The following is a 125,440-nucleotide window of genomic DNA, read 5'->3' as shown; positions in this document are numbered from 1 at the left end:
CAGTGTGACGTGCTGGGCTATACCGGGGACCGGTCACATAGAGCAGCAGAGGCTTTCTGGTGTCGGGACACTGCGGGCCCTAATGTCCGGGGCCGTGTACCGCTGTGGGGCCGCCCCAGGACACCGTCCCAGCAGTCGCCTCTTCACACCAAGTTAGAATTTATGTTTTTGGGTGAAGTGACCTTTAGGCTATGTGCACACGTCCGGATTTTTAGCGGTTTTTTTTTTGCGGAATTTCGCTATAAAAACGCTATAATTCCGCATTAAAACCGCTAAAATTATGCATCCTATCATTTAGAATGCATTCCGCATTTTTTGTGCAGATATAAGCGTTTTTTTCTGCAAAAAAAACGCTTACCGCAAAAAATCCGGAGATGCTCTACCTTTTTGCGGATTTTTTGCGGATTTCCCGTCAAAAAGGTCATTCCGGAAAAATCTGCAAAAAATCCACGCAAAATCCGCGGAAAAAAAAACGCGGATTTCTGGCAGAATTCTCAGGATTTTGTCAGGAAAAAATCCTGACGTGTGCACATACCCTATAGCGGCGATTCTGACAGCGCCATTTAGAATTCCAGTGAGTGGGATCAATATATAACTTGTTACCACATCAGATGCGATCTATGCCCTATGTGGTAATGCCAAATCTGAGTTTTTTTTCTTTTTTTTTTAATTTTCTTTATCTTCTGGGAAGAGAGAAGGTGATCTGCACAATGTTACCATTGTGATCACAGGTGCCCTAGGCAGGGCCGGTTTTAGGCAAAGTGGGGCCCTAGGCAAAAGTTTAGAATGGGGCCCCAAATGCTAACACATTGCACATCACACAGAAGCATTTCTTTACATGCGCTGATCTCAGGCCGCTAAATGAGTGTGATCGACAATACTGAAGCCGTTCGCTTATTTCCCGGCCTCTTTACACCAACTGAGAAAGAATGAAGGGAACAGAATAATCACTATTAGGCCTCTTTCACACGTCAAATGAATGGGTCTATGCACATGTCTCCGTGTTTTCACAGACCGTGTGTCCATGTGCAAAACACGGAGACATGTCCGCTTTTCTCCGGCAGCACGTACCGCAATACGTCCCGCACACGGAGAACAGTGTGCACTCTCCTCCGTGTGCACGTACCGCCCGCAGCAGAGACAGCGCTACAGTAAGCGCTGTCACCCTTGCATGTGGTGCTGAAGTCGGCATTCATCTCTTCTCCCCGCAGAAGAGAAAAGTAAATAGTAAAAATACTAAAAAGATCTGATGTTAAAAATAATTTAAAAAAAATAAAAAATCATATACTCACCTTCCAGATCCAGCCCAGGCCTTTCCGACTCCTTGCGACGCTCCATGCATTGCGGTCTCGCGAGACCGCAATGCACTCTTGGTACCGGAGCGTTGAGAGGAGCATCAGTAAACGCTGGCTGGGGGCCGACAGAGGGTGAGTATATAACTATTTTTTATTTTAATTCTTTTCCCTACTCTCGCTCTTTTTCTCTCTTATAATCTGACTTTTTCTTCTTTACACGTCAATGTTATTTTTAATGTAACTGTAAGTACGAATTTTGGTTATGCCTACTGTTTAATGCTATATGCATTGTGATATGTTTATTGGATTCACTCTTCACACGACTGAAATTGTGATGGTAATGACGGTTCTATTTGTGTTTTAAAAATGTAATAAACGTTTTAAAATTAAAAAAATAAAACAATACAAAAATACACATTTGTTATTGCTTGGTTCATAAAAATCCAATCTTTCAAAATACAAAAATAAATTAATCCAATTGGTAAACGGCAAATTGATAAAAAAAATCGAAACACCAGAATTACGTTTTTTGGCCTCCACAAAATTGCAATAAAAGGCAATTAAACATTCAAAACATTGAATCTAGTCCAAAGTGTTATAATTAAAAAGGTCTGCTTGGGGCGCAAAAAATTAGCCCTCGCATAGCCCTATATCCCAAAAATTGAGTTAGCTACAGGTCTTGGAAAATGGCGAACTGTACGTTTTGTATCTGTGCAATCTTACTGACCTAGACAATCATATTGCCAGGTAAATTTTACCGTATAGTGAACATGGTAAAGAAAAAAAAAATATTATTGAATTGCACCTTTTTTGCAATTTTAACAAGGTTCGATTTTTTCCCCCGCTTTCCAGTGCATCACATGATACAATGAATGATGTAATTCAAAAGTACAACTTGTTCCGCAAAAAAGCATTTCCTCATAAGGTTAGGTGGACAAAAATATAAAAAGTTATGGCTTTTTGAAGAAGGGGAGAGGAAAATTGAAAATTGCCCTGTCATAAAAGGGTTAAAGGTTCAGAACACCTAAATGTCCCAACTCTGTTGTCAGGTGTCCCGGGAGCTCCTTCTCTGTCCCTACCTCTAGAGGCACCCTAGATGGTCCTGTTCCCCAAATTACTTCTGATGGTGAAGATGCCTGGGCCACATACTGTGACTTGGCTCCTGAATTCGCCCTCAGTCTGTACCCTTCCCCCACCAAGGGAAGAAGGGAGTAGTAGTGTACCATAATACACCAACCAGACTAACAAGGTAATGCGAACAGGGGTAATGAAAAATACCAAACATACAAATATACTCACCTATTCAACAGAGGAATGCACCAGGGAGTGGAGAATGGGGTTAAACCAAAGTAGGAGAAGAAAGGGAATCACACACTTAAAACCTAGCAACAGTCACAGATAAATCCACCAACCGCCTAATCAAATAACCACCAACAACCTCCTCCAGCCATGCAGCAAAAGCTATCTCTGACAATGAGTGGTAGCCAGGACTCAGATTATATAGAAGATGGGAGTGGCGCACAGCTGAGAGCCTTAGCTAAAGGAGCTCTCAACAGGGTAGATTAACCCCTACACTGCCCCCCAAAATTTACACCTTTTAATACAAAGGAGAAGTGCTTCTAATCAGTGCAGGAGGAGAAATCAGACGCTATGGTCTTCTGGCTCCTCTCTGTCACAGTAAACCCGTGACAGTACTCCCCTTCTACGAGGGCCCCCTGGAACATCAGATCCGGGTTTAACAGGGAATGACAAATGGATCCCCAAACGCATGCAAAATGCCCTCCAGAATTTGGAAATAAACTGCACCCCCAGTCAGAATTTGCTGCAAGGTCTTGGCATTAGGTAAAGCGGGTAGCGCAACAAAATGTGACATTTTACTGAATCTGTCCACCACCAGTATTACATGCCGACACCAGTAGATCAGTGATAATATTGACTGACAAATGAGTCCAAGGTCTACTGGCAATTGCCAATGATTGGATAGATCCAGAAGAACGAGTGTCATGGATCCCTTACTCCATGGTGTCACTGATTTGTCACGTGACCGCTCTCAGCACGTGACTTGAGGTTGTGCCTGGAAGGGTTAATCTATCTCCCCACTCACAGTCCAGCATTCAACATCTGTCCTATTCTGTAATGGGAGCACAAATCCCACACCGACCCAGGCCTCAAACCCGCTCATACACAATGCCATCACTCATAGAACACACGGGCGATGAGTCCCGGAAATATTAATACTAATAATGTCTACCACTCATAAGGCTCACACACCTTAGGCTATGGATTCATTAGACTATTCAAGGTTCAACTTGTTAAAGTTTTATACTTTAATACAAAAAGGTTCAGTGCTTACAGCAAGAAAGAGGTATAAAATTATAATAAAAAGACATACAACTTCTGCAAAACAGTACAAAACAGGAGAAAAACTTACAGAAATCATCTAACTTGGTAGTCTGCTTTCTGCTCCCTGAGGGTAGGATGAATGTAGATTAGATCACACCAGCTCGGCTGTCTTCATTGTGTGAACACGATTCTAGGTATACAGGTCTAATTTATAGCTTTGGTCTGGAGGTCAGATTTCTAGACCAGCCCCTCAGGTTAATATAATAATTGCTTGTTTTTTTATTGGACCACTGCCACGCTACCAATGAATATATTATTTTCTCTTGAGATCCTTTGTGTAAATGTTCTCACAGAGATATTATCAGGCCATAATTAACATCTCTCCTCCAAGAGCTCGGAGGTGTCAAATGTTCCCTTTCTTGGTCCTAAGCTAGACCCCCTGGTGAAATTTGGAGACAGAAGTCTGCTTGTCTCAGGAAAATACATATTAACGCCTGGGTGAGAACCTGCAGCATTCAGGACAGATGTTACATTAGTCACACAATACCTATACATAGGTAACTGCACACACATATATATATATATATATATATATGGAGTTACTACGTCGTTGGGCAATATACTACGTCGCTGGGCAATATACTATGTGGGCTGTGCTATATACTACGTGGACATGCATATTCAAGAATACCCGATGCGTTAGAATCGGGCCACCATCTAGTATATATATATATATATATATATATATATATATATATATATATAAACACATATTTCACCACGAGTATGAGAAGTTTTAGAACACGCACAGACAGTGCAGGCGGCTACATACTCCCGGACATCCTGATGTACCCCTGACCACCAAAAACGCTGAGTAAGAAGATCAGTGGTAGCTCTATTACCGGGATGTCCGGTCAAGACCGAATCATGATGTTCACTAAGAACTCTCAGATGGAGATTCACAGGCATAAACAGTTTACCTAACAGACAGGCAGCAGGTGCGTCCCCCTGAGCATCAACAACCTCTTTTTCAAGATCAGAGCATATAGACGCAATAACCATGTTTTTACATGTACCCATTCAGATGGAGACGTTTATTCTCAGTGAGGTAGGTCAAGCGTAGGACCTCGTATAAGAGAGATGCCTTAACGTGGCTACGAGGTACACATAAAATTGGCCATTTTTGTGCGCTAAAAGCTCTCATTTTTCATATTTCTAGTGCAGTAATGCAGTTCAAATTTCGTTTTTTCAAGTTTGCATGTTTTGGCGCTGCAGTGTGCTGCCCTATTTATTTAACTATATACGAGTTGGCGACTCTGGGTTCAGCACCTGTTCACACTCAGTCTATGTTTGGATGTGCAGGTCAGGTTTTTGAAATGTATTCTCTAGCCTTCTGATCGTGCACTCCCCGCCTCCTAGCTTCAGGTGTTTTAATTTTAATTATAGTAGGTCCAATACCCCTCCACATAGAGAGAGAATTTGAGTCCAAGAAGAGGTTTTTACATGTACCCATTCAGATGGAGACGTTTATTCTCAGTGAGGTAGGTCAAGCGTAGGACCTCGTATAAGAGAGATGCCTTAACGTGGCTACGAGGTACACATAAAATTGGCCATTTTTGTGCGCTAAAAGCTCTCATTTTTCATATTTCTAGTGCAGTAATGCAGTTCAAATTTCGTTTTTTCAAGTTTGCATGTTTTGGCGCTGCAGTGTGCTGCCCTATTTATTTAATTATTTTACCATAACCAGATGAACTGCTCCCTCCAGAAAATGAAGCCACTCTTAAAAGGCCCACTTGATTGCAAAGAGTTCCCTATTACCAATGTCATAATTTATTTCCGCAGATGAAAGTTTTTTTTAGAAAAGTATGTACATAGACGCCATTTACCAGGAGATACACCCTGCAAGAATACAGCCCACACCCCCACTCCAGACACGTAAACTTCTATGATAAAAGGCTGAGTGACATCAGACTGTATAAGAATTGGCGCAAATACAAAACACTCTTTCAATTTATCAAATGCCTCCCTGGCTGGAGTAGAGCACTTGGAAAAGTCTGTCCCTTTCCTGGTCATATTAGAAAAAACCTTTTGACAGTGAGGGTGATCAATGAGTGAAACAGGTTGCTATGAGAGGTGGAGCGTTCTCCTTCTATAGAAGTCTTCAAACAGAGGCTGGACAGAGATATGTCTGAGATGGTTTAGTGAATCCTGCATTGAGCAGGGGGTTGGACACGATGACCCTGGAGGTCCCTTACAAAGCTAATATTCTATGATTCTTCAGGCTGATATAGGACTAGGACAAGCTGCAGTTTGCAATGCATGACAGGGACACCTTTATTAAATTCTTGGAGGACTCCTTTAAGTATAACCCCTTTACAACATGTGAGATGTATTGCACATACATCTGTTTTGTTTTTGACCATCCACCATCTTGTTGTGGTTTTCTGGCTGCTGGTCTTTTTCCCCTGGTGCTGTGTTGTTTTAGGTCAGGTGATTGTATCACCCAGCACCTGCCTCCCATTCCTTGCTGGACAACAGTGTTAATCCGCTAGAGTTCTGGCTAGGTGCTTTGATAGCTTTCTGTGTTTGATATTGTGCAGTTCTGGGATCTCTGGTTCTGCTATCCTTAGTTTTTGTTTTCAATTGGTTTCTGTAGCCACCTCTGTGCTTTCTGTTAGGAGGTGACCTGTTTTAATTTAATAGTCCTTAGATCTTTCAGGAACCTCCTTCCCCCTATCTATAGGTCTTCGCCTAGAAGAACGACTAGACGACGGCCGTTTCGCGCACTTGCGCTTCTACGGATCCATGTGTGTCTCTGTGATGTCACTTCCTACATATAGGGTGTGACTATTACAGGTGATGAATATACAATTAATATATCACATTAAAAACAATGTTTCTGATACTAATAAGCGGACTGCACATTAATACAACTTATAAGAAAATTGCCATATCTAATTTATCATTTAAGCCCAGAGGGCCCTGGGCATTAGCACGCATAATCCATTTGGCCTCACGCTGTAATAGTAGTTTGTTGTGATCTCCACCCTGCGGTGGAAACTTAACTATTTCCAAGCCTGCCAAACGTAGCTGGCTAGGATCACTGCAGTGTTTTTCCTGCATATGTTTAATAAACCGTACGCGTCCTTTGCCTGTTAATACCGAGTTATAATGTTAATGTTATATGGTCTGTGAACATTTCTGTGATCTGTACAACCGCTAAAAAGCTTTTAAAAATTTTGCAGACTTCCATTTCTCAGACATACAGTGTTACGTGTTCTGTGAATATTTCTATAGTCTCTAAAAGTGATCAAAAGCATTGAATAATTTTGATTTGAATTTGATTGTCATCCATACACTTTTGCATTTTTTCTGTTACATTATGGTGGAGTAAACTTGCAAAAACCGCTTTGATTGCTGCAGTTGACCAATTTTTTTCTTTCATTAAAAATAAGCTTGGTGTCAAGAGACCTAGCATTTACAAAATGTGTAAGGCGTGCTTTAAGGGATGGGGAAGTGGAAGTGCAGATGCTGAAGACGTGGGGCAGGTGTGACTATGCCTGTTGCTGGCGCAGAAGAAACATGCCCAACCACGACACATACTGTAGGTTCTTGTTCCATTTTTCAGCGAGGCACAGTACACCACTTCTGAAGCCAGAGCAGTGTAAAAAGGTGATTGGTGATGACCCAACCTGGGAAACTGGCATGCAGAGCAAGGGCAGCAGCTCTGAAGGGGAGAGATCAGCAGCACCAAAACAGACAGGAATTGGCATTGGGGTGACCAGAGGGAGAAGGCGAGCAACTGTTCTGTAGAGCACCAACACTCCTGAATTTCTCCCTCATAGAGTTGTGTTCCCCAGTCTGGGACTTTACTAAAAAGAGAGTTCTAAAACAAACAAAGTGGCCATTGCAACCAGTGCCATGCAAAGATCAGCAGGGGGCTGACTACTAAGAATCTAACCACCACCAGCATGTTCAGGCACATGTCAACTAAGCACCCAACTTGGTCGAACGCCTGGGTCCACGATTGATGCCATCGGGTGACACCACTGCCTCTTCCCCTGTCCAAAACACTGGCACAGATGCCCCCTGCCCTGCACCTACCCTTGCACATTTTGACTTACCATCATCAGGCACTTCCAAGACATTCTCAGCCCAGCGTTCGGTGTTCCTACCCCAGGCCTTGGAACGAAAAAGAGACAGGGAAGTGTTGGCTGTGTGGAGCTTGGCACATATGGCCGATTTTATGTACCGCTGCCTTTTCCATGACCCCCACGTTACTTTAATTTTGGCCAAAAAGGGTGTACTGGTTGTTCACCCTGCTAGACCCATGCTACAAGGAGAACTTTGCACCTCTTCTTCCTGAGGGAGAGAGTCTTCAAAAATGGTGATATACCAAAAGGCCATTGTTGAAAGAATTCCCATCTGACAATGCTAGCGGCAGGGGTCAAGTCTCCTTGCCCAACCAGCCCAGCGTATGATGACTGGGTATTTTTGACAAGGATGGAAAAGTTTTTAAAGATGGTCAAGCAATACCTGGACGGCCAAACCAGTGTACTCCATAATTCCTCTGCGACTTTCAACTATTGGGTCTCAATGCTGGATACCTGGCATGAGCTGTCCCTCTATTCCTTGGAGATGTTGTGTTGACCTGCCGCTAGCATCTTGTCTGAGTGGGATTTTTAGTGATGATGCGGGGATCGTAACAGACAAGCGCTTTCGCCTGTCAACAGAGAATGCAGACATTATCACTCATGAAAATGAATAAAGCTGGAATTAGCCCACACTTTTCCACACCACCAGATATCAGCAGCACATAAAGTGTTTGTAATATTCAATATTTTAATGAGGTCTGACAGTTGTTGCCTTTCAGGTGTCTATGGATGACCCTCTTCATAATTTATTTCTGGCTTTGGACTTTCTGCAAAGCCCTTATGACACTTTAAGTACATCAACAACACTTTCAAAATATTTTCATTCAAATTTTTTTTTATGGATTCAATGACTCATCTCATCCATACATTTTAACATGGTTATTGTTGTGTTACGGTGGTATGTAAAATTTACAAAAATATTACTTGCTTTCTGTCACATTTTGGTGGTATATAACAGTAGAAAAAAAGTGTCCTGGGGTACATTTTTAGTGATATAAGACAAAAAAAAAGTTTTACAAAATTGTTAAAAATGTAATCAATATTATATTTATCACCCATAGACTATTACGTTGTCTAGAGTAGATTTCTTTGGTATATAATCTTCAAAAAACATCTTAAAAATGGACTGGTATTATATTTCTCATCCATATGGTATTACATCTTGTTGGGTAAATTCCGTTGCTATATAAACGTAAAAAAAGTGTTCTAAATTGTATTAGTATTAGGTTGCTCATACAAAGACTATTCCGTGGTTTGGAGTACATTTTGTTTGCATATAAACCTCTCAAAACTGGTTTACAAAATTTATCGGTATTATATTGCTCATCCATAGACTTTTACATATTCTTGGGTAGAGTTCAGTGTTCTACAAGCCTCCAAAATCTTGTTCAAAATTTATCGATATTATGATGCTCACCCATAGGCTAAGTGGTCTGGAGTACATTTTGTTGCTTTAAGCCTCAAAATACTTGTTCCAAATTTATCGGTATCATATTGTTCACCCATAGGATATTATATCTTCTTGGGTACATTTTGTTGCTATAAAAGCTTCCAAAAAATTGTTAAAAAATGTAGGCTGTGCTCACTTTGTCGTTTGGGGATTCATTTTTCCCTATTTATAGATTGAATAATAAAGAACATTTTTAGAGGTATTAGTTTTTTTCATATGAGCCGTAATTATAACTAATTCCAGCTGTATCTGTTATATTATAATTTCCATGGAATAAGGAAGGCATCTAACCCGTCAAGACCTTCTCTGGGGTTTAGAGAACAAAACTTTTTTACCTTCCTGGTTCAACCTGGTGGTAACGAGGTCTATATCTGAATGTCCCCACATTTGCACTAATCGGCTGAAGAAGGCTTGATTTAACTCCCATTCTCCCCGATAGAGCTGATTGCGACTTAAAGTCAGCTTTGATGTTTTCTCTCCCTCTTATATGAAGAGCTGTTAAGGACAGGAGAGGAGTTTCTGCTAGATGGAATAAGTGATATTGCACCTCCATTAAGGGTCTGGATTGGGTCCCCCTTAGTGATTGATACCTGGTAATGTGTTTTTTCATGACCCATGATGGCACCCTTATTATTCCCTCCCTATTACTCACGTTTGGATTCGGTGCATAGTTATAGTTAGGCACTCACTTGGGTGTTGGTAGCCTAGAAATATTAAGAACATATTTTGAATGTACATTAATCTGCGGAGTTCCTCTCATGCTCTGGAAAACAACTGATGCGGAGAGAGGAGCAGCACTTTTTATCTTAAAGGTTTCCTGTCCTTGAAGGGCAGATCCCCTCTCTCGTGGTGCAGTCATGGGTCATGAAAAAACACATTACCAGGTACGTAATACCTGTGTATTTCCCTAATATGGGGCAAATAGCATCCGATTCATGTGGTTTTTCCTTTCCTTTGGACTAACAAGTTAGGATAATTGGAAGGGGCAGTGTTTTTTTTTTTCAAACTATTCCATATAAAAGAAAGCAATACTGCACCAAAGAAGGACTGGTGTAAAAAATTAATTACAGGCCATTTAATGAGACTGTATCAAATACATTTTAATCAGGTATTTAAAATAAGTTATGTACAGAATATACAGACAAGGAGGGCGAGAAGCTATATGGGGCACATCTATGGCGACGTTGTAGAGTTGGCACCGGTCATTGTAATGCTGTTCTTTTCGGTCAGGGTTCTGGTCACTGTGCTCGCAGGCGCCTGCAGAACTTTTCTAGACAGCCTCATTCTACCATCAGTTGGATCACGGCCAAAGTATTTAACCTACGAGAAAACAAACTGAAGATTATCTGTAGAACAAAACATTCTTATTTCAAGGTTCTTCATTTAGGATTTCTTTCCGGAAATGTACAAATATACAGCTCTGGCAAAAATTAAGAGACCACTGCAAAATGTTCTGTTTGTCTGATTTTTCTCTTTATAGGTATATTTTCGAGTAAAATGTAAATTGTTCTTTTATTCTATAGACTACTGACAACATGTCTCCGAAGTTCCAAGCAATAAATTTTGCATTTATTTTCTTAAAATGAGAAATGGTCAAAATAACAAAAAAATCCAATGCTTGCAGACCTCAAATAATGCAAATAAAACAAGTTCATAATCATTTAGAAACAACAATACTAATGTTTTAACTCAGGAAGAGTTCAGAAATCAATATTTTGTGGAATAACCATGATTTTTAATCACAGCTTCCATGCGTCTTGGCATGCTTTCCACCAGTCTTTCACACTGCTTCTGGTGCAAAAATGTAAGCAGTTCTTCATTGTTTGAGGATTGTGACTATCCATCATCTTCTTGATTACATTCCAGAGGTTTTCAATGGAGTTCAGGTCTGGAGATTGGGCTGCCCATGACAGGATTTTGATGCGGTGGTCTCTTAATTTTTGCCGGAGCTGTATATATTTACTTTTTGCCACCTAGTTTGATATATTAAAGATGGGAGCACAGCTTCATGACTGTTGGATAGTGCTTGTTAAATGTAAGCACTTTTGCCATTTACAGCTTATTCAAGTTTTCGGTAGTTTTTGAGAAATTATCACTTTCTTTATAGCGTGTTGACTAGGAGACCGACCAACTCTACTGTCCAGCTTGGAAACACGGTACTACAGAGGACTGGTATTAGGCAGTTACTGCTTGCTACAGTGTTTCTGCCTGCTTCAAAGCAGGGCTTACAAGCTCAAAAGAAACCAGTAGTCAGGAACATCGGTTTTCAAGGCAACGAGCTGTAAACAAAATTATTAATATCTTAAGAACAGCTGTAAATTTTAATAAGAGGAAAATTGCAAAACTATTTGAATGCACAGGCTCTATCCCACAACATCCCTATGTGAAGATGGAAATAACCCTTTCGGCTATGGTGGTAGTATGGCTTTCTCATGTGTAGGAAGATGTGCTCCCAGTGAATGTTCTAATCTAATACTGGAGGTATAGAGGTAAGAAGAGGCTGCTCACACTGCTGTCCATCCTAACTGATCTAATACTGGAGATACCAGAGGTGCTGAGGAAAGAAGAGGCTGCACACACTGCTGTCCACCATGTCTTTCTTAGCTAATATTAAAGATAAAACTATAAATACAATAGTATATGTACTAGCGGCGCTTGTGAGATGGATGGAGGTAGCTGCGGGTACTGCTCCTCACCACACCGAGGAGAAGGGGAGAAACTATGAAACAAAAAACTGTGTATTACAGTATTTGTACCTGCGCTTAGCCTAATAGGATACTATAGTACACAGACACGATAGGTAATTACCTTGTGGGTGGAAAAACAGTAGTAAGTCCGTCTAGGGCATGTATAACGAGACTGAGATAGCTGGTGTGCAGGGACTAGAGTGGGAGAACAATAACAATGTCACAATAAATATGTAGATAAAATCACAAATAAAATTACAAATAATAAACCACTAAAAATAAAGTGGAGCGCAAACAAGGAAGTGTAAGCTATACAGGACTATTGAGTCCCTGAATAGCAATTCGCTCATATAGAGCTATATGAAAATAAAAATAAAGGGGGACGGGGAACTAGTGAACTGACACCCCGGACAGTGCACAACCTAACATAGATAATGCGTGTATATATGAAACTACAAGCGGTGCCTCAGATATATAGCCAGTGGAGATCCAGTACCTGCCATATGGTAAGCCACAGGGAGGAAGTTAGGTAGAATGGCACTTAAGAAGTCCGCAACTTGTTGGTAGTAGTAGCAACTTAGCTCAATAAAGCGTTATAGCGTTATAGTTGAGAAGCGTTGTACTTAGCTCAATTGGGCGTTGTAGTTGAGATGTCCTCAGGCGGCTAATGCAGGCGCCGTCCCGGCCGGTGACGGACGCTCGCGTGGCCTGTGTAGAGTCCTGTACGATGCTGTGCAGGACCTGCGGTGACGTTCGGGTCACGTGCTTAGAGATCACGTGGTGCCCTGGATGATGCTACGGTGCGCTGTGGGAGCCAAACCAACGCGTTTCGGAAAAAACTTCGATTTCCTTCATCAGGGTAGGCTCCCCCTGCGCGTGCTGGCTATTTATAGCCATGGTCTCCTCTCCCATAGGTTCAGTTGAATGCAAAAGATACGACGCACATCCATTATCTAAACATTTTCTTATTCACCATGAAGGATCTGTACGGGGCATTAAGGTCATGGGAATCAAAGTGGTTCAACAGGACTGGCGTAATGGGGACTTTATCAAACAAAAGTCCTGGGAGGAGACTAGGCACATCTTTGAACTTGATACATTAAAACCAAGGGGCCTGAATAATGAGGTGGAACTTTTTGCATTCAACTGAACCTGTGGGAGAGGAGACCATCGCTATAAATAGCCAGCACCGCAGGTCCTGCACAGCATCGTACAGGACTCTACACAGGCCGCGTGAGCGTCCGTCACTGGCCGGGACGGCGCCTGCATTAGCCGCCTGAGGACATCTCAACTACAACGCCCAATTGAGCTAAGTACAACGCTTCTCAACTATAACGCTATAACGCTTTATTGAGCTAAGTGCAACGCTTCCATTTGCTACTACTACCAACAAGTTGCGGACTTCTTAAGTGCCATTCTACCTAACTTCCTCCCTGTGGCTTACCATATGGCAGGTACTGGATCTCCACTGGCTATATATCTGAGGCACCGCTTGTAGTTTCATATATACACGCATTATCTATGTTAGGTTGTGCACTGTCCGGGGTGTCAGTTCACTAGTTCCCCGTCCCCCTTTATTTTTATTTTCATATAGCTCTATATGAGCGAATTGCTATTCAGGGACTCAATAGTCCTGTATAGCTTACACTTCTTTGTTTGCGCTCCACTTTATTTTTAGTGGTTTATTATTTGTAATTTTTTTTGTGATTTTATCTACATATTTATTGTGACATTGTTATTGTTCTCCCACTCTAGTCCCTGCACACCAGCTATCTCAGTCTCGTTATACATGCCCTAGACGGACTTACTACTGTTTTTCCACCCACAAGGTAATTACCTATCGTGTCTCTGTACTATAGTATCCTATTAGGCTAAGCGCAGGTACAAATACTGTAATACACAGTTTTTTGTTTCATAATATTAAAGATAACCAGGATGCTGAGGCTAATAAAAGGCTGTGACCTGGAGACTACATGCTGTCACGCCTAATGACCTAGAAACTGAAGTGCTGGAATTGGGGGAAAATGGACATTACGACAAACATTGCAAAAACCCTAAAAAGGACACTAGGCAGACTGACTTTCCATATCCTTTGCCTTCAGACTAAAACTGGCAACCCAGTGTCAAATGTACCCTGTTCTTATCCCCGCAGGACCTGGTCCTACTTTGATGATGACCATAACAATGCCGAGGGCAGAAGAGGCAGAAAATTTTATTGACAGTGTGGCAGCCGGGACTGTGGTGAATAGAGACGTAACGCCAGACATGACTACTAGTGATGAGTGAGTATACTCGTTGCTCGGGTTTTCCTGAGCATGCTCGGGTGGTCTCCGAGTATTTGTGACTGTAGTTTTCCTTGCCGCAGCTGGATGATTTGCGGCTATTAGGCAGCTTGATTACATGTGGGGATTCCCTAGAAACCAGGCAACCCCCACACACTCAGGCTGGTTAGCAGCCGTAAATCATGCAGCTGTGTCAACAAAAACTAAATCTCCGAGCAGTCACAAATACTCGGAGATCACCCGGGCGTGCTCAGGAAAACCCGAGCAAAGAGTACACTCGTTCATCACTAATGATTACTAAGGAGATCGTGGGATGTGTAGGGGTAAAGGGACTGGTGACTGAAGCTCCTCTGACTAAACAGATAAAACAAAAATTACTAGATGGCCAAAATGTGCTTGTAAAGCTTAATGTTAGTGAGAATACTCCTATGAATTTGCTGGGAGCAGATGTGGTGACTGCTATCCAGGTCACCATAAAATCCTCTCCTGAGGGTATTACAGTCACAAGTCCCCTCTCAGGTAAGCACTTGTGTGAGCTTGCAGCAATGGTGTATATGACAAAAGCTGTGAAAGTAACGCCTGACACCAGGATGTCTGAGGACAGGGAAACGGGTCAAGTGCCAAACATCGTTTGGGCAAAGGGAAAAACTGATGAGGGTCGGCTCCCAATCCCTCCGGTCATTAAATTATAGGAGGGAACCACTTCTCCTTGTTAAAAACAATACTCCTTAAGCCTAGCCAAATCAATGGCCCTGACCAGGGATATTGAAGAATATGTCAAGGCAGGGGCTCTGGTGCAAAAATCTTCACCTTTTAACACCCCTTCGTATCTCATTAAGAAAAAAGGACCCAAAGTATCCCCCCTAGACACTTACAGAATGGTTCATGATTTGAGAGCCGTTAATGATGTTACTGAGAGTGTGACCCCAATTGTTCCTAACCCACACACCTTATTGTCACAGATCCCAGCCACCTCTAATTGTTTCAGTCATTGATATGGCATATGCATTTTTCTCTGTGCCTCTCCATCCTGACTGTATCTTATTGCCTTCATACATGAAGGGAGACAGTATTTTTGGACGGTCCTCCCGCAAGGAGGAATGAACTCCCCTACCATTTAATCAACAGCAATGGCAGGAATCCTGGAGCAGTGGCAGCCGCCTCATCCGCAGATTGTACTATTGCAGTACATGGATGACCTGTTGCTCTGGGAGAGGGGAGTTGGAGGGACCTCTTATGATGACAGGTACTGCACAAGCTCGGCCAGCTGATCGGTCACTGGAGGTCGGATAAAACGTGCAGACGGCATAACACCAGGGGGCGCCAGGGAGCACACTTCAGAAGATGAAAGTGTTATTTTTTGAAAGGAAGATAATTTCTAATGACTGTAAATTACAAAACCATTTATTTCCACCTTTTCTGCTTAGTTAGATGTATTCTTTATGGTGGCACAACCCCTTTAAGTATATTAAGACATGCACTGTTTACTTCACATAAACTGACATGGAAGGGCTTAAGACTGATAATAAATTGTAAAATACCAGGCTATTTAGTGATAGTGTTGTTATAACAGGTCTTAAATGCATAAGAAAGCTTTAATATAAATACCTGGATCTCTTGACCGATTTCAAAACCCAATGCACTTGGATGCTGTATCTGAAAAAATGTAGAAAAAAACGGTCGTCATTAAAATCGTAAGGACAGGAAGTGCACATGTATAATAAAACATTATTTTATTCATTAAATGTGATATTCATTTATTTTTAAAATTCTTGAAGGGAGTCTGTCTCCCCCAAAACAGAATCTTTACTACCTATACAGCACTGTAGGGATCATAACCCCTATAAAGATATTTTTCTGTATACTAGACCTCACCACTTATTTATTTTTTAAAGTTGGATTTCCTTTGCAAATAACGGCTCCTTGGTGCACCCTTGCATGGGGTTCCACTCGCTGCACCATTCTGTCCCCTCCAATCAAGCTTGATTGACAGCACTTGTTTGTCAAGAGCAAGTGCTACCTGAATGGGATCCCCAGCCCTGTATGTGCACACTGACACTGCAGCATCCCAGTGAGCATGTGCAGAAACTGTTAGAGAGGGGGCACTCATCCTTCTCTCCTGTTTGCAATAGCCGCCTGCTATTGATAAGATACCGTGTGCAGCGAGTGGGCACAGTAGATAGGAGAAACAAAACAAAAAAAAAAGAGCATACCCACACTGACTGTGCGTGCGCCGGTTTGGCTCCTGCAGTGTCAGTGGGGACGTCCAGTGCTGGTGATTCAATTCAGGCAGCATTAACACTCTGGAAAATTAAGCCCTGTCACTTAAAGTAAGGGGCGAGGTGCTCAGCATGCTGATTGAGAGGGCGGAATAATGATCTGGGACCTTGGCCATGCACTGTGCATCCAGAAAGCCCTCATTTGTAGTTTTTCAGAAAGACTAAAGTGAAACCTATATTTCAGATATGAGTTTTATAGGGGCCAAGTCTGCTACATGACAGTATAAGTAGTTTAAAAAGAAACTTTTGTCAAAAAATTACCTGATCAAATAAGATTTTTGTGTTAAATATATTTTTCTAAAATTTTGGTAATTATATTTTTGCACATTACAATTTGTATTAAAAATAAAAATTAGATATCTTACAGTTTTCACACTTGATTTATTTTGTTTCAGGAAACAATACATGTACCATAATGGTCAGACCTCAACCCTATCTTTTCTATAAGTGTCTAATGAATATGTAGAAAGGTCATTGTGAATGGAGGCAGCTGGGATCTCACCTATTGGGATTGGTGGATACTGTGTCGTGCTCGGGTGTTATCCAAGTACATTGGGCACGCTGGAATAATATGTTCAAATCCCTGCGGCTGCATGTTTTAAAGCTGTTAAACAGCAACTCGTTAGACAGCCGCTAAACATAAAGGGGCTCAAACATATTATTCGAGTACGCCCACGATACTCGGATAACACCGGAGCTCATCATCGCATACTATACTAGTTTAAGCATTGCAATATATTTTCAGCATTACTTCGGCTGCAAGAAGATTTCAGTGTCGTTACTTAAGGAGTTCATGCATTGATCTTAGGCTGCTGCAATTTACAACGTATCAGATGCTTGAGAATAACGTCCACTTTACCTACACATTACCTGCAAGTTATTATGTAAAAGTAATTTCATTGTTTTTTTAAACATTTCAAACACTTACTTTTCGATGATCAAGTTGTGAATTATGAAGCAACACTGGAGTCATATTTGGGTACAGCTTTACCATCACACCAATATCCCTGAAAATCAAAGATGATAGAATAATATTAAACTTGGCGCGTGATGAACAGAACAAACCAGAAGATGCGTCTTCTGATCGGTCGATGAAAACAAGTCTTCCAATCATTGGCTCTTAAGCTCCAAATATTCCATAACATTCTGATCAGGGGGATTCCAAACTCAGGGACCCCAAATATTCCTGAGAATGAAGGGACACAACAGCACTGGCTTAGCACCAAGACCTCCTAAGTTTTTTCTGTGCATGAAAATGCAACTTGCCTTCATTCATGTTTTCCCTGACTGTCAATTGATGGCCTAAGTTTAGTCTAGACCATTAATATATTATTAGTAGGGGCTGGAGCCCCTGTACTGCTGTACTGCTGTATCCAGAGGTGAAAACCTTAGTCTGTCTCGTAGTTCATCCTATCCAGGTGAATAGCTTGAAGTTGCCCTTGTGCTGCACATACAACCAAAAGAACACAGCACCACCTTACCTGATTTCTGTAATAGTGGCTGTATATATGGCACCAAACTCCAGCTGAAAATCTTGCTGTAGAAACAGAAAACTCTTTAGCATTGAGAAGGAATAAATCAGATCATGATCCTTGGTTGGAAAACAGAAAGGAAAGCTTACATCATCTTTGCAGATGTCAATGATGAACTCCCTGGCTTCCTGCATGGCACTGGGAGTAGGCGCGAAAACAGAAAACATCTCCTCATCTAACTGACTGACGGTTACTCCTGTAGAACAAGACACCAAGTAGGACAGTAAATCCCAGAGAAAATGAGAACGTTCCACAATCACCACCCAATCGATCATTTATCTTTCTATACTGCTAGTGTATGACTATACTCATACATTCATATATTTCTCTCTTGTATTTACTGGATATATAGAGGAACCAAGACAAAATAAGGAATACGGATGTACACTGCTCAAAAAAATAAAGGGAACACTTAAACAACAGAATAGAACTCCAAATAAATCAAACTTCTGTGAAATCAAACTGTCCACTTAGGAAGCAACACTGTTTGACAATCAATTTCACATGCTGTTGTGCAAATGGAATAAACAACAGATGGAAATTAATGGAAATTATCCAGACACCCTCAATAAAGGAGTGGTTCTGCAGGTGGGGACCACAGACCACATCTCAGTACCAATGCTTTCTGGCTGATGTTTTGGTCACTTTTCAATGTTGGTTGTGCTTTCACACTCGTGGCAGCATGAGACAGACATAAGTGGCTCAGGTAGTGCAGCTCATCCAAGATGGCACATCAATGCGAGCTGAGGCAAGAAGGTTTGCTGTGTCTGTCAGCGTAGTGTCCAGAAGCTGGAGATGCTACCAGGAGACAGGCCAGTACACCAGGAGACGTGGAGGGGGCCGAAGGAGGGCAACAACCCAGCAGCAGGACTGCTACCTCAGCCTTTGTTCAAGGAGGAGCACTGCCAGAGCCCTGCAAAATGACCTCCAGCAGGCCACAAATGGTTAGAAACCGACTGTGTGATGATGGTGTGAGTGCCCAAAGTCCACAGATGGGGGTTGTGCTCACAGCCCAACACCGTGCAGTATGCTTGGCATTTGCCACAGAACACCAGGATTGGCAAATTCGCCACTGGCGCCCTGTGCTCTTCACAGATGAAAGCAGGTTCACACTGAGCACGTGACAGACGTGACAGTCTGGAGACGCCGTGAGCGATCTGCTGCCTGCAACATCCTTCAGCATGACAGGTTTGGCAGTGGGCCAGTAATGGTGTGGGGTGGCATTTCTTTGGAGGGCCGCACAGCCCTGCATGTGCTCGCCAGAGGTAGCCTGAGTGTCATTAGGTACCGAGGTGAGATCCTCAGACCTTGTGAGACCATATGCTGGTGCGGTTGGCCCTGAGTTCCTCCTAATGCAGGGCAATGCTAGGCCTCATGTGGCTGAAGTGTGTCAGCAGTTCCTGCAAGATGAAGGCATTGAAGGTATGGACTGTTCCCCAGACCCAATTTAACACATCTGGGACATCATGTTTCGCACCATCCACCAATGTCGGGTTGCACCACAGACTGTCCAGGAGTTGGCGGATGCTTTAGTCCAGGTCTGCGAGGAGATCCCTCAGGACACCATCCCGCTGCCTCATCAGGAGCATGCCCAGGCATTGTAGGGAGATCATACAGGCACGTGGAGGCCACACACACTACTGAGCATCATTTACTTGTCTTGAGGCATTTGCACTTAAGTTGGATCAGCCTGTAACTTAATTTTCCACTGATTTTGAGCATCATTCCAACTCCAGACCCCTGTGGGATATTAGTTGTGATTTACATTGATTATTTTTAGGTTTTATTGTTCTCAACACATTCCACTATGTAATGAATAAAGATGTACAACACTGGAATATTTCATTCAGTGATATCTAGGATGTGGGATTTCAGTGGTCCCTTTATTTTTCTGAGCAGTGTATTTCAAACTTGAATTATGGATATACTTCATTTATAAAAGCTAAGGAGCCAGATTTCACACCTGATCGCAGATTCCTCTGCTTCGGACTCATTGGAGAGAGCTTTCTCCTCTTTCCAGTGTTGCGAGGAGCTGAATGTCTGCTTCCGTTTATTAAAGGGGTTTTCCCGTCTCAGGTAATTATGACATAACCACAGGATTTGCCATAAATTATAAGTAAAGGGGCCTTTCCTTTCCCGCCTGCGCACTGCAGTACTTTGCTCTGCCCTCAACAGGGCAGACAAGGTACGCCTGCGCCGGAGCCATAGCGTGAAGACAAGAAGAGGACGTCATTGTAAGAAGATGGGAGGCCCCGGACCGGACCACGACGCCCATCGGACCATAACCGCAGCGGGACCGCACCTAATCTCTTTTTCTCATCTTTAAGGATACATCGGGGGCTCATCTACAGCATTACAGAATGCTGTAGATAAGCCCCTGATGCCGGTGGGCTTAGCTCATCTTCGATTTTCGGGGTGACAGGTTCCCTTTAATTGTAGCATTCCTATAACTCGTGACAGGTTGTGTCTGAAAAGGAGCAGCATTGATAAGTTCAAAAAGCTGCCCATCTTCACATTTTCCAAATCATACTTCCCATGTACAAAGGGATGAAACTAGAGGCACTGACCTGTTTCAGCCTGAAGTTTTTTTAAATTATATCCTCCAGGTCCAACAAATCTGGTTCTCTTGGACAGCGGTACTTGGACAGTTTCTGGAGAATGAATCAGAAATGGTTAAAATATCTACGATGTCTATAGTGTGATATTCTAATGAACTGGCAGACAAAATAATTTTTGTTTCTACTTCACTGTGATCACAGAAACAAATTCACAGTTTTTTGATGGGTGTTTTGTGATGCCTACAAAGTCAAAGATTCAGATTGGCAAAGCGCTTCCACTTGGCAAGGAGTGTTTAAGGGTGCAAGGCCGGTCCCAAAACAGATTTAGAAATAGAACACCAATCTGATGCTATTGCTATTACCCAATCAATTTTTTTTTTTAAATTCGTTTATTAAACATCAAAAGAACAAAGAACAATAAGACATACGGTACATGTTGCTTGCAACCAAGCCAGTACAAATGTTTAGCACAAGTCATATCAGCACATATCTTGGTACATAAACCCAGTCTCAGAAAACTTAAAGTAATACAGTATATCCACGGACCTGTAATAAAACTCTAAAACTGTCTTGCTGCCAAAACCAATTCCACTATAATTGTGTTTAAATGTTGAAACGAGGCGCAATCCAGCGTAGAATTCTACCATTTATTATAATGAGGCAAGGCTATCTGTTCGGTGATGACATGGTGAGGTATGATGAGTTCCTTATATCCCAGATCTTATCAAATTTTCCCATGCAACCCCTATTCTGGTATAATGTGCGTTCATAAGGTATAACTGAATTCACCAGATCAATCCAGGCCCTAAGGGATGGGTGATTGTTTCCCATTGAGCACAAAGCTATTTCCTTGCCAGAAAAAGCGTTTCTCTTAAAAAAAAAAAAATGTGAACATGGTGCCCCTACGTCTCTTCTTCCAGCACCCCAACATATTAATGGGTTCAAAGTAACGGGGATATGTACAAGGGAGGTTAGTAACGATGTCACCTCACTCCAAAACGATTGAATGACTGGACATCCTCAGACTCTGCTTCCCCTATATGGCATCTCAGACATTCTGAAGAGTTAGTCCAACCAGTTTTAAATAGTCGTGACGGGGTTAAATATGATTGATTTATTATTTATAGCTGGATCATCTTATTGTTGGCTGAAGGGGACTCCCTAGATGGGGATTCAAGAATTGTCATCGCATGAAGATGGGAGGCGCTAGACCGCGACGCCCATCGGACCGGAACGCCCCTGGGTGAGTATAATCTAACTTGCTTGTTTTTCTTATCTTTCAGGTTACAAACGGGGGATACGCTGGACCCACACCGCGACGCCCATCGGTCCGGACCCTTTCCCCCAGGTGAGAGTAATCTAACTTGTTTTTCTCATCTTTCAGGTCTTTCGGGGGCTTATCTACAGCATTACAGAATGATAATCCCCTGATGCCGGTGGCCGAAGCTTATATACGAAAGTAGGTGACAGATTCCCTTTAAGCCCGCAAACGGCCATCGTTTTAGCCAGTAAGTGTAGTCAGAGTTTCCAAAAAATCCGCCAGTTTAAAACATTTCACTTTACACTAATAACACATGTATTACCGATTACAGGACTGTTTTCCTTCCGGTTTTCTCTCGGCTTACAGATTCTTTTATTCATGATCTGCAGGATTTCTTTTTTTGCAACTGGAGATGAAAAAAAAAAAAAAAAAAGATGTTCACGAAAGAAGGCTGAAGAAATCTTGGAGGTCATTGTGCGAGGAACAAAAGATGGAGGAAAGGAGATCTTCTGAGGACCAGAGACTACACTTGAGAAGGTATCGGGAGAGTAGTTCAGAGACTTATGGGGGAGACAGCCTTGTGGACGGTCTTGTAGGTCATTGTCGTATTTTAACCTACATCTTCTGGGTAATTGGTAGCCGGGCGAAGCGGAGGAGTAACACAAAAAAAGGTGAATTAAATGTGCATGAAAATTAAAGATAGATTGAAGAAGAGTGAGAGATTTGGATGGGGGGCCACACAGGAGGATGTTGCAGTAGTCAAGGCAGGAGATGGTGAGGGCATGTGAAGGCACACACCAACATTATTGTGGACTCAGGGTTTAGGAAAGAAAATTTGGGAAATATTTTTGAGCTGGAGATGGCAAGAGGTAATTAAATAAAAATATACCACACACAGACACAAATTATATATAAATATATTATACGCACATATACATCTACATTAAGGGTATGTTCACACGTTCAGGATTTCCATCCTTTTTTTTTCAGGACTGTTTTTTAAAAAAACTGCAGCTCTTGGCAGAAAACGCAGGTCCTTTTTTTGGTCCTTTTTTGATGCGTTTTTTGATCCTTTTTTTTATGCAGTTTTCTAACCCTAACCCTACCCCTATTCTAACCTTAGTGAAAAAAAAAAAAAAAAAAAATTCTTAATTTTTTTATTGTCCCTACCAATGGGGGTGACAAAGTGGGGGGGGTGCCATTTACTATTTTTTTATTTTGATCACTGAGATATAACCTATCTCAGTGATCAAAATGCACTTTGGAGCGAATCTGCCGGCCGGCAGATTCGGCGGGCGCACTGCGCATGCGCCCGCCATTTTGCAAGATGGCGGCGCCCAGGGAGAAGACGGCCGGACGGACACCGGGACGCCGGGTAAGTATAAGGGGGGGAGATTAGGGCACGGGGGGGCATCGGAGCACTGGGGGGGGGCATCGGAGCACGGGGGGCGGGCATCGGAGCACGGGGGGGCAGCCACACTCCGCCCACGCACTTCCGCCCGCTCCCCCGCACTTCCTGCTGCAGCGGTTCTGCACATCAAATCGCAGTAAAACCCGCAGATATATTTTTGATCTGCGGGTTTTACTGCGGTTTTGACCTCACAATGGAGGTCTATGGGTGCAGAACCGCTGCGGTTCAGGAAAAAGAAGTGACATGCTCCTTTTTTGCCGCAGCTATTCTGCGCGGCTTTTTAAACGAAATTCCGGATCATGTGCACAGCAGTGACTGTTTTCCATAGGGTTACATTGTTATGTACCCTGCATGGAAAACAGCTGCGGAACCGCAGCGGCAAAACCGCTGCGGTTCCGCAGTAAAAAACGCACTGTGTGAACATGGCCTAAAGGGTTATTCCCACCTTCAAAAATGGATATTGTCGGATAGTATCGTACTTGTAAGCAGAAACAATTTTGCAGTTTATTGCTTATTAAAAAATTTTGACCAATCTTCAGATAACACTTTTCTTTACAGAATGTTGCCCTGGAAGCCGACCTCTGCTGCTAGATGTCAAACCGTGTGTAATGTTTACTAGGTTTTATTGAGCTGGTTAGCCCTTTCCCTAATCCAGAGCCAGGTTAAATTCAGCATATACAAGGTAGACAGCAGCAGTGGTCGGTCTCCTAGGCAGTGAGTTGTAAACAAAAGTATTAATATCTCAAGAATGGCTGTCATTTTTTTTCTTTACAAGTGAATTTTTATTGAATTTTCAAAATAAAGTTAGGGAATAAGAACATAAAACGTAGGACAGTAGCATACAAAACGTAACAGTATACCTTGGCAATCTACCATCAAAAATGAATGGACTCGACACTGAAGAATCCACATCTTAAAATCCTATTTGGACAAGGACAATGAAGGGACATTGAGTCAGAAGGGTGGGGAACAGAGAATGCTTCCAACTCAGCACAGATTACAATAACTTTTTCACAAACCACGACTAATCTCTTTGTACCCAATATGTATCCCAGATGTGTCTCGGTGCTGTATTATCTAATAGGGCTGGAAGGTGTTAGAAGCGTCGTACATCTTGTATATGCCTGTGAAAGTCACTATTTGATGGGGCTTGTATCAACCTCCGTTTACATGCTATTAGACCTCTCGCGACAGTGGTCATATGTAATAAAAACTGTTGAGGTTTAAGACTTATCTGAAATAGTGGGATATTGAGAATGTCAACTGTGCGATCTAAGGTTATCAGAAGACCCATGACCTTAAAAATTAGCGTCTTCACAATTTCCTAAAAACCTTTAATACCCATTCATGCATGACCAAAATAAATTAGGTAGATCACTCTGGTTATTTCCACACCTCCAACAACAATTGGGAATATTAGGAGTCAGTTTACGTAGTAGGGAAAGGGTATACCACAACAACATAAGCAGGTTGCATGCATTCTCTTTATAGGTGAAGCATGTGGAGGTCCTAGCTGCTCTTCTCCATAGCCCTTGCTAAGTACTAGGCCAAAGGGATTCCCCTATAAACTTTTCCATTTCCTCATGCGAGAGTTTTTTAGGTGATAATCCGGACAGGAGTTAAGTATATATCTGCTAGAAGTCCCTTAGTTGAAACATCTGCTCTGCATAATTTTTCAAAGCGAGTAGGGCGAGAAACCTTTAAGGAGGAGAAGAGAGAATACATAAAATGTCCAATATTGGTAGCGAGAATTTAGGGGTATGATTGTAGCATATTAAAAGGTAATAAAGCATTAGAGTGTATATCAACCACATCTGCAATGCAAAAAAGAGGTTTGTTGAACCACGGTCTAGTCAAACTATCTGACAAGCAAGCAAGTGGTGCAGGAATGAATTAAAAGGAGGTAATGGGGGAGAGCGCGGACATTAATGGGAATTTTTTTTAACATGTTTCTCAAACAGTTTTAGTGAAAGTTACACTGCGCAACAAATTTCAGGGAAGTTCTTGTCCACTGAGAAAATTTTATTGTATCTTATAGATTTTGATATGCTGAATACGAATATGTGCTCCAAAAGTCTGTATCACGTAAGGTTTTTAACCCCTTCATGACCGGAGCTTTTTTCAATTTTTCCGCTCCCCTTCTTTCAGAGCCATAACTTTTTTATTTTTCCATCAGTTTGGCCGTGTTAGGGCTGATTTTTTTGCGGGACGAGCTATACTTTTGAACGACACCATTGGTTTTTGCATGTCGTGTACGCGAAAACGGAAAAAAAATTCCAAGTGTGGTGAAACTGCAAAAAAAGTGCAATCCCACACTTGTTTTTTTGTTTGGCTTTTTTGCTAGGTTCACTAAATGCTAAAACTGACCTGCCATCATGATTCTCCAGGTCATTACGGGTTCATGGACACCAAACATGTTTAGGTTCTCTTATCTAAGTGGTGAAAAATTCCAAAAAAAAAAAAAAAAATGCGCAATTTTCTGAGACCCGTAGCAACTCCATTCTTCATGATCTTGGGTTGGGTGAAGGCTTATTTTTTGAGTGCCAAGCTGACGTTTTTAATGATACCACTTTTGTGCAGACACGTTCTTTAGATTGCCCGTTATTGCATTTTAGCGCAATGCCGTGGCGACCAAAAAAACGTAATTATGGAAGTTTTTGTCCCTCGGACAATTTTGAGTGTTCCTGAGATTTTGGCATGCTGATTTCAGAAATGACTTCAGATTTTTCCTATCACATAAGGTTTTTGAGAAATGATACGAAACATTATAATATTCTGTTATAATTATAAAAACTCATGAATTTTCTCTGAAACCGTATGTTCTGAATTTTCCACTGAAATAACAGATCGCTGATCTACACATATGCAAGCACGTATTATGCGAATTGCGCAGGCGCAGTGAATCATTCGGCTGACCGTGTACGGTGTACCCTGTGGTCGGCACTCATTGCAAGCCTGTAATTCTGCTGCATAGAAGTGATCTGACCATCACCTCTATGTAGCAGAGGCTATTAAAGCATGCCAACAGTAAAAAAAAAATATATATATATGTTTTTTTTTTTAATTGTTGTATTTTGATTGGGGCGAAAGAGCGGTGATTAGAACTTTTATGTTTAAAAAAAAAAAAAAAATTATATTATTTTTTTCCCGTTTTGTAAACAGTGATGTCTTTTAGCTGTGAGCAGGTAGAAACAATGTCTCTAAGGATTCTTTTAGATGGGGCTGTACCAAGTCTGGATTCAAATGCTCTTCGAACAGCTACACATTTTAATAAGCAGTAAAATTGCAAAAGTGATTGTTTTTTTTCCCCCAAGCACTGTCCGACAATATTCATCTATAAAGATGGTGCTAGCCCTGTAAAAATAAACATCACACACACTATATAGATATTTGGGGCCATGAGAAATGTTAGCTGCATTACTGAACGTGTGGTTATATATTTTCTCTGTGTACGGCATATGAAAAAGCAAACACACATACCGCTCGCCTGTTGAATCGCTTCCATGACAACTTTTAGCGGTAATCCCGGGATCTTGATGTCTGCCTAGAAAAAAATAAAAGCAGAAGTATCCTCAATAAACAGCATCAAAGTAAAAGCTGGAAAAAGACAAAATATTGAAGTGACAAACATAAAAATTAAGAAAACTTACTTGCAAAGCAGTTATACCTTTGCTAGTGCCTGCCATCTTAAAATCCATGTCCCCAAAGTAATCTTCAATCCCCTGAAAAGATGCAAATACAAGGGCTTTAAATCCATGACAGACGAAACATGAAGACCTCAAGGGTGGGTTTAAAATGCTTTCAAGACATGACCGTCGTCATTTAGGAAGTTATGACTTTTTATGCCAGAAAAAGTTCATGAAAGGGGTCGTCACAAGCATTTATCACCTTCCTTTACCTGCTGCTATCACCAACACTGAGAGAAGGGAGAGCAGAGAACCGTCAGGAGCAGGAGCTCTGAGGATCCATAGTGGTCTACTATGCTAGATAAATGACCGACAGATAATCTGCAGCAGCAAAATGGAGGAGTATTTTTAAGGAAGACCATTGCTTAAAGATGTGCTTCACATATACAGTACATAGGTTTGTGTACTTCCATGCACGTCAAACCTATTTTCTTTTCAAATGTAACTATTCTTTCTTCTCTATACTCTATCAATCCCTGATGCATCAGCACATCACATGGCCAGAGAAAGCAAGTGATGACCGTGTGACTATCCTCTTTCTATTAGGGCCCCTTTCCACTTGTGAGAAAAACGGACGAGTGCAATCCGATAAAAAATCGGATTGCACTCGGACCAATGTTTTTCAATAGGTGACATTCCATTTGCGATTTTTTTCCCAGCTGAAATCGGACTGAGAAAAATCTGTGTCGGCTGAGAAAAAAATCGCAGCATGCTGCGTATTGCTGAGATTCTCGGACGAGACTCGCCAATGCAAGTCAATGGGTGCGAGAAAAAAAAACGCATGGAATACGGACCATCCGTATTCCATCCGTTTTTTACGGATACCTTACCATTCTGTGGCACAGAACACTGTAAATAGTCCTGTAAATGACTGTATAAAAATAGTTGCAGAGAAAAAAAACGGATTGCATACGGATGTAAAAACGGATGATGCGATTAAAAAAATCGCATTACACTCGCATGACAATCGCACACGTTACATCCGTTTTTTCGGTCCGTAAATCGGACTGTTTTTTTCTCACACAAGTGGAAAGGGGCCCTTATGCTACATGAGCTAAAAGATCAGTATACAGTCAGGGAGGCTGAACTTTGTGACTTTAGATGTGTAATCATCATCACTAACTGCGATATAAGTTCCCTAACCAATCCTCTGTGGAAATCATGTGTGGTAGACTATGCAATGGCATCATACAAGTACTTCTGATAACTGAAATGGTGACCCCATGAAGAGAACAAAAAGCCATGCAACTCCCAGAGGGTTATCATGCATTTACATTACCCAACTGTAACAAGGAATACTATTATCAGATAAAACGGAACAAAACCAGGGTCTGGTAGGCATTTGAGTATAAATTAAGTGTTTTTTAATTGTATTCTGAGACGTTTAGCTTGAGAACATCATGTTAGTGATACACATTGCATGACCTGTTAGGCTACAATAACACGTTCAGTATTTGGTCAGTATTTTACATCAGTAATTGTAAGCCAAAACCAGGAGTGGGTGATAAATACAGAAGTGGTGCATATGTTTCTATTAAACATTTCCTCTGATTGTTCCACTCCTGGTTTTGGCTTACAAATACCGATGTGAAATACTGACCAAGTGTTGAACTTGTCCTAAGACATTGGAGGCAGTTTAGTAGGGATAAATGACGTAACAGGTTCCCTTTAACTACTATTTAGAAAGCAAATGAATAAAAATAATTTTGTGTGAAGATATACATAGGCTTAACCATGACAACAAATAACACAAATCTGCTTGATATCTGATTAAGCAAGAATCTATGTACAAGGTACACTTGTAAAATCATTGGTACATGACAAAATATGGAAAAGCATCTCTAAAACAGTGAGTAGTTACATAGAGAATCCCACCCAGGACAACATCTGCAAAGAGTTTGTATGTTCTCTCCGTGTTTGCGTGGGTTTCCTCCGGGCACTCCGGTTTCCTCCCACATTCCAAAGACATACTGATAGGGATTCTAGATTGTGAGCCCCATCAGGGACAGTGATGATAATGTGTGCAAAACTGTAAAGCGCTGCGGAATATGTTAGCGCTATATAAAAATAAAGATTATTATTATTATTATTATAGAGAAATGTACAAATTATCTGAAAAATTTATCTACAGCTACACATACTGTGCAGGGAAAATGTCAGCACTGAGTCAGAGGTTGTGGGAGGAAAAAAGAGGAAATGTCAATTACACAGAGATGAAGAGGTGTAAGTGACACGGGACATACAGTATAACCAGTCCGCAAAACATGAGAGGATGAGAGCTGGTTGGGAAAGATCTACCAGATCCACAGTCTGAAGTCCCAATAAAATACCGATGCCCGATGGACTAAATGTAAGTGGAGGCAACACCTGAAGCTTGAGGACTCCTCAGTCTCATCAAAACATTTGGAGATTGTAACCAAACATTTCTAAATTACATTAATGTCACCTTTATTACTTATGTTTATTTCCCTTTTCATCAGTGGCTTATTTGATGCAATTTATCCCAGTTCTAAGGAAAGGCTGATGGTAAGAGGTTTTGTGCATTGCATCAAGGATTTAGTGTCGTCTGACACTATTGTACATTCTAAAAAAAATAAATTGTATGCACAACACACATTCATATCACAAAAGTCAATACAGTTACTATTATAAATCTACGCTAAAGTATAGCAAGGATTCACAACATCTAGAAACAAAGCCCCCTGCCCCCAAAAATTTAAGAAGGATTTTTGGTACTCACCGTAAAATCTCTTTCTTGGAGCCTTCATTGGGGGACACAGGTAACCCTGGGTGTATGCTGCTGTCGCCAAGAGGCTGACACTATGCAAAAAAAAAAAAAGGAAAATAGCTCCTCTTCCGCAGTATACACCCACCGACAGGCACAAAGTACCTCAGTTGGTGTTAAAGCAGTAGAAGCAACCAAAAAAACTCAACATATGTAGCAATCGAAAAACGAAGGCATATAGACCAAATAATGGTACCAACAGTTAGGGAGGGTGCTGTGTCCCCCAATGAAGGCTCCAAGAAAGATTTTACGGTGAGTAACAAAAATCCCTCTTTCTTTATCACTTCATTGGGGGACACAGGTAACCATGGGACGTCCCAAAGCAGTCCCTAGGGTGGGAAACAGGAAGATTCAAGGAACTAATGGACTCAGGTCGGCCGGTGGAAAACCGCCGCCTGCAGCACCTTCCTTTCCAGGCCTGCATCAGACGAGGCATGGGTATGAACCCTGTAAAAAACTCGGAGTGCAAAGATGACCAGGTTGCGGCCTTACAATCTGGAAAACCAAATCCTGGTTACGAACAGCCCAGGAGGCCCCCACCACAGAGCGGAGTGAGCCTTCACCCCCAGGAAGAGGCCGTTTGTCCTGAACGCAGAATGCCTCCACGGCAATAGTGAACTTAGAAGCTAGGAGCCCATTAAGATAACCCTCAGAGAAGACGAACAGGGCATCAGATTGACAAAAGGGAGCAGTCCTTGAAAGGTAGACTCGGATAGCTGTGATGGGTTCCAACTTGTAGAGGGACTTCTCCAGGAGATGGACCGGAGAGAGACAGAAGGAAGGACAATGTCTTCATTAATGAGAAATGAAAAGACCACCGTGGGTAGAAAGGAAGGAACAGGCCTGAGAACTACATTGCCCTGAAAAAGAATCAGGAGCTGGGAACGGCAGGACAATGACGCTAACTCAGAAACTCTCCTGATGGAAGTAATTTAACTAAGACAACTGTAACATAGTAACATAGTAACATAGTTAGTAAGGCCGAAAAAAGACATTTGTCCATCCAGTTCAGCCTATATTCCATCATAATAAATCCCCAGATCTACGTCCTTCTACAGAACCTAATAATTGTATGACACAATATTGTTCTGCTCCAGGAAGACATCCAGGCCTCTCTTGAACCCCTCGACTGAGTTCGCCATCACCACCTCCTCAGGCAAGCAATTCCAGATTCTCACTGCCCTAACAGTAAAGAATCCTCTTCTATGTTGGTGGAAAAACCTTCTCTCCTCCAGACGCAAAGAATGCCCCCTTGTGCCCGTCACCTTCCTTGGTATAAACAGATCCTCAGCGAGATATTTGTATTGTCCCCTTATATACTTATACATGGTTATTAGATCGCCCCTCAGTCGTCTTTTTTCTAGACTAAATAATCCTAATTTCGCTAATCTATCTGGGTATTGTAGTTCTCCCATCCCCTTTATTAATTTTGTTGCCCTCCTTTGTACTCTCTCTAGTTCCATTATATCCTTCCTGAGCACCGGTGCCCAAAACTGGACACAGTACTCCATGTGCGGTCTAACTAGGGATTTGTACAGAGGCAGTATAATGCTCTCATCATGTGTATCCAGACCTCTTTTAATGCACCCCATGATCCTGTTTGCCTTGGCAGCTGCTGCCTGGCACTGGCTGCTCCAGGTAAGTTTATCATTAACTAGGATCCCCAAGTCCTTCTCCCTGTCAGATTTACCCAGTGGTTTCCCATATAGTAACAATCTAAGACAGGAGAAAAAACGTGATGTTTTGAATGGGCTCAACAGGAGTGCACTGCAGCGTGCCAAAAACCAGGTTAAAATTCCATGGATCAGAAGACGATAAGGAGGTACCAGGTTGGCGACTCCTTAAAGAAAGGTCTTTTACCTGGGAACGAGAAGCCAGATTTCGTTTGAAATGAATTGACCGAAACGATAGAGCCAAATTAAGACCTGCTTGTAGAAAACCAAAAATGGAAAGAAGAGAAAAAAGGACATAGGGACCAAACCCTTGTCCACACTCCACCGGAAGAAGGCCTTTCAGTATTTGTATTAGATATGCAAGGATGCTTGTTTTCTGGCCCTAACCATGGTCTGAATGACCAGATGGGAAAAACACAGCCTCCCTCAGGACTATGGTCTCAACGGCCATGCTGTTAAACTCAAACTATATACTCTGGTGGAAGAGAGAACCTTAAGAGAGAGGATCTGGACAGCCTGAAAGCTTCCAAGGGGCGTCCATGAACATGTTCACCAGGCCCTTCTTGGCCAGTCCGGAGCTATCAGGATTACAGGGATCTCTTCTTCCTTTATCCTTTTCACGACGCTCGGACAAGGAGAGAAACGGAAAAAACAAGGCAGTTGGAATTGTGACCACGATATTACTGGAGCATCTCAACAGGTGGCTAGTGGATCCTGAGACCTGGCTACGAACCAAGGAATCTCGTGGTTTATCCGAGACACCATGAGGACGATGTCCAGAGAGCCCCATTTCAGCATATCTGAATGAAGACTGTGGGGCTGAGCAACCTCCCGCCCGAAGCGAGACCCTGATGGCTCAGAAAATCGGCGGCCCGACTTTCTACCCTCGTAATGTGCACGGCTGATATGGCGGAAACGAGACGTTCTGCCCATCGCAGAATCCTTGTTACCTCTATCATTTGTTTGCTGTGAGTTCCGCCTTGACAGTTTATGTAGACCTTGGCCATGGCATTGTCCGACTGTATGCAGACCGGCTGGCTGGAAAGAGAGAATGCCAGTGGCGAAGAGCAAAGAAAAAATTGCCCCGGAGATTGAAAGGGAGAGGCCTCTTTGGCGTTCCAGTGGCCCTGCGCTGTGTGACGAAGAAAAAAACGGCTCCCCAAACAAGGAGACTGCCGTCGGTGGTGATGACCTGCCACCAGAGAGGAAGGAAGGACTTCCTTCATAGGACTGATGCCGACAGCGTCACCAGGTGAGGGACTGCCTCACCCTGAGGTAGAAGCACGGGATCATCCGGGGAGACGATCAGAGGGCCAGATGCAGAGGATGGGCATGGAACTGGGCAAAAGAAACGGCTTCCATGGCGATAATCCCTTTCCCCTAGAACTCTCATGCAGGACCGTAGGAGGAGAGAAGCTGGACGCTTTAGAGTACGGATACCCTGGCAGAGGGATGAAAAGCCTCTCCTTTGGAAAGAAGACACGGGCTTGGGTCGTGTCGAACCTTATACCTAGAAACACCGGGTGCTGAGCAATGTAGCAGAGATGGACCAGAGTATCCAGAGTAAACTGAAGACTCTGGTTGCAGACTCGGCGGGACAGCTCCTTGATCAGAAGATCATCCAAGTAAGGAAATATGAAAAAAAAAAACCTGGAGAGAAGGATGTCCATGACCGTTGTCATGACGTGACTAGTCTGGGAGCAGAGGCCAGGTCGAAAGGAAGGGCCGTGAACTGATAAAGACCCTCTTGGATCGCACACCATAGGAACCTCTGGTGCTAAACAGAAATGTGAAGAATTCTCCCGAGTCCATGGAAGTGATAACCGAACGTAGGGACTCAGTCCTGAAATGACACAACCGAACGTGACAGGTAAACCGCTCGAGGTCCAAAAACGGAGGTAGCTGTCAGTCTTCTTTCGTGACTATGAAAAGAATAGAGTAGAACGCCGAAAAGCATACATTTCTGGGGACGGGTACGATCACTCCTGTGTGTAGTAGGAAAAAGACGGCCTGAAGAACTCCTGGGGCCTGCGACGTATGTCTTGGCAGGCGAAGCAGAAGAAAAATTCTTCCTGGGGGGGGGGGGCAGGAGGAAGAAAAGTCGATTTTGTAGCTGGAAGTCGCTATCTCTCTCGAGATTTAAACAACCTTGTCCTATTAAAAGGACATTTAGACTTGGACCGGGAAAGCGAGGTGCTGTTCCCGCCGGTGGCATCCGAAATTTTTTGATCCAGCTGGATCCAAAAGGTCTAGAGCCTTGGAAGGAAAGGCCAGTGTGGCAAGAGAATGCTGCGTATAGCGACGATGTTGCTGGTAGCTGAGGAGGATCAAGCAGCCGCATCAAAAGGGAGTGGTCCCGAGATATTTGCCAGGATGGGCAATTTGATCTGCCAGATCTGACATCCCATCCGGAGAAGCTTCCGCTAGAATACCCTGAGTAAGCATTCTTGCCCCGGCAGGCATGGATTTTGACACCCAGGTGTAGGCAAATATTGCACTGATCAGTAGAGACAAGGCTTTCTTGGAAGACAGTCGAGAAGTCAGCGGATCCACATTAGGGATTCTGCCCATTTATCAAGAAGGTCTGGGCCAAAGGGGTAGAGGATGTGTAGCTTCTTCCTACCTGGGAAGCGCTTTTCAGAGTGTTCGCAGTGTATAGACATAATCATGCAATTTCCCTGAGATTAGGGAAAACTCCGGTAAGGACATTTTACCCCTTAGAAAGCAACAGAGTGCTCCTGAGCAGGTGCCTCATTCCTCCCTTAGGTTCAGAATTTTGGTAATTTCCCAAGATGAGGCTATTGAGCATATCTTTCATTTTTCAGGTCAGGTCCGTATCGGACTCAGACTCAGAATGGGAATCCATATCCGACCCCAAAAGCCACCTCTGAGGAGGGGGCATGGGATGAGGAATGCATCCAGGAGAAAGTAGAGGGACCCGCAGCTTCCTCTGCTTTGTACCCGATTTGTCTCTGTGAAGGTCGCGGTCAGGTGCGTGCGAATCACCGTGAGAGGTGTTCGGAGCACTGGTGGTGGAAAACAAATGTGGAGGTTGCTCCAGGACCTGGACCAGGGACTGTGAGACTTCAGTCAGATCTGAGACCGACTGTGATATGGCAACAGCCCACTCCGGAGGGAGGGGAGTGCTCTCATCCCAGGCGTTAGAGTGTTTCTCTGAATGCCATTCTTCTTTTACAGATGGAACAGGCGTCAAGATGACCTGAAAAGGAAAAGACGGATCTGGGATCAGATCCAGGTCTGCCTCCTACAGACACTAAGCTTAAATTGAGGTACTCTGTGCCTGTCGGTGGGTGTATACTGCGGAGGAGCTATTTTCCTTTTTTTGCATAGTGTCAGCCTCCTAGTGACAGCAGCATACACCCAGTCTTACCTGTGTCCCCCAATGAAGCGATAAAGAAATAGTTTTTAAAGGGAATCTGTCACCAGGTTTTTGCGATGTAATGCGACACCACGATTCCAGCGATGTGTCACTTGAAGATCTGCTTGCTGGCATTTGGATACAATCAGTTATCTCTGCTGCAGATCTAGCAGTGCTTAGAATGCTGAGCCCTGTAAAACCCTGTCCAAACACCTGATTGGCCGCTGTTTACACTGTACATTGACAGAAAGCTGCTAATCAATGTTGGGGGCGGGATTACAAAGAGCAGTTAAAGAAGTTGTCCACTACTAATTTCTTCTCATACCCCATGCTTGGCCCCCATAAAATAAAAAAGCCTATACTCTCCTCCTGTGCCGGTGCAGTTCCCGCGGTGTGGGCACTCGATCTCCCCGGGGCCCTTGTGCTGCTGTTGTGACACGTGACTCTGGCGCCCAATCAGCACTGGCATCTCTGTCCCCGCCTCCTGTCGAATTGAACATGAAAAGGAAGTCAGAGCAGCTGCGGCTCGGACTTCCCCCTTCATGTTCTATTTATCCGAAGGCGGAGACAGTGACGCTGATTAGGCTCTGGGGTCACAAGAGCGGCACGAGAGCTCAGAGACCACGAGCGCTGACACCACTGGAATGGTGCCAGCATGGGAGGCGAATATAGGCTATTTTTATTTTATCGGGGAAAAACATTTAGATTAAGAAGGAGGCAAGAGACACCTAGCCCAGTGTTGATAATCTCCTACTGACTAAACACTCATTTTATTAAAACCACAACCTACAGCCTATTAAAGGACACCTTTCTGGAATCAGTCTCTGCCCCTACATCATGCTGCTCTCAGATTACATAACATATGCTGACAGATTATTAGTAATACAAAATGATTGTTTATTTGTTAAGGTGTTTTTTGGACCTAAAGGGAATCTGTCCTCTGGTTTTTGCTGCCCCATCTGGGAGTGGCATGATGTAGGGGTACAGAAACATCTTTTCCAGTCAAACTATCAACACACTGAGTAAAAAAAGCAACTAAAAAGAATAGCAAAAAAAAAACCAAAACACTGCCAATTCTTCACCTTTCCTGCAAATACTACAGGATGGAGTTCTGCATGCTGCAGGGGCTTCTCCTGCCTGTCACTGATGGTCGCTAGTAATATTTAGCTTACTATGGCTAACATTTCCAATCATTTGCTGCTACAGAGCCTGGGTAACTCCTTAAATTAGCTGGCGGTGCTGCAGCTTCTCATACAGATCCAACAGTACGCTGCTCCTGCTTGGATCGGAAATCTGTTCACCTCTTCCCATCTACCAGATGGCACCAGAAAGTGGGTGAGGTCAGAGACAACAGATCACAGTCCGTAGAGAAGAGAACTTCCACGTTAACAGTATGGGCAGATCGCACGCACAGCAGTAAAGGAAGAACAGTTCGCCATTACATCCGTATCTGAACGCGCCCCTGCTATTTCTGCCCCTAGTCGGAGCCACACTAACACTGCGGATGCTGCTGAGCTACATCAGCATGCTCCAGCGCAGCATCAGTATTGCTGGGAGTTGTAGTTCTGCACAGTCAGGGAGATTGTGTTTTATTCCTGAGTTCTAATTACCTTTCTGCTGAGACCCTGGGACCACGCCCTATTTAACCCCCAGCAGTCTGATACAAGCTGCCAGCTGTCAGTGTATTCTGACCATGACTGTAGTTTAGAGATACTTTGCAGTTTCACTTGCTTCTCACACTAGTTGCTGATTTTGGGCCAATTTAAAGGAAACCAGTCATGTGCAAAAACACCATTTACCTGCAGATATAGGGTTAAAATGATGCCTTAGTATCTTACTAAAAGCATGGCTGCCGGGAGAAAATGGTCCATCACTCCCCAGCACATGGACTGACAGTCCGCTCTACACAAATACGGTTTCAGTACAGCAGCATTTTAAAAGCAGTTTACCTATGAATTAATCCTATATCTGTGGGGGAGGAGCCTTTTTTGCGCATGACAGGTTCCCTTTAACCCTCCGCTTACCATAAGTTTCGGACCCGAACTCGGTCCTCCTGGCTTTGATTTTTATTATATCCTGACCCTGTAACTCGGGTCCTTTTTAAGCCCAGATTCTTGTATAGGAGTTCTGTGGAGTGGCTGGCATCCACGTACAGTTGACCTTACAATTATAAAAGACAAGTTACGCACAAAGGGGAAGAACGACAGAGAAATATATTAATGGAGCGGAGCTAAAATGTGAGAGCTAGTGAAGAAAGCAGCATCCTGGGCAAAGAAGGCCACACATCCAGCATGTATTACTGAGAGAGACACTCTTGCATGAGACAAATATGTAAGTAGTAGCAGGTTGCAAGCGGAGATTAAAAATTAATAAAGGAATAGAGATGGCAGCTGAATCTTTAGTTTAGATGAAAGGGAACGTGACAGCTGATACATGCCGACTGAAGAAGTTAGTGACAAGACACGAAACATGCTAAGCTACCTCGTTCGTACATTGCTGTACATTATGGGTTTTTTTAATTGCTTTTCCAGGTGGAATAAACTGTAAAAAGATGTTGTGTGCACATAACCTTAAACTGCATTGTTTTGGTCAAAGTTTTAGTAACAATGCAGCAAAAAGTATGCAGTTATGCTATGTGACCACACATCAGCATTAGGAATTGCGTTTTTCTTGCGTTACGTTATAGGGACAGAGAAACATAATTCGTGCAGAAAAGAGATCAGTTACATGACAGACAAACCGCCCCCTGCAAAGCCCACTTACCATAATGGGGTCCGTTTAGTTTCATGGGTCATACTGTAATGAATGGGACCACTGCACAATGCTAGCAGCTCATCGGACAGTGGCCTCAGATGTCAGACCAAACTACAATTTTTGTAAATTTTTACATGTTCTTGTCACACAACTAATCTATATTTTTGGAATTACGGGTGTTCTGAGTCTAAGAACAGCACTTGCAGAAAACTTGCTGAAGTGTTTAGCTGGTCCTCGAAGCATGAGCAATGTGCATAGACAATTTATTGTTGTTGAGAGTGCACAAAAATCCAGAGATTTCTTGATAGTCAGTAAAAATAGGGACATTTTTTGTCGAGCTCATAAAAAAAAACTTTTTTTTTTTTTTTAAACACTGAATGAGCATGTGTACATTATTGTAATTTCCATGGTTTTATGATTTTACAGGTCACACTAAGGCTGGCTTCATGGTCTGAAAATTGACCACAATTTCTGATCTGCCTGCGGATCTCCTCACCTGAACGCAACAGTTTCTGATATATATAATTTTTGCATGGTTTTATTTTCAGTAAACATGTCTTTTTCTTTATGTGTTTATCCCCTTTTTAATATGTTATTTGCACTGACAATTTCCAGCTTTCCCTGTAAACCATTAGCGTTGGTTATAACGGTCATCATGGCCTTTGACCGATCATGTGTTCTTCACTTGGCCCCATGATTTGAACCCATCTGTATAAATATGGCGATACCCTGCTAACGTGCATAAAGGTTTTCGTCCGGAGGAAGATGTAAGGCACTTCGAAATGCGCTGACACTAATAAAAATCAGCTTTTACTGCGCAACCTGAGGGCATTGGATTTATCATCTTCGCCGGGAGCGTGGATCTTTCCACTAAAGCCCCTTTCTATGTATATTCTGGGTTTTAGTCATATGTCACTTAGAATCTTTTTGTCTTAAAAAAAAAGATCAGTGGTCTGTGATTCTTGGATAAATTAACCTAGAAAAAAAAAATCTAGTTTGGAAAACGCCTACATGAAGCAGAGCTATCAGAGTGCAGAGGTGAGAACTCTGGTGACTGCTCCAGTGAACCGGCCCAACATGATCCTATTACCATTCATTTTTATGTACTTTTCACAAATGCTTAGGGGCCGAGAATATTCTTCAGTTTGTTTTCGGCTACTGTAGTGAAAGAAACAGTACTCACTAGTATATCGGTCAGTATGCGATAATCTTCTATTTCGCTGGGTTTTTCTTCGCCGTATTTTGTAACTAAGCCAACTGCAACCCCGGCAACAGGAGCAGAAATAGGAACTCCTAAAAAATAGAGCATAATTCACATAACAGCACTCACATTACAAACCACCACATTGTAGGCAGTGGCCTGGTTCATTTACTGCAGTGCACATAAAATATATGTAATTATAATCAAGACAATAAAGGGGTCCTATCGAAAGAAGAGAAGTCATCAAACCACTGAGTGACTGCTCATTGCAACAGCTAAGCCAGCCCCCTTCTTGGTCTTAGTCAATGAGTAGACAGAAGGGTTAAGGTTTAAAAATGGCTTTCTATTCATTTTTGTTATTCGATAAGGCCTGCCAAGGTGAAAAAAAAAACCAGTTGTTAGTTGCAGTGCTGATATAACCACTACAGCACTCTCCGGCCAAATTATACGGTATCACCGTTTAACACAGTGATTGACTGCAGCGGTGACATGTGGTGTAGTCATCATATCACTGATGCAGATTGGCAACAAAAACCTCAATGAGCCTCATTAGTATAAAAAAACAAAAAAAAAACAAAAAAAAACACTAGTAGTTCTTGGAAAACCCCTGAAGATATTGAAATGAGTAGTCTACACGGCTCTGCTGGAGAAATTATCTTAAGTTTTAATACCTGCATCCATTAAAGCCAAGGAACCGCCACAAGCAGAAGCCATGGATGAGGAGCCTGGGAAATAAAAAACAAAACAAAACAATTACGTTTATAGATTCTGCAAATAGTTGCCGCTGTTGGTAAAGCTGTAGTACCATGCTTTCATTTTTAGGATCTTAGGACATTCATCAGCTCGTACAAATCCACATTCAAGCTGCCAAAACAATCCCACTCAGACGTATGGAACAGATCTCTTAGGCGCAAAAAAATTGCAGTGTGTGAACTTCTCCTTAATTACTTCTCTCCTGCACCTACCACTGATGGGCTCAAAAATGAGCAGGACGGCGAGGTGAGAGTCAGCAGGTGTACGAGTCATGGATAGATCTTCCCAATGGAGAAAGGTCCACACTGCAACATCCATCAAACTTTTTACTATCAAACATCCCGTTCTCAAATCTTCAGCCATTTGTCCATCCATCCCTGGTTACACATTTGTCCTTAGTTATATAATTTGTTCAATGATCTAATAACACAGCCATATCTGGGAGAATTAGAACATCTTTGCTCAAGCTACAACGTGATAAGAGTCTGGCCCTGCATCTTTACCTACCTCATGATCTATAACTGAGGCCCACCAGAAGAGGACGTAAACCAAAATCTATCTTAATGTATACACTGCCTCTGCTCATCATACATCCAATCTGCTGATCGGTTTCTCAGATATTTAGTGGTGAAATGTCTATGGGGATATAAGGCCGATCACACAATATTGTGAAGTTCAGTAGCTACAGGCATTATTACACCTACACTATTGGACAAAAGTGTTGGGAAACCACCACATTACCCATACAGGAGCTTTATCACCACCTATTCTAAGCACATGGGCATATCAAGATTCCCTCTTTGCAGCTCTAACAGCTTCCCCTTTTCGGGAAAGTATATTTGCAATATTTTGGGGTGTATCTATGGGAATTTTTGCCCATTCTTCCAGAAGAGGCTTTGTGAGGTCAGACACTGATGTTGGATGAGAGACCTGAGCTCACAATCTACATTCTCATTCATCCCACAGGTGTTTGATGGGGTTGAGGTCAGGGCTCCATGTGTATCAATCAAGTACATTCACCAAGCTCACGCAACCATTCCTTTATAGACGATCTCCAAACAGTTCCCACAAAGTTAAATTGTGCAAAATATCTTGATATGGTGAAGTCAGTAGCATAGCTGGACAAGGGGGCAAAGAGTGTTGTCGCGATAGTTGGAAAACTGAAGGATGCCTGAGAGATGCTGGCGGCCATCTTGGAGTGCAGTGAGTAAGAGGCAGATATGACAGGAGCACAGGAGAGTTAAGAAGTACGGGTATGTGCAGTATGCTAGGAGCTGGTCAGATTACTGAGGAAAGGTGCAACTGTCCAGGTGATTCCTGTCAGAGAAGAAGAATCACGTTGGGGGGACGACTACGGCTGGATACAGAGTTGATTTCCACCCAAAGCATCGGCTGTGACGTGAATGGCCTTCTGCTAGCGTGTCAGGCAAAAACTGCGGTCCAGGTAACAAGCCCAGGATCCACTCCACGGTCTCCCAGATAAACGGCCGTTCGGACGATTAGACGGCCACTTCTGTGTCAGTGAACGGCCGGTAAGTCCTAAGCTCAGGCCCCACCACAGGGATCCCGGTGGGAGTGTGCACACAGATTTTAGAGAGAGTTTGGGGCCAAACCTAAATTCTCAGTTAGAGACATGGTTGGCTAAGAGGGCTGTGTGAACCTTAGCTTGATCCTCCCCACAGTGGGTGAGCTTGTGTATAGCATAACATAATTGTAATTGTAGAGAATTGTAAAGTTTGTGAATGTCTGCACTGCATGGCTGCAGGGGCCGCCTCTTTCACTCCTCTAATTACACCCTGCTCTGGGTAACTCCCGATTACCGCATTAGGCAGAACCACTGGTCAGGCAAATTATATTGTACCCGATACACCATACAGGGACCATCGGTTGTGCAGCACAGAGGTCCTAGCTGATCTGGGCTAGGTGTGTGTGATCGTTAACTGTGTTTCTTGCATTTCCGGAGTAACACAGTTTTCATTGTGCGTAAAAACTAGTTCTTTAATAAATTGCCTGGTTGTGTTCTCTGGTCTTGGCCTGCTGTATTCTGGGAGAAACCACCCGGGTAAATTGTCTACAACTGCACTGGCCGAGACACCGGCGCACGCACAAGATGTCAGAGATCCAGCACAGTGATGTCATGATGACATCAGCGCACTGGTTCGCTGCGCTTTGCCAGTGGACTCGTCAGTATCCTGGATTAGGCGATTATATGATTTTTTTAAAACCGGTTTTTACGTACCGGTAATAGGATTTTACAGAGTCCACGACAGCACCCACAACGAGAGAGGGGATCCGCCCACCTTCCGGACAGGAACCTACAGGTTAAAAAGGGGCGGTCCCCCTCGCCCTCCAGTTTGTGTTCCAGAGTACAAGGGTTACCGCCAATGAATCAGTACATGACAATATCATATTAAACAATACTAAATACCACCACCTCTATAGAGTGAACTCTACGGCACACCTTCCAACAGAGTGCAGGAAGAAGAACTAAATACGGGGGGGAATGTATGGGTGCTGTCGTGGACTCTGTAAAATCCTATTACCGGTACGTAAAAACCGGTTTTCCTATCGCCACGACAGCACCCACAACGAGAGACTTTCAAAGACTATTTAACTGGGAGGGACCACAGCACTAAGTACTGAGCGGCCAAACTGTAAGCTGGAATTAGCAGATAGATCAAGGCGATAGTGCTTATAAAAGGTGGAAGGTGATGACCAAGTTGCCGCCTTACATATCATTTCAATGGGGACATCTGCCTTCTCCGCCCAGGATGATGCCATGGCCCGAGTGGAGTGCGCCCTGATGCCTTCTGGTGGTGTTACTCCCTTGGCAGAATAGGCAAGACCTATCGCTTCTCTAACCCATCTAGCGATAGAGTTCTTCGTGACACCAGAACCCTTTTTCCGATTCTGGAAAGAAACAAACAGAGCCCTACTCTGTCTCCAGCTTTGTGTCCTATCCAGGTATTCTAATATCGCCCTCTTTACATCTAGAGTATGATATTTTTTCTCCTCTTCTGAACCTGGATCTTCATAGAAGGATGGTAAATAAATCTCCTGACTTCTATGAAATTTAGATGCTACTTTTGGTAAATATGCAGGATCAGGCTTTAAGACAATCTTATCCTGGAGAATTATTAGATAGGGAGGATCTACTGATAACGCATGTATATCACTGACCCTCCTGGCAGATGTTAATGCTAAGAGTAGAGCTGTTTTTAAGGTTAAATTTTTTATTGAAATAGAGTCTAATGGCTCGAACGGAGGTTCAGTCAACGCCTCAAGTACCAAATTTAAATCCCAAGGGGGTATTCTTACAATATGGATTGGGTTAGAACGCTGACATGCCTTAATAAATCTAGCAACCCATCTATTACCAGCTATATCACTGTTATATAGAGCTCCCAAGGCTGAAACATGAACTCTTAGAGTGTTGACCGCTAAGCCCAATTCCCAGCCTTTCTGAAGGAATTCTAAAATAGCTGAAATCGGAGCCTTATCTCCTAATGGTTGCTGATGAAACAAAAGGAATTTTTTCCAAATTTTCGAGTAGATCTTTGTAGTGACCTCCTTCCTACTTTTCAATAAAGTAGCTGTTAAAGCGTTAGAGAACCCCCTCTCCCTCAGAAGCTCCCTCTCAAATTCCAGGCCGTTAAGTGAAGAGTCTCCAAATTTGGATGATGAAATGGACCCTGAGAGAGGAGTTCCGGAACCACTGGCAACACCCACGGATCGGTCACAGACATTGTCATGAGGAGAGAGAACCAAGGCCTCCTGGGCCAGAAGGGGGCGATTAAGATCACTCTGGCTCTTTCCTCCCGGATCTTCCTGAGAACTATCGGAATCAGACACATTGGGGGAAAGGCATATGCCAGCTGGAAGTCCCAATGGACACGAAGGGAATCCACTATAAATGGTTGGTCTGTTATATGTAAGGATGCGAACTTCCTGACCTTCCTGTTCCTCCTCGTAGCAAACAGATCTATTGTCGGCAACCCCCACAGATTGACTATTTGATCGAATATCTGTTGGTTTAGGGACCACTCTCCCTGACGAAGGGAATGGCGACTGAGGTAGTCCGCCTCTATATTGAGTTCCCCTCTTATATGTACTGCCGACAGGGATTGTAAGTGTTTCTCGGCCAGGGACAATATCTGTGCTGTAGTGGTCATCAGGGATCGAGACCTTGTCCCCCCCTGATGATTGATGTAGGCTACCACAGTCATATTGTCTGTTTGTATCTGTACATGCGTATTCCTCAGGGATGGTAGTAAGGAAAGAAGAGCCTGATAGACTGCAGTAAGCTCTCTTAGATTCGAGGAATTCTGGGACTCCTGACTCGACCATCGCCCTTGGGTTAGAATGTCTCTCATATGGGCTCCCCAACCGAACAGGCTGGCATCTGTTGTAACTATATTGTTCGGAGTGATGGTCCAGAGAACTCCTTTTGACAAATGTGCTGGATTGAGCCACCATCTCAGATCGTGAAGAGTGGCGGGTGATAATTTGAACTTTCTGCTCAGAGCACCGTGAAGATCTTTTTCTGCTCGAAGAACTTCGTACTGAAGTATTCGGGTATGAGCCTGAGCCCATCTTACCGCCGATATACACGCAGTCAAAGATCCTAGTAGAGACATTGCGTCTCTTAAACTTAAGTTTGGAGCTTTTCCTACGGCCGTGATCCTTTGAACGATCTTCCGCTTCTTCTCTTCTGGTAGGAAGGATGACTGATCTTCTGAGTCTAGAAGAACTCCTAGGAACATTTGACGTCTTGTGGGTTCCAGTTTTGACTTTTCCCAGTTGATTATCCATCCGAGATCCTGTAGGGATGATATTATGGCATTTACCCTAGACGTACACTGGTCAATTGAATTTCCTACTATCAAAAAATCGTCTAGATAGGGCACCACAAGGGTTTCGCTTTCCCTAATATGGGCCATTACTTCAGAAACAACCTTAGTAAAAACTCTAGGTGCCATGGACGGGCCAAAGGGCATTGCCAAAAATTGAAAATGTTTAATCTGATGGTTTACCCATACTGCCATCCTGAGGAATTGCTGGTGATTTCTGTGAACTGGAAGATGGTAGTACGCATCTTTTAGATCCAAGACCGACATGTAGCACCTAGGAAACAAAAGCTTAGTTGTTGACGTAATGGATTCCATCTTAAAAGCGTGGTACTGAAGATATCTATTCAATTTACGTAAATTTATGATAGTCCTAAAGGACCCATCAGGTTTAGAGATTAAGAATAGCGGAGAATAAAAGCCTGTCTTCTCCTGATGTTTTGGTACTTCTTCAATAACTCGCTTTGTAAGCAATTGTTGAATCTCTAATTCTAAGGCCTGTTGTTGGGCCGGAGTGTCCAGTGATGTTATCACAAAATGATCTGGGGGAGTTCTCAAAAAACAGGATTTTTGGTTGCTTACCGTAAAATCTGTTTCTTGAAGCCTCCATTGGGGGACACAGGAACCATGGGTGTATGCTGCTGCCACTAGGAGGCTGACACTATGCAAATAAAAAAGTTAGCTCCTCCTCTGCAGTGTACACCCCACCGACTGGCATTATACTCTTCAGTTAGTGAGAAAGCAGTAGGAGATAATGAAAACAAGGTTGAAAAACCACAAACTTGAGAACTGTAACGTGAGAACAGTCATAGAACAGATAACAGAAAACATTGGGAGGGAGCTGTGTCCCCCAATGGAGGCTTCAAGAAACAGATTTTACGGTAAGCAACCAAAAATCCTGTTTTCTTTATCGCCTCTCATTGGGGGACACAGGAACCATGGGACGTCCCAAAGCAGTCCCAAGGGCGGGAAAACAGACTTCCATCAGGTCAGAGGACTCACCACTGCCGCCTGCAGGATCCTTCTGCCTAGGCTGGCGTCCGCCGATGCGTAGGTATGGACCTTGTAAAATTTGGCGAACGTGTGGATGGAAGACCAAGTTGCCGCTTTGCAAAGCTGTAGGGCGGAAGCCCTGTGGTGCACCGCCCAGGAGGCGCCGACTGCCCGGGTAGAGTGAGCCTTAATCCCAGGAGGGGGCACTCTGTTCTTGACCCGGTAAGCCTCCAAAATTGCCGTTCTGATCCAGCGAGCAATAGTCGCTTTAGAAGCCGGCTGGCCTCTGCGCGTGCCATCAGGAATGACGAAAAATGAATCCGTCTTCCGGAAAGAGGATGTTCTATCCAGATAAATCCTCACTGCCCTGACTAGGTCCAGCTTGTTCAACGATCGCTCCAGAGGATGAGTCGGAGCTGGACAAAAGGAAGGTAGAACGATGTCCTCGTTGAGGTGGAAGGTGGAAACCACCTTAGGAAGAAAAGAAGGTGGAGGTCGGAAGACCACCTTGTCCTGGTGAATGACCAAAAACGGAGGGCGGCAAGACAGTGCCGCCAGCTCGGAAACGCGGCGAATGGACGTGATGGCCACAAGAAAGGCCACCTTCCAAGATAAAACTGATAGAGGAATCTCCCTAAGAGGTTCAAAGGGAGAAACCTTCAAAACGTCCAGTACCAGGTTTAGGTCCCATGCCTCCACAGGGGCCCTGTACGGCGGGACGGCGTGGGCTACCCCCTGAAAGAAGGTCTTAATCTGTGGCCGAGAGGCCAAGGTCTTCTGAAAGAGGATGGAAAGCGCAGAGACCTGACCCTTCAGGGAACTAAGAGCCAGGCCCGAATCCAGTCCTGCCTGAAGGAAGGCCAAAAGAGAAGGCAGGGAAAAAACCATAGGCGGCACGCGGTTGGACTCGCACCAACGGAAGTAGGCCTTCCAGGTGCGGTAGTAGATCCTGGAAGACGAAGGCTTCCGAGCCTGAATCATGGTGTGAATCACCCGGTCCGAAAGGCCGGACGCTCTTAGAACCGCGGTCTCAACAGCCACGCCGTTAAACTGAGCGACCGAGAATTCGGGTGGCAGATCGGACCCTGGGACAGCAGATCGGGCCTGTCTGGAAGGCACCAGGGAGCGTCCGCGAGAAGGTTGACGAGCTCCGCGAACCAAGCTCTCCTGGGCCAATCCGGGGCGATCAGGATGACCGGCACCCCTTCCGCTTTGATCTTCTTCAACAGTTTGGGAAGTAATGGAAGGGGTGGGAACAGATAGGGCATCTCGAACTGTGACCAAGGAATGGCCAGAGCATCGACGCCCACTGCGAGAGGATCGCGTGACCTGGAGACGAATTGTGGAACCTTCCTGTTGATCCGAGACGCCGTGAGATCCACATCCGGAGTTCCCCATCGAAGACAAATCTGATGGAAGACCTCCGGATGCAGGGACCATTCCCCTGCCGCGAGACCCTCGCGGCTGAGGAAGTCGGCGGCCCAGTTTTCTACGCCGGGGATATGCACCGCGGATATCACCGGAACCGTTGCCTCTGCCCAAAGGAGGATCTTGGACACCTCGGCAAGGGCCAAGGAGCTCCGAGTCCCCCCCTGATGGTTGACATATGCCACAGCCGTGGCATTGTCCGTCTGGATCCGGACTGGAAGGCCCCTGAGAATCCTTTCCCAATGGCGGAGGGACAGAAAGATGGCCCGAATTTCGAGGACGTTGATCGGCAGCGCGGACTCCTGCAGCGACCAACGGCCCTGAACCGTCAGGTGGCGAAAAACCGCACCCCAGCCGATCAGGCTGGCATCCGTTGTCACCACCTGCCAGTGAACCGGAAGGAAGGACCTGCCCTGGGAGATGAGAGGAGACGTCAGCCACCAGTTGAGAGACCGCTTGACCCGAAAGGAGAGTCTGATCGGCCGATCCAGGGAGAAGACCGACCTGTCCCACTGAGACAGAATGGCTTGCTGAAGGGGTCGAGAGTGGAATTGGGCGAAGGGAATCGCTTCCAAGGTAGCTACCATCCTCCCCAGAACCTTCATGGCCGATCGGAGGGAGGGAGGCCGAGGACCCTGGAGCAAGAGAATGTCCCGACAAAGGGTGGATCTCTTGTCCTTGGGAAGGAAGACTCTGGACTGACGAGTGTCGAAGAGCATGCCCAGAAAGATGATGCGCTGAGAAGGAATAAGGCAGGACTTCTTCCGGTTGACCAGCCATCCGAAACGGGATAAGGTGTCGAGAACAATGGACAAGCTTTCGTGGGCCTGAGCAAAGGACGGAGCCTTGATGAGGATGTCGTCGAGGTATGGAAACAGAACCAAGCCTCTGACTCTCAAAATGGCCATCAGCGCCGCCATGATTTTCGTGAACACCCTTGGCGCGGTTGCGAGACCGAACGGCAGGGCGACGAACTGAAAATGATCTTGTTGCACTGCGAAGCGCAGGAAACGGTGATGTCCGGGAAATATTGGAACATGTAGGTAGGCGTCCTGGATATCTATAGAGCATAGAAATTCCTGAGCCTCCATGGAAGCAATTACTGAACGAAGGGATTCCATCCTGAAGTGTCTCAGGCGAACCCTCCTGTTCAACAATTTGAGGTCCAGAATGGGACGAACCTTGCCGTCTTTTTTCGGTACCACAAAGAGGTTCGAGTAGAAACCCGTGTACCGTTCCTTTTCTGGGACGGGAACGATTACCCCGGATTTGAGCAGAGACGCGATGGCTGCGAAGAAGCCCGGAACCAAAGCGGGATCTTTTGGAGGACGAGATTGGAAGAAACGATCTCTGGGTCGGGAGGCGAACTCTATTTTGTATCCCGAAGACACAACTTCCCTGACCCATGCATCCTCTACTGCGGAAATCCAGACGTCCCTGAAACGGAGAAGACGGCCCCCCAACCTGGGAGTTGGGCTGGAGTCTTGCCGAGAGTCATGCGGAAGTGGATCTTCCAGTCCTGGGCCTGGACGATCTACCCTGGGAATAGCGAGGACGCCAGGACGGAGTGGGCCTGAAGGACACCGCCTTCTTCTCTTGACGTGCCTGTGGCCTCTGTTGCTGCTGGGAAAAGGAGTTTGACGCAGCGAAGCGACGAAAAGGCCGGAACGGGCGAAACTGCCGTCTAGGAGGAGGGCGACGAGGTTTAGCCTGGGGGAGAAGGGAACTTGTGCCCCCAGTGGCGTCCTTAATGATCTGGTCCAGCTGGGAACCAAAGAGACGAGAGCCCTGGAAGGGCAGACTAGTGAGGGACTTTTTGGAGGACAAGTCCGCCTGCCAGGCCTTGAGCCAAACGGTCCGGCGGATGGCAACGGCATTGCTGGAAGCCTGAGCCGCACAAGAGGCGACATCCAGGGAGGCGGAAACCAGGTATTCACCAGCGTGGGAAATCTGGTTGGCAAGTTCCGCTAATTGCGCTGGAGGAGCCCCGTCCAGGATACCTCGCCGCAGATCCTTGGCCCATTTTGAGATGGATTTTGAGGCCCAAGTGGAAGCAAAGGCCGGGCATAGCGCTGCTGAAGCCGCTTCGAAGGCAGATTTTGCGAAGGATTCTATAACTCTGTCGTTAGAATCCTTCAGAGACGCTCCGCCGGACAGTGGGAGCACCGTGTTGGTGGACAGCCTGGACACAGGTGGATCCACCGAGGGAGAGACCGTCCAATTGGCGGTAAGATCTGGTGAAAAAGGATATAACACCCCCAGGCGTTTTCCCCTCTGAAAACGTCTGGTCGGATTCTCTCTCTCTCTCTGGCCAGGATTTCCTCGAATTCAGGATGAGGGGCAAAAAATCTTGAAGGTGGTTTGGCCCGTCTAAACGAAACCGCCTGATCTGCGGGTTCCGTAGAGGGATCCTTAATGCCACAGGTTTGGTTTATAGCCCGAATGAGGTTCTGAACCGACTCACTCATGGTGGCGATTTGGCTAGGATCCAACTCCGACATCTCCTCTGAGGGCGTATCAGATAAAGCCTCGCCTGACTCAGGGGAGGAGGAACGGTGCGACACCAACCGCGGGGGAGGGCCGTGCGGCGAGATGGAACGCGAAGAGGACTCAGACCGACGTTCCTGTCTGGACCTTTTGTGGCTAATCAAGGAGGGCTCGGGCGGCGGTTCCTGCGACCTGCTGGCCACTGCAGGGGTCTGCAGGGGTAACCGATCCAGCGCGGACACCAGGGTTTGAGACACCCGTGTTAAATCGGCCACCGATTGTGACAGAGAAGCGGCCCAGCCTGGGATGGGGGGATCACTCTCGGGCGGAACAGCCGGGGGATCCTGGGCGGTGGGAACAATCGGGTTGCTGCAGGACTGACACAGCGGGGAGGACTGACCTGAGGGAAGTTTGCTGTTACAGGACGAACATGCAAAGTACGTGACTAAGGTAGTAGATGAAGAAGAAGTAGGGGGGCGAGAGCGGCCCCCTTTAGAGGAAGACATTTTGAGGGACCCTGAAGATGCCAGTTGGTTAGGGGACAGAGGGCAGAGGGGGGTGTCAGACTGCAGTGCAGCTACTCACGGACCCGGTCCTGGAAGATGTCCCACTTGTCCTTGGTGGAGAAATCCCCTGGTGCTGAGCTCACAGAAGATGCGGGCGAAGGAGCGTGGCGCGCTGCGTGAGGCACTGCAAGGGCTGCTGCTGTGGTGTGAAGCGATGCTCACACCAGACGAGTGTCCCACAAGGAAGGGGCGGAGCTAGACGCAGAGGCGCCGGTGGGCAGGTCACAGTATGTCGGGCGGGAAAAAGCCCGCCCGCAGAGGCGGAAGTGACAGATCCGAAGACCGGAAGTAGGCCCCGGCCGAAGCCGGGGCCTAAATTAGGAACCGGCGGCCGGGAAACGAGCCGCGGCGCCGGTATAGAGCGCCGGAGCTATGCGCCGCGACGGGAGGCTGGCGGCACAGGCGCCGCAGCCTGCTAGGCTGCTCCGCTGAAGGGCGCCGCAGATCCACCTCCTGCGGCGCCGGAGCAGTGCGCCGCGACGGGAGGCTGGCGGCACAGGCGCCGCAGCCTGCCAGGCTGCGCCGCTGAAGGGCGCCGCAGATCCACCTCCTGCGGCGCCGGAGCAATGCGCTGCAGCGATAAGTAGCGCGATAGACTGCGGGGCTGCTGCGCTGAGGACTGTGCCCAGAGAAAAACCGCCGCGCTGATAGTGCGCCGCGGAAAAGAGCGAATAGCAGCCAAAGCTGCCAAGAAAGAAGTGAGAGCGCTGCGGCCAGAAAAGGGCCCCGCGCTGGAGCAGAAGGCCCTTGCAGAATGGGGAAAATGCTGGAACTCCAGGAACCGATAAAATATCGACCGCGCCGCAAGGATACAGGCGATGACCGGGTAAGAGAGGGTCACCGTCTGGGAGCCCTTAACAAGAATCCCCCCCCTAACAAGGATCTGGGATGGGATAGGGGAAATACTCACCTAAAAAACATCCCACGCCGTACTAACCTTAAAAGAGGGTGAGACATCCAGGGCTGATGGACGTCCTCGTCTCCTCCAACCGACAGGCTCTGGTGGGCGAGTGGGTGGGGGACGGAGCCAGGACCGGACTTCTGAGCACGCTGGTGTGCCAGGATCTTGGTCCTGGTGAGGGATCTATGAGGATACGGGGTGGCAGTACACACCGTACTCATAGTCCGCTTGTGGGAATACAGGTGTGACTGATCACCCTGTATCCCTCCGAGGAAAAACTGAAAGAAAACGACGCACATTGAGGTAGATAAGGGTCTAATGAAAGACCCGTGTCCACCTCCTACTGACACTAAGCTAAACTGAAGAGTATAATGCCAGTCGGTGGGGTGTACACTGCAGAGGAGGAGCTAACTTTTTTATTTGCATAGTGTCAGCCTCCTAGTGGCAGCAGCATACACCCATGGTTCCTGTGTCCCCCAATGAGAGGCGATAAAGAAATTCTAATTTTAATCCGGACTCAACCACCCCCATTATCCAGGCACTAGAAGTAATCTTTTTCCATCTGAGAAGAACTTTAGTCTTCCCCCTACTGGTAGATCTGTTCTATCTGTAGTTACGTCTACGTCTTGAGAAAGATGAAGGGTTCTTATAGTATCCACCTTTCTTCTTATGATCTGATGTTTCCGAATCGCGATTATACCCCTGCTGGTCTGGCTGGAATCTCCTGAAGGGCATGCGTCTTCGGAAGGCGTTCCTAAAAGTGGGATTAAACGTTTTAGGAAATCCCTTCTTCCTATCTTCTGCCTTTGCAAGGATGTCATCCAGCACCGGGCCGAATAGGTACTCACCCCTACATGGAATGGAGCAAAGTTTGGCCTTAGCCTGGGCATCCCCCTTCCATGTCTTTAGCCATAGAGCCCATCTGGCTGCATTCGAAAGACCTGCCGATCTTGCAGCCAATTTCAGAGAATCAATTGAGGCGTCTGCTAGATAAGCTGCTCCTTCTCTGACCTGAGACAGGGAATTCAGCAACTTATCCCTGGGTACCTTCGCTTTAAGCTGCTCCTCCAGCTGAGTCACCCAGACCATGATTGATCTGGCCGTACAGGTGCCTGCAATAGCCGGCTTAAAGGCTCCAGATGATGACTCCCATAGTTTTTTAAGAAGCATGTCAGCCTTTCTGTCTGAAGGATCCTTGAGGAGCCCTACATCTTCTAACGGAAGTGAGGCTGTTTTTGAAGTAGAGGCTACTGCCGCATCTATTTTAGGAACCTTCATCCACTGTGACAAAGTGTCATCTTCAAAGGGGTACCTTCTTTTTGCAGCTGAAGGTAAAAACCCTTTATCCAGCTTGTCCCACTCCCGTTTGACCAGATCTTTAACAGAATCCACCACTGGGAAGGCTTTCCGACTTCTCTGGCTCAGCCCTGCGAACATGATCTCCTGGGTTGTTTTTGGTTCTTTACTCTCTGAAACCCCCATAGTTGCACGGACTGCCTTAATTAAGGTTTCCATACCCTCCATGGAAAAGCAAGGTCTTCCCTCCTCATCTGAAGAGGATGCCGAAGAACTTTCCGAACACTCGCCTTCTTGTACTGAAGGGCTGGAATCGGACACCAACTCCACACTGCTTTTTTCATGCCGTCTGGTTTTAAGGGATGATTTTATTTCTTCCCTAATTACTTCCCTCAGATCCGATACCCGGAGAGGGGCCTCTTCTTCTAACATACGACATATGCATAATTGGCATAACTTTTTAACATAGGTGTCAGGTAGAGGCTCTGTGCATACAGCACACTGCTTATGCTTGGATTTGGAGACCTTCTTCCCCTATAATAAAGCATAGTGTAGAAAACGGCTGTATCAGGCAATGGTTTACATATTACACTCACCACTGCTGAAAAAATGTAGAGTACCGGTTTTTGAGGGGGTGAGGCGCGACGTGACGCTGGTTTGCCAGGATCCTGCTGCCCACGTTCGCCGCTATGAGACCTGTGCTCTCCTGCCTGTCGGTGTTCAGCGTCTCCTGCTGAAGACATATTGCCGCACACACATCTCACCTGAGCGCTGCTCCTTTTCAAAAGTCCCGCGCTCCTCCTCCCGGTCTCCTCCGGAAGTCGATCGATCACTTCCGGGTCATAAGCGCCGACCTGCTCCCGCAGCGTCGCGCGCGTGTGGACGACCCAGGGCGGCGTGCCTTCCCCTGGGAACGCCATTTCGGCATTCAGCCGCTCCTTGCCAGACGAGGGGGGAAGCTGGACACAGGACTTCCCCCGACGCTGCTTCCGGGCCCCCGACTCTGCCGTTCTCACCCGGACACCGCACAGAGGCTTGGCGGACCCGGGTAGGTGAAACGACCTGTAGGCTCCCGCCGTCCGGACAGGAACCCAAACTGGAGGGCGAGGGGGACCGCCCCTTTTTAACCTGTAGGTTCCTGTCCGGAAGGTGGGCGGATCCCCTCTCTCGTTGTGGGTGCTGTCGTGGCGATAGGAAAATTTTTATTAACGCTTGTGGTGTGATTGTGGGGCATCATAAAATATGGGAGACTTTCATACAATGAGGGGTTTTACTGTGAGGTGCACTCATACATTGTAAGGACTACGGGGCCTCAAACACTTTAGGGACTACTGTGGGGGCCCCATATAGTGTGGGGCACTAAAAGTGTGGGGGGCCATAATACAGAATGGGAGACCAGGTAGGGGCCATTACATAGTTTGGTGGCTACTGTTGGGGCCATTATACAGAGCCGTGGGCCCGTCATACTGTGTATAGGGGAGCCGTGGGCCCGTCATACTGTGTACACGGGAGTTGTGGGCCCGTCATACTTTTTATAGAGGAGCCGTGGGCCTGTCATACTGTGCATAGGGGAGCCATGGGCCCGTCACACTGTGCATAGGGGATGCAATGGGTCCGTCATACTGTGCATAGGGGATGCAATGGGTCCGTCATACTGTGCATAGGGGATGCACTTGGCCTGTCATACTGTGTATAGGGGATTCATGGGGCATTATTACATTTTAGGGGCACTTTTTTAGGGCACTTACACAGGACATTAATATTTTCTAGAGGGGACACAGTGGTGGGCTTTATTATGTGGGGCACAAAGAGGTCCAGTAATATGGACGCATATGGCAGCAGCAGGTCAGGATTGGGTTGAGGAGCTTGTGCAGGGTAGGAATACATGGGGACGGTGGTGGAAATGTGAGAAGTCAAAAGTGTCTTTGTTGTAATCTCTGCAGAGGAGTTGTGGCTGGAAGAAGTTGTCATGTCAGTCTGGGCCAGATGGAAAAGTGAATGACTCCATTGGAAAGAACGCCATCTATAAGTCACCATCTACAGCTGTACTGTAATCTATTACATGTTCTACCACTATATGGTCAACATACGGCAGTATTATTGGTGTTGTTCTTTGCATAGGGATTGAGTTTCAGTAACAGTATTTGCTGCAGTTCCACTATACCCACAATTAGGCTGCGCCACGGTGTTTGTAATCAGCCTTATCTGGTTAGGGGCCCGCGCAGATGTTTCACTCCCCACCCCATTCCCCTGAGTGAAACCCCTAGCTACGACTGTGGGTGAAGTATTAAGATTTCTCTTCACTGGAACTATGGGGCCTAGGTCAATCCCTGAAAACACAAGCCCATAACATTATGCCTCCTGCCCCAACCTTTACACCTGGCACACTGCAGTCAGGCAGGTAATGTTCTCCTGGCATTCACCAGACCCAGCCTCATCCATCATATGACAGAAAAGTGCGATTGTCACTAAATAGAACATATAGCCTCTGTTCCAGATTCCAGTGATGACAGCTTTACACCACTCCATCTGACAGTTGGCATTGTGCTTGGTGAAGTAAGGCTTGCTTGCATGCATAGCATGTAAACCCATGCCACAAAGCTACCGGCGCATTGAGATATTCATAGAGGAGGAGGTCTGGACTCTGCAGTCGTTGGGTGAGCAGAGAGTTCGTGACTTTTAAACACTGCACTGTGATACATGAGCCTCAAAAGGCTAGAAAGTTATTAATATGCTGAAAGTAGGGGAATAACAGGATTTTTGGTTGCTTACCGTAAAATCTGTTTCTCGGAGCCTTCATTGGGGGACACAGGAACCATGGGTGTATGCTGCTGCCACTAGGAGGCTGACACTATGCAAATAAAAAAGTTAGCTCCTCCTCTGCAGTATACACCCTACCGACAGGAAGTAGGATATTCAGTTAGTGAGAAAGCAGTAGGAGAAGAAACGTGTAAAAGAGAAAGAATAATAATAATAATAAACTTTATCTACTAGCGCCAACAAATTCTACGGCGCTCTATAGATTAACAGATTCAAGCGCTCAAAGAGTGTTCAAAGAACTCAAACGTATACAGTAAACAGAGCTGTTCAACTTGGGAGGGTGCTGTATCCCCCAATGAAGGCTCCGAGAAACAGATTTTACGGTAAGCAACCAAAAATCCTGTTTTCTCTATCGCCTTTCATTGGGGGACACAGGAACCATGGGACGTCCCAAAGCAGTCCCTGGGGTGGGAAAAACAGACTTCCATCAGGTCCGAGGACTCACCACTGCCGCCTGCAGGATCCTTCTGCCCAGGCTGGAGTCCGCCGTAGTTCGGCAAAATGTGTGGATGGAAGATCAGGTTGTCGCTTTGCAAAGCCATCGGCGAAAACCCCATGACGTACCGCACTGGAAGCGCCGACTGCCCGGGTAGAGTGAGTCTTTATCTCAGGAGGGGACACTCTTGTTCTTGACCCGGTAAGCTTCCAAAATTGCCGTTCAGATAGAGCGAGCAATAGTTGCCTTGGAAGCCGGCAGGCCTCTACGCATGCCATCAGGGATGGCGAAAAGAGATTCCATCTTTCGGAAAGTGGCTGTGCTAGCCAGGGAGATCCTCACTGCCCTGACGAGTCCCAGCCTGTTCAACAATCACTCCAGAGGATGAGTCGGAGCTGGACAAAAGGAAAGGTAGAACGATGTCCTCGAGGTGGAAAGATGAAAACCACCTCGAGAAAGGAAGGAAGGAAGGCGGAGGCCTGGGACCACCTTGTCCTGGTGGAAAATCAAGAAAAGAGGTCGGCAAGAAATGGCCGCCAACTCAAAAACGCGGCGGATCGAAGAGATGGACCTGAGAAAAGCCACCTTCCGAGATAGAACTGACAGGGAAAGCTCCCGGAGAGGCTTTAAGGGGGGAACCCCTAAGAATGACCAACACAACCTTAAAATCCCATGAATCCACAGAGGCCCTGTACGGAGGGACAGCGTGGGCTACTCCTTGAAGGAAGGTCTTAACCTGTGGCTGAGAAGATAACGTCTTCTTAAAAGAGAAGAAGAGCGCAGGAAACTGGCCCTTTAGGGAACTGAGAACGAAGCCCGAATCCAGTCCTGCCTGAAGGAAAAACCAAATGGAAGGCAGGGAAAAAGGACATAGGTGAAAAGCGGTTGGACTCACATCAACGAAAGTAAGCCTTCCAGGTACGATAGTAGATCCTGGAAGAAGACGAAGGCTTCCCAGCCTGGATTATAGAGTGACTCATCTGGGCCGAAAGGCCGGACGCTCTTAGAACTGTGGAGTCCACAGCCACGACGTTAAACTGAGCGACCGATAATTCGGGTGGCAGATCGGACCCTGAGACAGCATAACGGGTCCGTTTGGAAGACACAAGGGGTGTCCGCGAGAAGATTGGCGATGTCTGCAAACCAAGACCACCCATCAGCCTTGATCTTCTTCGACAGCTTGGAAAGCAAGAGAAGGCGTGGGAACCGATAGGGGAGCCCGAACTGCGACCGAGGAATGGCCAGAGTGACAACACCACTGTGAGAGGATCACGGGACCCTGGGCTGACCCGAGGGACCTCCTGTTCAATCGGGACGCCATGAGGACCACCTCTGGAGTCCCCCATCGAAGAGCAATCTGACAGGAAACCTCCTGAAGTACCATTCCCCTGCCGCGAGGCCCTCGCAGCCGAGGAAGTCGGCGGGCTAAATGTCCACGCCGGAGACATGCCCTGCGGAGCTCACCAGGACCGTTGCTTCTGTCCAAAGGAGGAGCCTGGAATCTCGGCCGAGGCCAGAGAACGCCAAGTCCACCCCTGGTGGTAGACGTATGCCACAGCTGTGTCATTGTCTGTCTGGATTCGAATTGGCAGGCTGCCGAGAATCCTTACCCAGTGAAGGCAAGACAGAAAGATGATCCGGAACTCGAGGACACTGATCGGCAAAGAGGACTCCTGCGCTGACCAACAACCCTGAAAGAACAGGAGACAAAGCCCCACGCCTCCGCCGAGCGGGCTGGCGTCCGTCGTCACCACCTGCATTGGAACTGGAAGGAAGGATATGCTGTGAAGGATCTACTCTGGGATAAGAGAAGTGACCTCGGCCACCCGTCGAGGAACCATTTGACCCGGGAGAAAGCCGGATCGGACGATGCAGGGAGAAGACAGACCTGTCCCCTGTGATAGAATAGCCTGCTGAAGAAGTCTTGAATGAAACGGGCGAAGGGAAAATTGCTTCCGATGTTGCAACCGACCTCCTTAGGGCCATTAAGGCCCATCGGAAAGGAGGGGAGCCGAGAACCCTGGAGCAAGCGAACTTCCTGACAAAGGAGGGATATCCTGTCTTCGGGAAGGAAGACTCTGGTCCGACAAGTGTCGAAGAACATTCCCGTAGATACGAGGCGCTGAACAAGACGGAACTTCTTCCTGTTGACGAGCCACCCGCAATGGATAGAATGTCGGGAAAGATGGATAGACTTTCGGGAGCCTGAAACCGAAATTCCTGAGCCTCCATGGAGGCGATTACTGAACGAGGGAATATCGTCCTGAAGTGTCTCCGACGAAACTTCTTGTTCAGCAATTGAGATCCGGACTGAGACGAACCTTGTCGTCCTCTGTCAGTACAAAAAGAGTCGAATAGAAGCCAGTGAACCGTTGAACCGTTCCTGTTATGGGACGGGAACGATTACCCCGGTTTTAAGGAGGGAAGCAATGGCAGTAAAGAAACCCGGGACTAGAGCGGGGTCTCTTGGAGGTTGGGATTTGAAGAAAACGATCCCAGGACCGTGAAATGAAGATTTTGTATCTAGAGGGAACAAGAGCCCTGGCCCATGCGACCTCTACTGAGGAGACCCAGACGTCCCTGAAGAACAGGAGACGATTGCCCAGTCTGAGAAACGGGCTGTGGTCTAGTCATGGGTCATGCCTAGGTGGAACTTCCAGTCCTGGACCTGGAGAATCCACCTTAGGAGTAGCGGGCACGCCAGGAAAGAGTGAGCCGAAGAATACCTTCTTCTCTTAACGTGCCTGTGGCCTCTGCAGTTGCGAAGAAGAATCTGATGCCGCAAAACTACGAAAAAGGTCAAAATGACCAAAGTAGCCGTCTAAGGGGAAGTAGGTGAGGTCTGGAGAAGGGGACTGGTGCCACCAGTGGCGTCCTTAATAATTTGGTCCAGCTTGGAACCGAAAGGACGTGAGCCTTGGAAAGGCAGGCTAGTAAGGGGCTTCTTCGATGACTCTTGAGCCAAACAGCGCGACAGCTGGCAACAACATTACTGGGCGCCTGTGCGGCAGAAGACGCGACCTCCAGGGAACAAATTATTCCCCGTCATGAGTCATCTGGGTGGCAAGTTCCGCCAGCCGGCCTGACGGAGCTCCAGCTTGAATGCCCCAACGGAGTTGTTTAGCCCCTCGGATACAGACTTCGAAACCCAAGTGGAAGCCAAAGCCGGGCATTGGGATGATGCGGCAGTTTCGAAAGCCGACTTCACGAAGAATTCCATGATCCTATCGATGGAATCTTTCAGAGCCGCCCACCGGACAGCGTAAGGACTGTGTTGGCGGCAAGTCTAGCAGCCGATGGATCCACAGGGGGAGAGGTCGTTCTCTAACGCCTCTCATTCCGGTTGGCAATGAGATCCGGAGACTCCAAGACGCTTGTCTCTTTGAGAACGTCTGGTCGAATTCGCTCTTTCTCTGGCCAGAAACTCCACGAATTCAGGATGAGGAACAAATACCTTGGGAGGTAGTTTAGACCGTCTAAACGAAACCGCCTGATCTGCGGGTTTCGTAGAGGAATCTTCGATGCCACAGGTCTGATTGGTTGTTCCAATGAGGCTTTGAACCATATCCCTCATGTTAGCGATTTGGTTCGAATCCGGCCCCAAATTATCCTTCGAAGGCGCATCAGAGAAAGCCTCGCCTGATTCAGCGGAGGAGGATCGGGAGGACGCCGACCGCAGAGGAGGACCGAGTGGCGAGATGGAGCGAGAAGAGGACTGGCGTTCCTGTCTGGACCTTTTGCAGCTAGCCTTGGAGGGCTTGGACGGAGCTTCCTGCGACCCGGTGGCTACTGCGGGGGTCTGCAGGGGTAACCGATCCAGCATGGACACCAGGGTTTGAGACACCTATGTTAAATTGGCCACCGATTGAGACAGAGAGGAGGCCCAGCCTGGGATGGGGGTGTCACTCACGGGCGGATCGGCCGGGGATCAATCGGGTTGCTGCAGGACTGACATAGCGGAGACCAGAAGGTTAGGGGACAGAAGGGCAGAGAGTGTCAGACTGCAGAGCAGAGCTACTCACGGCAGGTGATGCGCTTCGGTGGTCCTTAAAGGCAGGGGTGCAGGCAGACGGTGCAGGCAGAAGGAGCAGACCTCTGGAACTCTCCTGTCCGGGACCAGCTGTGGGGCTGAAGCGACCGCAAGTGAGGACGCCGGGATTCACGCACTTTGGAGGGGGGCATAAGGCGTTCCTGGTTCGAGAATACGGAGGTAGTGGGCAGGGTTAATTGCCTGGCCAGGAGCACCAAGATGGCGCCGGGAGGCGGAGCTAGTCGAGACAGACGGGCGGGAAAAAAGCCTGCCCGAGAACGCAGGAAGTGGGCGGAGTCACGGCCGAGAGTAGGCCCCGGGAGAAGCCGGGACCTAAATTAGAAGCTGGAGGGCGCCGGAGAGGGCCACGGGACCAGAAAGCGGTGCGGCCGCCGGTTAGAAAAAACTGTGCGGCCGCCGGTGAGGAAACCGTGCGGCCGCCGGTCAGGAAACCCTGCCGCCGGTTAGGAAAAAAAAAAAAAACTGCGGCCGCCAGTTAGGAAAACTGTGCGGCCGCTGGGGAGCAAACTGTGCGGCCGCCGGAGTAAACGGCGCGGCTGCCTGGAATAAAGGTACGGCAGACAAGGCAGAGCCGCTGCCTGTAAAGGTGCAGCCGCCGAGCATGAAGCGGCGCAGCTGCCGCGCAAACCGCCAGGTCAGGGGGAAAATGCAGCCGTAGAAATGGCAGCGCGGCTGCCTACAGGGCGCCGCACAGAGCAAAAAATTGTCGCAGTGTGGAAAACGTCCCAATAAAGAGACGTCCAAAGATCGCCCCTGTAACAGGGAATCCGCAGGGACCCCCCCATGATTGTCTTTGAAGAGAGACCGAGGGATAGGGGGATCGGTGGGAAGGGAATACTCACCTAAACATCCCACGCCGTCCGTTACTAACCTGAAGCCCTGAAGGTATTAGACGTCCGTGGAGCTGGAGATGGACGTCCTCGTCTCCTCCGACCGACAGGCTCTGGTGGGCGAGTGGGTGGGGGACGGAGCCAGGACCGGACTTCTGAGCACGCTTGTGTGCCAGGATCATGGTCCTGGAGAGGGATCTATGAGGATACGGGGTGGCAGTACACGCCGTACTCATAGTCCGCATAGTGGGAATACAGGTGTGACTGCTCACCCTGTATCCCTCCGGAAAACCTGAAAAGGAACGACGCACATTGAGGTAGATAAGGGTCTAATGAAAGACCCGTGTCCACCTCCTACTGACACTAAGCTAAACTGAATATCCTACTTCCTGTCGGTAGGGTGTATACTGCAGAGGAGGAGCTAACTTTTTTATTTGCATAGTGTCAGCCTCCTAGTGGCAGCAGCATACACCCATGGTTCCTGTGTCCCCCAATGAAAGGCGATAGAGAAAACAAATGTGCACTGTATATGCAAAATAAAGTGTCCCAGAAACCGCTGCTTTATTACTCCAGGGAAGGTCACAAGTATTAACAAGGAGGATTTAAAATCCAGTTATTTGGCATCTTACATATTTTGCTTACCATTGGACTCCAATACTTCCGCAGTCACTCGTATTGTGAAGGGAAAATCTTTAGGTATTACTGGCCTTAAGGCTTTCTCTGCTAATGCGCCTACAAAGAGAACACAAATTATTCACAGAGCAGCAACGTATCTGATGAACAAATGGTCGGCACTGCAAGGAAAATGGAAAAAAGGGATCTGGCAGAATGATCTACCCCCAACACCGTGTATATGCTTAGGCTGCTCTCGGAAAGCAACAGATTGCATCAGCAAAGGTCAGAGAGCTACAAGACAACGTAACATTTTTGGAGGAAGGGTGAAGAATTTAAGTTTCTCTTTTAAGAAGCACTCCTCCTATTGCTCATTTTGCCTTTCTACCCAGCTAATTCTTCTTTTATTCATTACATCTATGACATCAGGTGATTAAACACTTAGTAGCTGAATCCTTCTAAGCTCTATGTAGAAACAGGAGGTCAATTTTCCCTGTTTGAGTCAAAAGTGACAGCAGAAGTCCCTGGGAGGGGGGAGGAGAGGAGCAGCTGGGTCATGAGTTGAAGAAAGGAATGATTTCTGCAGGGGCAAGAGACTTCCTGTTTCTATATAGAGCAGACAAAAGAGAAGAATTAGCCAAGTAGAAAGGCAAAATGAGCAATTGTAAGTGCACAGTGCTATACAATATGATTATTGCACTATATTAAGAGGATAAAAACGTCTTTAATTGCTAGCTGCAGTGTCCCATGGCAATAATAGCTGATAGCTTTTTTTTTTTAAATAGTAGCTGCTTCAACTTCCCCAAGAGTGTGGTCTTTGTCTTAAAATATCTGTAAATGTGTTATTGCTTATTAGAAGCAGTCTAACTACCGGGTCCACGCCCCAACATGACCGGGGCAGTTTTCTGTAAAAGAGGAGATCGGAGCAGTACTTTGCAGAGAAAAAGTGGTGGCAGAGCTGAAGGTGAGCTGTGCCCCCTAACGTCTGGTCACCCCCACGCCACATTCATTTTCATGCCACTCTGCTGGTTATTATTATTATTATTTATTGTTATAGCGCCATTTATTCCATGGCGCTTTACATGTGAGCTGATATGAGGCTTTACTCACCGTGACCAAGTTCTCTCCTGTTCATTCCCATGACCTTGCCAATCTCATTTGTAGCATATGGGGGGAACTGAAAAGTACAAGCAATAAGACGAGAAGTTACAGTGTACTCTGATGGAGCCAAAGTGTGCTGCGAAGAGACCTTAATGTCGACAAAAACCTGCAGACATTTTGCTGTTTACTCAAGTGATTACCATTTTATATCCAGGAAAAAAACAAACACCTGGAATAATGACAGCATGGAACGGATTAGCCAGCAATCAATGCCAAAGGGGCAAATGCGATGGTAAAACCTTCTACAGCTGATTCCATGAGAGATCTGCAGCAGCCACAGTCTATGGCAAATCCGATACAAGTGAACATTATCGGAGGGACGACAATCTCTGTACATCTCTATGGGATATGTTTGCCCTATATAACAAAGAATTGACCTTACTATGGCAGATTTGACTGCGCACAATTTAAGGCGCCTTACCTCATAATGCAGCATAAAGTTCTTGTCCTTCACGCCACTATAAAAATAAAAATGAAGTGTTTAAAAGGGTAAAAATAAATTGCATTTCTCAGTTACTACAATGCATTTTTGTACACGATCCAATTAAAATATCAGCCAGCAGTGTGTTTTCCTATGTACAAGACAAGAATGTCGCCTGTGCGCGCTCACCCACGCCATCTCCAGTAATTACTAAACCCTCGCTACATCAGTAACATCGCAATCTAAATGTCAAACGTGTGACTGCAAGACTTGTCATCACCATGTGCCGCTATCCAGCGCCATCTCTACACACGTCATCAGCCCCACTGCAGAAAGGAAAAAAGCTCATCTCGCCGAATTGGACTTTCTAATCAGATAAAATTCATTTTGTGGCACAAGTACCAAATAGACACAAGTATCTGGCCATACCTTATTATTATTTATTATGCTTTGCTTATACAGTATAGCGCCATTATTTTTCGCAGCGCTTTACATACATTCTCTTATCAAAGAATTTTTTCTTCCTGTAGCCATGGCTCCAGTAAGCCGGCAAGGCATGACTTAAAATACAATTTGCCGCCACATGACCACTATGACGGCAATTAAATTGCATTTCCGGAGGTGACAAATTCCCTTTAAAAGGGATGGCTTAGTATTACAAAAACATGGCTCCTTTATTCTAAAAAGAGCACCCTGCCTGCCCACGGTTGTGTCTGCTACTGCAGCTCTCCTCCATTGTAGGTGCAAGCTGAAACACCAGCCACAACCTGTTGATGCCGATTTCAGAAGGAAGCCGCCATCTTTCTCTAATCCTATGTACCTTCTTAATAGCAAAGCTAGAACATACCTTAATGCTGTAGAAATGTGATCGGCTTTCAGACTGGACTCAATGGAGTCAAAAGTAACAGTAGATAAAACCTAATTAAAAGAAAGGAATTCCAGTTTATGGTTACAAACATTTATAACAAAAGAAAGATGTTGATGTGGAATCATTTTAACACAATCTTCAAGGAATTTTCAGCAAGTGAGAAACGACGTTACATAGCAACGATAAACTAGTAACAAAAACTGCAATAACTAGCAGAGTCATTTTTTTCCCAAAAATAATATTGAGCCTGAAAAAATAATTCCAAAGTTTCAGCCACTGGGTATCGCCTTTCTGTCTAACTTTTATCCAGTATGATCCATCTATGGCAGCCAAGACAGACGGATTACAGGAAGAAAGAGTTGACGAATGATGGAAATCTCAGGATGGATACATGTTAATTATACGCAAATTATAAAACAAAAAAAAAACAAAAAATGGAACATTTTCAAAACCTTTAGCTTTTTTTCAGTATCGAGTGTAATCCCCACATGAAGAAATCCATGCATTTAAATGCCTTGCGCTTTTATCAGTGAGGTTATCAATGGTTGTCTGAGGAATGGACGTCCCAGTCAGGCTTGCAGACTGCGCCTGTGCGGACACCCACCATGGGAATCTCAGCACCGCAGCGTGTTATGCATTATGCACAGTGCGGGGCTGGGACTCATAGGCAGGGCGGCCGCACAGGCGCAGTCTGCAAGCCTGGCTGTGACGTCAGACGGCCAGAGCTCTCTGCGCCTGCCCACACAGTAGTACACAGCGCAGGCGCCGGATTTCAAGCGAAAACAGCGTGGAGGGGGCAGCACCCGGCTCCCCTGAATATTTGAGTGACGGCAGTGTGGCGTTTCAAGCAGGGGGGTGAGGACCTGCCTCCCACTGCCCGGTGCCCGCATACACCCCTCCAGTCTGCCCTCACACAGGGTTAATGGCAGCGGTAACGGACCGCGTTATGCCGCGGTGTAATGCAGTCCGTTACCGCTGCTATTAACCCTGTGTGACCAAGTTTCTTACTATTGACGCAGCCTATGCAGCGCCAATAGTAAAAACATTGAATGTTAAAAATAAATAAAAAAATGATTATATACTCACCTACGCCGCCTTTCCCGCTCCTCGCGATGCAACCGGCACGTGTCGGTCGCACGGATGGTCTGGCAGAAGGACTTGCCATGACGTCACGGTCATGTGACCGCGACATCATCACAAGTCCTGCGCAGAAAGGACCTGCCGTGACATCACGATCATGTGGCCGCTACACGGTCATGTGACTGCGACGTCATGACAGGTTCTGCACGACAAGGACCTGCCGTGACGTCACGGTCATGTGACCGCGACACGGTCACGTGACCGCGACGTCAGCACACCCTGGGACTGGAAGATGCCGCCTGCACCCCACACAGGCGACAGTGCTACAACGCGCCTGCGGAAGGTGAGTATGTTTATTTTTTATTTTTTTAACCTGTGTCATACGTGGCTGGGCAATATACTACATAGCTGGGCAATATACTACATGGGCTATGCAATATGCTACGTGGCTCTGTGCTGTATACTACGTCACTGGGCAATATACTACATCACTGGGCAATATACTACGTAACTGGGCAATATACTACATCACTGGGCAATATACTACATCACTGGGCAATATACTACGTAACTGGGCAATATACTACATCACTGGGCAATATACTACATCACTGGGCAATATACTACGTAACTGGGCAATATACTACGTAACTGGGCAATATACTACGTAACTGGGCAATATACTACGTAACTGGGCAATATACTACATCACTGGGCAATATACTACATCACTGGGCAATATACTACATAACTGGGCAATATACTACATCACTGGGCAATATACTACATCACTGGGCAATATACTACATCACTGGGCAATATACTACATAACTGGGCAATATACTACGTAACTGGGCAATATACTATGTGGCTCTGCTGTATACTACGTGGCTGGGCAATATACTACGTGGCTGGGCAATATACTACATAACTGGGCAATATACTACGTAACTGGGCAATATACTATGTGGCTCTGCTGTATACTACGTGGCTGGGCAATATACTACGTGGCTGGGCAATATACTACGTAACTGGGCAATATACTACGTAACTGGGCAATATACTATGTGGCTCTGCTGTATACTACGTGGCTGGGCAATATACTACGTGGCTGGGCAATATACTACGTGGCTGGGCAATATACTACGTAACTGGGCAATATACTACGTAACTGGGCAATATACTATGTGGCTCTGCTGTATACTACGTGGCTGGGCAATATACTACGTGGCTGGGCAATATACTACGTGGCTGGGCAATATACTACATAACTGGGCAATATACTATGTAACTGGGCAATATACTATGTGGCTCTGCTGTATACTACGTGGCTGGGCAATATACTACGTGGCTGGGCAATATACTACGTAACTGGGCAATATACTACGTAACTGGGCAATATACTACATAACTGGGCAATATACTACGTAACTGGGCAATATACTATGTGGCTCTGCTGTATACTACGTGGCTGGGCAATATACTACGTGGCTGGGCAATATACTACGTGGCTGGGCAATATACTACGTAACTGGGCAATATACTACGTAACTGGGCAATATACTACGTGGCTGGGCAATATACTACGTGGCTGGGCAATATACTACGTGGCTGGGCAATATACTACGTGGCTGGGCAATATACTACGTGGCTGGGCAATATACTACGTGGCTGGGCAATATACTACGTGGCTGGGCAATATACTACGTGGCTGGGCAATATACTACGTGGCTGGGCAATATACTACGTGGCTGGGCAATATACTACGTGGCTGGGCAATATACTACGTGGCTGGGCAATATACTACGTGGCTGGGCAATATACTACGTGGCTGGGCAATATACTACGTGGCTGGGCAATATACTACGGGGACATGCATATTCTAGAATACCCGATGCGTTAGAATCGGGCCACCATCTAGTATATATAGAATTTCAAAAATGCTGATGTAAAGTAGACATGTGGCAAATGTTATTTTTTTTATTATTTTCCACGGTATAACTATCTGATTTAAGGGAATGAAAATTAAAAGTTTCAACATTTTCAAATTTTAAATTTTTTTGCGAAATTTTCAGGATCAAAAATAATATTGGCCAAAATTTACCACTTAACACGAAGTACAATGTGTCACAAAAACACAGTCTCAGAATCACAGGGATAAGTTGAAGCGTTCCAGAATTATTACCTCAGTGACGCACCTCAGATTTTAAGAAATGAGGCTCAGTAATTAACTTACAAAGTGACTCGGTCCTTACGGGGTTTAAAGAAGTAGTCCACTACTTGGAACAATTTTCTCTCATACCACTCGCTTGGCCCCCATAAAATAATAAAGCTTCTATTCACCTCCTGTGCTGGCGCCGTTCCCGCAGTGTCAGCACTCAGTCACGCGGGGCCTTCGTGTGGTTGTTAGGACACATGAAGCCGGCGTCCAATCTGCGCTAGTGTCATGGTCTAAGCCTCCTGTCGAATTGAGCAGAAAAAGGAAGTCCAAGATCAGCTGCAGCCCGGACTTCCTCTTCATGTTCAATTTGCCGGAGGTGGGGACAGTAAATCCAGCGCTTATTGGGTGCCGACGACACAACAATCGCACGGGATCCACAGTAGGGCGAGCGCCGACACCATGGGAACAGCGCCGGCATGGGAGGCGAGTATAGGCGTTATTATTTTGTAGGGGCCAAACATTTTGATCAAGGAGGGCTTGCCCATACTGAGGTCATGTGATCAGAGTGGCCATCGGTAGTTTTGGATGATTCATGCTTATGTCACTGTTTTCCAGGAGTCTTCAGATTTTACTTATAATAATAGATAGAACGGCAATAGAGGATGTTTTTTTTTCTAAAGTGAATCTGTCAGTAGGTTTTTAACTCCCAAAACTTTACAGCATGTGATCTTTTTCAAGACAAGTCCAGCAATACCATTAACAAGGTCAGTCCATTTCTCCATTACTGAGAAATCAGCGTTTGCATTTATATGCAAATGAGGTTGTAGAACTATGGTAGATCTGAAGCCTCTGTCACTCCAGTTCTATTCCCCTCCCAGAGTCACCTCTTCCTGCTTGACTGACAGCCTATATGTTGTGTGACTTCTGACAAAGGCGTTGCCAGTTAAGCAGGAGGAGGCAGCATTGGACCAGTTATAGAGCTGTAGTGACAGAGGCTTCAGATCTACCATAGACTTTCAGCCTCATTTGCATATAGATTCAAACACTGATTTCTCAGTAACGAAGGAAGGAATTGCTCATGTAAAGACATTGTTGGACTATTTTTTGTAACACCTACATGTGAATATATATAGTTTGGGGTGTGAGATCCTGCTGACAGATTCCCATTAACCCATTACTTGCCAAATTAGAAATTTTCATTTTACGGATTCTTCAGAAAAGGGCGTCCCAATATTCAATTAAAAATGACAATGACATGACTTCCTATTTTGAAAACATCCATTTAACAAACACAACACAAAAATTGGACCTAATTATAAAAATGATAAAATCTTAGTTACTTGAAGCAAAAGATTAGGAGGCCCAAAAAAAGGACATTGGTAGATAATGGGTTAATAACTGGAAATCTTAATATTCTAAACTAATATGATAGCAAACAGGATAGCACAATCTATAGCGCAATACAGAGGTTTGGCGTACCGACCTGTGTTTGTCCCCGCTGGAATAAAGCCGAGCCATGGAGAGGTTTGTAAAGATCAACATCACAGCTGATATTTCGGAGAGATGTTAAGTCTCTGCCATCACATCTTAAATGGAGAAAAGATTACAATGTTTGAAAATATGCACTAGGAATATGGCGTATTGTTCAAGGAAACTGTGCCACCCCTGACCATGGGTTGTGTCTGGTATTGCAACTGAGCTCATTTCATTGAGCTGCATTGAAATACGGTGCACAACGCATGGTCCGGTGTGACACCATTTCTGAAAGAAAGCAACAATGTTTTTCTGATCTGGAACATCCATAATTTTGTCTTTAAAGTACAGATGATAGAAGAGACAATACCTTCTGTATTCATTTAGTATGATGTTCCTAAAAACGCCTTTAGATACGATACTGAAAGACTCCATTATATCAAACGGATCTGCATTTGGGAACTTTTCTAGGAGAAAAAAGTTGACAGGGTTGCATATTGTAAAACAAGAAGTGCACAAATAATATTGTATAATATACTATTATAAATGTCAATAAATATATTATAAATAGAATTTGTATCAGCAAAATTAAACAAGGACCCAGATTCATCATTTGCCAGTCGTTAAATTCTCCTGAGCCTTCTCCACATGGATGAACATGATAATTTTTTTAGGCCAAGAGGTTAAATAAAGAATAAGGCACAAAAACTAAAGTCACTATAGAAAGATTATTTCTCTACAAAAAAGTCACAAAAGCAATTAGGAGTTGCTTTCATAGACATGATCAGGAAGTGGAGGACATCGGGAACTGGATAAAAGATGGCGCCTAGGCCTCAGCAGAGACCAAGATGATAAATCCTACACAAGACCAAAAAAGGAGTATATGTCCCACTCAGTTAAACCTGTTTAAATATTTTATTAATAAATACAAAATATACAAGTTAACAAATCAGTACAGAACAGACATGAAAAAGCTCAGACAACAACTCATGTGGAAAAAGAGCGACACAACTGAAGTACCAGACTGAGTAAGTGAGCAAACCTAACAGGCATGTAGTCCACAATGACCCATAACCATTACAACAAGTAAAGCCCCATAATAAGGCTGGATATTAGTGAATACACCATAACTTCTGTGCACTAACATCAGTGAGCAGTTCCCTAGTCTCTGATACTAAATTAGGCATGGCACTTGTTGTAATGGATATGGGTCATTGTGGACTACATGCCTGTTAGGTTTGCTCACTTACTCAGTCTGGTACTTCAGTTGTGTCGCTCTTTTTCCACATGAGTTGTTGTCTGAGCTTTTTCATGTCTGTTCTGTACTGATTTGTTACTTTGTATATTTTGTATTTATTAATAAAATATTTAAACAGGTTTAACTGAGTGGGACATATACTCCTTTTTTGGTCTCGTGTAGGATTTATGGTATTCGGAGTGTCCTGAGATATTTATGAGTAGTCTATCAATGGGGCAATCTGCCTCTTGGAGATATTTCTTTATGTTTCAGTGGATTGTTTTTCTATCAGAGACCAAGATGATGCCTGGACCTCAGCAGAGAGACCAAGATGACGCCTAAGCCTCAGCAGAGAGACCAAGATGACGCCTAAGCCTCAGTAGAGAGACCAAGATGACGCCTAAGCCTCAGTAGAGAGACCAAGATGGAGAGACCTCAGCAGAGAGAACAAGATGACGCCTAAGCCTCAGCAGAGAGACCAAAATGACGCCTAAGCCTCAGTAGAGAGACCAAGATGGACGCCTGGGCCTAAGCAGAGAGACCAAGATGGAGTCAGGGTCTCAGCAGAGAGACCAAGATGAAGTCACGGCCTCCCCATTTTTTTGCCTAAACTCGATATATCATTACAATAAGTACATAATGAGTCATTCATGTTTTTAATCTAAATATTGCTGCGCCAATAGAAAAGGTCAGTGCAGCGTAAATCAAATATGAAAACTGGTTCCAATGTGCGTCTTTCAAACAAACTGTCAGGTCAAAGCGAAATCTTCTGGATGAAATACGTGACATGCAAGTACAAAGAAAAATGTATTACAATTACAATTGTTAAAGAGGTTGGTTTTCACCAATCCGCAGACAGGGGAATTTTAAATCCCAGTTACAAAATGGAGCAGTAAGTCAGATGACCGACCAATACACTATTAATCGTCTATGGAAGAAGCCGATGGAGAATGAATGGAGCAGTGGTGGAGCATGTGCATTCCTGTCTATTGAGAATAAAAGTTCGCTGATCTGCCGATTGGCGAAGGTCTCAGCGGTCGGACCCCACTGATTAATAACTTATCACCTATCCTTTATCTGTGCCACCAGTCTCATTATCTGTGCCAATAAAGTTCAGTGATGATATATAGCTACGAGCATGAGCATTCATTGGAGAATCATGGAAACTGTACAGACACTATTGTGAGAAATCTTATTTAATAACTTTATGGGAATAATTTTATAATACCTTTCAGCACTTCCTCGGTGTCAAGTCTAACCTTGTTCACAGATTCATCTCTAGAAATCTTTTTTTTTTTTTGGGGGGGGGGGAGGGAGAGAAAAAAAAAACATCATAATAAATCAAGTTAAATTACATAATTTACAATTGACGTGCCCATGGATAAACCAGCGACTATGCTGCAAGCAAGAAAAGGGAGCAAGTAAAGGGTGAGAAGCTGTGTGGAGCAACGTACCAAGAGATAGAACCAGTAATGATTGCTTCTTTTATTTATTTTTTAATATGTAATGTTGTATGTTTTTTATAACTGAAAATCCCAGTTGATGAATTGTACTTGAAAAATCTGTCATAAGAAAATGCAAAAGTTTTATTACTTACTTTGTCATGAGTGACATCGGAAAAAATTGCATACAACCGTTCAGAGGCAATCCTGAAGGGGAGAAAAGGGGGTAAAGGAGAATTCAATTAGTTACAAGGCTGTTTTTGTGGGAAACGATGCCAGAAAAACATCCTAAATTCTGAAAACTAAAGTGTTCTAAAAACTGTAATTTCCTTTTTAACCCCTTATCACTGAAGCATGCTTTGACCTTATATACAGTGCAGTTACTGCGCAGACAAGTAGATTTCCCCTGATTGTTTAAAAACGTTTTTTTCAATCAGCAATAAAGTTAACAAACAAGATCAAGAATAAAAAATTCCAGTAAAAACTGATAAGGAAAATAAGGGGTAGTGGCTCTAAGGCAGGGGTTAAATTATCCCACTGCATTCAGACAGCAAATTAAACAAAAAAAAATAAAATAAATTTTTTTATTAAATTTCATTAAAAATATAAATTCCATAGATAAAAATTGCCAAAATTATACAGACACAGAACAAGATAGCGAGTGAGCCAAATGGTACATCAACAGGTGTATTGCACATACATGAAAAGGATAACAATGTTACTGAGGAGGAATCAGAAAAAAAAATCCATATTTTTATGTTACAATCCTTGTGTAATATGTACTCAGTTTATAGTGCAGATTGGAGTTTCAAACTGTATCAAAGATAGAGGTGAAAACAGACATCTCAATCCGTTATGTGGCGCCAATTACTTCGGCATCGGGAGGGGAATGCCGCTGATGAGATTGCGTCAGCAGATACCTGCCAGTACTTGACATATTGGTGGGTATTGTGTATCACATGTACACGACACCTGCCAATCATCTGCACAATTAACTACCAGCGAACTATAGCAGCACCGCTCACCTGATGATGTGATGTGCACCGAACACGTTAGATGAAGGTTCCTCCTCCAGTTTTAAAGCCTTATTTACAGACTCAATGAGAGAGTTGACAGTCTCCTGATCGTGATGGAATTCCTGATCTAGGGACGTGTTCGAATCGTCCTCTGAAACAGGATCTCTGCTAGCCCTGATGGAAGGGGTGCGAGAAGTGGAACTCTCAAATCCAGAAACCCGGTGACGGTCTGGGGATATGGCATAAGCCCTTTTCCTGCAAGAGCGAGAGCTGGTACGCCCCCTAGAGTACGAGGGGTTCTGAGGATCAGAAGCGTCGTGCGTTAGAGTGCCCTGGTTGGAAGAGGGGTCTCGGAACGATTCCAACGCTTTTGTCAGGGATGCCATAGACCGGGTAAGGGAGGCTGCCCAGTCAGGGGGACCGGGCTCACTAGGATTGGTATCAGTAATAGGAGGTTCCTTAACAGGCACCGGTTCACAGGCTGTGCACAGTGCAGTATTTTGACCCCGGGGTAATGAGACCTTACAAGAGGTACATGCAGCAAAAAGTACTGTGTGGGTTTTCCCAGACTTTTTGTGAGGCCTTGATTGAGACATAGTGGCCTTGAGGAGAGCGCTTACTAACAGGGGAAGGATTAAGCCATGTTTCTGCAGCTTACCCAGGTCCTCTATCTTGAGTCCCTAGAGGAGGTCCGCGATATCTGTCCTGAGGGCTGATACGAGCTGGAGCAGCGCTGCAGTACCAGCATGGTGGGAGTCCCAAGATGGCCGCCGAGATCTTGTGAGAGCGCGTCTCACAAAACAAGAAGCTCTGGAAAGGGTGGGCGGCGGTGAATGCCGGTGGGCGTGGCTACAAGTACGGCCTGCGTGAATGGAAAAGCCGGGGAGTAAATTTTAAACAGCCTGCAGTTGCGGCCTGCGGCGTCGTGACCGCTAGAGGTGCCATCGCTCAGCCACGTATATTTTAATAAAAAATGCCCTGCGGACACCCACAGACCCGGGCTTAATGCCCTGTGAGGAACCTTCCGTACCCCGGGGACCAGCCCCCCGCAGTGTACTTACAGTAGGTGCTGTGGGCCGGTGCTCAATCCACCGTCGCCATAGACAGGGAGGGGGTGGAGAGCTTCTGCAGCCTTGCGTCATCCGCTGTATCAGTGGTGATGCAGTGGGGGGCTGCACGGACACCATCATAAAAGTCCGGCTAAGCACCTGGCTCCAGGAGAGGTGGATGGAGGGCTACTCCATGTGGTCGCCTGCTATGGAGGGGGGAGATCGGAACGCGAAGGAACAGTCGCCCGTAAGGTGAGCTCAGGACTGGCATCCAACGTCGCAGGAAAGGATACGGGAGGGACACTCCACGTACTTGCCTGTTGATGATTTGGGGGAGATCAGAACCTAGAAAGGATCCGTCACCCCCATTCACGGAAAAAAATAGAACGAAAAATAAAAGGTAAAAATGGTGGGGTCTGAAAGCAGACCCAAGTGCCTCCTACAGACACTAAGGCTACTTTCACACTAGCGTCGGAATCTCCCCGTCGCAATGCGTCGGGCAGAGATTCCGACGCTAGCGTTTAACGCACTGCACAACGGAGGCAGCGGATGCATTTCTCCGGCGCATCCGCTGCCCCATTGTGAGGTACGGGGAGGTGGGGGCGGAGTTCCGGCCACGCATGCGCGGTCGGAAAAAGCGGTCCGTCAGGAGCAAAAAACATTACATGTAGCGTTTTTTTGCTCCCGACGGTCTGCCAAAGCACGACGCATCCGTCGCACGACAGATGCGACGTGTGGCAATCCGTCGCAATGCGTCGTCAATACAAGTCTATGGGGAAAAAACGCATCCTGCAAGCACTTTGGCAGGATGCGTTTTTTCTGCAAAACGACGCATTGTGACGGATTGCAGTTAACGCTAGTGTGAAAGTAGCCTAAGCAAGAACTGGTTCACTGAGAGCCAGCAGGAGGGTGTATACTGCAGGGGAGGAGCTATTCTTTATGTGTTAACTTAGTGTCCTCCTAGTGGCAGCAGCATAACACCCATGGTCCTGTGTCCCCCAATGAGGCGTAGGAGAAAAGTGTTTATGCTTGTCCTGCGCTGTAAGTAAATTGCGCGGTGCGGTCTGATGGAGGTCTCCAGATTGTGAACAGCACCGCCCCGGTCCCGTCAAACACCGTCTCCTCTAACTACATGTAAGTGGATGACATCTCTCTGTCATACACATAGTGGTCGAAGGCCTGTGCAGTGGAAACGGAGAGCTACGCAGGCGCGCCTCATTGTGCCCTCTTGAACAGCCAGTCTCTCTGTCATACATATAGTGCCCGAAGTCTCACACCTGTGCAGTGGAATCACTGGCTGCTCATAGGGCACAGTGACGTGCGCCTGCATAGCTCTCAGATCCCACTGCGCAAGACTTCGGCCACTATGTGTATGATGGAGAGAGGTCATCCACTCACATGTAGTTAGAAGAGGTGGTATTTGAAGGGACCGGAGCGGAGCTGATCACAATCTGGAGACACCCATCAGACCGGACAGCGCCGGAGAAATATAAAAACACTTTTTCTGAGTTATGCAGGGGCACGTCTGGGGATATAAAGGGTTGCAGTAATCCCATTCTTATGATATTATAGGTGATGGGCAGGGTTTATAAATGAAGAAAAACTGCTGACAGATTCACAATAATCACTGACTGCTGAAAAGCAATTTATTCAAATAGATGACACTACAGGTCCTTCTCAAAAAATTAGCATATAGTGTTAAATTTCATTATTTACCATAATGTAATGATTACAATTAAACTTTCATATATTATAGATTCATTATCCACCAACTGAAATTTGTCAGGTCTTTTATTGTTTCAATACTGATGATTTTGGCATACAACTCCTGATAACCCAAAAAACCTGTCTCAATAAATTAGCATATCAAGAAAAGGTTCTCTAAACGACCTATTACCCTAATCTTCTGAATCAACTAATTAACTCTAAACACATGCAAAAGATACCTGAGGCTTTTATAAACTCCCTGCCTGGTTCATTACTCAAAACCCCCATCATGGGTAAGACTAGCGACCTGACAGATGTCAAGAAGGCCATCATTGACACCCTCAAGCAAGAGGGTAAGACCCAGAAAGAAATTTCTCAACAAATAGGCTGTTCCCAGAGTGCTGTATCAAGGCACCTCAATGGTAAGTCTGTTGGAAGGAAACAATGTGGCAGAAAACGCTGTACAACGAGAAGAGGAGACCGGACCCTGAGGAAGATTGTGGAGAAGGACCGATTCCAGACCTTGGGGAACCTGAGGAAGCAGTGGACTGAGTCTGGTGTGGAAACATCCAGAGCCACCGTGCACAGGCGTGTGCAGGAAATGGGGTACAGGTGCCGCATTCCCCAGGTAAAGCCACTTTTGAACCATAAACAGCGGCAGAGGCGCCTGACCTGGGCTACAGAGAAGCAGCACTGGACTGTTGCTAAGTGGTCCCAAGTACTTTTTTCTGATGAAAGCAAATTTTGCATGTCATTCGGAAATCAAGGTGCCAGAGTCTGGAGGAAGACTGGGGAGAAGGAAATGCCAAAATGCCTGAAGTCCAGTGTCAAGTACCCACAGTCAGTGATGGTGTGGGGTGCCATGTCAGCTGCTGGTGTTGGTCCACTGTGTTTCATCAAGGGCAGGGTCAATGCAGCTAGCTATCAGGAGATTTTGGAGCACTTCATGATTCCATCGGCTGAAATGCTTTATGGAGATGAAGATTTCATTTTTCAGCACGACCTGGCACCTGCTCACAGTGCCAAAACCACTGGTAAATGGTTTACTGACCATGGTATTACTGTGCTCAATTGGCCTGCCAACTCTCCTGACCTGAACCCCATAGAGAATCTGTGGGATATTGTGAAGAGAAAGTTGAGAGACGCAAGACCCAACACTCTGGATGAGCTTAAGGCCGCTATTGAAGCATCCTGGGCCTCCATAACATCTCAGCAGTGTCACAGGCTGATTGCCTCCATGCCACGCCGCATTGAAGCAGTCATTTCTGCCAAAGGATTCCCGACCAAGTATTGAGTGCATAACTGAACATTATTATTTGTTGGTTTTTTTGTTTGTTATTAAAAAACACTTTTATTTGATTGGATGGGTGAAATATGCTAATTTATTGAGACAGGTTTTTTGGGTTATCAGGAGTTGTATGCCAAAATCATCAGTATTGAAACAATAAAAGACCTGACAAATTTCAGTTGGTGGATAATGAATCTATAATATATGAAAGTTTAATTGTAATCATTACATTATGGTAAATAATGAAATTTAACACTATATGCTAATTTTTTGAGAAGGACCTGTATAAAGGAAATGTCCTAAGAGTAGAACATCATCTTTAGCAAGTTATGATCTCACTAGATCTCTCGGTCTTTTAGTTATAGCAATAATTAAAAAACAAAAATAGGATTTTTTTTTTACTTAGACGTCCAGGTGACAGACAGGTGATTTGGTAAAGACACCGTGACGTATGAAAGTTTAAAGGGAATCTGTCACCCCACAATTCGCCTATAAGCTAAGGCCACCGGCATCAGGGGCTTATCTACAGCATTCTGTAATGCTTACGTTATCTGCCCTGTTGAGGGCAGAGCAAAGTACTTCAGTGCGCAGGTGCCAGGAAAGGTCAGAGAGGCCTGGAGCCTGCGCACTGCAGTACTTTGCACTGCTCTCAACAGGGCAGACAAAGTACGCCTGCGGAGGAGCAGTGACACGAAGCAAGGAGGATGAAGACATCGCATGAAGATAGGAAGCGCCGGACCTGGACCGCAACGCCCATCGCACCGGCCCGACCCTGGGTGAGTATAACCCAACTTGTTTTTCTTCTCTTTCAGGTTACAGCATTACAGAATGCTGTAAATAAGCCTTCGATGCCGGTGGCATTAGCGTATAGGCGAATTTTGGGGTGACAGATTCCCTTTAATGCTCATTTCCATGCAGGCAGGCAATGTGCTGCTGATGACCCAATGCTGAAGAAAGTGACCCTCTCTGGTTAATCAAAGGCAAGAATTATTTGCAGGAGGGTTGATAATATATAAAGGTTTACTCACGACTTTGCAGCCTCCACGATCTCATCAGGAGCTGTGAACAGTTTCTGGACGGTACGTTTTGGCTTTCCATGCTCTTTTGCTAGTTGCTGTATGCAGCTGATGATCTGACTCGTTTGCTTCACCCCCAGTTTAACCGCATGACAAAAATCCTGCTGCAATACATTCTCTGCAGCGGCCTCAAGCATGACTGCCAAGAAAATGAGGAAAAGGACATTTCAAAATTAAAATCAATAAGAAAATACAGCTGTTCTCATACAGGGTGCACAAGGTAGCTCCAGGGAAGATGAAACACCATTATAAAAGATAGTCATATATTTCTTCCATAAATCAACTACACAGAGCAATGCTTCTTTCTCCACTTATTAGACATTTCTCCCACTCCCCAAGATACTAGTAAAATTCATACATCGGAGGATGAGAGAAGATGGATGGGAAACAGTTACTGTTGCTGCCCATGGAAGTCTATGGAATGGGGTTACTAAAAAGAAAGACATACAATGTGTTGCCTCTTGTAAATGTTCTGTTATTGAATCCCTAAAGCTGCATTCACAGCAACACTTCTCATTACTGCTGCCACTGCCTAGGATGTGAGCCAAATATAGGGGAGCAGAATCTCATGTCTCTGTGTGGTGTGTTTGGAAAACAGATAGTCAATGCCCAAATCTGAACACATCATATAATGTACACAGTTGCTAAGTGAAATAAATCATCTGAAATAAGTTGCAATTTAAAGATGGATTGTCCAGACCCTAATCAATCGGTCAGAGTCCTGCAAAAATTAAAAAAAAATAATAATAAAATTTATAGAAAAATGTTTATAATTACAACCTGGGATGGGGCCTTTAGTTTGCCCTCAGTCCTGTGTAACCCCACCAATTTCCTGACAGAATGTGAGACCACTGCAGCCAATCAGCGGCTACTGATAGATGGAAATGTGAAGGTTACATTCAAAGCGCAAGAAACATTCAGTTTCTGCACCAGTTTGATGCAGTGGTCTTGTCGCATTGATTAGGTCTTCAGACCGGTGGGGAACACACAGTTGAGAGCAGAGGAGCGGCGCCGGTCCATGAAAGTAGTATAGACATTTTTCTATTTATGAGACACCTTAGGGACATTTATAGGTTTTTGTCCATTAGAGGTAAACTATTTTAAAGGAGGATCTATGGTTTCCTGATAGATTTACTGATGTAAAAAGACCAAAATATAAAACCTCTGTCAAATATACACACACTACAAAAATCCTGTCCAATTTAGCGATTACAGCTCCTACCGTATAGAACTAGACACTAAACTTGGTCTCTGCGGTTTGATAATTTGGACGGCTGTGTGAAACGTGCTGCTTCTGAGCTGGAAGATCCCAATGTATAGATTGGTGGGACGGGAAGTGTGCAGTATGGAAGCAACAGTGCGCTGATGTCTTATCGTGTCTCTTACTTCTTTCTAAAGGCTATTATATGGAGACAATGCAAGATGGATTCTTGTGTATTATGGAGAAGTAGGTGACAGAGGGTAGAAACAGTTAAAAAAAATAAATAAAAATAAAACTTAACCGCTTATAAGCAGCTGTGTCTTCCTCTTGCAGAACAACCCTTTAGAAGCAGTTGTAACCTCCTCCTTTATTTGGGCTGCATAATACACAGGGACATTTTATTGCTTGGCCGACACATAAGTATGCAGTGAATCTCAGACTCTCGCCGAACGGTGTAAAGATTTTTTTGCGGGTTTGAATTTTGCTGCTTCACTGCCCATTAGTAACAATTGATGAATTAATTAACCAGGTTTGTGATTTTTTTTTTCCTTCGGTAAATTTATGAGAAAAATAGGTAAAATCGATTCTCCCTTTCTATGTACCAGCGAGTCTGCAAAATAGGCCAAAATATGACAAAAAAAAAATTGATTTGCCAATCATGTTTATAAACAGACAGGGAATTATTTTACCTCACAAAAAGAATTGGCTGTGATTCCATGCTGTAATTTCTCTCTCAAAAAAACAAATAAATAATAATAATAATAATCATAATAAATATATACAGTACAGACCAAAAGTTTGGACACCTTCTCTAAAGATTTTTCTGTATTTTCATGACTATGAAAATTGTACATTCACACTGAAGGCATCAAAACTATGAATTAATATGTGGAATTATATACTTAACAAAAAAGTGTGAAACAACTGAAATTATGTCTTATATTCTAGGTTCTTCATAGTAGCCACCTTTTGCTTTGATGACTGCTTTGCACACTCTTGGCATTCTCTTGATGAGCTTCAAGAGGTAGTCACCGGGAATGGTCTTCCAACAATCTTGAAGGAGTTCCCAGAGATGCTTAGCCCTTGTTGGCCCTTTTGCCTTCACTCTGCAGTCCAGCTCACCCCAAACCATCTCGACTGGGTTCAGGTCATCTGGCGTAGCACCCCATAACTCTACTTCTTGGTCAAATAGCCCTTACACAGCCTGGAGGTGTGTTTGGGGTCATTGTCCTGTTGAAAAATGATGGTCCAACTAAACACAACCCAGATGGAATAGCATGCTGCTGCAAGATGCTGTGGTAGCCATGCTGGTTCAGTATGCCTTCAATTTTGAATACATCCACAACAGTGTCACCAGCAAAGCACCCCCACACCTCCCCCTCTATGCTTCATGGTGGGAACCAGGCATGTAGAGTCCATCCGATCACCTTTTCTGCATCGCACAAAGACACGGTGGTTAGAACCAAAGATCTCAAATTTGGACTCATCAGACCAAAGCACAGATTTCCACTGGTCTAAAGTCCATTCCTCGTGTTCTTTAGCCCAAACAAGTCTCTTCTGCTTGTTGCCTGTCCTTAGCAGTGGTTTCCTAGCAGCTATTTTACCATGAAGGCCTGCTGCACAAAGTCTCCTCTTAACAGTTGTTGTAGAGATGTGTCTGCTGTGTGGCATTGACCTGGTCTCTAATCTGAGCTACTGTTAACCTGCGATTTCTGAGGCTGGTGACTTGGATAAACTTATCCTCAGAAGCAGAGGTGACTCTTGGTCTTCCTTTCCTGGGGTGGTCCTCATGTGAGCCAGTTTCTTTGTAGCGCTTTATGGGTTTTGCCACTGCACTTGGGGACACTTTCAAAGTTTGCCCAATTATTCGGACTGACTGACCTTTATTTCTTAAAGTAATGATGGCCACTCGTTTTTTCTTTACTTAGAATTTATATTATGGCAAGAAAAAAGCAGCTAACAGTCTATTCAGTAGGACTACCAGCTGTGTATCCACCAGACTTCTGCACAACACAACTGATGGTCCCAACCCGATTTATAAGGCAAGAAATCCCACTTATTAAACCCAGGGCACACCTGAGAAGTGAAAACCATTCCCGGTGACTACCTCTTGAAGCTCATCAAGAGAATGCCAAGAGTGTGCAAAGCAGTCATCAAAGCAAAAGGTGGCTACTTTGAAGAACCTAGAATATAAGACATAATTTCAGTTGATTCACACTTTTTTGTTAAGTATATAATTCCACGTGTTAATGCATAGTTTTGATGCCTTCAGTCTGAATGCACAATATTACAATTTTCATAGTCATGAAAATACAGAAAAATCTTTAAATGAGAATGTGTGTCCGAACTTTTGATGTCTGTACTGTGTGTGTGTGTGTGTGTGTGTGTGTGTGTGTGTGTATATACACACACACACACACACACGTGCTTCACACAAAATTAGAATATCATCAAAAAGTTCATTTATTTCAGTTCTTCAATACATAAAGTGAAAGTCATTATATAGAGTGATTACAGAGTGATCTATTTCAAGTGTATTTTTGTTAATATTGAGGATTATGACTTACAGCCAATGAAAACCAAAAAGTTATTACCGTATATACTCGAGTATAAGTCGAGATTTTCAACCCCCCAAAAATGGGCTGAAAGTGCCCCTCTCAGCTTATACTCGAGTCATGGAAGGCGGGGGGGCGGGTCGGCGGGTGAGGGGGAGCGACGCCTGTCAAATACTAACCTGCTCCCGGAGCAGTCCCCGCATGTCCCACGGTCTTCGGGCTGGGCAGCTTCTTTCCCTGTTCAGCGGTCACTGGTACCGCTCATTAAAGTTATGAATATGTAATGACCGTGACCACTCACTAATGGAAGAAGCTGCGCCCGAAGACCGTGGGACATGCAGGGACCGCGCCGGGAGCAGGTGAGTATTTCATAGTCACCTTTCCGCGTTCCACCGCCGCCCCGTCTTCTGCGTCCTCTGCAGTGACTGTTCAGGTCAGAGGGCGCGATGACGTATTAGTGTGCGCGCCGCCCTCTGCCTGAACAGTCATTGTGGAGAGACGGGACGCTGAGGAGCAGCGACGAGAGGGGAGTATGTAATTTTTTTTTTTCTAGTGCAGCAGCAGCATTACATGTGGCACAATGCTATAAGGAGCGTCTATGGGGCCATAAAGAACTGCATGGAGCATTATATGGGGCCATAAAGAACTGCATGGAGCATTATATAAGGTATCTATGGGGCCATAAAGAACTGCATGGAGCATTATATGGGGCATCTATGGGGCCATAAAGAACTGCATGGAGCATTATGTGGGGCATCTATGGGGCCATAAAGAACTGCATGGACCATTATATGGGGCCATAAAGAACTGCATGGAGCATTATATGGGGCATATTTGTATGGAGCATCTTATGGGGCCATAATGTACTGTATGGAGCATTATATGGGGCCTATTTTGTATGGAGCATCTTACGGGGCCATAATGAACTGTATGGAGCATTATATGGGGCTCCTGATTCAATATGGATATTCAAAAACACTTAAAGGGAACCTGTCACCCCGAAAATCGCGGGTGAGGTAAGCCCACCGGCATCAGGGGCTTATCTACAGCATTCTGTAATGCTGTAGATAAGCCCCCGATGTTACCTGAAAAAGGAGAAAAAGATGTTAGATTATAATCACCAAGGGGCGGTCCCGCTGCTGGTCAGGTCAAACGGGCGTCTCCGGTCCGCTGCAGCGCCTCCCATCTTCATTACAAGACGTCCTCTTCTGATCTTCAGCCACGGCTTCGGCGCAGGCGTACTTTGCTCTGCCCTGTTGAGGGCAGACAAAGTACTGCAGTGCGCAGGCACCGGGCCTCTGACCTTTCCGGCGCCTGCGCACTGCAGTACTATCCTCTGCCCTCAACAGGGCAGAGCAAAGTACGCCTGCGCCGGAGCCATGGCTGAAGATCAGAAGAGGACGTCTTGTAATGAAGATGGGAGGCGCCGCAGCGGACCAGAGACGCCCATCCGACCGGACCAGCAGCGGGACCGCCCCTGGGTGAGTATAATCCAACGTCTTTTTCTCCTCTTTCAGGTAACATCGGGGGCTTATCTACAGCATTACAGAATGCTGTAGATAAGCCCCAGATGCCGGTGGGCTTACCTCACCCGCGATTTTCGGGGTGACAGGTTCCCTTTAACCTACTGATGTCTCAATTTTACTTTTATTGGTATCTATTTTTATTTTTGACATTTACCGGTAGCTGCTGCATTTTCCACCCTAGGCTTATACTCGAGTCAATAAGTTTTCCCAGTTTTTTGTTGCAAAATTAGGGGGGGTCGGCTTATACTCGGGTGGGCTTATACTCCAGTATATATGGTATCTCAGTAAATTACAATACTTTATAACACCAGCTTGAAAGATGATTTTAAAACCCGAAATGTATGTTCTGTAAATGCACTCAATACTTGGTCTGGCTCCTTTTCCATCAATTACTCCATCAATGGGGCGTGGCACGGAGGCAATCAGCCTGTAGCACTGCTACCGCTACCAAGTCCTACCGGAGAATGAAATTTCCATCTACAAAAAGCTTGTCAGCAGAGGGAAGCATGAAGTGCTCTAAAATTTCCTGGACTAGACCTCAAGCAGCTTGGATTGTGGCCTCTCCACTCTTCCTCCAGACTCTGGGACCTTGATTTCCAAATGAAATGCAAAATTTACTTTCATCTGAAAACAACACCTTGGACCACTGAGCAACAGTCCAGTTCTTTTTCTCCTTGGCTCAGGTAAGGCGCTTCTGGCGTTGTCTATTGGTCATGAGTGGCTTGATACAAGGAATGTGACACTTGTAGCCCAAGTCATGGATACGTCTGTGTGTGACGGCTCTTGAAGCAATGACTCCAGCCGCAATCCACTCCTTGTGAATCTCCCCCAAATTTTTTAATGGCCTTTTCTTAACAATCCTTTCAAGGCTGCGGTTATCCCGGTTGCTTGTGCATCTTTTTCTACCACACTTCTTCCTTCCACTCAACTTCCATTAATATGCTTGGATACAGAACTCTGAACAGCCAGCTTCTTTAGCAATGACCTTTTGTGGCTTACCCTCCTTGTGGAGTATGTCAATAACTACCTTCTGGACAACTGTCAAGTCAGCAGTCTTCCCCATGATTGTGGAGCCTACTGATACAGACTAAGGGACCTTTTTAAATTCTTAGGAAGCCTTTGCAGGTGTTTTTGTCAATTATGCTAGTTTACTGAGAGAATGACTTTTGGGTTTTCATTGGCTGTAAGCCATAATCATTAACATTAATAGAAATAAACACTTGTAATAGATCACTATTTGTAATGACTCTATATCATATACAAGTTTCAATTGACCCCCCTTTATTGTGGATGCTTATTAAATCTGCCCCAAGATAAAAACAAAACACTCGCCTACTTGGTTTTGGGAAGACCCAGTGACTATTAAATTCAATAAACTTGTTGACATTTCTTTTCTGTTAGGATTAACGATAAACTCTCCGTTGATCAGTCCAATTCGAACAGCTCCTAAAAGGACAAAATGAAGTAAAATGTTTGCCAAGTATTCATTTCACTTATCACAATTTACTTAGACTTTACAGAATATATATTGGGGTGTACACATTTATGCAGTTGCTGCTTGAGAAAGGCTCCATAGAGAGCTGAAAAATAGCTGGTGAATTAAGGAGCCTTACTTTTTCGGATGTGCCGATAGGAAGCTTTAACAGTTTCCTTAGGAGAGTTTTGCACCCATTCAGGCATTGCTGCTTTTTGGGGGGGGGATTTGACTTCCATTAAAATCTTAAGAGTAATTGTAGTTTTTTCATAAATCAACACTACAAGCTAAGTGTCAGGATTCCTGTTGTCCTTCAGAGAATTGACCACTAGCAGTTACTGTTGTTCACCTTGGCAACTGTGCTGCATTTCCACTCCCTACCACTAGAAGAGGCTGTTGTGTTCTGCAATCGCTATATACCAAGATGGCAGATTCGGAACCCATCGAAGCCATCTTGCTTCCTGTTTGGGCCTACTTAGAGCCACATTGATCCCTCACTCATTGCTCGAGTATTGTGTCTAGTTCCAGTCTCCAGCTCCTGGGAATTGTCTTACCCAGACTGTTCCAACTTCTCTCTGAATAGTTTCCCACAACTCCTATTGCTACCTCCAAGGACTTCCACTAATGCTCCTCCGGCCACTGGATTTCAGCTCTGCTTCACCAGTATTGTAACATTAAGATAAGAAACTTTGTAATATATCTTATAAGACAATAAATGCTTCTTTTCCCCCACTTATATTCTCTCCTGTACTGATCATTCACTCAAAAACTGCTCAGATCTCACTACAGATCACTTCGGTGAAGAATCAAATTACACATGCTGCCTATAGAAGTCCATGGAGAGGAGAGATGATAAGGGGGTGGGGGAATGAGAGAATACATAAAGAGAAGCTACTGTAGCGTCTAGCGCATAGAGCCTGCAGAGGGGAAAAAAAGCTAAAACATGCAGGACAGAGGTTACATCTAGGCCAGAAATGGTGAGATTCCTCATGTGCACACCTGGCAGCATATTCTGAAGTCACCTGAAAGTGGAGCTACAGTTATCTTACCTACTGGTCCATTCCAAGGTATGTCTGACAATGCCAGAGCAGCGGAGGCTGCAAAGAAACATAACACGTCAAGGAAGAAAATCATGGCATTCACTGAATATATATGGCACAGCATCTAATGACTGAAGGAAGATTCTCCAACTTGGGCTATATTTTGCACAGGCCTTTTCAGTTATAAGTGACAATTTATCACTGGGGGTCCTGCTGTAGTAACCCCCAAATATCAATCACAATATGTTAGGCCGGGAACCGGCAGCAAGAGCTCAATTTTCCTGCAGCGCCATCACATGGCAAATGAAGCTTTATACAGTTCCTATCAAAGTCATCTACCACAAGCAACATTAGGCTGCTCTTAGCTGTAGGTAAAGTGAATCGGTCAGCAGGTTTTTTGCTATGAAATCTGAGAGCAGAATGATGTAGAGGCAGAGAGCCTGATTCCAGCGATTCCACCAGGTTTCTGTCCTGATGAAGAGGTTCTGTGCGGCCTTAAAACGCGTTGACCCTGTAAACCTGTTTTATGAATAAATTGTTTCTGTTGGAAACCATTGTGGATTCATCAGCAGCAGCGCAGGAGTGACATCTCCCATCGATCGTTTCGTATTGTTTGGTCCTTCCAGTGACCGATGCCTTTGCATCAGAGGATATATATGTTATGCCAGTTACATGTAGCTTTGTAGCAACTATATAAGGTGAGTGTATCCCTTTCCTGCCACCTTTTTGCTACCAGTTAAGACCCTATTGCGCTTTCTTTCTTTCCCAGTTTCATTGTTTGCTGATTCCAGTGATGTATCACTTACTGAACTGATTGGTGCAATTTTAATAGAATCCATTTTCTCTGCTGTAGATTTAGCAGTGGTCAGAATGCTGAGCTCTGTATAACTCTGCCCACACCTCCGATTGGCAGCTACCTGTGTACACTGCTGTCAATCATTGGTGGGGGCAGGGATTATACAGAATAACCTGACTGGCCTGCCCATGAGACCTAGTACAGCAGTGATAATTTCCTGCTGATAAAACAACTGATTGCATTGAAACTACAGCACCCACTGTAATAAGTGACACATCCCTGTAACCAGGCTCTCTTATGCTATACTATGCTGCTCTTAGATTACCTTTAATAGTGTCCTGAATGGAGAACCTCTTTACTTCAAGTTTTCCAGGGGAAAAAAAATATAGCTATTGCAAAATGATGTCTCAAATTATATACAGCGGGTGATATAAGTATTGAATATGACACAAATTTTCTGAGCAAATATATTTCTTAAAGGTTCTATTCACATGAAATTCTAAGTTGTCGATAACAACCCATCAAATCCACACAGGCAAAGAAATTAAACCATAGATGTCCATAAATTAAGTTGTGTAATAATGAGAAATGACACAAGGACAAAGTATTGAACACGTTTACTGAAATGTAAGTAATACTTTGTACAGAAGCTTTTGTTGGTGATGCCAGCTTCAGGACGCCTCCTGTATGGAGAAACTAGTCGCATGCATTGCTCAGGTGTGATTTTGGCTCATTCTTCCACACAAACACGCTTCAAATCCTGAAGGATCCGTGGGCTCCTTCTATGAACTCGGAGCTTTAGTTTTTTCCATAAATTTTCTATTGGTCAGGTGATTTGCTGCGCCATTCTAGCAGCTTCTTCACTTCAAAGGGAACCTGTCATTACATGCATGCTGTCTGAACCATGGGCATCAAGAATCTCTCAGAGCCTGGCTGTGCATTTGCAGCAGTATACACTTTACAGGTCCTTCTCAAAAAATTAGCATATAGTGTTAAATTTCATTATTTACCATAATGTAATGATTACAATTAAACTTTCATATATTATAGATTCATTATCCACCAACTGAAATTTGTCACGTCTTTTATTGTTTTAATACTGATGATTTTGGCATACAACTCCTGATAACCCAAAAAACCTGTCTCAATAAATTAGCATATTTCACCCATCCAATCAAATAAAAGTGTTTTTTAATAACAAACATAAAAACCATCAAATAATAATGTTCAGTTATGCACTCAATACTTGGTCGGGAATCCTTTGGCAGAAATGACTGCTTCAATGCGGCGTGGCATGGAGGCAATCAGCCTGTGACACTGCTGAGATGTTATGGAGGCCCAGGATGCTTCAATAGCGGCCTTAAGCTCATCCAGAGTGTTGGGTCTTGCGTCTCTCAACTTTCTCTTCACAATATCCCACAGATTCTCTATGGGGTTCAGGTCAGGAGAGTTGGCAGGCCAATTGAGCACAGTAATACCATGGTCAGTAAACCATTTACCAGTGGTTTTGGCACTGTGAGCAGGTGCCAGGTCGTGCTGAAAAATGAAATCTTCATCTCCATAAAGCATTTCAGCCGATGGAAGCATGAAGTGCTCCAAAATCTCCTGATAGCTAGCTGCATTGACCCTGCCTTTGATGAAACACAGTGGACCAACACCATCACTGACTGTGGGTACTTGACACTGGACTTCAGGCATTTTGGCATTTCCTTCTCCCCAGTCTTCCTCCAGACTCTGGCACCTTGATTTCCGAATGACATGCAAAATTTGCTTTCATCAGAAAAAAGTACTTGGGACCACTTAGCAACAGTCCAGTGCTGCTTCTCTGTAGCCCAGGTCAGGCGCCTCTGCCGCTGTTTATGGTTCAAAAGTGGCTTTACCTGGGGAATGCGGCACCTGTAGCCCATTTCCTGCACACGCCTGTGCACGGTGGCTCTGGATGTTTCCACACCAGACTCAGTCCACTGCTTCCTCAGGTTCCCCAAGGTCTGGAATCGGTCCTTCTCCACAATCTTCCTCAGGGTCCGGTCTCCTCTTCTCGTTGTACAGCGTTTTCTGCCACATTGTTTCCTTCCAACAGACTTACCATTGAGGTGCCTTGATACAGCACTCTGGGAACAGCCTATTTGTTGAGAAATTTCTTTCTGGGTCTTACCCTCTTGCTTGAGGGTGTCAATGATGGCCTTCTTGACATCTGTCAGGTCGCTAGTCTTACCCATGATGGGGGTTTTGAGTAATGAACCAGGCAGGGAGTTTATAAAAGCCTCAGGTATCTTTTGCATGTGTTTAGAGTTAATTAGTTGATTCAGAAGATTAGGGTAATAGGTCGTTTAGAGAACCTTTTCTTGATATGCTAATTTATTGAGACAGGTTTTTTGGGTTATCAGGAGTTGTATGCCAAAATCATCAGTATTAAAACAATAAAAGACCTGACAAATTTCAGTTGGTGGATAATGAATCTATAATATATGAAAGTTTAATTGTAATCATTACATTATGGTAAATAATGAAATTTAACACTATATGCTAATTTTTTGAGAAGGACCTGTATTACTTATGTGATATACAGCAGCGTTTCAGAGACGTTTCACAAGCTGTACGGGGGCTATTGGGAAGGACCCAGCTAGTCTGGTGTAGCCCCTGGCCAGAGGTTGATTCACAGGTCTCTCCCATGTGTGTACATGAGCGGATATCAGACAGCTCTTTACAGTATTATTTCTCCAAAACACCGAATAGTAAAACTAACCTGGCTGAAATAGCGTAGCCAGGCTCTGCGTCATGCTGCCTATAGTTCAGACAGCATAAATTAGGTGCCATTAATGATAAATAACGGGAAGAAGAATCGCAGTCCCTACCAATCAGTAGGTCATGATAGAGACTTGTGAACTCCTGTAACTCGTTACTGTAGGAAAACTTATTAAGTGCATTATAGGACGAAACTTGAAAAACATTGCTGAAAAGTAAGTACCTCCATTTATTGCCAAGACATCAGGTTCATTGCCGCCATCCACTGCTAATAAATTACACAGGATCTACAGTTGCAAAAAGAAACATTAGAATATCATTAGTTAACATCCATATGCATACACCTAACTGTGTGATTTTATTATAAGTGGTTGTTTATAGCAGGTAAATGCTTTTCCTCCCCCCAAGAGAGAGTGCCGCTGTTGTCCACGGGTGATGTCTGATATTGCAGATCAAACTCATGACAGTGAATAGAGCAGAAGTGCAATATCAGAGACAGCTTGACAAAAGTGCTATTGTTTATGAAAAAAAAAAAAAGATATAGCAATCACTTTTTTTCTTAATCCCCAATATCCGAAGCGGCTCATTTCTACATTGGTGGCGAGTAGTCCTGATGACGGTATGACCCCACATAGGTGCCGAGACGCGATGATGAAGTGAATAGACCCTTTAGATAACACTCACCTGCGTATCATAAAAATAACCAGCGGGAAATAGAGGACGGATTGAACGATCTAAGAAAAGAAAATATCTTAAGATTAGCGTTTATTTTATGCACAATGACTTCTGTGAAACCGCACCAAAGCCATGCATGAAACAAGCCGCCCAAACAAGTGGTGAAACCTGCTGCAGATTTCTGGAGCCACCATCACAGACTTCATCTGCTGCGTCAAGTGAGAACAGTCTCCAAATACTATTGCCTGACTCAAGAAATGGCAACACTGTCACCTACAGGGGAAAATAAAGCTAACAAGGACCGTTACCTCCCCTGACATGTCTGTGTTCATAAACAATTGCCTTCCTTAATAAATCACAATTTTGGAGTATGGTCTTCCGGCTCTACACTGCGCCGCTCCGGTTATTCTTTCTAGGAACGTATGAATAAATTGACAACTGGGTGTCACCATTCAGAATGATGCAGCGGTTTGTCCATAGACACACAGCACTAGCTGGACATAATCAGACTTTACCCCGCACTCCCCAATCTATCTATATAATCGTCTAAGGGTCACTTCCGTCTGTGTCTGTCTGTCACGGAAATCCTGCATCGCTGATCGGCCTGCGGGCCGCAACCAATCAGCGACGGGCACAGTCCGGCCGCAAATTGGCCCCTCCATACTCCCCTGCAGTCAGTGCGTTAAATGGATTGCCTTACACCGTGGCATAATGTGGTGTAAGGCTAACGCTGCCATTAACCCTCTGTGTGACCAACGTTTTACTATTGATGCTGCCTATATATGTTAAATATGTTAAAAATAACAAAACAAAAAAAAAAAAATATCATTACTCACCCTCCGGTGGCCCCCGGATCCAGCCCAGGCCTTTCCCGCTCCTCGCACACCGCTCCGGTCCCCAGAATGCAATGCAACAATGACTGGAGATGACGTAGCGGTCTCGCGAGACCGCTACATCATCACGTGTTATTGCCGCAATGCACTCTTGGGACCGAGCGGCGCGCGAGAAGAGGGAAAGGCCTGGGCTGGATCCAGGGGCCACCGGAGGGTGAGTATATAACTTTTTAATTTTAATTCTTTTATTTTAACAGGGATATGGTGCCCACATTGCTATATACTACGTGGCCTGTGCTGCATACTACGTGAGCTGTTATATACTACGTGGCTGTGTTATATGCTACGTGGGCTGTTATATACTACGTGGCTGTGTTATATGCTACGTGGGCTGTGCTATACTACGTGGCTGTGTTATATGCTACGTGGGCTGTGCTATATACTACGTGGCCGGCCGCGAACAATCAGCAACAGGCGCACTCCGGCCGCGAATTGGCGCGGGATTTGAACCATGCTTGGCTAATTGGTCGCGCCCGTCCGGCCGAATCCTGTGTACTCATATTATTCTAAAATCTTTATAAATAAACTACATACATATTCTAGAATATCCGATGCCTTAGAATCGGGCCACCATCTAGTAGATAATATCCAGTGATCAATTTATTATACACTTCAAAGAATAGTAATGGAAGAACGGCACTATGCAAACTTACAGGAAAAACTGCTTCAGAATTACAATATTGGGGAATGTAATTATTCAGTATAACACACATGTTCGGAGAAATGACAGGTCCGGTTTCACAAAAAAACGCTAACAGTTCATGTGACAGTAACTGTCATTTTAAGTTTTAGATAATAAATTAATAGTACGCACAAAAATAAGAAAATTTATAATATATCTTATCAGGGTAATCGGCTTCTTTCTCTGCTAGGACTGATCAGTCATTCTCAAGATGTTCAACTCACTGTAAAACCTGTATTCAGTGAGGACAAATTTTGACGTTAGTGAGATAGGAGATGGCGGATAATATGCTATGTAGATAGGAGGGAGAGAAAGAGGCAGATGCAGAGCTGCTCCTCATCCTTCCGTCTACATTGAGTCTTATCAGTAGCACCTGCCTTCTCCGTAATGTAGAAATCTGTCTTCTCCGAATACAGATTTTTCCTGCGAATTGAGAATTTTGAGAATGACTGATCAGTCCTGATGGAGAAACAAAAGCAGATTTCTCTGATAAGAAATATTATAAACATGCTTATTTTCATGTATAATAGTGATTTATCATATAAAGGTGGTTACTCTCATTTTAAAGTACCTATAACCCTGCTAGTAAGAATTTCATGTGGCGTCGAGCCCAGCTCCCTTCTTAGATGATTTGTAGGTATTCTTCCTGCAGCGGCAGCTTTTTGTCTATAGTCAACCTATAATGGAAAGATAAAAATGTTCTCATTAAAAAGATTAGATCCAAAATCACAAGCTGTACCCTGTCAATAGGATAGCTATCCACAGCATAGGGAATATTGTGCTGATTACTACGGGGCTTTGAACTTGAATGGAGGGGCATACTCGTCCTCTGCTGTATTCATAGTCTACGGAACTGCAGAAAAAGCTGAGCATTGTCCTTGGCTATTTCTACCAGTCCCACTGACAATGAACGGAGCAGAGGTCAAGCTTTATTCCATCTCAGGGCTCGGGATCCCTGTTCTCGGGGCTCCTGGGGGTCCCAGCAGTGGTGGTGGACACAGACAGAAAAGCCCCCTGTACAAAGACAATATATGGGCCCTTTGTAGTACAACAGTTCTGTCTATGACAGTAGCTGCTCGCTACTTTGGAGGCAGAACTGGGCCCCCTTACCTCTTGTGCCCCTGAGCAGCTGCACCAATATGTCCTCCCCAGGGATCAAACCCCCCAAAACCATAGGGGATAAGGGAATATTCCTTTAATCGCATATAAACGTCTATATAACCAGGACTCTATCGCAAATACCAGAACTAGAGCAAACATAGGCCAGAATGTGCCGACAATAATGTGCGGAGATGAATGGAAGTGGTTACAACTCACAACCACCGGGATCCGTACAATTGTAAAATGCAGACTTAGCGCTGAACATATCGTTGTTATAACATGGTCTTGAATGACCAGAGAACAGACTAACTGCACTTAGGTAAATGCTGGGGATTAGTCCAAAGTAAAGGGGTAGTCCACTGCGGACACAACACAATTCATGCAGATCATTTTAGGAGTTTTTTAAATTCCAGAAGTGACATGTCTGATGCACACTTACCACTAACGGCATGAACTGGGAAGGGGAAGGCTTTGTTTTACTCACGGCCGTTACCATTACAGAAGTTTCACCTAGCTGGAAAAAAAATAAGATACATTGCACCTAATATCATTAGATATAAATAAAATGTGATTTTATTCTGAGTGAGCTTAGCCATCCTGATCTTACTGCAGTCCTATAGTCTGTATATTTTTGTCTGTGAGGGTGAACGCACGCTTACACTTTGCATGTTTACCAGCTTATAGTCCGGCTCATTTCCTTAGTTTTGCTGTAATTAGTGATGAGCCAGCGGATGACACCTTATACTAGTATGAGCATCCTCGGGTGCTGAGGGTCTTCTGCGTGCTCGGATATGCTCAGAGTCCCCGCGGCAGCTGGAACATATGCAGGGATTGCCTAACAAACAGGATATCCGTGGCATGTGTTGTGGCTGTCAAATAGCTGGAGACATGGCAGGTGCGGCGACTCAAACATATTATTTGAGCTTGCAGAAGACTCTCAATTAGTACCCGAGCATGCTCAGATAACACCTTATGCAAGTACGTTCGCTCATCACTAATTGAAATCTCTTGTACGTTTTTGTACAAAAAGGTGTGTGCCCCCTTTGTGAGCTTAGTGTTTCATCTGTACGAGTGGCTTGTTGGGGCCTTGCTCTGCCATTATTCACACCGAGGTTGACACCTGGTAAGGTTTTAATACTAGAGAGGGGTTAGGACTGTCCGGATGTGTCCACCTTGTACTGGTGGGATGGCTTTTATGTTACAAATAGCATTAACTGAGTACCCCATGCTATTTACATGCACCATTACTATTTACTTGCTGCAGGGTATATGCTCATTTTGGCTTTTGTCTGTTAAATGGCCGCCGTGTTGACATGCTCTTACACTTTGCACATATACCAGAGTATAGCCCGGCTCATTGCTTTAGTCTGTGTATGTAGATTCCATAGTCCAGGGGTCCCCAACTCCAGGCCTCGAGGGCCGCCAACAGTGCAGGTTTTCTTTAGTATTGCATCGGTGGTAATGTGATCATCTGCACAGGTGATGATTCCAACCCCTGTGCAATACTAAGGAAATCCTGAAAACCTGCACTGTTGGCGGCCCTCGAGGCCTGGAGTTGGGGACCACTGCCATAGTCTGTACTTACCTGTACTACAGAGCATCCGTCTGCAAAACGAGCTAACTTCCCAGATGTGATTTCTAATTTTCTGCAGGCAGAAAGAAAACAAAAGATCAGCTTAAAAAGTGATTGTTTTTTTTGTTCATAGAAATATTAATATAACTATTACCATACAATAGATTTTTATTGGGGGCACTAAAGCAGTAGCACAGATCGCAGACGTTTTCCACTATTTTAATGACAGGAGGCAGGCAGCGGGTGGGGAGTAGGGGGAGAGGGCGGTAGAAAGTTCAGTACTCGCGACTCATCACCATACAACTTCATCTATGGATTTCTATAGGAAAGGTAAAGCTGTACCGAGCAGTAAAGCCCCGTTATACTTGTTATTGGTCTCAGGTATAAAAGCCGATACCTGGTTTTCTTTGAATTGAATTTTGGGGAGACAGGCTCCTTTTAAAATGAACTCCAGACAAGACTATTTTAAAAAATACCGTATTTTTTGGATTATAAGATGCACTTTTGTTCCCCCAAATTTTTTGGGAAAGTGGGGGTTGCGTCTTATAATTCAAATCTGTGTGCTGTGCTGTAGAGGAGGGGGGCGGCTCTGGAGTGGTGTCAGGGGGCTGGTGTGGGCTGGCTGCTGAGACAGTGGGAGGTCCTGTTCTCCCGCTCATTAGCCTCATGTAATATTCACTGCACCCGATGTCCATCACTTCGGTGCTGAAGCTGCTGGAGTTGATTCACAGGGGAGCAGTGAATATTACATGTGCCTGCATCTCCCTTCCCCCTCCCATCATGGATATGGCCCCCCGGTCACTCTTATATGCCCCCCTGTGCTGCAGTCCTTTTTTTTACCCAGTTCCGTTTTGATGCTTCGTTTCAGAATCCCACTGCATGCTGAGATACGCAAATGAGTCATTATCGGGTGGCAGAGACTGCAGTAATCACCACAGCCTGTGCCCCCATCCTGAAATTAAGCCACCAGTGACCTTCATTTTAGGCGCTGGGCTAGTCCCCGCTCTACTGAGCATGCACTGGATGCCAATTCCAATGTATGCTCAGTAGGATCTTATCACTGTGCACAGTGACAGTGCGCTCCCGCGCCGCCTCTATGGAGAAGTGACAAACAGGCAAGAGATCGCACTGTCAGTGTGTATTGTAAAGAAAATAACCTGGTGAGCAGAGGCCAGCCCCACCCCCGCAATTACCATCACTCATCAGAGCTGGCAAAGGAATGCAGTCATGGAACATTAAAAAGAATATTGCACAGTGATGAGATCCTACTGGACATGCATTGGAATTGACAAAGGCAATGTTCAGCAGAGCAGGGACTAGCCCAGCCCTGAAACGGACTTCACTGATGATGCTCCGATTCATAGTGGAGGGCAAAGGCTGCAGCAGTGACCCTTTAACCCACCGATGACATCTTGCCTGAGTATCCCAACATGCACTGGGGATTCTCAAAAGAATTGTAATCAAACGGAGTAGGCAAGAAAAAAAAAAAAAAAACAGCATAGCGAGGGAACAATAGGGAAGTTTTTAGTTAAAGGGGTTGTCCACTACTAGGACAACCCTTACCCCTTGATCTAAATGTTTGGGGACAGTAAAATAAAAAGCCCATACTCCCCTCCAGTTCCGGCGCCTTTCCAGCGGTGTCGACACTCGCAGTCCCATGACACATGAGCTTGACATCCAATCAGCAATGGCAGATGTTTTGAACATGAAGAGGAAGTCCAGGCCGCAGCTGATCTCAGACTTCCCCTTTATGCTCAATCCATACGTAGGTGGGCACAGTGATGCCAGTGCTGACTGGGCACCGGGGTGCCAACAATGCACAAGAGCCCCTGGGAGAGCGAGTGCAGACAACACAGAAAAGGCACCGAAGGGGATTTAAAATAAAAGTTAGTGTCAGACCACCCCTTTAATTGGATGTTACCATTGTCCTTGGTAAAGGCATTTCTGTGTAATCACAACTTATCACCCACCCACAGGAAGGAGGGTAAATGTCTGGTGACAAGGGTCAGCTGAGCGGAGGAGCCCCATGTAAACAGCACATTACTGCACCGCCAGAACCAGTCATCTATGAAGGGAGCAGCACATTAACCATAGGGGACGCCAGAGCTCTGCCATCTGACTGGAGAATTTCAAAGGGTCCAGAAGCCGGACCCTCACTGCTCACCCTAAGGACAGGTGATGAGGTGCGCGTAAGGAAAACCCAGTAATGGGGCTGAGACCCCAATAAAGAAGAATGCTTACCCCCAGCTGTCACTACACTGGCACAGGAGGCACAGCAGGGGGCGCTATATTACAGTCTGTGACCCCGTCACACTGCCCTAGTGTCACTACACTGGCACAGGAGGCACAGCAGGGGGCGCTATATTACAGTCTGTGACCCCGTCACACTGCCCTAGTGACACTACACTGGCACAGGAGGCACAGCAGGGGGCGCTATATTACAGTCTGTGACCCCGTCACACTGCCCTGGTGACATTACACTGGCACAGGAGGCACAGCAGGGGGCGCTATATTACAGTCTGTGACCCCGTCACACTGCCCTAGTGACATTACACTGGCACAGGAGGCACAGCAGGGGGCGCTATATCACAGTCTGTGACCCCGTCACACTGCCCTGGTGACATTACACTGGCACAGGAGGCACAGCAGGGGGCGCTATATTACAGTCTGTGATCCCCGTCACACTGCCCTGGTGACATTACACTGGCACAGGAGGCACAGCAGGGGGCGCTATATCACAGTCTGTGACCCCGTCACACTGCCCTGGTGACATTACACTGGCACAGGAGGCACAGCAGGGGGCGCTATATTACAGTCTGTGATCCCCGTCACACTGCCCTGGTGACATTACACTGGCACAGGAGGCACAGCAGGGGGCGCTATATCACAGTCTGTGACCCCGTCACACTGCCCTAGTGACATTACACTGGCACAGGAGGCACAGCAGGGGGCGCTATATCACAGTCTGTGATCCCCGTCACACTGCCCTGGTGACATTACACTGGCACAGGAGGCACAGCAGGGGGCGCTATATTACAGTCTGTGATCCCCGTCACACTGCCCTGGTGACATTACACTGGCACAGGAGGCACAGCAGGGGGCGCTATATCACAGTCTGTGACCCCGTCACACTGCCCTGGTGACATTACACTGGCACAGGAGGCACAGCAGGGGGCGCTATATTACAGTCTGTGATCCCCGTCACACTGCCCTAGTGACACTACACTGGCACAGGAGGCACAGCAGGGGGCGCTATATTACAGTCTGTGATCCCCGTCACACTGCCCTAGTGACACTACACTGGCACAGGAGGCACAGCAGGGGGCGCTATATTACAGTCTGTGACCCCGTCACACTGCCCTAGTGACACTACACTGGCACAGGAGGCACAGCAGGGGGCGCTATATTACAGTCTGTGATCCCCTTCACACTGCCCTGGTGACACTACACTGGCACAGGAGGCACAGCAGGGGGCGCTATATTACAGTCTGTGATCCCCGTCACACTGCCCTGGTGACACTACACTGGCACAGGAGGCACAGCAGGGGGCGCTATATTACAGTCTGTGATCCCCGTCACACTGCCCTAGTGACACTACACTGGCACAGGAGGCACAGCAGGGGGCGCTATATCACAGTCTGTGATCCCCGTCACACTGCCCTGGTGACATTACACTGGCACAGGAGGCACAGCAGGGGGCGCTATATTACAGTCTGTGATCCCCGTCACACTGCCCTAGTGACACTACACTGGCACAGGAGGCACAGCAGGGGGCGCTATATTACAGTCTGTGATCCCCGTCACACTGCCCTGGTGACATTACACTGGCACAGGAGGCACAGCAGGGGGCGCTATATTACAGTCTGTGATCCCCGTCACACTGCCCTGGTGACATTACACTGGCACAGGAGGCACAGCAGGGGGCGCTATATCACAGTCTGTGATCCCCGTCACACTGCCCTGGTGACATTACACTGGCACAGGAGGCACAGCAGGGGGCGCTATATTACAGTCTGTGACCCCGTCACACTGCCCTGGTGACACTACACTGGCACAGGAGGCACAGCAGGGGGCGCTATATTACAGTCTGTGACCCCGTCACACTGCCCTGGTGACATTACACTGGCACAGGAGGCACAGCAGGGGGCGCTATATTACAGTCTGTGATCCCCGTCACACTGCCCTAGTGACACTACACTGGCACAGGAGGCACAGCAGGGGGCGCTATATTACAGTCTGTGATCCCCGTCACACTGCCCTAGTGACACTACACTGGCACAGGAGGCACAGCAGGGGGCGCTATATTACAGTCTGTGATCCCCTTCACACTGCCCTGGTGACACTACACTGGCACAGGAGGCACAGCAGGGGGCGCTATATTACAGTCTGTGATCCCCGTCACACTGCCCTGGTGACACTACACTGGCACAGGAGGCACAGCAGGGGGCGCTATATCACAGTCTGTGATCCCCGTCACACTGCCCTGGTGACATTACACTGGCACAGGAGGCACAGCAGGGGGCGCTATATCACAGTCTGTGATCCCCGTCACACTGCCCTGGTGACATTACACTGGCACAGGAGGCACAGCAGGGGGCGCTATATCACAGTCTGTGATCCCCGTCACACTGCCCTGGTGACATTACACTGGCACAGGAGGCACAGCAGGGGGCGCTATATTACAGTCTGTGATCCCCGTCACACTGCCCTAGTGACACTACACTGGCACAGGAGGCACAGCAGGGGGCGCTATATCACAGTCTGTGATCCCCGTCACACTGCCCTGGTGACATTACACTGGCACAGGAGGCACAGCAGGGGGCGCTATATCACAGTCTGTGATCCCCGTCACACTGCCCTGGTGACATTACACTGGCACAGGAGGCACAGCAGGGGGCGCTATATTACAGTCTGTGACCCCGTCACACTGCCCTGGTGACACTACACTGGCACAGGAGGCACAGCAGGGGGCGCTATATTACAGTCTGTGACCCCGTCACACTGCCCTAGTGACACTACACTGGCACAGGAGGCACAGCAGGGGGCGCTATATTACAGTCTGTGATCCCCGTCACACTGCCCTAGTGACACTACACTGGCACAGGAGGCACAGCAGGGGGCGCTATATTACAGTCTGTGATCCCCTTCACACTGCCCTGGTGACACTACACTGGCACAGGAGGCACAGCAGGGGGCGCTATATTACAGTCTGTGACCCCGTCACACTGCCCTGGTGACATTACACTGGCACAGGAGGCACAGCAGGGGGCGCTATATTACAGTCTGTGATCCCCGTCACACTGCCCTGGTGACATTACACTGGCACAGGAGGCACAGCAGGGGGCGCTATATTACAGTCTGTGATCCCCGTCACACTGCCCTGGTGACACTACACTGGCACAGGAGGCACAGCAGGGGGCGCTATATTACAGTCTGTGATCCCCGTCACACTGCCCTAGTGACACTACACTGGCACAGGAGGCACAGCAGGGGGCGCTATATCACAGTCTGTGATCCCCGTCACACTGCCCTGGTGACATTACACTGGCACAGGAGGCACAGCAGGGGGCGCTATATTACAGTCTGTGATCCCCGTCACACTGCCCTGGTGACATTACACTGGCACAGGAGGCACAGCAGGGGGCGCTATATTACAGTCTGTGATCCCCGTCACACTGCCCTGGTGACATTACACTGGCACAGGAGGCACAGCAGGGGGCGCTATATTACAGTCTGTGATCCCCGTCACACTGCCCTGGTGACATTACACTGGCACAGGAGGCACAGCAGGGGGCGCTATATCACAGTCTGTGATCCCCGTCACACTGCCCTGGTGACATTACACTGGCACAGGAGGCACAGCAGGGGGCGCTATATTACAGTCTGTGACCCCGTCACACTGCCCTGGTGACACTACACTGGCACAGGAGGCACAGCAGGGGGCGCTATATTACAGTCTGTGACCCCGTCACACTGCCCTAGTGACACTACACTGGCACAGGAGGCACAGCAGGGGGCGCTATATTACAGTCTGTGATCCCCGTCACACTGCCCTAGTGACACTACACTGGCACAGGAGGCACAGCAGGGGGCGCTATATCACAGTCTGTGATCCCCGTCACACTGCCCTGGTGACATTACACTGGCACAGGAGGCACAGCAGGGGGCGCTATATTACAGTCTGTGATCCCCGTCACACTGCCCTGGTGACATTACACTGGCACAGGAGGCACAGCAGGGGGCGCTATATCACAGTCTGTGATCCCCGTCACACTGCCCTGGTGACATTACACTGGCACAGGAGGCACAGCAGGGGGCGCTATATTACAGTCTGTGACCCCGTCACACTGCCCTGGTGACACTACACTGGCACAGGAGGCACAGCAGGGGGCGCTATATTACAGTCTGTGACCCCGTCACACTGCCCTAGTGACACTACACTGGCACAGGAGGCACAGCAGGGGGCGCTATATTACAGTCTGTGATCCCCGTCACACTGCCCTAGTGACACTACACTGGCACAGGAGGCACAGCAGGGGGCGCTATATTACAGTCTGTGATCCCCGTCACACTGCCCTAGTGACACTACACTGGCACAGGAGGCACAGCAGGGGGCGCTATATTACAGTCTGTGATCCCCGTCACACTGCCCTAGTGACACTACACTGGCACAGGAGGCACAGCAGGGGGCGCTATATTACAGTCTGTGATCCCCTTCACACTGCCCTGGTGACACTACACTGGCACAGGAGGCACAGCAGGGGGCGCTATATTACAGTCTGTGATCCCCGTCACACTGCCCTGGTGACACTACACTGGCACAGGAGGCACAGCAGGGGGCGCTATATTACAGTCTGTGATCCCCGTCACACTGCCCTAGTGACACTACACTGGCACAGGAGGCACAGCAGGGGGCGCTATATCACAGTCTGTGATCCCCGTCACACTGCCCTGGTGACATTACACTGGCACAGGAGGCACAGCAGGGGGCGCTATATTACAGTCTGTGATCCCCGTCACACTGCCCTGGTGACATTACACTGGCACAGGAGGCACAGCAGGGGGCGCTATATTACAGTCTGTGATCCCCGTCACACTGCCCTGGTGACATTACACTGGCACAGGAGGCACAGCAGGGGGCGCTATATTACAGTCTGTGATCCCCGTCACACTGCCCTGGTGACATTACACTGGCACAGGAGGCACAGCAGGGGGCGCTATATCACAGTCTGTGATCCCCGTCACACTGCCCTGGTGACATTACACTGGCACAGGAGGCACAGCAGGGGGCGCTATATTACAGTCTGTGACCCCGTCACACTGCCCTGGTGACACTACACTGGCACAGGAGGCACAGCAGGGGGCGCTATATTACAGTCTGTGACCCCGTCACACTGCCCTGGTGACACTACACTGGCACAGGAGGCACAGCAGGGGGCGCTATATCACAGTCTGTGATCCCCGTCACACTGCCCTGGTGACATTACACTGGCACAGGAGGCACAGCAGGGGGCGCTATATTACAGTCTGTGACCCCGTCACACTGCCCTAGTGACACTACACTGGCACAGGAGGCACAGCAGGGGGCGCTATATTACAGTCTGTGATCCCCGTCACACTGCCCTAGTGACACTACACTGGCACAGGAGGCACAGCAGGGGGCGCTATATTACAGTCTGTGATCCCCTTCACACTGCCCTGGTGACACTACACTGGCACAGGAGGCACAGCAGGGGGCGCTATATTACAGTCTGTGATCCCCGTCACACTGCCCTGGTGACACTACACTGGCACAGGAGGCACAGCAGGGGGCGCTATATTACAGTCTGTGATCCCCGTCACACTGCCCTAGTGACACTACACTGGCACAGGAGGCACAGCAGGGGGCGCTATATCACAGTCTGTGATCCCCGTCACACTGCCCTGGTGACATTACACTGGCACAGGAGGCACAGCAGGGGGCGCTATATTACAGTCTGTGATCCCCGTCACACTGCCCTGGTGACATTACACTGGCACAGGAGGCACAGCAGGGGGCGCTATATCACAGTCTGTGATCCCGTCACACTGCCCTGGTGACATTACACTGGCACAGGAGGCACAGCAGGGGGCGCTATATTACAGTCTGTGATCCCCGTCACACTGCCCTGGTGACATTACACTGGCACAGGAGGCACAGCAGGGGGCGCTATATCACAGTCTGTGATCCCCTTCACACTGCCCTAGTGACACTACACTGGCACAGGAGGCACAGCAGGGGGCGCTATATCACAGTCTGTGATCCCCGTCACACTGCCCTGGTGACATTACACTGGCACAGGAGGCACAGCAGGGGGCGCTATATCACAGTCTGTGATCCCCGTCACACTGCCCTGGTGACACTACACCATGCAGTCGCTAGTCCAGCAGTTGCCTGCAGTCAGTGCTCTGCCCCTCTGCTGGCTGCACGCACAGAGCGGGTGTCACGTGTCCCAGCTCCAGCACTCACCTGCCCCCCAGCTCCACACACACAGAGCGGCTCGCTGCCCGCACTCCTCCGGACAGGTGTGACCGGGACCAGGGCAGAACACAGCGCCGGCTCCGGCAGCCAGCGGAGCTCCATGTTCTGCACAGCACCGCGCTCATCACTTCAAACCGGCATCTCAAGGAGGCGGCCATGACAGCTCTCCGCCACCTCCCAAAAACGTGTGCGCTCATTGGTCGGCGCTCCCGCTACGTCACTTAGACCTCAGCGAGACAGTTTGGTTTCGATTCTGAGGGTCTTGGGAGGAGCAAATAGAGGTCACGTTGGTGAGATGGGTGACGTCATTCTCTGCTGCGTGTGCAGTCTGTGGACGCCAGAGGGCGCAATAGGTATAAGCAATTGAGGTCGGTTATACAATCATCACAGAATAAGGTGCAGTGTGCAGCCAGCAAACCACTGTGCATGAGGTGAAGGGTACAGCAAACCACTGTGCATGAGGTGAAGGGTACAGCAAACCACTGGGCATGAGGTGAAGGGCGCAGCAAACCACTGTGCATGAGGTGAAGGGTACAGCAAAACACAGGGCATGAGGTGAAGGGTACAGCAAAACACAGGGCATGAGGTGAAGGGCGCAGCAAACCACTGTGCATGAGGTGAAGGGTACAGCAAAACACAGGGCATGAGGTGAAGGGCGCAGCAAACCACTGTGCATGAGGTGAAGGGTACAGCAAAACACAGGGCATGAGGTGAAGGGCGCAGCAAACCAATGTGCATGAGGTGAAGGGCGCAGCAAACCAATGTGCATGAGGTGAAGGGTCAGGGCCGGCGTCAGCACCCGGCGTACCCGGGCAAGTGCCGGGGCCCTGGCCAGACAGGGGGGCCCATTTAGGGCCGGCGTTAGGGGCAGGCAGCTGCCTAGGGCCCCTGCTCCCCCCAGGGGCTGTTCTATATACCACGTGGGCCGTGTTGTATATATTATGTGGCTGTGCTATATACTATATGGGCTGTTATATGCTACGTGGGCTGTGCTATATAATACATGGCTGTTCTATATACCACGTGGGCCGTGTTATATACTATATGGCTGTGCTATATACTATATGGGCTGTTATATGCTACATGGGCTGTGCTATATAGTATGTGGCTGGGTTATATGCTACGTGGGCTGTTATATACTACATGGCTGTGTTATATGCTACATGGCTGTGTTAAATACTACATGGCTGTGATATATGCGATCATGAATCGTGGTATGTGTTAAAGGGGGGGCCCACTGAAACTCTTTCGCCAGGGGCCCTCAAAAACCTGGAGCCGGCCCTGTGAAGGGTACAGCAAAACACAGGGCATGAGGTGAAGGGCGCAGCAAACCAATGTGCATGAGGTGAAGGGCGCAGCAAACCAATGTGCATGAGGTGAAGGGCGCAGCAAACCACAGGGCATGAGGTGAAGGGTGCAGCAAACCATGGGGCATGAGGTGAAGGGTGCAGCAAGCACTGGGCATGAGGTGAAGGGTGCAGCAAGCACTGGGCATGAGGTGAAGTGTGCAGTAAACCACTGGGCATGAGGTGAAGGGTACAGCAAACCACTGGGCATGAGGTGAAGGGTGCAGCAAGCACTGGGCATGAGGTGAAGGGTGCAGCAAACCACTGGGCATGAGGTGAAGGGCGCAGCAAACCAATGTGCATGAGGTGAAGGGTACAGCAAACCAATGTGCATGAGGTGAAGGGTGCAGCAAACCAATGTGCATGAGGTGAAGGGTGCAGCAAACCACAGGGCATGAGGTGAAGGGTGCAGCAAACCAATGTGCATGAGGTGAAGGGTGCAGCAAACCACTGGGCATGAGGTGAAGGGTGCAGCAAACCACTGGGCATGAGGTGAAGGGTGCAGCAAACCAATGTGCATGAGGTGAAGGGCGCAGCAAACCACAGGGCATGAGGTGAAGGGTGCAGCAAACCAATGTGCATGAGGTGAAGGGTGCAGCAAACCACAGGGCATGAGGTGAAGGGTGCAGCAAACCAATGTGCATGAGGTGAAGGGTGCAGCAAACCACAGGGCATGAGGTGAAGGGTGCAGCAAACCAATGTGCATGAGGTGAAGGGTGCAGCAAACCACAGGGCATGAGGTGAAGGGCGCAGCAAACCACTGGGCATGAGGTGAAGGGTGCAGCAAACCACAGGGCATGAGGTGAAGGGTGCAGCAAACCACAGGGCATGAGGTGAAGGGTGCAGTAAACCACTGGGCATGAGGTGAAGGGTGCAGCAAACCACAGGGCATGAGGTGAAGGGTGCAGCAAGCACTGGGCATGAGGTGAAGGGTGCAGCAAGCACTGGGCATGAGGTGAAGGGTGCAGCTAGCCACTGGGCATGAGGTGAAGGGTGCAGTAAACCACGGCATGAGGTGAAGGGTGCAGCAAACCACTGGGCATGAGGTGAAGGGCGGAGCAAACCACTGGGCATGAGGTGAAGGGTGCAGCAAACCAATGTGCATGAGGTGAAGGGTGCAGCAAACCACTGGGCATGAGTTGAAGGGCGGAGCAAACCACAGGGCATGAGGTGAAGGGCGCAGCAAACCACTGGGCATGAGGTGGAGGGTGCAGCAAACCACAGGGCATGAGGTGAAGGGTGCAGCAAACCACAGGGCATGAGGTGAAGGGTGCAGTAAACCACTGGGCATGAGGTGAAGGGTGCAGCAAACCACAGGGCATGAGGTGAAGGGTGCAGTAAACCACTGGGCATGAGGTGAAGGGTGCAGCAAACCACTGGGCATGAGGTGAAGAGCGCAGCAAACTACTGGGCATGAGGTGAAGGGTGCTGCAAACCAATGTGCATGAGGTGAAGGGTGCAGCAAACCACAGGGCATGAGGTGAAGGGCGCAGCAAACCACTGGGCATGAGGTGAAGTGCAGCAAACCACAGGGCATGAGGTGAAGGGTGCAGCAAACCACGGGGCATGAGGTGAAGGGTGCAGTAAATCATGGGGCATGAGGTGAAGGGTGCAGCAAGCCACTGGGCATGAGGTGAAGGGTGCAGTAAACCACTGGGCATGAGGTGAAGGGTGCAGCAAACCACAGGGCATGAGGTGAAGGGTGCAGCAAGCACTGGGCATGAGGTGAAGGGTGCAGCAAGCACTGGGCATGAGGTGAAGGGTGCAGCTAGCCACTGGGCATGAGGTGAAGGGCGCAGCAAACCACTGGGCATGAGGTGAAGGGTGCAGCAACCCAATGTGCATGAGGTGAAGGGCGCAGCAAACCACAGGGCATGAGGTGAAGGGTGCAGCAAACCAATGTGCATGAGGTGAAGGGTGCAGCAAACCACAGGGCATGAGGTGAAGGGTGCAGCAAGCACTGGGCATGAGGTGAAGGGTGCAGCTAGCCACTGGGCATGAGGTGAAGGGTGCAGTAAACCACTGGGCATGAGGTGAAGGGTGCAGCAAACCACTGGGCATGAGATGAAGGGCGCAGCAAACCAATGTGCATGAGGTGAAGGGTGCAGCAAACCAATGTGCATGAGGTGAAGGGTGCAGCAAACCACAGGGCATGAGGTGAAGGGTGCAGCAAACCAATGTGCATGAGGTGAAGGGTGCAGCAAACCACAGGGCATGAGGTGAAGGGTGCAGCAAGCACTGGGCATGAGGTGAAGGGTGCAGCTAGCCACTGGGCATGAGGTGAAGGGTGCAGTAAACCACTGGGCATGAGGTGAAGGGTGCAGCAAACCACTGGGCATGAGGTGAAGGGTGCAGCAAACCAATGTGCATGAGGTGAAGGGCGCAGCAAACCACTGGGCATGAGGTGAAGGGTGCAGCAAACCAATGTGCATGAGGTGAAGGGTGCAGCAAACCACAGGGCATGAGGTGAAGGGCGCAGCAAACCACTGGGCATGAGGTGAAGGGTGCAGCAAACCACAGGGCATGAGGTGAAGGGTGCAGCAAACCACAGGGCATGAGGTAAAGGGTGCAGTAAACCACTGGGCATGAGGTGAAGGGTGCAGCAAACCACAGGGCATGAGGTGAAGGGTGCAGTAAACCACTGGGCATGAGGTGAAGGGTGCAGCAAACCACAGGGCATGAGGTGAAGGGTGCAGCAAACCACAGGGCATGAGGTGAAGGGTTCAGTAAACCACTGGGCATGAGGTGAAGGGTGCAGCAAACCACTGGGCATGAGGTGAAGGGTGCAGCAAACCACTGGGCATGAGGTGAAGGGTGCAGCAAACCAATGTGCATGAGGTGAAGGGTGCAGCAAACCACAGGGCATGAGGTGAAGGGCGCAGCAAACCACTGGGCATGAGGTGAAGGGTGCAGCAAACCACGGGGCATGAGGTGAAGGGTGCAGCAAACCACGGGGCATGAGGTGAAGGGTGCAGTAAATCATGGGGCATGAGGTGAAGGGTGCAGAAAGCCACTGGGCATGAGGTGAAGGGTGCAGAAAAGCACTGGGCATGAGGTGAAGGGTGCAGCGAGCCACAGGGCATGAGGTGAAGGGTGCAGCTAGCCACAGGGCATGAGGTGAAGGGTGCAGCAAACCACAGGGCATGAGGTGAAGGGTGCAGCAAACCACAGGGCATGAGGTGAAGGGTGCAGCAAACCACAGGGCATGAGGTGAAGGGTGCAGTAAACCACTGGGCATGAGGTGAAGGGTGCAGCAAACCACAGGGCATGAGGTGAAGGGTGCAGCAAACCACAGGGCATGAGGTGAAGGGCGCAGCAAACCACTGGGCATGAGGTGAAGGGTGCAGCAAACCACTGTGCGTGAGGTGAAGGGTGCAGCAAACCACTGTGCATGAGGTGAAGGGTGCAGCAAACCACGGGGCATGAGGTGAAGGGTGCAGTAAATCATGGGGCATGAGGTGAAGGGTGCAGCAAGCCACTGGGCATGAGGTGAAGGGTGCAGAAAAGCACTGGGCATGAGGTGAAGGGTGCAGCAAACCACTGGGCATGAGGTGAAGGGTGCAGCAAACCACAGGGCATGAGGTGAAGGGTGCAATAAACCATGGGGCATGAGGTGAAGAGTGCAGCAAACCACTGGGCATGAGGTGAAGGGTACAGCAAACCACGGCATGAGGTGAAGGGAGCAGCAAGCCACTGGGCATGAGGTGAAGGGTGCAGCAAACCACTGGGCATGAGGTGAAGGGTACAGCAAACCACAGGGCATGAGGTGAAGGGTGCAATAAACCATGGGGCATGAGGTGAAGGGTGCAGTAAACCACTGGGCATGAGGTGAAGCGTGCAGCAAGCCACTGGGCATGAGGTGAAGGGTGCAGCAAACCACTGTGCATGAGGTGAAGGGTGCAGCAAACCACTGTGCATGAGGTGAAGGGTGCAGCAAACCACAGGGCATGAGGTGAAGGGTGCAGCAAACCACTGGGCATGAGGTGAAGGGTACAGCAAACCACTGGGCATGAGGTCAAGGGTGCAGCAAACCACTGGGCATGAGGTGAAGGGTACAGCAAACCACAGGGCATGAGGTGAAAGGAGCAGCAAACTACTGAGCATGAGGTGAAGTGTACAGCAAGCTGCGGTGTGTGTTGCCTCCTACAAGCAGAAAACCTATGCAACATATATAGTGATAGAGACAAGTGGAAGACATTTCGTGGTAGTCTTGGCGCCCTGGAGTCAAGTCAGTCCCACATATATTCCCAGTCAGCCATGGCACTGATTTTAATGCCATTGCAGGATTTTTTTTGTTTAATGTGATAACAATTTCAGAACATTGTGATGACCAAGGTTTGGGAGAATGGAAGAGCTGGCCTTCTGCCTTTAGATCCCTGCAGTTTACAGGGTTTATACTCGTCCAGTGTTGTCGTATGTTCTTTGTAATGTATGGAGAGAAGAAACTTCCTCATTGTATCATATCTGCCTGGTTGACCAAATAAATCAACCACAGACTGAACTTTCAAACTTGTCAACTTTCCTGTAATAGGGTAGTACAGAAACATAACAAGAAGACATAGCTAATGACTAGGGTTGAGCGACTTTTCTTTTTTGGGGGGTCGAGTCGGGTTTTGCGAAACCCGACTATCTCAAAAGTCGAGTCGAGTGAAATCGGCCGATTTTCTCGAAAAGTCGGGGATTGACCGAAACATGAAACCCAATGCAAGTCAATGGGGAACCATAGTCGGCAGTGAGTGGGGGCCAGGAAAACACCTACAGTGCCCATTTTAATGGCAAAAACATCCATTCTTGTTACTGAAGCTTGCCAATCTTAATTTACCTTATAATAATAGTAAGGCATTGGAAATTGGGGGTCATTTGGCTAAAGTTGTGGGGGGTAGGGCTGGTTCAAGTATTTAGTGAGCCCAGGAAATGTGGACCACGTCATGGCAGTGGAGCAGGGAGAGGTAAGTATTTCAACTTTGCAAGTGCTGTGATCCTGAGCAAGCAGGAGGGGCCCACTCGTTGGCATTGGCACTGCCACAGGGCCCCTCAAAGTACGGCGGTGTGTTTGCACGGCGGGGGCGCCTCCCACCGGCAGCGACACTTTTGCGTACTATGAGGGGCCGTGTGCCAGTGATGTCGCCAACGAGTATTCCCCCCCCCACCTGATGAAGGAACCTGCATTTTCATCTGCACCTTCCTCTTTGTCCCCGCGTAAGGTGGTATAGTATGCGGGAAGGGGAACCTGACTTTCAGCAGGTTTACATTCTGGCTGTGTAGCGTGCACGGGGAATGTAGCGTTCTGGGTCAATGTACCAGCAGACTCATCTATCACTGGCTGGGCAATGGGCAGGATGAGAAGGAAACACAGATATAGGCCCAAATAATAAAGTGGGCTAAATGCAGTTCAAAATTGGTAACAGGACTAACCAGGGGGCATTGCTTTGTTCAGTGGAGTACAACTGTAATGAGAAGCTGACACAGTGAGTAGGCCCAAATCAGTAAGTAGGATAAATGCAGTTCAAAATTGGTAACAGAAGTAAACAGGCGGCACTGGTTTGTTCAGTGGAGGAGAACAGCAAGGAGCGGCAGACACCGTTAGTAGGGCCAACAAAACAAGTAGGCCAAATGCATGGTTATATTAAAAACAATTTAACGAGAGCTTGAAGATAGAAGCTAGGGAATGGCAACCTGGAGAACACCTTGGAGCGGAAAACACCGTCTCTAGAACCCAGACCCAACTTGTAGGCCTAATGCAGTGTTGTTTCAACAAGTACTTAACAAGAGCTTCAAGATAGAAGCTAGGGAGAGGCAACCTGGAGAACACCTTGGAGTGGCAGACACCGTCTCTACAACCCAGACCCAACTTGTAGGCCTAATGCAGTGTTGTTTCAACAACTACTTAACGAGAGCTTGAAGATAGAAGTTAGGGAGAGGCAACCTGGAGAACACCTTGGAGCGGCAGACACCGTCTCTACAACCCAGACCCAACTTGTAGGCCTAATGCAGTGTTGTTTCAACAACTACTTAACGAGAGCTTGAAGATAGAAGCTAGGGAGAGGCAACCTGGAGAACACCTTGGAGCGGAAGACACCGTTTGTAGAACCCAGACCCAACTTGTAGGCCTAATGCAGTGGTGTTTCAACAACTACTTAACGAGTAGTGTTGAGCGATACCGTCCGATACTTGAAAGTATCGGTATCGGATAGTATCGGCCGATACCCAAAAAATATCGGATATCGCCGATACCGATATCCGATACCAATACAAGTCAATGGGACATCAAGTATCGGAAGGTATTCTCATGGTTCCCAGGGTCTGAAGGAGAGGAAACTCTCCTTCAGGCCCTGGGATCCATAGGGAGGTGTAAAATAAAGAATAAAAATAAAAAATATTGATATATTTACCTCTCCGGCGGCCCCTGAACTCAGCGCGGGTAACCGGCAGGCTTCTTTGTTCAAAATCAGCGCTTTTAGGACCTGAGAAACACGTCCCGGCTTCTGATTGGTCGCGGGCCGCCCATGTGACCGCCATGCGACCAATCACAAGCCGCGACGTCACCGCAAGCTATTAGCGAGCTCATTTTTAAAAATGAGCGCGTTAATGGCTTTCAAAGACGTAGCGGGTTGTGATTGGTCGCGGCCGCGACCAATCACAAGCCGCGACGTCACCGCAAGTTATTGACGCGCTCATTTTTAAAAATGAGCGCGTTAATGGCTTTGAAAGACATAGCGGCTTGTGATTGGTCGCGTAGCCGCGACCAATCACAAGCCGCGATGTCACCGCAAGCTATTAGCGCGCTCATTTTTGAAAAATGAGCGCGTTAATGACTTTCAAAGACGTAGCGGCTTGTGATTGGTCGCGGCCACGCGACCAATCACAAGCCGCTATGTCTTTCAAAGCCATTAACGCGCTCATTTTTAAAAATGAGCGCGTCAATAGCTTGCGGTGACGTCGCGGCTTGTGATTGGTCGCGGCCGCGACCAATCACAACCCGCTACGTCTTTGAAAGCCATTAACGCGCTCATTTTTAAAAATGAGCGCGTTAATAGCTTGCGGTGACGTCGCGGCTTGTGATTGGTCGCGTGGCCGCGACCAATCACAAGCCGCTACGTCTTTGAAAGTCATTAACGCGCTCATTTTTCAAAAATGAGCGCGCTAATAGCTTGCGGTGACATCGCGGCTTGTGATTGGTTGCGTGGCCGCGACCAATCACAAGCCGCTACGTCTTTGAAAGTCATTAACGCGCTCATTTTTCAAAAATGAGCGCGCTAATAGCTTGCGGTGACGTCGCGGCTTGTGATTGGTCGCGTGGCGGTCACATGGGCGGCCCGCGACCAATCAGAAGCCGGGACGTGTTTCTCAGGTCCTAAAAGCGCTGATTTTGAACAACGAAGCCTGCCGGTTACCCGCGGACTCACCAGGGGCCGCCGGAGAGGTAAATATATCAATATTTTTTATTTTAATTCTTTATTTTACACATCTCTATGTATCCGATACCGATACCCGATACCACAAAAGTATCGGATCTCGGTATCGGAATTCCGATACCGCAAATATCGGCTGATACCCGATACTTGCGGTATCGGAATGCTCAACACTATTAACGAGAGCTTGAAGATAGAAGCTAGGGAGAGGCAACCTGGAGAACACCTTGGAGCGGCAGACACCGTCTCTAGAACCCAGACCCATCTTGTAGGCCTAATGCAGTGTTGTTTCAACAACTACTTAACAAGAGCTTCAAGATAGAAGCTAGGGAGAGGCAACCTGGAGAACACCTTGGAGCGGCAGACACCGTCTCTACAACCCAGACCCAACTTGTAGGCCTAATGCAGTGTTGTTTTAACAACTACTTAACAAGAGCTTCAAGATAGAAGCTTGGGAGAGGCAACCTGGAGAACACCTTGGAGCGGAAGACACCGTTTGTAGAACCCAGACCCAACTTGTAGGCCTAATGCAGTGGTGTTTCAACAACTACTTAACGAGAGCTTGAAGATAGAAGCTAGGGAGAGGCAACCTGGAGAACACCTTGGAGCGGCAGACACCGTCTCTACAACCCAGACCCAACTTGTAGGCCTAATGCAGTGTTGTTTCAACAACTACTTAACGAGAGCTTGAAGATAGAAGCTAGGGATAGGCAACATGGAGAACACCTTGGAGCGGAAGACTCAGTTTGTAGACCCAAACAAAACTTGTGGCCCCAATGCAGTTTTAAAATTCCGACAGGCTGAAAACCAGACAATTGCATCTTTTTTTTTTTTTTTTTAGAGGAGGACAGCTGCATTGAGTGGCGCAGACAGACACTGCTAGTAGGCCGTACACCACAAAGTTGGCTGGCTGCAGGTTTAAAAAAGGTTACATGGGTACATGGGCAGCATTGGTGTGGTCAGCGGAGGGCAATTGGAAGGAGGGACCACAGACAGACTTAGTAGGCCTAAAATAAAAAAATTAGGCTCAATGCAGTTAGAATTATGTGGTAGGGGTACACAGGCAGCATTGATGTGGTCAGCGGAGGACAATTTGAAGGAGGGACCGCAGACAGACTTCGTAGGCCTAAAACAACAAAATAGGCTCAATGCAGCTTCGATTATGTGTCGGGTATACAGGCAGCATTGGTGTGGTCAGCAGACGGCAATTTGAAGGAAGGACCGCAGACAGACTTAGTAGGCCTAAAATAACAAAATAGGCTCTATGCAGCTTCTATTATGTGGCAGGGGTACACAGGCAGCATTGGTGTGGTCAGTGGAGGACAATTTGAAGGAGGGACCGCAGACAGACTTAGTAGGCCTAAAATAACAAAATAGGCTCTATGCAGCTTCGATTATGTGGCAGGGGTACACAGGCAGCATTGGAGTGGTCAGCGGAGGGCAATTGGAAGGAGTGTCTGACACAGTTAGTACTCCCAAAAAATAAGTAGATGTTAATGTCTCGCAAAACAACAACAAAAAAAAAGGGTGACATACTTAGGTACAGGGGTGGGCTCCTCTGCTGACTTTCAGACATAGTAATTTGGAGCAAAGAATTTACTGGTGTAAATATAGGACACGGCCCCTGACTATTTTAACTAGCATCATACATGTCAACAAATTCGTATTGTCAGTGCCAGGCATTGAAGGATTTCAGCGCATAGACTAAACATTGGTGGAGCTGTAAGAGATAATTTTGAAATTGGTAGAGCACTGTTTGAGCTGAGGGGGGGACACTCTCTTGCGGTCGGCGGTACAGGCCCAGGGCCCCTCATGTTACAACGGTGTGTCTGACGTTGGGTACGCGCCACCACTGCCAGAGACACTTCATTGCACTATGAGGGACCCAGTGGCAGTGCCGTCGACCAAAAGTGGGCACACCCACCTCTTCAGACAAACGGCACTCTCACGGGTGCTTGCGCCAAGTGGCGAGACCACGGCCCCGTGGGGGGAGTTAGCCCATTTAGGGAGGTGTAAACATGTCGTATGCTGGACAAACAGCAGCTGCAAATTAAGAGATTGGATCAGTCAGTAAGACCAGTCCACAAGCAAGACCTTTTTATAGGAAACCTAGGTGTCAGCCGGGAAAGGTGGGGCAAAATAATTAGAAATCCATGAGTGGTTCACTTTAATGAAGGTTAGATCATCAACATTTTGGGTAGCCAGACGAGTCCTTTTTTCGGTCAATATTGAACCAGCAGCACTGAATACTCTTTCTGATAGCACACTAGCTGCTGGGCAAGCAAGCTCCTGCAATGCATATTCGGCCAATTCAGGCCAGGTGTCTATTTTGGATGCCCAGTAATCAAATGGGAATGATGGTTGAGGGAGAACATCGATAAGGGATGAAAAATAGTAATCATACTGGACAAATGTTGTCTCCTGTCACTTTGAATTGATGCTGCAGTACCTGTCCTGTCTGCGGTCATTGAAAAATCACTCCACAACCTGGTCAGTTTACCCCTCTGTCCAACGCCACTTCTGATTTGTGCACCTCTAACACCTCTGCCCTGTTGCCCCCTGCAGCTCGTGTGAGAACCACCACCGGCGCTCTGTGCTGGGAATGCCTGAATCAAACGGTCTACAAGACTTGCTTGTTTGGTTGCCAATAGGGTTGAGCGAAACGGGTCGTTCATTTTCAAAAGTCGCCGACTTTTGGCAAAGTCGGGTTTCATGAAACCCGATCCGACCCCTGTGCGGGGTCGGCCATGCGGTACGCGACTTTCGCGCCAAAGTCGCGTTTCAATGACGCGAAAAGCGCCATTTCTCAGCCAATGAAGGTAAACGCAGAGTGTGGGCAGCGTGATGACATAGGTACTGGTCCCCACCATCTTAGAGAAGGGCATTGCAGTGATTGGCTTGCTGTCTGCGGCGTCACATGGGCTATAAAGGGGCATTCCCGCCGACCGCCATGTTACTGCTGCTGATCTGAGCTTAGGGAGAGGTTGCTGCCGCTTCGTCAGAAGCAGGGATAGCGTTAGGCAGGGTCCATTAACCACCAAACCGCTTGTGCTGTAGCGATTTCCACTGCCCAACACCACCTTCGGTGTGCAGGGACAGTGGAAGCTACATTTTTTTTTTTTTTTTCCCCTCAGCGCTGTAGCTCATTGGGCTGCCCTAGAAGGCTCCCTGATAGCTGCATTGCTGTGTGTACGCCGCTGTGCAAACCAACTGCTTTTTTCAAAGCACAAATCCTCTTGTTCCTTCCTTTCTGCACAGCTATCTTTTTTGTTTGTCCACACTTTTTATTTAATTTGTGCATCAGTCCACTCCTTATTGCTGCCTGCCATACCTGGCTGAGATTACTGCAGGGAGATAGTAATTGAAGGACACTCCCTGTTTTTTTTTTTTTTTTTTGTGGGAGATTAAGATTGACATTTCTGCTAGAGTGCCATCCCTGTGTGTGCCATCTCTCACTCAGTGGGCCATAGAAAGCCTATTTATTTTTTTGCTTGATTTGGGTTATAAAATCTACCTGAAAAAATCACTACATCAATCAGTGGGAGAAAATTATTGGCCTCAGGGCTTGTGTGCCACTCTTGACTCCTGTGTGTGCCATCTCTCAGTCAGTGGGCCATAGAAAGCCTATTTATTTTTTTGCTTGATTTTGGTTCTAAAATCTACCTGAAAAAATCACTACATCAATCAGTGGGAGAAAAATATTGGCCTCAGGGCTTGTGTGCCACTCCTGACTCCTGTGTGCATCATCACTCACTCAGTGGGCCATAGAAAGCCCTTTTTTTTTTTTTTTGCTTTATTTGGGTTCTAAATTCAACCTGAAAAAATCAATAAATCAATCAGTGGGAGATTAATATTGGCCTTTGGGCTTGTGTGCCAGTCCTAAGCGTGCCATCTCTCTCTCTCAGATAGTGGGCCATAGAAAGCCTATTTATTATTTTTTTTATTGGGTTTATAAATTTTCCCTGGAACAAAAAAAAAAAAAGTGGGAGATTAATATTGGCCTCTGGGCTTGTGTGCCAGTCCTGAGCGTGCCATCTCTCTCACAAATAGTGGGCCATAGAAAGCCTATTTATTTTTTTGCTTGATTTGGGTTCTAAAATCAACCTGAAAAAATCACTACATCAATCAGTGGGAGAAAAATATTGGCCTCAGGGCTTGTGTGCCACTCCTGACTCCTGTGTGCATCATCACTCACTCAGTGGGCCATAGAAAGCCCATTTTTTTTTTTTTTTGCTTTATTTGGGTTCTAAATTCTACCTGAAAAAATCAATAAATCAATCAGTGGGAGATTAATATTGGCCTTTGGGCTTGTGTGCCAGTCCTAAGCGTGCCATCTCTCTCTCTCTCAGATAGTGGGCCATAGAAAGCCTATTTATTATTTTTTTTATTGGGTTTATAAATTTTCCCTGGAACAAAAAAAAAAAAAGTGGGAGATTAATATTGGCCTCTGGGCTTGTGTGCCAGTCCTGAGCGTGCCATCTCTCTTACAAATAGTGGGCCATAGAAAGCCTATTTATTTATTTTTTTTTGGTTTTATAAATTCTCCCTGAAAAAAAAAGGGAGATTAATATTGGCCTTTGGGCTTGTGTGCCAGTCCTAAGCGTGCCATCTCTCTCTCTCTCTCCAATTGTGGGCCATAGAAAGCCTATTATTTTTTTAGCTTGATTTGGGTTCCAAAATCTACCTGAAAAAATCACTACATCAATCAGTGGGAGATAAATATTGGCCTCTGGGCTTGTGTGCCACTCCTGACTCCTGTGTGCGTCATCTCTCACTCAGTGGGCCATAGAAAGCCTTTTTTTGTTTTATTTGTTTTCTAAATTCTCCCTGAAAAAATCATTTTATTTTATTTGGTTTCTAAATTCTTCCTGAAAAAATCATTTTATTCTATTTTTTTTTTCCTAAAGTCTCCCTGAAAAAAACAAAAAAAACAAATCAGTGGGAGATTAATATTGCCCTTTCTGCTTGTGTGCCAGTCTTGACTCCTGGGTGTGCCATCTCTCTCTCTCTCTCCAATTGTGGGCCATAGAAAGCCTATTATTTTTTTAGCTTGATTTGGGTTCCAAAATCTACCTGAAAAAATCACTACATCAATCAGTGGGAGATAAATATTGGCCTCTGGGCTTGTGTGCCACTCCTGACTCCTGTGTGCGTCATCTCTCACTCAGTGGGCCATAGAAAGCCTTTTTTTGTTTTATTTGTTTTCTAAATTCTCCCTGAAAAAATCATTTTATTTTATTTGGTTTCCAAATTCTTCCTGAAAAAATCATTTTATTCTATTATTTTTTTTTCCTAAAGTCTCCCTGAGAAAAAAAAAAAAATCAAATCAGTGGGAGATTAATATTTACATTTGTGCTTCAGTGACAGTCCTGCGTGTGTGGCATCTCTCTCATTTGTTGCCACCAACAACAGAGTGTGTAACATTGTGCCTGATTTTCGTTGTGGTCTCACTCACCTGTAAAGGGGTAGCTAAATCATACTGAAGTTATAGCTCACCGTGTAATTTGTGTGACAGCAACAAATACCGTTAGTTTGTTTACGTTTTTAAAACAATGAGGAAGTCTGGTGGAAGAGGTCGTGGCCGGGGGCGTTCATTGTCAGCTGGTAATGAGGGTAGTGGTAGTGGTGGAGCATCCGCTGGTCGTGGGAAAAAAAATATTGCACCTAAGTCTGGAGCTGTGGAGCCAGGTTCGTCGTCTGGCTACACAAGGCCTCGAACGCTCCCTTTTCTGGGAGTAGGAAAACCGCTTTTAAAGCCGGAGCAGCAAGAGCAAGTTTTGGCTTATCTTGCTGACTCAGCCTCTAGCTCTTTTGCCTCCTCTCGTGAAACTGGTAAATGTCAAAGCAGCGCGTCGTTAGTGGATGTTCACGGTCAGGGACAAGTCGCTTCCTTGTCCTCTTCAGCAAAAACAACAACAGAGAAGAATGCAGCAGGCGACACAACGGGTTACTCCATGGAGCTCTTTACACATACCGTCCCTGGCTTAGAAAGTGAAGCAGTTAACAGTCCATGCCCATTACAAGTTGAATCTGACATGGAGTGCACTGATGCACAGCCACAGCCAGACTACTATGCTGGTCCTTTGACTCAGACCACAACATTGCCCTCGCAGGGTAATGATCAAGAATCAGACCCTGATGAGACTATGTTGCCCCATCACGAACGCTATACCACCGACCGACACGGTGACACAGACAAAGTTGCACACGAGCTACAAGAAGAGGTAATAGATGACCCAGTTCTTGACCCCGATTGGCAGCCATTGGGGGAACAGGGTGCAGGCGGCAGCAGTTCTGAAGCGGAGGAGGAGGGGCCGCAGCAGGCATCAACATCGCAACAGGTTCCATCTGCCGGGCCCGTATCTTGCCCAAAACGCGTGGCAAAGCCAAAACCTGTTGGAGGACAGCGTGGCCATCCGGTTAAAGCTCAGTCTGCAATGCCTGAAAAGGTATCCGATGCTAGAAAGAGTGCAGTCTGTCATTTTTTTAAACAACATCCAATTGATCAGCGCAAAGTCATCTGTCAAAAATGTTCAACTAGCTTAAGCAGAGGACAGAATCTGAAAAGTCTCAATACAAGTTGCATGCATAGACATTTAACCACCATGCATTTGCAAGCCTGGACTAACTACCAAACGTCCCTTAAGGTTGTAGCACCCTCGGCCAATGAAGCTAGTCAGCAACGCAACATCCCTTCCGGCAGTGTAGGGCCACCATTTTCCGCACCACCTGCAGTATCTGTGCAGGTTTCTTTGCCAGGCCAAAGCAGTCAGGGTCAGGGAATCACCAGTTTCGTAGTAGGAAACACTGCATCTAGGACACCGGCGGCAACAATACCATCTCCCACCGTCTCTCAGTCTGCCATGTCCACCGGCACCCCCGCTAGTTCCACGATCTCCAGCTCTCCAGTCCAGCTCACCCTACATGAGACTATGGTTAGAAAAAGGAAGTACTTAGCCTCGCATCCGCGTACACAGGGTTTGAACGCCCACATAGCTAGACTAATCTCGTTAGAGATGATGCCCTACCGGTTAGTTGAAAGCGAAGCTTTCAAAGCCCTGATGGACTACGCTGTACCACGCTACGAGCTACCCAGTCGACACTTTTTTTCCAGAAAAGCCATCCCAGCCCTCCACCAGCATGTTAAAGAGCGCATCGTCCATGCACTCAGGCAATCTGTGAGCACAAAGGTGCACCTGACAACAGATGCATGGACCAGTAGGCATGGCCAGGGACGTTACGTGTCCATCACGGCACACTGGGTAAATGTGGTGGATGCAGGGTCCACAGGGGACAGCAAGTTTGGGACAGTTCTGCCTAGCCCACGGTCTAGGAAACAGTTGGCTGTAGCCGTTCGCACCCCCTCCTCCTCCTCTTCGTCCTCCTGCAGAAGCGAGAGCTCGTCCACAGACCGCAGTCGCACAACCACTCCATCCGCAGCTGCCACTGTTGCACACCAGGTCTCCCATTATGGGGCAGCTACTGGCAAACGTCAGCAGGCTGTATTGGCTATGAAGTGTTTGGGCGACAACAGACACACCGCGGAAGTTCTGTCCGAGTTCTTGCAGAAAGAAACGCAGTCGTGGCTGGGCACTGTAGATCTTGAGGCAGGCAAGGTAGTGAGTGATAACGGAAGGAATTTCATGGCTGCCATCTCCCTTTCCCAACTGAAACACATTCCTTGCCTGGCTCACACCTTAAACCTGGTGGTGCAGTGCTTCCTGAAAAGTTATCCGGGGTTATCCGACCTGCTCCTCAAAGTGCGTGGACTTTGCTCACATATCCGCCGTTCGCCTGTACACTCCAGCCGTATGCAGACCTATCAGCGTTCTTTGAACCTTCCCCAGCATCGCCTAATCATAGACGTTGCAACAAGGTGGAACTCAACACTGCACATGCTTCAGAGACTGTGCGAACAGAGGCGGGCTGTTATGTTTTTGTGGGAGGATACACATACACGGGCAGGCAGTAGGATGGCAGACATGGAGTTGTCAGGTGTGCAGTGGTCGAAGATTCAAGACATGTGTCAAGTCCTTCAGTGTTTTGAGGAATGCACACGGCTGGTTAGTGCAGACAACGCCATAATAAGCATGAGCATCCCCCTAATGCGTCTGCTGATGCAAAGTTTGACGCACATAAAGGATCAGGCGTCTGCAGCTGAGGAAGAGGAAAGCCTTGATGACAGTCAGCCATTGTCTGGCCAGGGCAGTGTACAGGACGAGTTAGCGGGCGAAGAGGAGGAGGAGGACGAGGAGGATGATGGGGATGATTATATTTGTAATGAGGAAGCTTTTCCGGGGCCACTGGAAATTGGTGGCGCGGCAAGGCCGGGTTCTGGTTTTTGGAGGGACACAAGTGACGTGGATTTGCCTGAAACTGCCCCTCAACCAAGCACAACCGGAGATTTGAGAACTGGAACTTTGGCCCACATGGCGGATTATGCCTTACGTATCCTCAAAAGGGACACACGCATAACTAAAATGATGAACGATGACGATTACTGGTTGGCCTGCCTCCTTGATCCTCGCTATAAGGGCAAATTGCAAAATATAATGCCACATGAGAACTTGGAACTAATATTAGCAACCAAACAATCAACTCTTGTTGACCGTTTGCTTCTGGCATTCCCTGCACACAGCGCCCGTGATCGTTCTCACACGAGCTGCAGGGGCCAGCAGACCAGAGGAGTTAGAGGGGCAGAAATCAGAAGTGGCGTTGGCCAGAGGGGTTTTCTGACCAGGTTGTGGAGTGATTTTGCTATGACCGCAGACAGGACAGGTACTGCAGCATCAATTCAAAGTGACAGGAGACAACATTTGTCCAGTATGGTTACAAACTATTTTTCATCCCTTATCGATGTTCTCCCTCAACCGTCATTCCCATTTGATTACTGGGCATCAAAATTAGACACCTGGCCAGAATTGGCAGAATATGCATTGCAGGAGCTTGCTTGCCCGGCAGCTAGTGTCCTATCAGAAAGAGTATTCAGTGCTGCAGGTTCAATACTAACAGAAAAAAGGACTCGTCTGGCTACCCAAAATGTAGATGATCTAACCTTCATTAAAATGAACCACAACTGGATTTCGAAATCTTTTGCCCCACCTTGCCCGCCTGACACCTAGCTTTCCTATGTAAAGGTCTTGCCTGTGGACTATTCTGAACGACTTTTCCAATCTCGTAATTTGCAGCACCTGATTGTCCAGCATCCGACATGTTAACACCTCCCTAAATGGCCAAAGTCCCCACACGGGGCCGTGGTATCGCCACTTGGCGCCAGCACCCGTGAGAGTACTGTTTGAAGAGGTGGGTGTGCCCGCTTTTGGTCGACGGCACTGCCACTAGGTCCCTCATAGTACAATAAAGTGTCTGGCGGTGGTGGTGCGCACCCAACGTCAGACATACCGTTGTAATATGAGGGGCCCTGGGCCTGTACCGCCGGCCACAAGACAGTCCCCATCCCCAGGTCAAACAGTGCTCTACGACTTGCAAAATTTTCTCTCACAGCTCCACCAATGTTTCGTCTATGCGCTGACATCCTTCAATGCCTGGCACTGTCAATACCATTGTATTGACATTTTTCTTATGTTAGGCCTTCGAAGCCTGTCTGCGGTCCCTCCTTCCACTAGGCCTTCACTGACCTGTCTACTGCTGCCCGTGTTCCCCTGGAACCAATTTTAAATTGCCTACAGCCAGCCCAATTGATTATGTTAGGGCTTCGAAGCCTGTCTGCGGTCCCTCCTTCCACTAGGCCTCCACTGACCTGTCTACTGCTGCCCGTGTTCCCCTGGAACCAATTTTAAATTGCCTACAGCCAGCCCAATTTATTATGTTAGGACTTCGAAGCCTGTCTGCGGTCCCTCCTTCCACTAGGCCTCCACTGACCTGTCTACTGCCGCCCGTGTTCCCCTGGAACCAATTTTAAATTGCCTACAGCCAGCCCAATTTATTATGTTAGGGCTTCGAAGCCTGTCTGCGGTCCCTCCTTCAACTAGGCCTCCACTGACCTGTCTACTGCCGCCCGTGTTCCCCTGGAACCAATTTTAAATTGCCTACAGCCAGCCCAATTTATTATGTTAGGGCTTCGAAGCCTGTCTACGGTCCCTCCTTCCACTAGGCCTCCACTGACCTGTCTACTGCTGCCCGTGTTCCCCTGGAACCAATTTTAAATTGCCTACAGCCAGCCCAATTTATTATGTTAGGGCTTCGAAGCCTGTCTGCGGTCCCTCCTTCCACTAGGCCTCCACTTACCTGTCTACTGCTGCCCGTGTTCCCCTGGAACCAATTTTAAATTGCCTACAGCCAGCCCAATTTATTATGTTAGGGCTTCGAAGCCTGTCTGCGGTCCCTCCTTCCACTAGGCCTCCACTGACCTGTCTACTGCTGCCCGTGTTCCCCTGGAACCAATTTTAAATTGCCTACAGCCAGCCCAATTTATTATGTTAGGGCTTCCAAGCCTGTCTGCGGTCCCTCTTTCCACTAGGCCTCCACTGACCTGTCTACTGCTGCCCGTGTTCCCCTGGAACCAATTTTAAATTGCCTACAGCCAGCCCAATTTATTATGTTAGGGCTTCGAAGCCTGTCTGCGGTCCCGACTTCCGCTAGGCCTCCACTGACCTGTCTACTGCTGCCCGTGTACCCCTTGAACCAACATCAGAAAATATAAAAATAAGTATTTTGCTTACAAACACATACAACAAAAATCTGGTACAGTACTAAAAATGGCCACCAGCTACAATAACTTTCTCCTGCAAGTAGTTAACTGAAAGTTTTTTTCAATTTAAAACACAGATATGGCATCCACCGAGTGTTGTCCTGTCGCGTCTTCTTTATATTATTGCCAAGAAGATGCAAAACAATGAAAATAATAAAATCATTATTTACCAAAAAAATAGAGTAAGTCAAAACCACATTGCAAATAAACATTCATTACAAATAAAGAAGCAGGGCGCGTCCGAGGGTGAGTATATACCTAATAAGAATATAATCACCCTCGGACGCGCCCTGCTTCTTTCCGACAGCCTTCCTTCCTAAGAATCAGCCCTTACGTGGTGTAGAGAGAGGGTTTGTTACACTCCAAGGTGTTCCCCAGGTTGCCTTTCCTGAGCTTCGATCTTCATGCTCTCGTTTAGTAGTTGTCGGAAAGTAGGCTGCATTAGGCCTACAAATTGGGTATGGGGTGGAGAGAGATGGTGTGTTACACTCCAAGGTGTTCCCCAGGTTTCCTTGCCATTGCTTCGGTCTTCCGACTCTCGTTTAGTAGTTGTAGAAAACTACACTGCATTAGGCCTACAAAATGGGTATCGGGTGGAGAGAGATGGTGTGTTACACTCCAAGGTGTTCCCCAGGTTGCCTTTCCTGAGCTTCGATCTTCCGGCTCTCGTTTAGTAGTTGTTGGAAACTACACTGCATTAGGCCTACAAATTGGGTATGGGGTGTAGAGAGATGGTGTGTTCCACTCCAAGGTGTTCTCCAGGTTGCCTTTCCTGAGCTTCGATCTTCCGGCTCTCGTTTAGTAGTTGTTGGAAACTACGCTGCATTAGGCCTACAAATTGGGTATGGGGTGTAGAGAGATGGTGTGTTCCACTCCAAGGTGTTCCCCAGGTTTCCTCGCCAATGCTTCGATCTTCATGCTCTCGTTTAGTAGTTGTTGGAAACTACGTTGCATTAGGCCTACAAATTGGGTATGGGGTGTAGAGAGATGGTGTGTTCCACTCCAAGGTGTTCTCCAGGTTGCCTTTCCTGAGCTTCGATCTTCCGGCTCTCGTTTAGTAGTTGTTGGAAACTACACTGCATTAGGCCTACAAATTGGGTATGGGGTGTAGAGAGATGGTGTGTTCCACTCCAAGGTGTTCTCCAGGTTGCCTTTCCTGAACTTCTATCTTCAGGCTCTCATTAAATTGTGGTTAAACGGAACAACTGCATTTGGCGTACTAGTTGGTTTGGGGCCTACTATCGGTGTCTGCCACTCCTTGCTGTTCTCCTGGTTTCCTGTCCTGAAATTCCGTTTTCAGGCGCTCGTTAAGTAGTTGTTAATGTTAGACTGCATTTGGCCTACTAGTTGGGTTGGGGCCTACTATCGGTGTCTGCCACTCCTTGCTGTTCTCCTCCACTGAACAAAGCTGTGCCGCCTGTTTACTACGGTTGCCAATTTTGAACTGCATTTCGACTACTTACTGATTTGGGCCTACTCTCTGTGTCAGCCTCTCATTCCAGTTGTCCTCCACTGCAATGCCCCCTGGTTATTCCTGTGTTACCAATTTTGAACTGCATTTAGCCAACTTTATTCTTTGGGCCTATATCTGTGTTTCCTCCTCATCCTGCCCATTGCCCAGCCAGTGATAGATGAGTCTGCTGGTACATTGACCCATAACGCAACATTCCCCGTGCACGCTACACAACAACATTGTGACCCTGCTGAAAGTCAGGTTGCTCTTCCCGCATACCATACCACCTTACACGGGGACAAAGAGGAAGGTGCAGATGAAAGTGCAGGTTCCTTCATCAGGTGGGGGGAGGAATACTAGTTGGCGACGTCACTGGCACAGGGCCTCTCATAGTACGCAAAAGTGTTGCTGCCGGTGGGAGGCGCCCCCGCCGTGCAAACACACCGCTGTAACATAGTAACATAGTTAGTAAGGCCGAAAAAAGACATTTGTCCATCCAGTTCAGCCTATATTCCATCATAATAAATACCCAGATCTACGTCCTTCTACAGAACCTAATAATTGTATGATACAATATTGTTCTGCTCCAGGAAGACATCCAGGCCTCTCTTGAACCCCTCGACTGAGTTCGCCATCACCACCTCCTCAGGCAAGCAATTCCAGATTCTCACTGCCCTAACAGTAAAGAATCCTCTTCTATGTTGGTGGAAAAACCTTCTCTCCTCCAGACGCAAAGAATGCCCCCTTGTGCCCGTCACCTTCCTTGGTATAAACAGATCCTCAGCGAGATATTTGTATTGTCCCCTTATATACTTATACATGGTTATTAGATCGCCCCTCAGTCGTCTTTTTTCTAGACTAAATAATCCTAATTTCGCTAATCTATCTGGGTATTGTAGTTCTCCCATCCCCTTTATTAATTTTGTTGCCCTCCTTTGTACTCTCTCTAGTTCCATTATATCCTTCCTGAGCACCGGTGCCCAAAACTGGACACAGTACTCCATGTGCGGTCTAACTAGGGATTTGTACAGAGGCAGTATAATGCTCTCATCATGTGTATCCAGACCTCTTTTAATGCACCCCATGATCCTGTTTGCCTTGGCAGCTGCTGCCTGGCACTGGCTGCTCCAGGTAAGTTTATCATTAACTAGGATCCCCAAGTCCTTCTCCCTGTCAGATTTACCCAGTGGTTTCCCATTCAGTGTGTAATGGTGATATTGATTCCCTCTTCCCATGTGTATAACCTTACATTTATCATTGTTAAACCTCATCTGCCACCTTTCAGCACAAGTTTCCAACTTATCCAGATCCATCTGTAGCAGAATACTATCTTCTCTTGTATTAACTGCTTTACATAGTTTTGTATCATCTGCAAATATCGATATTTTACTGTGTAAACCTTCTACCAGATCATTAATGAATATGTTGAAGAGAACAGGTCCCAATACTGACCCCTGCGGTACCCCACTGGTCACAGCGACCCAGTTAGAGACTATACCATTTATAACCACCCTCTGCTTTCTATCACTAAGCCAGTTACTAACCCATTTACACACATTTTCCCCCAGACCAAGCATTCTCATTTTGTGTACCAACCTCTTGTGCGGCACGGTATCAAACGCTTTGGAAAAATCGAGATATACCACGTCCAATGACTCACCGTGGTCCAGTCTATAGCTTACCTCTTCATAAAAACTGATTAGATTGGTTTGACAGGAGCGATTTCTCATAAACCCATGCTGATATGGAGTTAAACAGTTATTCTCATTGAGATAATCCAGAATAACATCCCTCAGAAACCCTTCAAATATTTTACCAACAATAGAGGTTAGACTTACTGGCCTATAATTTCCAGGTTCACTTTTAGAGCCCTTTTTGAATATTGGCACCACATTTGCTATGCGCCAGTCCTGCAGAACAGACCCTGTCGCTATAGAGTCACTAAAAATAAGAAATAATGGTTTATCTATTACATTACTTAGTTCTCTTAGTACTCGTGGGTGTATGCCATCCGGACCCGGAGATTTATCTATTTTAATCTTATTTAGCCGGTTTCGCACCTCTTCTTGGGTTAGATTGGTGACCCTTAATATAGGGTTTTCATTGTTTCTTGGGATTTCACCTAGCATTTCATTTTCCACCGTGAATACCGTGGAGAAGAAGGTGTTTAATATGTTAGCTTTTTCCTTGTCATCTACAACCATTCTTTCCTCACTATTTTTTAAGGGGCCTACATTTTCAGTTTTTATTCTTTTACTATTGATATAGTTGAAGAACAGTTTGGGATTAGTTTTACTCTCCTTAGCAATGTGCTTCTCTGTTTCCTTTTTGGCAGCTTTAATTAGTTTTTTAGATAAAGTATTTTTCTCCCTATAGTTTTTTAGAGCTTCAATGGTGCCATCCTGCTTTAGTAGTGCAAATGCTTTCTTTTTACTGTTAATTGCCTGTCTTACTTCTTTGTTTAGCCACATTGGGTTTTTCCTATTTCTAGTCCTTTTATTCCCACAAGGTATAAACCGCTTACACTGCCTATTTAGGATGTTCTTAAACATTTCCCATTTATTATCTGTATTCTCATTTCTGAGGATATTGTCCCAGTCTACCAGATTAAGGGCATCTCTAAGCTGTTCAAACTTTGCCTTCCTAAAGTTCAATGTTTTTGTGACTCCCTGACAAGTCCCCCTAGTGAAAGACAGGTGAAACTGCACAATATTGTGGTCGCTATTTCCTAAATGCCCAACCACCTGCAGATTTGTTATTCTGTCAGGTCTATTAGATAGTATTAGGTCTAAAAGTGCTGCTCCTCTGGTTGGATTCTGCACCAATTGTGAAAGATAATTTTTCTTGGTTATTAGCAGAAACCTGTTGCCTTTATGGGTTTCACAGGTTTCTGTTTCCCAGTTAATATCCGGGTAGTTAAAGTCCCCCATAACCAGGACCTCATTATGGTTTGCAGCTTCATCTATCTGCTTTAGAAGTAGACTTTCCATGGTTTCTGTTATATTTAAGGGTTTGTAACAGACCCCAA

The 125,440-nt window shown here is 46.4% G+C and overlaps 1 protein-coding gene across 1 annotated transcript; it reads right to left on the bottom strand.

Moving 5' to 3' along the window:
- Positions 1-10,316: 10,316 nt before the first annotated feature.
- PNPT1 (polyribonucleotide nucleotidyltransferase 1) lies at positions 10,317-101,700 on the bottom strand. The gene is made up of 28 exons (XM_069768917.1): positions 101,479-101,700; positions 93,003-93,063; positions 91,857-91,931; positions 90,888-90,993; positions 88,751-88,800; positions 88,290-88,353; positions 84,535-84,582; positions 83,344-83,457; positions 76,682-76,868; positions 70,749-70,800; positions 70,380-70,437; positions 68,285-68,381; positions 67,925-68,027; positions 63,180-63,250; positions 62,333-62,369; positions 61,861-61,927; positions 60,781-60,870; positions 39,402-39,455; positions 38,713-38,822; positions 26,903-26,974; positions 26,733-26,796; positions 22,164-22,247; positions 20,590-20,673; positions 18,112-18,218; positions 17,972-18,027; positions 17,419-17,497; positions 15,820-15,867; positions 10,317-10,562 (listed from the first exon to the last, which is right to left on the bottom strand). Exons 1-28 carry the CDS (start codon positions 101,685-101,687, stop codon positions 10,416-10,418), a joined length of 2,394 nt encoding a protein of 797 aa, XP_069625018.1. The 5' UTR covers positions 101,688-101,700; the 3' UTR covers positions 10,317-10,415.
- Between the last annotated feature and the right edge of the window lie 23,740 nt (positions 101,701-125,440).

This window comes from Ranitomeya imitator, chromosome 5 (assembly GCF_032444005.1).
Source record: "Ranitomeya imitator isolate aRanImi1 chromosome 5, aRanImi1.pri, whole genome shotgun sequence".
NCBI classification, from domain to species: Eukaryota; Metazoa; Chordata; class Amphibia; order Anura; family Dendrobatidae; genus Ranitomeya; species Ranitomeya imitator.
Note: the sequence above shows the minus strand (reverse complement) of the source record. Positions and strands in the feature narration are given on the sequence as shown.

What these genes read in the sequence shown, in the direction of transcription:
- PNPT1 (XM_069768917.1), bottom strand. Translation starts at nt 101,687, where the DNA reads ATGAGCGCACACGTTTTTGGGAGGTGGCGGAGAGCTGTCATGGCCGCC. An exon ending in TCTTACTAGCAGGGTTATAG is followed by an intron (nt 88,801 to 90,887) that starts GTACTTTAAAAT and finishes TTCTTTTCTTAG; the next exon opens with ATCGTTCAATCCGTCCTCTA. An exon ending in GTCTTCCCAAAACCAAGTAG is followed by an intron (nt 76,869 to 83,343) that starts GCGAGTGTTTTG and finishes TTTTCTTGGCAG; the next exon opens with TCATGCTTGAGGCCGCTGCA.